Here is a 137,648-nt window from a genome sequence, read left to right as displayed (position 1 = left end):
TTTTTGCGAAACAGTGCATCTACTGCGAGGGGAGAGGAGAGGAGAGGAGAGGAGAGGGAGAGGCGCGAGGATCGTCACCTGGGCGGAGGCATTTGATCGGAGCAGGCGTCGCGCAATCATCATCTTCTTTCCCCGAGACGGAGGCGGAGACGGACGGCGCCCTCACGAGTTGTTGGAGCCAGGAAAGGAAGAGCGCGAGAAGCGAGGGGGCCTTGTAGTTGTAGGCAGGCCAGGCGAGCGAGGAGGAGGGCGCAGTTCGCGGACGAAGACGTGCCCAATTTTGTCTACGGAACCTCTTCCCCTGCTCCACTCGTGTTGGCCCAAGACAGGCGCAAAGCTTTTTTTTAAGGTAAAAGTATCAAAGAGTACACAATACTCGATCTTGTCCCTATCGTAACTGATGTGATTTTTATAAGGAAAAAAATTCGGGTCTCACTCAGGCCATGTTTGAAATTTTTTTTTTTAATCGGATTTACAGGGACTGGCGCGGAACTCAGTGATGAGAGCATCGGTTGTTTGACTTGTTTCCAACTTTCCATCCCAAGATGAACAAGCAAAGCCCTGACGGCGGAATGGGTGCAGCAGCTCATCCAAGGCCCATGTCAAGATCATGCGGAGTGGAGCCATGATCGATTGGCCTCTTGTCAGATGCAGCCCTGTTTTCCACTCAACCTTGTCTCGAGTGTAACAACCAACTGCGTTTCGTCTTGACCCGCGTCCTCGGAACGTTTGTAGCACGTGGCTGACTGGCTGAGTCACGGAGGAAGGGAAAAGTAGGATTCGATGTACACAAGCGGTACCACCGTACCAGGATCCGTCTCTTTTTATCTTTCGTGAAAACCTTTTAGAAATAATTAAAAGTTTTCAAAATTTTGAAAGGTGCTTTGTGTAAAAATTGAGATGCAAAGTATTTTTTATAAAAAAATCATACAGAAATGATGTTTTCAAGTGGTAGGAATTTTGTCTGAAATTTGTCATTTTGTATGAATTTTTAAAACTGACTTTTGCACCTCAACTTTTAAGAAAAAGTACATTGACAAATGCACTATGGATGTGCATCATTTAGAAAAAAACTTATAAGCTTTTAGAGGGGTTTTATTGTTAAGTGTCATCATCCGACAGCATATTTGTCTGGTGCCAAATATATCTGCATTGGTGGTATGCAAAGGAATTCTACATGTAACTAGATTGGCTCACAAGTTGCAAAGTGCAGGACTCATGCAAATCGGGCATCTGAGCCAAACTAAATCATGTGACGACCACTTGTTTGCTGCTGCAACTACCCTCTCTCCACCTGTCACACCCGATTTTAAGGACAAAATCGAGTGCATTAAATACATGTGCGCCAGGATCAAGTTACACACATGTACGACAATAATGAATAGCAAAGACAGTGCTAAATCGAGTAAAAAGAGTATTAACCATTATTACATGACCGAAAGTCTCACATAAACCACAAAGTCTAATTATTACGCAGCGGAACTCCAAAGACGATGACGACTCCACAGGCAGCTGACTGGAGAAACGTACGCCTAGAACTCCTCGAAGTCGGGGAAGTACTCCTCTTCCCAATTAGCTTGGTCTGAACAGCGGTTTTGCAAGGGTGAGTACACTTATGGTTGGTACTCAACAAGTCATGGGGAAATAGTGTAGTGTAAGGCTAATTCAAGGTATGGCTAAGGCATGAATAGCAGTCGCTTTTAATTAAGTTGGTCAAGTTTTATTAGCAATTAACTAAGCATAAGTTTATACCACCCGAAATTAAACATGATCATAAAGTAAGCAACAAATGCATGAAATGATAACAAGTTAAGTCCATCTTCCGATAATATTATCATGTGAGGGTCCAGGCCGCTCTTAACCGTGAGCACGGCTGATCGATCAGTTTAACACTCTGCAGAGGTGGCACATCTTTACCCACAAGTCGCGTAAAAGTTTAAAAGAACTTTGGACCCAACCATGCGATGCTAGCTAGGCACCATACCACACTTCCGAGGTGTGATTGCATAGGGACGCTACGAGGCCTTTACAAAGATTCGCTAGCAATGTGGTAACCCGCTAAGGTTTCAGGTCGAAGCGAAACATAGCAGTCCCCTAGAGGGCATAGGGTCTAGCCAAACCCACTTCCCAAGAGAGCGAGTGCTATATCCCATCAACGCCTCCCCTCTTGCCCTTCCGGTAAGGTAACCCCAAGCTAGAGTTTCTAATTAATCAGCCAAGACCAGAGCCATTTAGTCTTGTGGTAGCACTGTTTTCCTGGGTGGTTCTCCATGTTCCGATTAACAAAAATGATCTTGTCTTAATGCAAGGTATAACAGAAGTAAAGCAAGATTAAGCATTATTTTTAGTTAAACCACCATATACCAAGTAAGCACTAAGCATGAGCTACCCATCATAAAGTAAACCGGTTGGTCAAGGCAAAGGTAAATCAATCTAGGTGAACCTTAATTGGGACCCATCAATTTAATCTTAATATGTGCATAGCGTAAATGTTAAGTACGAGAAAGTAAAGGTGTATAGGACAACAAGGTAGTGATCAAGGACACGACTTGCCTTCTTGGCCTTGCTCCTGCTGTTCGTACTCTTCGAAAGCTTGATCGGCAACTCCCTCGAACTGCGCGGCATCTACACGCGTCACACGAGCACATACAAGCAAACATGGGCAAAAGTAAGAAAACAGTACACCAAACATAGTTAAACAGAGAAAATAAGCTTGAAAAGATGATCTATGCTTTAAAACGAACATGTGGATATAAAGAACACGAAAAACGGAGTTAAGATGCAAAAGATATGATTAAAACAAGATCCAGGGACTTTTCTGTGAGAAAAACAAAACTTTCAGGGCCTATCCGCGAAAACCGAGGGCTTATACGTAATTATGCGTATAAACCGAGGGTCTGACGCGTAAAAACACCAAATTGGACGGCGGGTTGATTTTCTGGAAAGCTCAAGGGCTAAACCGAAAGATGCGAGGGCAGATCTGGAATTATTTTCAACGCGATCTGGACCGCGCGTTGATTTGCGGAAAAGGCGGGGGCTTAAGTGCAAAAGCGGCGCGGCGCGGCGTAGTTGACCGTTACGCGATCTTGATTGACTCGCGTCCGGCCGTCGGATTAAGATCGGACGGCCACGGTCGTCCACGACATCGGCGGCGGCGGAAAACAAGAGCGGCGGCGGCGGCGAGCGGCGGCGCGCGACGGCGAGCGGCGGCGGGTCGCCGGAGTTAGGCGAAAACGGCGCTCCGGGCACCATTTGATGCGCGGGTTGCACCAGAAGAAAGAGGAGGGCGCGGCGATCCCGTTTTGGGTGTCCTTGCCGACGGAAGCTCACCGGCGACGGCGAACGGCGGTGAGGAAGAGGCGGCGGCGCTTGAAGCTTGGGCGGCTAGGGTTTCGGGTGCTGCGGCGCTGGCGTTTTGGCGGAGGAGACCGGGAGGAGGTGGCGGCTTTTATAGGGGCTTAGAGATAGAGCCCCGGGTTTGAATCCCCCGGAGGACTCGGAGCGGATGAGGGAGTCCCGGGCGGAGACGGCGGCGCGGCGGTTGCGGGAATCCGGCCGGAGGAAGGAGAAGGCGGGTGGCGGGCCGGCGCGTCTTCGTGGGCCGGCGCGGCGTTGGTGGGCCGCGAGGCGCGGGCGAGCGGCGGCCGGGGCGGCTACGCGGGCCGGCGCGTGCGCGTGGGCCGCGGCAGAGGAAGCGGCGAGCGGTGCTGGCGAGGCAGGCCGAGCGGAGGTGGAGCTGGGCCGCGGAGAAAAGGAGGAGGAGGCCGGCGGAGCTGTTGCGGGCCGGTGGTGATGGTGCGGCTGGGCCGAAGGAAGGAAAAGAAAGAGGAGGGAAGGAAGTTTCGGCCCAGGAGAAGAAGAAGGAGAAAGAAAAAGAAAGAGAAAAAGAAAAGGGTTTTGGAATTTGAATTCAAATTTGAAAATTCAAAATTCAAACTTTGATTCAAACTCAAGCAACCAAAAATTATGCTCCAGCATGAATGCACAAATAATTCCTATGATGAATTAATTGAATTAAGGAAAATGAAATTAAATGTCTAAAATTTAAATAACACCTTAATTTGAGCAAATTTTAATGAGTTTGAATTATTCAAAATTTTGGGTGTTACACCACCTGGATGCTCAATTCTTCAGACGCAGGTGTAAATTCGAAGCATGGAAGGATCAGTTGAGGTCATGATTTATAAACATTTATATTTTTTTTATCATGAAATAGGTTTTAGTGTAGTGTTTGCTAGTTTGTTCAAGTATTTTATAGAAGTTAAATCTTTCTTATCCAGTTTGGACATCTGCCGCTAACAGTTTGAGGATACTATGGCCTTAGATCGATATAAATGAGTCGTATAAGGGCCTGTTTGGTTTCAATTGTTTATTATAAGCAACTTATAGTTGCTTATTGTAGTTGCTTATTTTTAGCTCTAGGTGTTTGGTTTGGGTTGCTTATCTGATTGCTATTGACATATTTGCCCCTGCCATCCCATTTCCCTCTACCCCTAATAATTACCCAGCTCCTGGCCCTTGGCGCCAGAAGAAGCGGGCAGCGGCGGGGCGCGAGCGGGCCGGGAGGGGCGGGCCGCGGCGGGGCGCGAGCGGGCTGGTAGCAGCGGGCGGGCGGTCGGAGGCGGGCGCACGGCGCGGAGGCGGGCGGGCGGCGGGCGGGCAGGAGCGGCGGCGGCGGGCGGGAGTGGCAGCGGGCGGGCGGGAGCAGCGGCGGCGGGCCGGAGCGGCGGCGGCCGGCGCGGAGGCGGGCGGCGGCCGGCGCAGCGGCGGCGGGCGGAAGCGGCGCCATGCCTGAGTGGTGACGGGAGAGAGGAGAGAGAAAGGGGAGAGAGGAGAGAGAATGAGGGTAGGAGGTGTAAAGTGCCCCATAAGCAACCATAAGCAACCCAAAAGTTGCTTATTTGCTTATGCATAAGCAACTTATAAGCAACTCTATAAGCAAGAGTGATTGGTTCATAAGCAACTTATTTGCTTATTTTTAAGTTGCTTATGCATAAGCAACTCAAACCAAACAGTCCCTAAATGTTGTCGGTGTAGTTGCTTAAAGATTTTCAAACGTTTATTTTGTTCAGTCTCTGATTTCAATGTAGTACTTTTGCTTTGAGCATACGAGCACATCGCAAACTAAATGAGCCTTATCAATGGCATGTACACTTCACTCTCTAGAACAACAATTTTGATGTGTCGAGCTATCATATTTTTCGGATTTTTGGACATTTAATCAAACAAAACCGTATTCTCATTTCTATAAATAGAAGTGTGTGATGCAAGAAAGGTGTACGCCAGTTGCAACTAAGTAGCCTTGCAACATCTAGTATAGGATGGCTATGAAAGCAACACTTCAATTCATTGTGTTTGCTTTAGTTTTTATCAATTTTATAGCACATCAATCTTTGAGTGAGCAGGATTGTGACAAAGAGAAAGAATTGGTAGAGGAACATTGCAAGGTAACCTATCAAAATTCGTGGCAAGTACGTTCCCAATTGTAGGTCGTTTTGACTTTTCTAGGTTCATATATATTATTATGCATCTATGCATCTAGACATACACTATATCTAGATGCATAATAATATCTATGCACCTAGAAAAATTAAAATGATCTACAAATTAGAACGGAGGGAGTATCCCCAAGCAAACCCCAAGCAACCATTGTCGTCAAGTTGTGGGACATTCTGACATGGTCTGTATTTGTCGTAAACTCACCTCTAATTAATGATGAGATTGACATAAGTGCAGTTAAACTTGTACGTCTTGCATGTGATTGTGGCCAACCATTGCCAGTTGGAAGCAAATGCGGAAGTAAGTTTTGAATACTAATCATTCTTTTAAACAAGAAGTTCATCATGTACTATTATTTCTTTTGTGAAATTAGTAACATATGTTCACATGTTCTTCCAAAGACTCTTTATCCAATATGAACAATAAAATATGATATGATTTTTGTTTGTTAGGCTGGACAGTTCCACCCCCACCACCGGTGTAGCTACCAAGGGCAGGGCACTACCATGATATTTGATGAATCCATCTTGCACAAAGGAAGAATGATGAATGGATAAATGTGTTCTTATATGGGATAGGACTTGTATCATGTGTTTAGTTACAGAAAGTTATTAATGATTAAATTTAATTAAGTTTATCCAAATTTTGATAAAAAATAGTACTATTGCCCCTTAATAAAGAAAAAAAAATCAGGTTTGTGGCTCCGCTTCTGTGTAGAAAGCTCTATGAGATTGTGACATACCAAAGGCTTAGCTTCCATTGGCCTGATGACTGTGGTGCCGAGTGTGAGGTCGAATATGCATCTTAGTTTGGATGTGGTCGAATATGCATCTTGCACAAGGAAGAATGATGAATGGATAACTGTGTTCTTATATGGGATATGACTTGTATCATGTCTTTCATCATGAAAAGTTATTAATGACTAAGTTTAATTAAGTTTATCCAAATTTTGAAAAAAATAGTACTATTACCCCCTTAGCAAAGAAAGAAAAATCAGGTCGGTAGGTTCGCCTTCGTGTAGAAAGCTCTATGAGATTGTGACAAACCAAAGGTTGCCTGATGACAGTGGTCTCCAGTGTGAGGTCGAATATGCATCTTAGTTCGGATGTGGTCGAATATGCATCTTGCACAAGGAATAGTGATGAATGGATAACGGTGTTCTTATATGGGATGTGACTTGTATCATGTGTTTAGTCATGGCAAGTTATTAATGACTAAATTTAATTAAGTTTATTCGAATTTTGAAAAATAATGTACTATTTTCCCCTTAGCAAAGAATGAAAAATCAGGTTTGTGAGTCTACCTTCATGTAGAAAGCTCTATGAAATTGTGACACACCAAAGGTTCATGCTCCACAGTGGTGCCCAGTATGAAGTCGAATATGCATCTTTAAGTTTGGATGCGATTGTTGACAGTTGACACCATAAGATGCTGTCGTTGCTCGGAGAACTTGTGGAAAACCTACTCCTCAACTGAGTGTCCATTTGCATTAATTCTTTTTTTTACTTACTATTGCATTGCATACTTGTTCTAAAGGTAGTTACTAAAAAATTGTATGTTCCGTGTGGTTTTCTAGACTATAATGGCGGAGAAAATGTTGTAATTTGTAAACGCCGCAGGCTGGTAGCATGATTAGGGTCGGATGATCGACCATTTGCCCAGGCCGTCTAGGCATCTAGAGTACATCCAACACCACACTCGAAACGGTCTAAAAGACCTTCGGTTTGGCATCATCCGGAGGTTTTGTCCTTGGGCGGCTTCCGTCATCTGGAACCATTTTTCTACTCGATCGATGCATGCTGTGTTGACTGATGGGTTCAAGCTGTCCATGTTTGCGTGAAGCAACCTAACCGTTCCATTTTCGAGAGAAGAAAAATGATACCAATTAAACTGATCCCTCGTGTATTCAGTCCGAATGAAGCAAACGTGAACTCCCAGCCAAGCAAACGTTGGAGCAGACTCTTCTTTCATCGCACACAAAGCAAAACATTCAACTTTCTTGGAGAGTTAAAACATTTCAAATTTGATCAAATTTATACAATAAAGTACCAACATTTATGATACAAATAAGTACTATTAGTTTTTTTATTAAATATATTTTCATAGTATATCTATTCGGTACCATAAACCTCCTCTCTATAATTTGGTAAACGATGACACGGGGACAAGTGAACCAGGGTAGGGTAAATAAACTGAAGCTGTGGGAGACTGTAAGCACTCCTAGAACAGGTCACACGACGCAGTACGTTCAGGTCAGGTCCAGCTGCCCCAGCAATCTGCAGAGAGCAACACGGTCGATCAGGCAATTCAGCTCCATGCAGAGAGAGAGAGAGAGAGAGAGAGAGAGAGAGAGAGAGAGAGAGGGAGGGGCAGGCACTTGATTACCAGAGCCAGCCATGGAGGTTGGCGTCCTGCAGGTTGGGCTGCAGCGGCTGGAGCCTGTACCCGTGCACCTGCGGCGCCGCCGCCGACGTCTCGGCGTCCCGCCCGTGCACCCGCTGGCTGCTCTGGCCGCCGCTGCCACCGGCCCCCGCGTCCCACCACGGGAACGGCCTCGGGTTCGCCGCCGCCACCATCTCGGCCGCCTGGCTCTGCCCCCTCGCCGCCGGGTTCTTCTCGTGTCCACAGTCAGCCACACGAGCGAGTTCAGGTTCATCAGGTGCAGGTCAATTTGGAACAGGGAAGGATCAGTTGAGGTCAGGATCGACAAGGTCCAACCAAGCGTCTTACCATCAGGCACAGGAAGCCGCCGCTCTGTTCTTCTGCCATGCGCATCTCCTGTTCAGCGAGATTCATCCAGGACGAAACAAAAACTCTGTCAGAACTCGAAACTTCTGAAAGGACGTAGCTACGAATAGTAGATGGATTACTGCTGAAACCGTGCTTACCCTGTGGCGCATCTCGAGCAGCTGCTGGTCGAGTAGCTCTTGCTGCCAGAAACAAGGGTGCCGGCATTAGCACTGACGAGTCTCTCAAGAATTTTGTATACGACAATAAAGAACCTACTACAAGGACTCCAACAAACTGTTGGCGTGCTAGTGCTTGTTAGTTACCTTTCTCAGGCGAACTTTGTACAGCGAGAACTCCATCTGCTGCTCAAGGTTGCTCAGGTCTTGCACAGAGAATGAGGCCAGGTCCTCCCCCATGTACTGTCCCATGATGATCCTGAGCCTGTTCCTCTCATCCTTCATCCTGGTCATCTCCTGGATGATTTTCTTCATGGTCCAAGGAGAGATAATAGCAGGTTTCATCAGTGGAAACAGGCATAGTCGCGTCTTGGTTCAATAGAGTCGGCGTACCTGCTGGATGTCCATCTCCTCAAAACGGGTGCTAGGAGCTTTCAGGTATCTGTCAAAGATGTTTGCTATCCTGCAAACGAGAAAGAAAAAAAACAAATGCATGATGTAAGAATGTTTAAAGGTTGTATGCTAGGTTGAAAGGATATAGTTTGCAGGAATCACTACAGATCAGTTCTGAATTCTCACAAAAATGTAGTGTCATTAACAAAATGTTACTGCAGAGTAAGTCTGGAACTTTGCAAACTACTGATGGGCTCTTAACTACAAAGGATTTCTTCATTGAAGCTAAATATAGTTTGCAGGAATCACTACAGCTAGGGGATTTCAGATATCTGTCAAATGATTGCTGCATCTTGTTTTTCTATATGAAGGAAGCTATATTCCAAGACGAAATTGTGTCCTGGCATCTGCACCCAAAATGATGCATACGACCAAATACAAAGGTAACAGGAAAAAAGACAGGCACAAGCTGGATCTTGTATATTACATGAAAACATATCCAATTTTTGTTTGAAAAAATGTATATACTATTTGTAAAATGCAAGTATACTAAACAACCTTAAGAAATTTGTATCTTGAAAAATGTGACAAGGCAAAACAACATAAGATAGCTACAACATATCTGAAACTTATATATGTCCTAAACATGAAAACATGTGATGGGGGCTTTCAGGTATTTGGCAGAGATTGCTATTCTGCAACCAAAAAAGAAACAGCAAATATATGTAATATGGTACAAGAAAGATTAACTAGAGGTAGAACTCCAGATGGGCACTCAACTGTCAAGGATGTCTTTGTTGAAACTACATGATCATAACATGACGCCAGTATCATACCAATGTATATGTTAAGTTAAAAGTTTTTGCATACTGTATGCTAAGTTAAAAGATTGTAATTGGCGATAATAAATGCAAATCAGTTCTGAACTGCTCATGAAACTATGGTGTTTTTACTAAACCTTACTGCATAATAGCTTACTCTTATATATTATGAGACAATATGTCCTACAAAAAATTTGAAACCAATCTCTACATAGTTTGTAAAATTGCAGGACTACTAAACAAGCTCAAGAAACTTCAACCGCAAGATTTGTGTATCTTCAGAATATGACAATAAAAATATCGTAGTGACAACTACACCCTATCGAAAACATCTACTTCTCCCCGAAGATGAAAATGAGCAGGAATGTTTCACGCACCTCCATGGGGGGCTGGAGTACTCATACATCCTGCCACTGCCAGAGAATATGATGACTCCGATTTGTGCGTCACAAAGAATAGCTAGCTCGTTTGCCTTCTTGAACAGCCCCATCCGCCTCTTGGAGAAGGTAACTTGGCGGTTCGTTGGATTCTCAATCTTCTTCAGCTCTACTTTTCCACGCCCCATTGGTCCAGTTTGGTGCTTCTTTTCTTCTATTCAACCTACTAGAACATGTATTGCAAAACATAACAGTCATGCTTCAGATACCAAAGTTCATCCATGATAAGAACCAAATAAAGGTTTCATAGTGTGATTGGAGATAAAAGCAAATGACTTCAAACCACCAAGATCATGAGACAATAACAAATAATTTCATTCTTTCAGATGCAGGATAGGATAGAAACTTGGTCCATACAGGCACAAATGCTAGTAGAACTGTGAGTGCCTATATTTCCTGGTTTATGAACTTCAACAAAAGGAACAGTTGGCCCAGAAAAATCAAACTTTCATGAAGATCAAATGGATACAAAAGCACGAGAAGATGAAAATATTGCATATGCATGAGAAGAGATGATAGCAAATGGTCTGAAACAATCAAACCATGAGAGATGAAAGAAAATGATTTCAGATAAAGGATACGATGAAATTATCTATATAGGCACAAATGCTAGTCGAACTGTGCAGTGCTTACATTTCACAAATCAAACTTTCACGAAGCTCGAATGGACTGTTTGTCCAATAAAAATAAACAAAGTCCAATAAACAGTGTTTCCACAAACATGTTCTTGTGCTAAGTTGCAGGATGAGAGAGAGGGAGAGAGAGGGAGAGAGAGAGAAGTTCATGGAGGAGTGGTATCACCTGTGTCGCTTCTTCAGAAGATAGAGGGAAGCGAAGGGGGTTAGGCCACCTTTATATGTGGTCTGTAGAGCTCCTCATCTCAAGTTTATTTTTCTGAAAACCATTATTCGAATCATCACCTGTCTCACCGTCTCACTAGATAACACAGACAAGGAACATGTCAAACTGTAAATGAAGAAATCAAGTAAATGGAATAGCTTAGATAACTTAACTTTCTATACTGTCTGTTCATTTATTAATTACCATGTATAAAACAGACTTTTAGCCTAGTATGTAACTCTATGTACACTACAGGTCTCTATCGCAACCATCACATCCAACAGTATGTGCTTGTGACCCAAATACATGCAAGTAATGCGTGTTGATTCAGCAGGTGTGTGTATCAGAGATGGCACCAGATGACTTAAAATGGCAATGCTGAAAGGCAGAAACAACCTTGCTGTGGACTGGTAACTGCCATAGCAGGTGATGAGCTTTGCATCCAGGCTTCATCTACTAGATGGCAAGGCTAGAATTGACCAAGACATGGAATAAGTAGGGGACCAATGATGCTTTCCAGTTTCCATAGGTAGCTTCTGGTCCACTCTACACACCTACTGGATGTCAGGCATAGTCAAATACATGACATCTTCTACTATCATTTTGTTGTTTGCACCAACCTAAAAATCTTGGGATACCAGTTTTTGGTGTCAATTTTTCTTCAAAAAAAGTTTTTGGTGTCAAAATATCACAAATGATCAACATAATTCTCACTGGGTGACTGGAAAGGCATTTCACTGGCTATATGATGGCAAATTGCGCTATCCTAATTCAAGACACACATGCTAACTTACAAGCTTCTGAGATAGGATAGGTTTTGCTGATTTTCGCCACATATCATAGCAGTTATTCATAGATTGATACTGCACATCCACCATCCAAAACACCTTGCTTGCTTGGTCATTTTAAATTCTAAGATGAAAGAAGCATCAACTCATGCATTCATAATTCATTCAGATACCTCCATCCGCTCATCCTTCCAAGACATTTCCTCGGGGAGATTTTTATTTTTTTCAGAAAGAAATTTGTGAACTGACACTATCAGAGAGTTCATGTCCTCATCCATGAGTCATGATCAAAGACCACAGAAAAAGATGTTTGAAGATATCTTTGTTCTTAAATGGGATACCTCCAAAGGAGTTCAAGGCACCATCATAGTGACTTATAAGGCAAAGAAATGATTCTCTCCTTCTCATGTGGCAGTTGGGGGCACAGGAGGACGATCACACTTCTTCCCTTGCCTGTCAGCATCTGGTTTTGTTCCTCTTGGCGATCTCCATCGCGTTCACACTTGGTATGGTATATAGTTGTTACATGTTTTGTTACACATATAAATCCTCAGCTTCCTGAATTTTACGGTACACAGTTACAACTTTGTAGAGCCCATTCGGAGAGATTGATCAACAAGTTTGGATTAAGGAAGAGGAAATGCATCGGACGACAATTAGTTACAGAAACAAGCGTTCTTCCTCATCCACTGGAAAAAAGGTTATCCTTTGCAAAATGCTTGGCTCAAGATTCTCCTGTCGAGAAATCGGTTCCCATGTTGTTAAGATTCAGAAAGTTTCCTGCCTGATTCCTTCAAGTTCGTCAGCTTGCTCAGGCTCCTTGCCTCCATGGACCATGGGTTCGTGCGCCCTTGCTTTTGCTAGGATCAAAAACTCTCTCTGCTGCTCGTGGTGGGCTGATCTCCCATTGGCCTCAAAGCACAGCAAAAGCCTTGCTCACCCAATGACCAATGGCCTAGAAACGAGGGAAACGTTACTGCAGCAAGGCAAACCTGCTCCTCTCAGTGCCAATCAAAGGAACCGGAGAACAGGGAGGTTCCCTTGGACAATGGGGAAAGAAGACATGCAGTGACTTGCTTCTGTTGGCCAGGGATCCATGCAAAAGGTTCTCCGTCTGCATTGGGGACTCAAAAAGGAAATTACACATAGGGATCATTAATTTGCCCGCCAAACAACTGGTTTAGATGTCTTTGCAAGGGACACATTGTCAGAGAGTGTGAGGGACTGAGGGTGAAGTTAGAACCAAATGTTGCTTCAACTTTGTTCACCTGGCCAGACATATTTTATAAAAGAAAGCAGCACCGAAGACTGACTGGCTGAGATGGAAGAGCTCAGGTTCCCACTACTGCCAAGTTCAATCCTCACGCCACCTCTCCATCAAGAGCTCAACTCTCTACCGGGCAGCGGGCAGAGTGACATCTTTGGGATATATTGCAGTTGAGCAAGGAGATCAAAACCAGGGAGGTTCGGCCAAAATCTTCAAACTCCAATCTCTGCACTTCTTGTTCAGTCTGCACTCGAACATCAAACCTCATAAAGAACAACGGTTAGCGACCTCAAATGAAACTTTCTTCCGCATCAGCAAATCAGATGTTACAAGGACTTGCATCTCAACAAGAAATGCAGTCTCAACTGTGATAAAACCAAACTCCACACCCAATTAGTACATGTGATAAAATGATTAAATTTCTGAACAACATGCTGCCTGTTATGAATGAAGCTTTTAGGGGAATCATGACTGTTGCTTTCTCTGGCTCCCAGCAGCATGCCAGAATTCATCAATCATACCTGCAGCTCTGCTTTTTTCGCGACCGTGACTTAGCACGTTTTTCATCAAGGGATGCAACTATGAGACGATCCTCGTAGTGCATAGTTACAGAGCTAATACCTGCAGCGCTGCTCATCATGCTTGTACCTATGCAATTTCAGCTTCACCTGGCTCTATCTCTTATGCGGCAACAACTTGTTCTTCACTATGCCCAGTTGGCAGTTTTCACAAGTCACAAAATCATAATAGTACATCTAATGTGAGCGTGATGCTGATATCGTATCAGACTTCTTCTGAATTAGTAGTTGGATTGACGTATAGAATATCTGCTATCTGTGCATCTTTTAGTCTCACCCTGCACTCTGCAGCAATGGCGGTCAAAAAAAGAAACAGGTGCAGCATCGATTTCCCATCTTCACGAAAGAAATCGCAGTTACGTGCGGCCTCTCTGTCTCATCTCTCGCACCTTCTCATGGCAGTTCCGGCAGAATGGCTGCCATCCCGCTGCTCGTCAGGGGGGGGGGGGGGGGGGGGGGGGGGGGGGGGGGCGGCCGCGGTCGTCAGCGAACGGGCACGGCGGCGAGATCAGCGCCCGGCCAAAACGAGGAGCGTATCCAAATTAGGGCCCTCTTTGTAAAATATAGGGGTCTATATGTAAATATATACGTAAACCTTTGGGGCCTGTCTGTAATAATTCCCCGCCGGCGACACGACAGCCGCGGCGAGCTCTTGCTGCCGCCGGCGACTTTTGCTAGCCCCACCAGCCAACACCGCTCGCCGTCGAGCCTTGCCGTCACCTCCTGATTCCTCGCTATCCTCGGCCTGCAACTTCCTCGCCGAGGGCTCTGCTCGCTCGGCTCCGGCCACCATCCCCTGGAGAGCCTCGCGCCTTCGACTTGAAAGGTGGCCGTCCCTCCCCTTACTCTACCCATGAATGCCATCGTCTCTCTCGCCGCTTTGAATCTGAGCCCGACTGGTGCCGGCAACAGATCACTGAGCTCCAGGTGCTCGACGCTTTGCCCACAAGGAGCACCGACTATCTAGCTGCGCTGCTGGCTTTTAGAGGCGGGACCCCATGTCATTCCAGTAGGGAAATTCTCCGTTCTTGCAAATGCATCAGGCACAGCGAAGACATGGTGTCATGGTGCTTGTTTTTTTCGTACATATTCATCATCTTGTTCCTCGTCGCTGTGTACTCTGTTATTGCTTCTTCTCCACATCATGTCATGCGTCACTGATCTCTCTCCATTGACCACTGTTGATCTTCAATGGCCAGCTCTACGATCCTCTCGGCATCCACCGGCACGTCATTGTGCCTTGCGAAGGTGTCTCGGGCAAATCACTGACATGAACCTTCCTCCTCATCTCAGTAATCTCCGTTTCGCCTCCGTGCTCACCTGCACCAACCTCGGTAACCTCTGTTTCAAGCGCACGCGTCACCATGATGCCGCCGGAAATTGGATGCTAGCTAGCTAGGGCTCTCGCCGTCGTCGATGGCAGGGCCCGGCCGCAACGTCCTCTGGCTCCTTGACTGTCCACAGCCATCGATTTCTCAGCCCATTCTGGCACGTCCGAGGCCGACGTGGTCCTGGCCCGTTTCAGCGGCAAGCCGGCAACGCCGTCGTTGCTGGACGCCGGGAGCACTGTAAACATTCGCCCTTCCAGTAGACACATCTAAGCACTTGAGCCCTTTATGTAAGGCACTGTAACCAAGGAAAAGGCAATGTTTGGAACGGAATTGCAGTTTGTGAGAGTTGTATGGTCGAAGATTGGGCCAACATGCACAACCAAAGATTCGTAGCACCGAGTAGTCAGGTTTCTGTTGAAACAAGCGCTCAAAGGGTGTATCTAGATGAAGAACTTTGCTAGGGGTGCGATTGATCAAATATGCAGCAGCTAGAAATACCTCATCCCAAAATTTGAGAGGCATAGATGGATAAGCAAGCAACGAAAGCCCAACTTCCACTATGTGATGATGTTTCCGCTCAACGGAGCCATTTTGTTGGTGAGCATGCGGGCAAGATACAAGATGTGAGATGCCTATGTTGTTGAAGAATGTATTCAATCTCTGATATTCCCCTCCCCAGTTAATTTGGACAGCAAGAATTTTCTTGTCAAAGAGTCATTCTACAATACTTTGAAATTCATGAAACTTCTGAAAACTTCAGATTTATACTTGATAAGATAAACCCATGTAAATTTGCTATAATCATCAATAAAACTCACATAATATTTCTCTCTGCCAACAGATTCAGGTGCAAGACCCCATGCATCAGAAAAAACAAACTCAAGAGGGGAACTAGATACATTAGTAAATCTAGGATATGGGAGCTGATGAGCCATGGCTTTCTGACAGGCATCACACATGAATTCATCTGCTGATTGACCTAAACAAGGAAGTTTATTTTTGCTAACAACCTGACGAACGATAGAAGATGAAGGATGGCCTAAGCGATTATGCTACTGTGACATGGAGGGCTTGGTGGCGTCGAGGGTAGTCTTTTATTGTGGATGTGGCAGGGAGGGGGTACAATCCTATGTGGCAGCGCCCCTTAAGCAGAGTGCTCCTGGTGGTCTTGTCCTTGATAACAAAAAAAATTAGGGTGAAATTCTATGAAGGTAGAGTTATCAGCAGTTAATCTATGAAATGAGACAAAGTCTTTTTAGCTTGTGGAACGTAAAGAACATCATTTAGATGCAAATCTCAACTAGGGGTATTAACAGTAGATTGATCAATGTGGCTAATTGTCATACTTGAGCGGCTGGTGGTGTGGATTTGATCACCACCAGCGTACTTGTCCCTTATTGAGAGCTTCTCAAGCTCTCCTGTTATGTGATTGGTGGCACCTCTGTTCGTGTACTAATTGGTGTCGATGTTGTAGGAGTTGGTGGAGGCTGCAACAAGCTTTTTATGTGAACAAAGTCTTCTTCGAACATGTGCCAGCACTTGGACGCGGTGTGGCCCTTCTTGAAGCAGACCTGGTAGAGCGGTCTCTCTCGCTGGAGTTGGTGAAGCACCTGCTGTAACCTCCCTGGTTGCCTTGACGTCCACCAGATCGAGTGGTACGACCACCACGGGATGGCCTGCGACCTCCACGCTGGCCACGTCCACCACTGCCTCCTTGTTGGCTTCCACGACCTCCTCGACTAGCCATGTTTGATGATCCTTGATGCTGCTTGCCTCCACCTCTAATGAGATCCAATCTAGTCTCAAAGTTCAGCATCTGAGAGTAGAGATCCTCAAACGAGATTGGTTCCACTCTTGCGACAAGAGCAGAAACCAGCGGTAGGAACTCCTCTTCCAGCCTGGTAAGGATATGCTCGACCATCTCTTCATCTTGGAGTGGTCTTCTTGCTGCTGCCATCTTGTCCCCGTAGCCTTTCATCTTGGTGTAGTACTCGGCGACAGTCATACTATCTTTTTTGGTAGTTGACAAAGCAAGGTGAAGGTTAACAGCTCGGGCTCGGGTCTGCAATGCAAACATGGCCTCGATGGAGTGCCATACCTCCGCCGCTATCTTGGACGTGGTGACTTGAATCTGCACCTCCCTACTGATGGACGAGAGGAGATAGCTAAGGATCTATTGGTCCTTCGCCTTCCACTCTTCAAAAAGTCGGATTGGGGTCTTCTTACCTTCCTTGTCGATGATCTCCTCAACAGGCTGCTTGGTTGCTCCAGTGAGGTGGCAGGCGTGCGCCGTGCATTACAGCACGCATCTGAGATCGGATGCGCAACAAGGGTGTTGGAGGAGGCGGCAGCGCTGGTCGACATGATGAACAAGGCTTTTGGTGGATGGTTTAGACTCTAATACTGTGTGAAAGTCAGAAGGTAATAGGTTAAAGTGTGCTACCTTGTTGGAGGGCCACCCTACGTGTTTATATAGGCACAAACAATTGCGCAAGATTTACAGGATTGTAACAAACTTGAGGAGTCGGTCAGGAGTTCTAGGTACAATATAATATCTCTATCTCTATCTAAACAACTTGTACAACAAAATACTAAAACTCCCAACCGATGCTTACTCTTGTTACATATATTTATTTACAAAACCAACACGTAGGATATCTAGAATATCTTTACTTCTAACAACTCGATTCGCGAGCCTTTCAAAAATTGACACCGACCTCATGAATTCCTTCGATTCCCCTCTTTTCTTTTTCATTTGGCCTGCTTTCATATCTGAGTTGACGAATATGCCCCTGGTCTGTTCATCCTGCCGTCACCGCTCGTTCTTCCTGCCGCCGTCGTCGCCGCTCGTGCTTGCCGTCGCTGGCACGCCGGCCGCCTTCTCTCGCTCACCTTGCAGCTCTCCTGCATCGCCATGTCGCAGGCGTCGTCCTCGGCTTGCGCTAGCGGCGATGTCCCCAAGGATGATGGCGCCTGGTCCCGCGGCGCCTGCTGCTGCCCGTCGGCGCCCGGCGGCGCGCGGGCGTGGTTCTTGGGGATGGCCACGAACGCCGGCGGCGAGTCGGTGGCGTTGGGCAGGTTCGATAGCGAGGACGGAATCGAGCACGCCTGCTTCAGCGGCGGCCCGCTCAGGTCCGGGTTGCCCGCGTACGCCGCCGCCGCCTGGGCGGCGAACGGCCCGGCCTGCGGGATACATTAGCTGAATCAAACACAGCAGCGTCGGGCACAAAGCCACTTGCTGTCATCTGTTTAAGCACCGTCTCAGCTTCTTCTAGATCTCCTAATTTTGCAAACATGTTGATTAGCATAGAGTATGTCACAGCATCAGGAGTAAGACCCTCATCAAGCAAAGGAATATAGTGAACTCGCTCAGGGCTCAGGCTCTATCCCATGCTGTCTCATTGTACGCAAGAACTTTTCTGCACGGTCAACGAGCTCCAACGCGCCGAGCCCGCCGATGGTGAGTCCTCCGGCGAGGTTGTTGCCGGCGAGCCCCAGCACGGCGAGGCTCGGCAGCCTGCAGAGCACGGCGGGGAGGCACCCAGAGCGCATTGCCCGAGAGGTTGAGGCCGATCGGGGAGCTGAATCTCTCTCGGTAGCTCGGGGCCCTCCCCTCGCGGTCAGGGCTCTTGAGCAGCAGCTGCAGCGGGCGGCGGCCGCGGCGGCAGGAAGAACTTGCGGCTCTCCCCTCTGCCTGCCTGTCATCGATTCAGGATAAGGCCAGGGGCATATTCGTGAACTGAGGTATGACAACAGGCTGAGATGAAAAAGAAAAGAGTGGACTTGAAGAAAATATGAGAGAGTGCCTTGTATTGAAGGAATTCGTGTGCTCGCGAATTGAGTGTCAAGAGCAGTGAGGCGCTCGAATTGGGTGTGAAATTTCTCCAATACTTCACATCACGGTGCAGCCGCCTGCTTTCTCCCAGCAACCACCGTCCTCCGGGTCATTTGTGCAGTCCGACACGGACGCAGGCCGTTGGAGCCCCGACGCCTGCGCTTTGCATCGTCCCGGCCGGGGTGCCTCGCGCGCTGAGTCAGAAGACACGCCGCCGTGCTGCTGCTGCTGCGCCAAGCTGGCGTTCCGGGAGCGCCGCCGCCGCGCGGTGCCGCCGGGAAGCTGAGATGCCTGGTGCAGCGGAGCCGGTGCGTCGGCCGAAGGGCGCCCGGTCCTCTTCCTCGCTTCCCTCGCCGCGTCCGGGAGGTCCGGCGGGTGGCGCTGTCCACGACCAGGGGAGGACGGTATTTCATTTACCGTCCACCCCCTGTGTAGCTCAGAGCCGTTCGATCTATTTCCGGTGGTCGGGATCGATCAGAGGGGACGCCGTAGAGCGCTTGGATGCCTCCTTTGCGAGAACGCGGCGTTGCTCCGCCTCCGACGCCCCGACGGCCTCGCCGCCGCCCGCCGCGCTCTAGTGCATGGTGATCTCGCCGTCGTCGAGGGAAGGATCCGGCCGCAACGCCCTCTTGCTCCTTGAGCGTCCATAACCAACTTCTCAGCTCATTCTGGCACGTCCGAGGCCGACGTGGTCCTGGCAACGCCGGCACGCTGCGAACAGCGCACACGCCGCCGATGACGTGGTTGCTGGCCGGGAGCAGCGCTTCCGCCGCGCCTCGCGGGAAAGAAGCTGCGACGCATGGTGCCGGTGCTGCCGCGTCGGTCGTCGATTGAAGGCTACGCTCCTCTCTCCGTCGCTTCCATCGCGGCGGCGCGGCGCCCCGACGGTGGCGCTGGCCGCCGGACAGGTTGGATCTCAGGGAAAGGCATCACGCAAGACCAACGTGTTGAGCGATGGAATCATGCAGCTTGAAGTCTTAACTGCAAAACGATCCGCAGATCCTATTCCTATGTTCGTCGCAGATCTTGTATCAACAAGGAAAACTGGCCTGATCCTGTTTGCTTCCACTGAAGAGCACAGCGGGAGCCATCTTTTATCTACTTTTCCTCAGTTCTATATCTCCCGAGGACCATAGGAACATCTAGCTTTTGATGTTTCTACAAGGAATCGTCATCGATTACGCCCTCAAACCTGTACTGATACTGAATCGTTCAGAAGCAGGTTCAGTTGCTCAGCTGGTGAGGTCATGTAGCACGATATGACTGAGTAGTGAGTACTGTATTTTTAACTTGTACGCCTGTATGACCGAGATTGATACCTGAAGCAGGTGTTGCTCTCTGCTGTGTGCAATTCGTCAGGTTGAAAATAATATGGTGATGATTGCCCATCTGTGGCGAGATCACTGATATAGCGATAGAAGGTGGGACTAACAGAAGTGTCAAGTATGCTTGGTCAGGTTGCACTAAAATTCGTGACAAGTATCAGATCAAGGCAAAAGGAAGATAAAAAAAACATAGACGAGAAGGCCAAGAAAAGCAAGCCAGAGTCAGGATCTGAACAATAGAACCATCTCTATCACTTATACCAGGTGAAGGATAACTGAAAACAAAAACCACCAGCACAACAGTACAGTACCAATGTCAATCTCCAAGGACCTTGCTCCAGCTCAAGAGATATAATTACAAATTTGGTTGAAAGTACATTGAGGAGCCAAAGACAAGCAAAAAAAAAAACATGCACTATGGAGAGAATCTCGATGATGCTGCCACAGCTGTGGGCAATAACCATACCTCTCCTCTCCTTAATTTTCTCGGTCCTGTCAATTTTTCCAATTTGGCTGAGCTTGAGAATTCCACTGACTGATATTCAGGCTGTGGGAATCAATAAGTGTAGACTCTACTTGGAGGAGGTGTCTACAGAGCTGCTGCTAGTTGCTAGGGAGGATAGCCCAGAAGCATAAGCAGCTCACGAGATTAAGGAAAATTCATTCATGGATGACAACAATAGAAACTGGGACATTCTGGATTCGAACATCAGGAACTTAAATGTTGAATTTATGTGCAGTACAGTTAGGGCAAAAGTTGAGGAAAGCTATTACAACATCTTCTGTCTTCAAGAAAAAAAAATGGAGGTTATCAATTGTTTGCACTTTGCAGTCTCGGTTTCCTCACTACAACTCACACTGCAGCCACATGGACTCTCAACACTGTTTATGGATCTTGCAAGGGGGGAGGAAAGAGATAATTTTCTTAACTGGCTAAATGATCTGCATATTTAGAATGAGGAAAGTCATCTCTTTTTTAGAGACTTCAATTTCTACAGGTCACAGGAGGACAGAAATAAAGAAACATGCGTGACATATGCATCTACATTCTTCAATGAGGTCATTAGCAATCTAGAATTACAAGAAATTTCTCCCAAGGGTCGACAATTCACCTGGAGTAATATGCAAGAATACCCTCTACACTCTACTGCAACTACTTGGGACAACATCTGGCAACACTTTCAATATTTGCCAAAGATGAAAACATCTCAGTTGCTGAATTTTTGCAAGGCAGTACAATCCAAAGACACTTTCATACTCCATTGAAAGAAGCATCATAAACTAAGCTACAGGTTTTACAAATGATGCTCCAGCAGCTACAGGAGCAACCAACCAAGCTGATGACTGGCGTTATAGCTGGGGATCTAACACATAATCATCTAGGAAATTCTATGCTCTGCTTTTCAAATCCATTTCACCGTCACAACCTGTCAGTTGGATCTGGAAATCTAAGTGCTGTAACAAGTTCAAAGTTTTCTCTTGGCTAAATACAAGAAAAATTATAAGAAGGAAGAAGTGTAGAATCAACAGTAATGGTTATATATAACTGTGTTCTATGCAGCTTTTCATCTGTTCAATGAGTATTACTTCACCAAGGGCACTGAGCCAAGAAGAAAAGGAGAGCTCTGAAACAGCTCTCATCCTATGTAATTGCAGAGAGGATTCCTGGGCCGTGCACAGCCTTTTGTCATTGGAATAAATAAGTACATACCATTGTAGGGGTTGGACTGTTTTCACTAAAAAAAATCAAGTATTTCTTATGCAACTTGGAAGAGAATAAAGACGGTAAATATTTGAACATCCTCAATTAAACACAGTATACAGAGCCACATAGACAATAGAGTTTGGTGACTACAATATCCATACAAGCTGCAGATCACATAGAAGGATGGTACAACCAAAGATGCAATCACAATTTGCTGGATGGCACGCCAACACCGGAGGTCCGAACCTTCTTTTCGACAAGCTTGGAGAGGTCCTTCACTTCCTCCTTGGGAATATGGCGAGGGTGACTTAACCAAAGGCCTCCATCAACCACCAGGGTAGTCCCATTTACATATTTGCCTGCAAACCAGATTATTAAATACGTCAAATGGCTGAGTTTTTCAGGTGAATTTAAACCATTTCACTGATCTATTGTTTCCTTCAGCTGCACGATTACACCTAAACCAGCAAAAAAAACACAGTAGCTAACTAATTTATTAGCTCTGTGGACAAGCTCTTGGGTATGACCTTATCCCTTAGGTAAGTGGTGCACAGCACTTATTGAAATTCTGAGAATATTTGACTTCTGATAATCCGGTTAGAAAACATGCAGACAGAACCAACCTGCATCAGAAGCAAGGTAGAGCGCAGCCATTGCTATGTCCTGCTTCTCCCCAAACTTGAACAGTGGCATCATTTCTCGAAGTCCCTTGCTCATTTCCTCAGGTGCAAGCTTTCTCAGTCCCGGGGTGCCTTGAATTGGTCCAGGTGCAATCCCGTTGACTCTAATGTCATAATCTGTTCCCCATTCCAGAGCCAATGATCTTGTGATGCTATCAACACCTGCCTTTACAACCCAATCCGTCAGGACAAATCTGCTTATTCCAATTATTTTATCTTAAGGAGTGTTTCAGAGAAGATCCAGGTACCTTAGCAGCAGAGACATGAATTTGGTACCAAGTCGCAGTGTAATGCAGTGTTGCACTTATGTTAATGATTAGGCCACCATTGGATGGGCCTTTTCCTGGCCCACCCCTTTTCAGATACTTGAGGGCTTCATAGCACATTGTATATGTACCCACAGTGTCAATGTCAAGAACTGCAGAGACAAATTTTGGTCAATACGAACTTCTCTGAAACAGTTAATAATAAGCGAAGTACAATAAACAAGTTCCTGATCTAGCATAGAATTTATTGATCTAGAAGCCTAGCACAAATGCACAATCGACCAAACCAAGATTCTGTGTATTGCTGACAATGTGCGAACAACTGGAACAGAGAGCTTCACTGAATGAACACAAGAGCACGCTTTGATGAAGTACCGGTTCGGAATCCCTTGGGTGTCAAATCCTCCGGGGAAGCAAGGAAGTTGCCGGCTGCACCATTGACAAGAATGTCAAGCTTGCCAAAATGCTCAACTGTCGCCGCAAGCACTTTGGCCGCATCCTCCTCCTTGCGGACATCTCCATCAAAACCAACAGCCTGCACATCACACCATTTGAATGACTAAAGAGTGACAGTAGTTTATGTCTTGATCGCAAAAGAACCATGGTACAAGTTTAGCACATTAAAATCATGACAGGGAGCATATGAATTTTGTTTCACAAGCAAGAGACTCTGAAAACATATATGCTGCTTGCACGGAAGCGTTCCTACGCCGAGACCCTTCCTAGACAACGCTGTGCATTGGATTCGAAGAACTTCCACCAATTTCATTTCCAGCACAAGACGATGCGACTAGCAAATTAACATCCATAGCTGCTAGTACCATTACAAGCAAAAGACCGTGTTTTTCCCAGCAAACAACGACAGAAATCACCCAGACATTAGCACCCGGTAACCAAGAACAGTATAAGTGGAAGCTAGGGTGGTAGAAAGTCGATTGGGGACGCACCCGGAGGCCCTGGGACCGGAGAGCGGCGACGGCCTTGTCGAGGACCTCGCGGCGGCGGCCCATGATGGCGACCTGCGCGCCATGGCGCGCGAGCTGGGCGGCAATCTCGAAGCAGATGCCGGATCCACCGCCGGTGACTAGCGCCGCCTTCCCCTTGAGCACGTCTGCCCGGAATGGTGACTCCATCCCCTCGGCTCAGATCTTGCGCGCGCCGGCCTCGCGGTTCCGGAGGCGTCTGGGGCGCGATTGGGGAAGGGGACCGAAGGAGTTCGGCTGCGGCCGGCCTCTGTCCGTTTTGTTTATAGTTCGTAGTACTCCACCACAGTCCACACAGCCGCACCACGGCACCGCGACAACGATGGCGTTGACCTTCTCCCTCGTGTTTGCCAAGAGGGCACTGCACTGGTCATCGCATAGGTGCGCAAGCAGGTAGTAGTAGAAAAATTCGAGGGAGAAGATCACAGCTAGGTCTGTCAGTCAGAAGAAGCAGCCCAGACAAAGGTTCAAACATTCACAGGGTCAAGCCGCAACGAAAGGCCCCGGAAGAAGCCTGAAAGGCTTTCTTTCAACTCCTGGTAGTAAACTATTTGCAAGGAGTTGCAACACGAGGGATATGCAAGTTGTTCAATCTTCAATATAACACTCCACAGACAATCTGAACAAAGATTTGGAAGATAGCATGCAAACATTTGGAGATAAACACTTCGTGGTTGGGAGGCCATAACAATCTCATCAATTTCTAATGCGATTTGGAATACATCAACAGTAAATGTTTGAACTTTGCTCAGCTGAACAGACTGTGGTCAGCTGACATAATCAAACTGAGAACAATACTGGTGAGTGGTGACAACAATATGGACATATTCTACACAGAACACACCAAAGAGCTACATAAACAAAGATGCCATCATAATTTGCTGGATGGCACGCCAACACCAGAGGTCCTGACCTTCCTCTCGACAACCTTAGAGAGCGCCTTCACTTCCTCCTTGGGAATATGGCGAGGTCGACTCAACCAAAGGCCTCCATCAACAACAATTGTAGCCCCATTGACATATTTTCCTGCATATCAGATTGTACCATACATCAAACGGCTGATTTTTTCTCCTCGCGAAAAGAAAAATGGCTAAGTCTTCAGGTGAGGCTAAACCTTTTTTTAACAAGGTGAGGCTGAAACCTGCTACTGAGTAACTTACTGAGAAACACATAATAACCATGGGGGTTTAAACTGACTACTTAAGAGACATGCATGAACATAACCAGCAAAAACCACAATAACAAAGCATATTAAGCGTGCACATAACAACCACTTCCAGATACCCTTCAGATAAGCGGATGCTAAGTACTAAATGAAACTCTGTGTACAGTTGAACCTGTTGATAATCTGGATAGAAAACAGTGAAGAACACAACCCACCTGCATCAGAACCCAGATAGAGTGCGGCCATCGCTATGTCCCATTTCTCCCCAAGCTTAAATAATGGTGTCATTTCTCGACGCCCCTTGCTCATTTCCTCAGGTGCAAGCTTCCTCATTCCTGGAGTGTCTTGAATTGGCCCTGGTGCAATTCCATTGACTCTAATGTCATAATCTGTTCCCCATTCCAGAGCCAACGATCTGGTGATACTATCCACACCTGCCTATAGAAGCCGACCATCAGGAGAAATCTACATATTTCATCCCTTTTCTCTTACGGAGCAGTTCAGAGAAAGTCCAAGTACCTTAGCAGCAGAGACATGAATTTGGTACCAAGCTGCAGTGTAGTGCAGTGTGGCACTTATGTTAATGATGAGACCACCAGAGGATGGCCCTCTCCCTGGTCCGCCCTTTTTGAGATACTTCATGGCTTCATAACACATTGTGTATGTACCCACAGTGTCAATGTCAAGAACTGCAGCAAGAAAATGTTGTCAATACTAACTTCTCTGAGACAGTAGAATAATGAGCATGAAGTACAGTAATAAACATCTTAATAACACATAAGTTTTTGGGGTAACAGGCTAGCACAATTAGGCAAACTAGTAAGATCCAGCTTATTGATGGCAATGTACGCAAATTTGGAACAAAGAGCATCATCAAATCAGGGCGCGTTATGATGAAGTACCGGTTCGGAATCCCTTGGGCTTCAAATCCTCCGGGGAAGCAAGGAAGTTGCCCGCTGCACCGTTGACAAGAATGTCCAGCTTGCCGAAGTGCTCAACTGTTGCCGCAAGCACTCTGGCAGCATCTTCCTGCTTGCGGACATCTCCATCGAAACCAACAGCCTGCACGCCATGGCAATCTTGAATTACCAAATAGTTTACTACATCGAATTTTATATGATGAGTTAGTGCCACACGCATACTGAATTCCAAATGTACACCCCTGGCTGCCTGCCTGCACAGACGCGTTCCTACATCGCAGGCACTTACAATATTAAACTGATGCGCACTTACAATGTTCAGCGAATGTTTCCTCCACGCAATACTACTCAACCATTCACAAACTCCCTTCCTACTTGCTAGGCAGCAAAGGAGCAAATTTTCCACCAACTAACGAGTAGCGAGTTAGCGACCAGAAGGATCTTGCACAGCGCCGTGCGTTGGGCTCCCAGACTAAACCAATGCATTTGGGTTCGATGAAGGAGATTGGGCTAACGGTACCGAGCACAAAGCAGCAATCTTTAAGCGAAACGCCGTACGGGAGAGCAAGAACACAAGCGCGGTAGTGGTAGGCCGAGCGGGAAGGGAGAGTCGCGTACCCTGAGGCCCTCGGACCGGAGCGCGGCGACGGCCTTGTCGAGGACCTCGCGGCGGCGGCCCATGAGGGCGACCTGTGCGCCGTGGCGCGCGAGCTGGGCGGCGACCTCGAAGCCGATGCCGGAGCCCCCGCCCGTGACCAACGCCGCCTTGCCCCTCAGCACGTCCGGCCGGAACGGCGACTCCATCTCGCGCCCGGGTCTTTGCCCGCGACGCGGATGGGGAGGACGGTGTGGTGGCCTGGTAGGAAGGACCCAAGGAGCACTTGGCACTGGTTGGTACCAGATCGCGTGGCGTGGCCTTGTCTTGGACACGCAAGAAGGTGTTGATTCGTGGTGGATGGACGCGCGATGCCGTACATACATGGTTGAAATTTATTCGATTTTTTTGGCTAGGACAGATTTGATACGGGAAAAAAACAGTGATTCGTCAAACTACATGATTAAAACATGGTTGAAGCTGATTTGATTTGTTGATCAAGACAGTTTGATACCGAGAAAAAGCAGTGATTCGTCAACTACATGATTTAAAACCAGACAGATTTGATACGAGAAAAAAAAAACAGTGATTCGCCAACTTGGTCAGAAAGAACGAAAATACAAAAAGATTCCGTTGCCGGGAATCGAACCCGGGTCTCCTGGGTGAAAGCCAGATATCCTAACCGCTGGACGACAACGGATTTGTTGGTGTTCTGTGCTTATATAGCTAGTAGACTGAAAAAATCTGCGTCACACTTGACCTTAGAATTAACACGGTTGCTTAAGCAGCTGTTTTGTCAGTAACCTAGCCCACACAAGCCATACACTCAATTTCTTTGATAATTACACCATACTTAACTTTATGCCCTTACCAGCAGCAGAGGTGGCCCTAGTATTTACGCGATCATTTTTATTGGACATGCATCCCGTCCGTCCGTCCATCCATCATCGCGTATTCGCGTGCAGCAAGGCCGACGATGACGAACGAGGCCGTGCGGCCCGCTGGGCGACGCAGGCAGGAGGCGCATAGCAGCATCCCAACGCAGCGAATGGGCCCTTACCGGGCGCGCCACCACGCGTGCGCGGATGCATGCATGGCCTGATAAGCCCAAGTGCCCCGGGCGCATCGCGCGAGTTCCTTTTCCGTTGCGGCGTCTCTTTCGTTCGCTAGGCCGAGACAGGCCAACACCTGCTGAGCGCGGCCGGGGCCGGCCTAGGCGAGCGCGACGGGAGTCGTCGTCGTCTCGTCTCGCATCAACGGAGATCCGACTCGACGGGCGCGGACGATCCAGCACAGCAGCCGCCGCCACGTCGCCGGCCGATCACTCTCTCCTGCATGCCTCCACCAGCCGCGTCCTTCTCGCCCAGCGGGGCTGGCCACCGACGTGCCATGATTAGCCTGCAGCCGCCGCGACGCCGCCCGCCGGGGATATGCCGGAATATGCCCGCTCGATCGGTCGCTGCTACACCACCACCACCACGAGCTACACTACAAGAGTTTTGGTTCAAAACCGAAAAATATTTGGGGATTTTAATCTCTCTCTCTCTCGTCTGCATACGTAGGCGTGACACGGGTGCTGATGATTTCATGCCGCCATGCGAGCGAGGCGCCAGGGTCCCGAATGTCTCATTGATGATCCTCTTGAGCCACATATGCATGTGTACGCACCCTACTACCGTCTAGTTCTGTGCTGCGAAACTGAAACGGAGGCAAATTGCCAACCACCGAGAAAGAGCATATGTGCCACGTGGATTTCCTTCCAGAAATTGCCGACCACCGAGAAGAACATATACGCCACGTGCTGATAGATGATTGGATTTCTTGAAAACGTTTGTTTCATCGCTTAGTTCAATTATACGCGGTAAGTTTGATACACTTTTCAAGTGTTTGCCACCCTCTCACAACTACGTACTCTCCTTTAAAATAAAAGATAACAATTATGCTTTACAATGGAATCATAATGGTAAATGGAATCATAATGGTATACCAGGGCCCATGTCGCTTCTCTTGGGGCGACTCGGGCGGACGCTTGAATCCCAGCGCTGCCACCCCTCCCTCCCTCCAAATCCCTCGACGTCGCCTGAGCAGCTTGATGGAAGCCTGTCGGTTACAAGGAAGGTGGCGGCGAGGCCTTCTTCCCTCGAGCTGATGGTGCCGCTTGCCTCACCGGCCAGCCAATGGCCTCGCCGGCCACCAAACCGGAACAAGCCTATTGGGGCTAGATCCGTGGTCCTCCCGACCTGATCTATCCCCTGTGGGGACGGATCTAGTGGCTAGAGGCTGGGGGACGTGCAGTGGCGCGTAGGCTCTTGTGGCTACCATGGCTTGGCTGCACGACACGACGGCCGCGCGGTGGTGGCCTGCCGCAGGGCGAGCGGCGGCCGGGCGCGGAGCGAGCAGCGGCTGGTCACGGGTGAGGAGGTGGCGCAATGGCAGCCGGTGCGGCGGATGTGAGGAGGACGCAACTGTGGGAGAGGAGGCCATGTGGGGAGCCGACAGCTACTGTGATGGTGGCCGCTTGTTGAGGCGTGGCGGCAGTGGACGCATCCGCGCGTGGTGGGCACGGAAGCGTCGGAGGAGGCCATGCTTTGGTGCGGCAAAGGAGGCCATTTATGTTGGTAGTGGCGCGAGGAGGTCGTCCGGCTGCGGTCGGCGTGACACGACGCGAGGAGGTTCGGCGGCGCTAGCAAGGACATGTGGCTGGAGGCCATGCAAGCGAGGAGGTGAGGCGGTCAGAAGGCCACGAGGCCATAGTGGTGCTGCGGCAGTGCAGTGGCCACTCGCGTGGTGCCGCGGTGAGGAGGATCTACGCCGATGGTGGAGTGGCATTGTTGTCGACGTTCGACTGTGTGTGAGGCGAGATGTGCACAAACGCTGACGAAAGCCTTAATCGGTTTAACCGATTACAACGACGGCGATGCCTTTGGGCGTCGTTCCCCTCCTTGGAGGTGTTGCCTTTGTGTTTTTGCACACCCCCTCCTCTGATCGACGTTTGATATGTTTCGCCAAGGTGATGAGCCATTGTCTCTAGAAGCTTTGTGTCTACGCACGTGGTGCAGCTGTGATTCCAGCGGCGGCAAAGTGGAGGTGAAGTGATTGGAGTAGCTTGGTGGCACCATGTCACCCCTAGCGGCAAAGCGAGTCCGGATCCTTGAAGTGGAGTCCAGCGGCGGAAGTGGCGAGGCCCCCGTTCACTTTAAGGTGATGTGTCCGAGGAGTGGTGTGCGGCGGTGGATGTGGCGAGACCCCCCGTTCAAGTTGCCTTGGAGGGCCAGGATCCGGTGCGGTGTTTTGTCATTTGGTGTGTACGGTGCAGCAACGGTGCTTCGGCATTGGGTCCTTCATAGCGGTGGCCTTTTCGGCGTGGTGCAGTGTGCTCCTCTATTGTCTTCTGCCGACGCAAGGCCGTGGATTGGGAGATCGACGACCGTGTGTGTGTGATCTAAGGATGACGGCGTTATGGTGGAGGAGTCACTGGTAGCTACACGACTTGCAGCGGACTGCGGCGGCCAGTCCTTGCGTGGTAGCGGCTGGTTCAGCATGGGACATCGTCGAGGATGACGGCGCTGGCGGTGAGGGCTACTTGTCGGCTTTTCTCCTAGGTTGTGGTGGTGCGGCGTGGTGGTCGGTGCTCAGGCGTTAGCATTCTGCGGCTTGTGTCGATATCTCAATCCGATCGGCCCCAGGTTGTGGTGGTGCGGCGTGGTGGTCGGTGCTCAGGCGTTAGCATTCTGCGGCTTGTGTTGATATCTCAATCCGATCGGCCCCAGGTTGTGGTGGTGCGGCGTGGTGGTCGGTGCTCAGGCGTTAGCATTCTGCGGCTTGTGTCGATATCTCAATCCGATCGGCCCCATAGTTTGTTTTATTTTGAGTTGAGTTTGGCGCTATCCACTGGGAGTCACTTGGTGGCTCTGTTGTTGTACCCAGTTTGGACTCATTCTTAATAATCGAACAGCTCTCCCGGTTCATTTAAAAAAAATAATGGTATACCAGCCTGAAATTATGATAGTAGGTGCAGTGGAGTATAATACTATTCAAGGCGCAATGTGTGTACGGTGTACCATACGCTCGACGGCTCGAGCGAGAAAGCGCAACTAACTAATTTGGTTGAATCCGCAACGCACATATTTGGCAACCGCGCCGTACGGTGTGTAGCTGTATTTGCATCATTGTATGCATCCCGTTTCGCCGACAAATAAGATTGTCTCCAACTCTCCATGTGATGTGACGTGAATTGATTCGAAAACCCACCGATACTTGCACCATGCATGCATGATATATACCATAAGTAAAAGATCCATGTTTCTCCCTCCATAAGTCTTGTCAAGCAAAATTTACCAATTTTATAGGAGAATACACCAACATTTATAATACCAAATTACTTTCATTAAATCAAGCATGGAGTATGTTGTGATAGATAGTGTATTTATTTCGCATTGAATATGTAAACACATACACTCAGTCAAAGTTAAATAAATTTCACTTAACACAAAACTAAACTCTTTTATGATTTATAAACTAGAGCGAGCTAGCAGCTGATTATGACAGCACAAAGTTTGTCAATTCGCAAAAAAAAAAGGTTAGAAACTCCAAGGGAGCACGTAACACCTTGGCCGTACATGTACATCCAAACAATGCGACTTTTTTGCTTACTTTGACGATTAATTCCATGATCAAGCGAAGTCAACATATGTTTAGTGCTGCACTATTTTATATTTGGCTCTCATGCTTGAGAACCTAGCTAAACAATGTGTCGCACCCTCTCCCCTTTTTGTGGGATCCACAGCTCCATCTTTTACATCGTGCATAGTTGACCTACACCCAGTGCCCTAGATTAAGAAGATCTGTAGTGGTAATCTTAGTACGATAGAATTTAAAAAACGTTCCTAAGACTACTTACGATAGATCAATTGCATAGTTGATCTACTTACGATAGAATTTAAAAAACGTTCCTAAGACTCGAACTTTGGTTAACATGGGCCATAATCAAATAACAGCATCCATCAGCCACGTACGCATCCGTACATCCGTTCTATGAAATTCAACCAGGTAGTACACGTACTCAACGTATAGGAGGAAAGAAAAACAAAATTATTAAAAACCTCTCAAGTAATTAAGGAATTTTGTTCCGACTTCCGTGCCCAATGAAGAGCTAATCATGGAGGACAGATTGGAACCAATGGATATAATAAATTAACTCCAATAATGGTCACTAGCTGAAGAACCTAATTGGTGATGCAGACATGCAGTGCATGTAAGCGACCAGAAATTGTAGTTTTCTATGAGCGCATAATTCAAAATTCTTCCTGCAGATGCTCCTGTTAACATTCAGAAATGAACGTCCCTAACGCAATTCATCCTGCAGAATATGCCTCACTAATTGATTGCCTCACCAAACTGTTTTTTCTTTTATTTTCTATTTTTTTTTCATTATGCTTGACGTCCTGGCGCTCAAGATGGATCACTTGGACGATTTTTCAAACATCGAGCTCGTACTAAATTTTGTCTACGTCACGCCTGCATCCCTGTTATTATTAAGGTGGCTTTGGTGCCCTTTGCTTATTTTTAGCACGTGTCACATCGAACGTTTAGATATTAATCCATTACACATATAGAGGCTAAACGGTGAGACAAATCTATTAAGCCTAATTAATCCATCATTAGCAAATGTTTACTGTAGCAACACATTGTCAAATCATGGACTAATTAGGCTTAATAGATTCGTCTCACCGTTTAACCTCTACTTATGTAATGGGTTTTGTAAATAGTCTATGTTTAATACTCCTAATTAGTATCTAAACAGTCGATGTGACGGGTTCTAAAAATAACTAGGAGTAACCAAGCCAGGCCTAAAAGAGAAGGGGAGTCGGATATATCATTCAGCCTTGGATATGACAAGCAAACTAATCATCACACTTTTTGAAAAAAGAAAAAACGGCGGACGTACAGAAGCTCCGACCGCATGTATTACTAGAGGAGTTCTATCAAGGTTGACTAATCATCATATTTTGGAGCATTGCAAGGGGTTAACAGTAACACTAGCTACCTAGTTGTCAAATTAGGTCAGGATCAGTGCACTTCATTCTCACAGTCTCACTCAAAGTGCTCCCTACTTTCTTGTTCTCGGCATTATTATTGCTTGTGGGACACGTGCAGGGTGTTTTCTAGCTAGGAATTATCAACAAAAAGAGGTAAAAAATGCAGTTTAACAGCATAAAATAACTTACCATTATCTAGCTAACTGAATAGTCTCCTCTTCTTCCCTCTTTCTTTCTTTGCTGTAAATAACTCCATTTTTATTCATATATTATAACCCACTGTTTCCTAAATAAAATTTTACAAGTTCAAACTCCAAAAGCACCCACGCGTTTCGCTTTGCTTCTAGATAAAAAAGAGATATTTTAAGTGTGTTGAGCTACCTGCACCGATAAGTCAAGTCTAAAAGGCTAATACATAGTATTTCGACCGAGAAGAAAAAGACGGTGTCGCCACCAAGAACAAGTTTCCTTTTCTTATCTTTTGCTCGATGTAACTTGACCAATATGGAGCTGGACAGCTTGCAACCCCACACACTCACAGAAAAGAATAAAGTGAGTTGGATGATAGAGAGAGGGGGGAAACTGCCAGTATGAGAGGAAGAATGATAATCCTATCAAGTATCAGCCCGCCAAGGAAGCATATATGGTGGTGGAGCATGCATCACACCACCTGCAGAGAATAACATCCACTAACGCTCCCATGCATCATCGATCTCACTGGTTCACAGAAAACCATCAGCTTATCCATGACCTGCTGCGCCCTCCGGGACTCTTGGCCATGCCTTTCAGGTGCTCTTACTGTAGTGCCATGAGCCCATGACTCCTTTTTCAAATCATAGGAGGGCTTTCTGTCAAGAGAAAAAAAAATCATAGGAGGGCAGAAGGGTCATTTTCTGCAAGTTCATGTGGATAAAATGTACATGCACCAACATACCTGCAACCTACCTGGTGATGTGTACGCTGATGAGCCAGTTCCGTTTGGGCCGTGACGCAGGCGCAGTGGCTGCACCTGCACTAGCCGTCGCGCTCACCGTCAGTAAGAACTAACCTTGCTGCTTGTCTGACGCACATCTTGGCATATTCAGAACTAACCTGAAAAACAAGAAATGTCAGGGCTTGCAAACGTGAAGCATGTAAAGCATATAAAACTATTTCTGGTTTGTGCATTGATTTGTGACTTTTCATGTGGCCGTGAATCAATTGCGTTATTGCAATCGTAAAGAAAACAATATTTTTATTTTTCAGTGGCGAGAAAAGGTCACAGGGAATTAGTTCCCCGGGCATAATTCCCCTGCATTATTACTTGAACAAAATCATCGCATTCCATTCCAATTCCCTTGCATAATTGCAGGGCTTTTGTTCTTAAGAATATATGGCAAAAACACAACAAGATTCCTACAAGCCTATCTACCAGCATATTTCGCGGCTGGACACCAGCCAAGGCTTTCAGATGTAGGCCTCTCGGAGGGACCAGCTGTGGCAGATGTAACAGTATCCGAAATTGTCCATTTTTTGTAATGTTATTTGGCACATTAACTACTGATAGAGCTCTCTAGAAAAGGACGCATATGGATGGGGGAAGTTTGAATTAGGTATGTGAAAAATGCTCTCTTGTATAGATGCATTGCGTAGCAAATGGGCAGCCACAAAATGCATCTGGTGGCGGTTACAAGATTTGATTAATCTTTCTCTCATTATTTTTATGAAAAAAGAAAAGTGTAAATACAGTAAAGATATACTAAAATAAACTGGCTCAGGTTGTAGATCATTGAACTTAAAAAATGGCGTCCCACTAACTGACCATTGGTTAGTGCTGGTAGTCTAGATGACTAGAACTCCAGATACTATAGAAAAATCCCGGCACATATAAAAATCAACAATGTCAAACCACAAATTTTAGATATTCCAAGTTGCAAGTGAGCAAACAGGTACCAAGTACCATACCATACTACTAGCAGACAAGATGAACTGAAATGAAATACTAGTTTAACAGAGAAGGTGACAAATCTCGATCCCAAGATCACCAAATGAACATGAACTGATTAATTAAGTAGTTCATGGAGCAGAATCAATGCCAGTAAGACGGTAATATTTTTCTTTAGATGACTAGGACAGTAACTTTCCATGTCATTATGCCAACATTAGCATCCTCAGCAGTTTTTACGGTCCGGTCTACACTCTACAGGCTACAGCCATAAAGCACTAGCAGCCACCCAGTCAGGCAAGAAGATGCAAGAGCCAAGAAGCACAAAACTTCTTTGCTCTCTCCTCCCTCCCTCCCTAGTCCCTAGTCCCTCCTTTCCTATCATCTTCTTCCTCAGTTCTACTCCTTGTCTGTAATTAGCGGCAAAGTTGCAATCATTCTTATCCAAAGGCAGGAGGTTTTTGTCATTTATTTCTAGACCGAATTGTATTTCGAAAAAAAAAATTCTAGACCGAATTCGTGGGGGCGTCCCACCTGCCACATCTCCTTGCAGTGCCCAGGCACCTGCTGCTCCTGGAAGTATTTCTTGCCTTCTTTCGCTCCGAACGGGTGGGTACTGCTGCTTCTTCTTCTTCCTCCTGTCTCCACCTGACCACCTCAACCTTCCTCCGACCTCCTCGCGCGGCTCTTTTGCTTCGCCTGTTCGGGGCGGTCTTGGCGCCCGCGGCGTCAAAATTCGATTTTTGTTGAGGTCTTCGGGACAAAGGTTGGTTTTTTGGTCGGGATTATTCGTGGCTACAGGAACCTGTGGCCTATTTCTGCATAGTGATTTCGGTCTGTGCTGTGAGTTTGCTGTGATTTCTCGCCGCTTCGCTGTGGGACGGAACATTTTCGTTTCTTGCAAACACCAAAGTGGTGGAAACAGTTCTTCAGGAAGCAGAGAGCTGCTTGGTGGGGAGATTTGGTTGGAAGGCTTGGTGCTTGCTCCAATCTTTCTTTGATGAAAGAATTGAATGCACTGATGCTGGTGACGAGATCCGAGTCTGAATATCGAGTGTGAGATAGGAGTCTCAATACGGTGTTCGTAGGACAAAAATTTTCGTTCGAGGAACTGTCGCTGAGGGGAAAAGAGGTCGATGGCGTCGCTGTCAGAAAGTGAGGTGACAAATAGGGGGAGCATGTGGGAACTAGATCAAAACCTTGATCAACCCATGGATGAGGAGGCAGGCAGGCTGAAGAATATGTACAGAGAGAAGGTCTGGCATTTCTCCTTTTCAGTGTGTTTCATGTTGGTTTTGTTTTTTTGATGCCAAGAGTTGAATTTTACCTGAATACTTGCAGTAGATGTAAGATCAGTGTCTGCATGTGACAATCCATTTCACTGTGCAGACCGTTCTCTGAACACATCTAGATTCTAGAATAAATGCGCCACTTCAGCATAGGTTCTACATTTTTACTGCATGAACAATTAAATTGCCATTTGTTGAGCATGACTGAAGAAACTTGGTATGACTCCTGGGATCATGTTACCATTTTCCTAACTAAGGACCTTTTGTTTTACTCAAGTCTTTGGTTCATTCTACCCTAATGAAATCACTACCAGAAGAATCTTTGGTCCGAAAGAAGAATGCTAGTTTGTGATTTAAGTAAACAGATTTCTAAATCAAGAATTTCTGTTGACTGTTGTTTCCTTTCGTGCAGAAGTTCTCATCAGTTTTGTTAATACGGCTGGCATTTCAGAGCCTTGGGGTGGTCTTTGGTGACCTGGGCACATCGCCTTTATATGTGTTCTATAATATCTTTCCTCGTGGAGTAGATGACGATGAGGATGTTATTGGAGCTCTTTCCTTGATTATTTACACCCTCACTCTCATTCCTCTTCTGAAGTATGTTTTTGTTGTCTTGAGGGCAAATGACAACGGTCAAGGTACTTATCCTCACAACGTGTAACCAAGTTTTTGTTTAAAAGCAAATGCCTAACCAACCCTTTGTATGGTCTGATCAGCGCCTTAGAAAAATGAAAGACTAACAGCAATACTTCTCTAAACACATAATTGTACATATTAGAAAATTGTACGCACCATCTGACACTGCTTGAATTTATTAGAAGATTACCTTTCTATTCTGGAGAGATTCCAGAAGTTTCTGCTAAATTGCATTCTTCTGATGACCTCAGATCATTTTAATTTGCTCAATGCTGGAGATATCACTAGATTTCATAATTTGTAAGGTAACAACTTCTCGCACTTTCTTGCAGGTGGTACATTTGCTCTTTATTCCCTATTATGCCGTCATGCAAAGATCAACACCATTCCTAATCAACACAGGACTGATGAGGAATTGACGACATATAGTCGGCAGACCTACGAGGAGAATTCAGTTGCGGCAAAAATAAAGAGATGGCTAGAGGCACATGCATATAAGAGAAACATTCTTCTTATTCTTGTTCTCATTGGTACTTGTACAGCAATTGGAGATGGAATCCTTACTCCTGCTATATCTGGTAGACATCATCACTTTTTGTGAGCAATGCTAAGCACACATTGTTTTGAGTAAATCTGATGGTTTGCGTTTCCTGTAGTTCTTTCTGCATCAGGTGGCATAAAAGTTCAGAATCAGAACATGAGTACTGGTATGTTTTTGCCATTTTATATTATTTGAATCTCTGTATTGCAACTTTGATTGTCAATGACAAATACTGTAAGCAAACAAAAGTTTTTTCTTGCTGCAAAGGTCGAAGGAAATTAGTGTAACACTTATCTGTTTTTGTTGATTTATGTATCCCAATCTCATTACTACATCCATCCTTTTTGGTTTTACTACAATGATTCCAATATCTGAATCTATCCTTTACATAATTTGATATAGTAAAACTGTTTCATATTTGCTTTCCTCTGCATCTTGCAGATGTTGTTGTGCTTGTTGCAGTGGTCATCTTGATTGGGTTATTTAGCATGCAGCACTATGGCACAGATAAAGTGGGATGGCTCTTTGCACCGATAGTTCTTCTCTGGTTCATCCTAATCGGAAGTGTCGGAGCTGTGAACATACACAAGTATAATAACTCCGTGTTAAAAGCATACAACCCAGTATATGTATACCGGTTTTTCAGACGGAGATGGAACTCTGACATATGGACCTCTCTGGGAGGAGTCATGCTTAGCATCACAGGTCAGAGTCAGATCACTGTAGTTTTTTCTTTTAAGCAATAGAGTTCACCTTTCATCAACCTCTATCAAATCCATTGCAACATGAAGCATTATTATTTTTTGATTCAGGAACTGAAGCATTATTTGCTGATCTCTGCCACTTTCCTGTATTGGCAATTCAGGTAAAATGCTTTCAGTATCGAGTAGCCATATGCATATGTAATTACATGTTTACTAAAGTGAAGATATCTGTTTGCAGATTGCTTTCACCTTGATTGTGTTCCCATGCCTTCTACTGGCATACACAGGGCAGGCTGCCTACATTATTTCCCACAAACAACATGTGGCCGACGCCTTTTATCTGTCCATTCCAGGTCCCCCTCATCTATAACATCTTACCATTCTGTTCACTACTAATTTCAAGACACAGCTGTCAGTGTGCCACCATATGATGTCTGCTAGGTGCACAGTATGTAGCATAGTGCACAATACATTATTGATAGTGTGTACTGTCACTGTGCACTATTACTTTTTGTAATTTGGTGCTCATACTGATACCTTTGATCATTGCAGATGCCATATACTGGCCAGCCTTTGTCATAGCAACTGCCGCAGCAATCGTTGCAAGCCAAGCCACCATATCTGCAACCTACTCAATAATAAAGCAAGCTCTTGCACTAGGCTGTTTTCCCCGCGTGAAGATAGTCCACACCTCGAAGAAATTCCTTGGCCAGATTTACATCCCTGACATCAATTGGGTCCTTCTGGTTCTTTGCATTGCTGTCACTGCCGGATTCAAGAACCAAAGCCAGATAGGAAACGCATATGGTAAGGTTTCCTCTGAAAACCAAAGACATTCAGTATGAGAACAGTTGGAACTGAATTTTCATGATATGACCTGCACTTTAATACTGCATACTACATCAGACAACACTTAACTGTCACATTCATACTGAATGTACAGGCACCGCCGTGGTTATAGTTATGCTAGTTACAACATTCCTCATGGTGCCGATAATGCTGCTGGTGTGGAAGAGCCACTGGGTCCTGGTCATCACCTTCATCGTGCTATCGCTCATGGTGGAGGTCCCCTACTTCGTGGCCTGCATACTCAAGATCGACCAGGGCGGCTGGGTCCCGCTCGTCATCGCGACGGCCTTCTTCCTCATCATGTACGTGTGGCACTTCTGCACCGTGAAGCGTTACGAGTTCGAGATGCACAGCAAGGTGTCCATGGCCTGGATCCTTGGCCTCGGCCCGAGCCTCGGCCTGGTCAGGGTCCCGGGGATAGGCTTCGTGTACACGGAGCTGGCCAGCGGCGTCCCCCACATCTTCTCCCACTTCATCACCAACCTGCCTGCGATCCACTCGGTGGTTGTCTTCGTCTGCGTCAAGTACCTGCCGGTGTACACGGTGCCGACGGAGGAGAGGTTCCTGGTGAGGAGGATCGGGCCCAAGAGCTACCACATGTTCCGGTGCGTGGCGAGGTACGGGTACAAGGACCTGCACAAGAGGGACGAGGACTTCGAGAAGATGCTCTTCGACTGCGTCCTCTTATTCGTCCGGCTGGAGAGCATGATGGAGGGCTACTCCGACTCGGACGAGTTCAGCGTGCCGGAGCGGGGGGGTGCCGGCGCGCTGATGAGCGGCGGCGCGAGCGCGTTCCTGGGCGAGAAGACCTGCAGCACCATGTGCTCCAACGGCGAGCTGAGCTTCTCGTCGCAGGACTCGATCGTGCCCGCGCAGTCGCCGCGGCCGCCGCTCAGCAGGGGGATGACGGACAGCGGCCTGCTGACGACGAGGTTGTCGGCGGGGCAGGCGAGCACGGTGGGCGACGAGCTTGAGTTCCTGAACCGGTGTAAGGACGCCGGCGTGGTGCACATTCTGGGGAACACCATCGTGCGCGCGCGGCGGGACTCCGGGATCGTGAAGAAGCTCGCCGTCGACTACATGTACGCCTTCATGAGGAGGATGTGCAGGGAGAACAGCGTGCTCTTCAACGTGCCCCATGAGAGCCTGCTCAATGTCGGTCAGATTTACTACATCTGAGAGATTAACTTCTTCTTCCCTTCCGTGTTCGAATCTTGTTCTTGGTTCCTGGATATGTACATTCTCTTGTACAGAATAAGACAATGGATTAGAAAACAATTTCCCCATTTCTCTTCCTGTTCATGTACAGCTCCAGCTGAGAGTGCACAAATCGTTTGTTTGGGGCACGCGCGGCGTACGTTCCTCCTCCGTCGAATTAAACACCCGGGTTTTCACGCGTGCTATGCTAATTGTTGGCCGCGCCGGTCGTCGTCCGCGCGGCGGCGGCGCCGCCGGCTTGTCCGACGCCTGGCGGACGGCCAGATGTCAAACGGCAGTGGGGCCGGCGGAGAAGGGTTCTGCAGCGGTACATAGAAGACCACGATGATGGTGGGGGAGCGGGCGACTCACTTGCACCACCGCTAGATGATCTCCGGCGAATCCATGTCGCCGGCGGCCTCGACGGCGGGCGGCGGACGGGCCACGAGACACAGAACCGAGTATGGCAGGTAGAAATCCGATTTAAGTTAGGGGTTTTTATGAAAATATTTGGATCGCTATAAATAGTCGCGATCCCTTTTTAGGGGTTATTTATAAATAGTCGCGATCCCCTAAAAAGGTTATTTATAAATAATCGGTTCGTGATATTAATCGTGATCCAAATTAGGGGTTTTATGAAAATAGTAGGAATTGGTATGAAAATAGAAGGAAGTTTGGCCAAGAAGTTTAAAAATGTAGGCTTGGCTGAACTAATACTTACATGTTGTTGGTTTATTTGGTGGCAACGAAGACAAGTTGTACATGGGGAAGAAACTCAGAGTCCAGCCACAGCAGCCATGTCAATTGCAGCGATCGCAACAAATTATGCTTTAGTGCTCAAGATATCGACTGTGGTCAACAATTCTTGGAAGAAGCCGGTGGAGGGATTCCTTATGATTAATGTAGATGGATCCTTTGAAGAACTTACGGGGGTGGGAAGTACTGGCGCGGTCATACGAGATGCCTCGGACGGCTTCATCGCAGCTTCTTATAGCTATATCTCTCACGTGCTAGACGCAGCTATGGCGGAAGCTTCAGCTTTGAGAGATGGGCTATTATTGGCCCAGCAGATTGGTTCCAATCGGGTGCAAATCCAAGCTGATGGTACGGAGGTGGTTGATACAATGCTAGGTAGAGGTTTCTCAGGTACGGCTTCGGCGGCAATATACGATGAATGTTGTCGGCTTTGGACAGACTTCGCCGCAATTTCTATTAGCCAATGTAATAGGGAGAGTAATTCAGTAACACATGAGCTGGCTAGGCAAGCCATGTTAAGAAAAAAGTTCATATGTTTGGATAGATGATCCCCTGCATCTATTCGCCAATTTCTTGTAAATGATGTAACTGTTCTGTTCTCTCGAATCAATAAAGCTTGCCGAATGGCTTAACCTCGAAAAAAAATACCGGGACCCAATTCAATTCAGGAGGCTTAGTGAAAATGCACAGGGGCTTTATGTAAATAATTGGATCGCGATTATTAGTCGCGATCCAATTCAGGGGGTTTTATGAAAACTATTCTCCGCCTCGCCGCTTCCCCTCCTGCCGCCGCCGGTCGGCGTCGATGGCGAGCTCGCCGGGGCCTCTGGCGCCCGTTGAAATCTTTCACCAACTTCGGCGGAGGACGCCGGCACCGTGGCGCGCGAGCACACCGCCGACAGGAGGCTACGTTAGTCAGGCGCCACCGCCGCGGCCGGCGCCAGAGCTTGTGGCTCCCGCCTCCGTCCGCCGCCGCCTCCCATTGGGTATATGTCTCCGTCGATCCGGTTTGTCAGTATCTCTTCCGTCGATCCCTCTTCGCGAAATTTTGTTCGCTCAGCGGCAGGACGGAGGGAGAAGATAACGTGTTGCCGCGCCGCAGTCGGGCCACACGATTCTTTTCTATCACGCGCGGCAGCGGGAGACGGCGTGCACCGGCCCCGTCGCACAAGCAGGCCGTCGGTTCAAGAAGATTGCCGCCGCGCGCATGTCGAATTTGGCCGCCGGCAATAGTTTCTGGAACGGCGAAGCCGTCCGGCCCCGCGCCGCGACGGTGAGTCAGGGCGGTTGCGACCGGCACGCCTGCGCCTGCCCCGCGACGCGCGCACCCCTTCGGCTTCGCTGCGACTGCTCCGGCCATGCGGCATCGCGCTATCGCCGCTATGCCGAGCCGAAGGCAAACCGCCCTGGCAGCCAACGCCGCTCGTTCTTGTGCCGGCCGTGCCCGTCGTGCTCAGCACGTCACACCGTCACCGTCACCGACCGCCGCCGAGCTCGCTGCGGGCTTTCGCGCGGCACCTCTCCGCCGCTGCCACAGCTTCGCCCCGGCGCTACACCACCCGGTACCACGCCCGGATTCGCCGATTCGCTGACTAGTAAGCGTGGTGGTTGAGGGGAGCAGAAGCACGATCACCACCGCTACGTCTACATCATCTCCAATTCAGAAGGATTCATGGATGGTTCAAGCTGTGGTCAGACTTTTTTTTTTCTTTCACTAATTTCTTCATTGGCTCGATGTAGGGATCATGTTTATTAGGCTAAGTATCCGTGTGGATAAGTACTCATGCATGTTTAGATTAACATTTGGCACCAGATCTTCCTTAGCCACTAGATCCTCATCCCATAGCTTAATCGGGTTTTATGCCTCTGATTAGTCTCGGATCACTTGGTTTATGCAAGTTTTTATGTGCCACTGGTTCTTATTCAGATAGGTTTTTATGCAAGTTTATGTGGCATTATCTCTAGTTAGTTAGGACTAATCATGTTTTAATTGATTTTTCGAATCTGGTTAAACCCTAAGTGGCGAGTTAGACCTAGATTAGATGGATTCGTGCCTAAATTAGAACAACAGAACTAATTGAGCCTAATTTCATTTTCATGTTGAGCAATTAGGGCCTAGGGTTTATTGTTTCATCAAATTAGAGTCAAAATTGAGCAATTCATAAGTTTTCATGTTAATGCGAGTAAATTTGACCATATGAGCGTGTCTCCCGTATCTTTTAAGTTTTTTATAATGAGATCGTAGCTCCATAATTTTCTTGAGTATTTTCGTTCCAAGTCTAAAAGAAATCTAACTAATGGTCGGAGTACATCTTCTTTTTTATGATACGTTCCATTCTCCCATTCAAAATATGGCTTAAACAAGAATGCCACAATTTTGATGAGGTCTCATTGTTTTGCTTACACTTGTTCGAATTATCACAAATAGTCATCACAAAGATTATCATATATAGAGAACATATAAATCAGTCCTTGCAAAGTAGCAAGACATTATTAGAAATATAATTAAAAGTGATGGTACGTTTATGTTATTAATAAACTCATAAATATGTTCAGAATCATCTAATATGGAACACAGAAATGAGGTTTCTCTTTAGGCTAGCTAGAAACATAAGGTACATCATCAAGCTGGAGATTGAAACCACTAGCTAATTCTATTGAGAAGTTCCTGACGCCTTAGACTTTAACTTTATTCATCAATGACTCTAAGATTTCGCTCCCCTTTCTTATGATTCTCATGGAATAGCCTTAAGTAATGTGTATAGTTGCACCTGAGAGTCAATCCACCAGGTATTAGGGAAAAAATTGCTAATAAGGAAGACTCATTAATAATGAAAAAACAACATTACCTTTTTTTATGCAGCCAGTCATTAAAGCTCCTCTTCTACACCATCACAGTAGCTAATGAGATCAGCAATGCTCTAGGGCTCCTTCTGAGTGTTGTAGTTCATCCTAAAAAAGAAGTGGTTGCAAAATAAAGGTAATGACGTTGTTTCATATTTATGAGTTCTTTTTAGCAAAATTTCTTCTAATAGCTGGTGGATCGACTTGGGTGCAACTGTGCACATAGCTTGTGGGTATTCCGTGAAAACTATAAGAATGGGGAGCAAAGTCTTAGTGTCGTTAACGAATAAAGTTGAAGTCGAAGACATCACGAGCTTCTCATTAGAATTAGCTAGTGGCTTCAATCTTTAGCTTAGTGATGTACGTTATGTTTTCTGATTTAAAGAGAAACCTTATTTATGTTTCTACATTAGATGATTCTAGGCACATTTGTGAGTTTGTCAATAAATGCATCATTAAGTTTCATTATAAAGTGTAAGCGAAATGATAGAGGTCTCATCGAAATTGTGTCATGGTCATTTAGGACATATTTCAAAGGAGACAATGAAACGTCTCATCAAAGAAGAGATACTCAAATCGTCTTCCCTTCCGAGTTCTCAAATCCTTGTTCTTGGTTCCCGGATATATGTAAATTGTCGTGTACAGAAAACAGATTGAAAACAATGAGTTCTTGTTCATGCACTGCTCCAGCTGTGAGTGTCACGGCAGGCGCGATGCCACCGTGCCGCCCGTTGCAAAGCCGGCGGCGCGCAGCTGGGGTTGCGTTTCTACCGAAAAATAGATGCTGTGGACTGACGCCTGAGAGATGCTGTGGACTGACGGAGGAGTTGCAGCACTCGGTGCCGCAGCCGTCGGTGTCGCCGTGCCGTCCAAACGTCGCGCGCGCCCTGGTTACTCTGGGCGTCGGTAGAATTTTTTTTTATGAGAGCGCATGTACAATTTGGCCGCCGGCAATAGTTTCTGGAACGGCAACGCCGTGGTCGGCGCCGTCTGCGCCTGCACCTGAACTTGAACCGCGCCACGCGGGCCCCGTCGGCTCCACTGCCACTCCTCCGGCCAAGCGGATGCGGCGTCGCACTATCCCGAGACGAAGGCAAACCGCCCTGGCAGTGGGCAGTGGCAGCCAACGCCGCCCGTCCTTGTGCAGCACGTCACCGTCACCACACGAAGCGCCGAGTGCTGCAACTCCTCCGTCACTGGCAGTGTCCGACGCGGTGGGGCTCGTAGGTTGCGGGCCAGGAAGCGCCGGAATTGGGCGCTCCTGCAACGCGAACCGGACGCCACACGGCGGCACGAGGAGTCCGGCTAGCACACGAAATGGACTTGCCGAAATTTTTATACTTCTTTGCGGTATATAAAGAAGGTGCTGATATCTTTGGCCAGATTCAAACACCGTTTGGATTTAGATATCAAAACTTGTTCAAACGCTTTGGATGGCAGCCCTTCTTTCCTCCTGTACCCTCCTGCCTTTTGCCCCGTTTCATGCCGCTCCACATGCTATCGTCTCCCGCTGCCACCGCCAAGCTCGCCGCGGGCTTCCGCCCAGCCTCCCTCCGCCGCTACCACAGCATCCCTCCCGCTCCCCGCCGTGTGTCACCGGCGACTTCCTTGTCAGCGGCCACGGTGGCGCGGTCTGCCGGACCGGCCGTGGCAGCGGCGCAGGCCAAGCCGAGCGGGTCCTTTTCTTATTGATCTGTGTGTTGTTTCCTTTTGGTTTTGGGGGTAAAAGATTGCTTTTTGTACACTATGGATGAAGAAAGTTTCATCCTATTTGGATGGTTATGCTTCTCGCGGTTATTCACTTTCTCCGAGTAATTTGTTCCACTAGTTTTTATGAATATCTATGCTCTAGCTATTGATAAAATTGTGCACATGTTCTTTCATGCCATCTTTTGTCCAAACTCGCAGCTTCACGTTACTTCAGGTTTACTAACAGTTGGTGAAATCATACCAGTGTCAGGAAAGAAACGAGTGTTGATATCATTGTCGGATAAAACAGACTTGGCTTACCTTGGCAATGGTCTTCAGGGCTTGGGGTAAGCAGCCTTCAGTGTGCCACTTGTTTCCTGAATTTGTCACTAAGGGTCTTGGTACTGTATGGACCTAAATCCACCATGGTCCATGGATAAATTTGTACCTGCAGATGATGTATAGTAAAAACAAATGGATGCAAACACAAGGAGAAACATGTAACTCGGCAATGAAGAATCTTATTGATATTTTATATAGGTACTCCATCGTCTCCAGTGGTGGAACCGCATCCAACCTGGAAGCTGCAGGAGTCAATGAAACAAAATTTGAAGACATCACAAATTTTCCTGAAATGGTACAAAGGCCTGCAAAATGCTGTTAGTGATAACAAGCATAATTCTTTTCGAACGTTCACATATTGTCTGGTTACTTCAGCTGATGGAAGAGTGAAAACATTGCATCCAAGTATGCACGGTGGTATTCTAGCTCGGAGAAACCAGGAGCATCACTTGAAGGCACTAAAGGATCATGGAATTGGTAAGTTATATTAGTCTGGTGTTTAAAATGCATGCGACTTATTTTTTATTGTTACGGACTCAATCTTTCTACCAACTTTGTTGGTCACTGCACTAAAAAAAACTTATTTTCTGGAGCACAGGGACATTTGGTGTAGTAGTGGTGAATTTGTATCCTTTCTATGATAGAGTCACCTCTGGTACCATTTCTTTTGATGATGGCATTGAAAATATTGATATTGGTGGGCCTACAATGATCCGAGCTGCAGCCTGCAGCCAAGGTAAATTACTATTTTTTTTTGTCTCTTGACACTATGTACAGAGTAACTCTTACCATTACCACGGAACTGCAATTTATGCATACATTTGCAACATAAATGGTTTCATACTTTAACTATGGAAATTTCTGTTAATTTGTTGCTCTTGGTGTGACTGAACCATAAGGATGTTCTTGTTGTGGTGGATTATAACGATTATCCTGCTTTACTTGAGTACCTTAAAAGAAATAAAGAGGACAAGCAGTTCCGCAGGATGTTGGCATGGAAAGCTTTCCAGCATGTTGCCTCTTACGATGCTGCGGTGTCTGAATGGTTGTGGAAGCAATCCCAGAAAGGTAACGCTTCAGTATCAGACTGAATGATGTACTGTTTATATGGCTATTAACCGCACGCGTGTTATGTTTTTGTAGGAGAGATGTTTCCTCCAAGCTTTACTGTGCCACTGGAACTGAAGTCTACACTTCGGTATGGCGAAAATCCTCACCAGAATTCTGCCTTCTATGTTGACAAGGGCCTTTATCTAGCAGGTGCTGGTGGCATTGCAACTGCTATTCAACACCATGGAAAGGTGAGATTGTTGGTCAGTAACTTCAGTTATTCAAGTAGTGAAGCAATTGGTGAATTTGTGGAATTGAATAAGAGGAAGGCTAATACAGAGCCTGACTAGCATAATTCGCAAGTCATACATCTAAGTTTAACCCTGCGAAGTTACATATGATTAATTGTAACTTGCTTCTCCTACGCTTTAGAGTACCCTGTTGTGTAGCATAACCTGTATTCTACATATCTTGAAGAGCTTTGAATACTGAATATTCCTTTACAGGAAATGTCTTGCAACAACTACTTGGACGCGGACGCGGCATGGAATTGTGTCTCGGAGTTTGATAGCCCAACTTGTGTAGTGGTGAAGCACACAAATCCGTGTGGAGTTGCTTCCCGGCAGGATATCCTTGAAGCTTACAGGTTAGCTGTGAGGGCAGATCCCGTTAGTGCATATGGTGGGATAATTGCGTTCAACACGACAGTTGATGAGGTATTCAGAACTCTGCTGCTTCCTCCCTTACCAGTCTCTTCCATCATAGGCCACTTCTAGTCATATCCTGCAATACGTTCAGGAACTTGCCAAGGAAATCCGTGAATTCAGAAGCCCTACAGATGGCGAGATGCGGATGTTCTACGAGATAGTGATCGCGCCCGGGTACACAGAGAAGGGCCTTGAGGTTCTCCAAGGCAAGTCCAAGATGCTGAGAATACTCGAGGCGAAGAGGAGCTGTAAAGGGATGCTTTGGCTCAGGCAGGTCAGTGGTGGGGGGTTGGCTCAGGAGTCCGATGATCTAACCCCTGAAGACATCATCTTTGAGATAAAGTCTGAGAGGGTCCCCAAGAGAATGAGCTCTCTGATGCCAGGTTCGCCTGGCTTTGCGCGAAGCATGTTAAGAGCAACGCCATTGTTATAGCCAAGGTTCGTATGTTCTTCTGATCTTCTCAGCTACTGCCGTTAAATGACTGAACTTATTAACGATGGGCTTGATGCTATCGCTGCAGAACAACTGCATGTTGGGAATGGGTAGTGGCCAGCCGAACAGGCGAGAGAGCCTTAGGATCGCCTTCAGGAAGGCGGGAGAAGAGGCTAAGGGAGCTGCGTTGGCAAGTGACGCCTTCTTCTCTTTTCTCCACTCACTCTGGCTAGCTCGTCTTGCTTTGGCAAGTGACATGGCCATCGATTTCTGCAGCTTGGAACGACGCCGTCGAGGAGGCGTGCGAGATCGGCATCGGGATCATCGCTCAGCCGGGCGGCAGCAAGAAGGACAAGGACGCCGTCGCGTGCTGCAACAAGTACGGCGTGTCGCTCGTCTTCGCGACGAGGGAAGGAACTGATGCCAGTGTCAGGCACTTCAAGCACTGAGCTCGATCGGAATTCCGGAATAAGGGTGTGCAAGCTTTGATTTTGGAGGCTGCCGGTTGTAGAGCGGCTTGCTTCAGATGAGTAGCTTTTGTACGAGATAAGTTTTGCAATCACTCGAGCTGCATTAGCTGCTTGTCCCAAGGTTAAAGTTTTGCAATCTCACAGTCCGACCGCCGAAGAGTCGGATCAGTGGAAATTTGAAGATTTTGTGAGGTCCGGATGAGACGGATATGTTGTTACGGAACCGACAGCTCCGGCGCCAAACGTTCAGACTGCTAGTGATGGCGTTGGCGTTCTTATCATTGTCACGATCGTTCCCGTTCTCTTCCCGCTTGACGGCTTGCCAAAAGCTCGAGCAGACAAGGACGTGGTTCTTCGCCGCCGCCGTCACTGCTCAGCAGTGGGGCCGGCGGGGAACATCCGGGTGGCCCAGGTAGCCATCCCCATCCATGGCCCCGTCTTCTTGAGGCCCATAGCTACCAGCTCCTGGGCCGTTGCGAACCATCCGTCCGACAATTTCGAAAGGCCCAACCGACGACGGCGTCGAGTGGGCATGCGTCGGCTCCCGGCGACCTCGACGGCGACCCGCGTCGCCGTCTGCACCTGCGCCTCCACAGCTGCGGCCTCCGTCGGATTAAAAGTCCGGTCTTTCACGAGTGCTTTTGCGACTTGGCCGCGCCAATCATCTACGCACGGACGCACGGCGGACGGACAGCCAGAGGTCAGTCAAATGAGGGGGGCCCGGTGGAGAAGGTTCCGGCGTTATCTCCGGCAAATCCACGTCGCCTGCGGCCTCGACGGCGGACGGGGCCAGGAGATATCCACAACAGAGGATGGCAGGTACAAATTCGATTTAAGTTAGGGGGTTTTCTGAAAGTATTTGGATCTCGATTAATAGTCGCGATCCATTTTAGAGGTTATTTGTAAATAATCGGATCGTGATTAATAGCCGCGATCCAGGTTATTTGTAAATAATCGGATCATGATTATTAACGGCGATCCAAAGTAGGGGGTTTTATGAAAATAGTAGGAATCTATATGTAAATATTTGGATCGCGATATCTATTTTAAGGGTCTTAGTGAAATTAATCAGGGGTCCTTTTGTTAATAGTTTCAGGGGGTTTTATGGAAACTACTCTCGCCGCTTCCCCTCCTGCCGCCGGCGGCCGGCGTCGATGGCGAGCCCGCCGGGGGTTCTGCCGACCCTTGAAATCTTTCACCTGCGCGCCGCTGAGCCTCGTTCGCCGCCTCCTCCCCACTGGATCAATGCCGCCGTCGAGTGGGCCCGCGTCGGCTCCCGGCTACCTCGGCGGCGCTCCGCGTGGCCGTCTTCACCTGCGACGCTGTCGCCGCCTCCACAGCCGCGGCCACCGGTGCGCAAGCCGCCTCCTCCGTCCCAACTCTACACACCAATCCAAGCCGCGGCTACATCTCTGCCTCCCGGGTCCCTCGCGCGCCGCCGCCTCCCCGCCGCGAAACCATGGCGGGGCAAGGAAGGGCGCCCTGCTCGGCTCGGAGCGCCGTAACAAAAGGGAAAGGCTGCAGCCTAGCGTTGCAGGTTTTGGCGCCGTCTGAATCCTCGGTGCAGGGATGCAGGGAGGCTATCGAGATGCGTCTGACCCTGACGAGTAGGCCTCGTTTGGTGAGCTAGTGAGCTTGCAGGGAACGTTTCTGCTTCAGGCTTCAGCTGCACAAGCGTATCACTCATTATTGTCAATTCTCCCAAGCCACGACGATGTGGGATTTTCTGAATGTGTAAAATTCAGATAGAAAGAGGTTGGCAACTTAGATGAGCACCTGTAGCACTTTGCTTACTGCCAAGAAACGTGTGATCCATCCTTTTCCACGTTTCAGCCTCGCTGCTTCAGATGAGAGCAGACATTTTTGTGTTTGGTGAGCTGCTGCCCAGTGCCCACAAGGAACCTTTATCCTTCACCCGCATGTGCTGATGCCCGTACCGTTGCTTTCAATTGTTCCAAGCTAAATTCCTGCGTGATTTACGCCTTACAACTGACGATTATGGTTGTGGAAATCCATCTCCGAATGCTGAGTTTCAGGTAGCAAGGGAGTGGGATCCATCGTTTTCCACGCTTGAGCATGTGGGGAAAGTGGGGTCTAATGACCCCGCTCAAGTCGACATCTGTTCATCTCCCTCGATTAGCCATGCCACTAATAAAGCTGGGAGCTACAGAGAAACGGTTTCCTCCATAGTACATTCATGTTGCTATCTGCCATTGTGATGCTCCCTCTCTTTCTGATTGACTTCTCTGCCCTTCAGAGTCTCAGGGACCCTTGCTACCTCACTCAGTCTGAATTAGTGGATGTGACACGATTCACGGACCCCAGGTTAGCTTAATCTGCTTGGTTGTTGCTCATCCCATCTGCCTCTGCCAAACTTGTAACTGCGACTTTTATATCAGTCTGGAATGGTCGTCAAGGATGCAGGCGCTGATTTTGTGAAGGATGAGGCCAATAATTGGGGCAACCAAGAGGAGTGGCACACTGGCACTTGGCACCAGAATACCTTTCGCTGGGGTATCTTCATCCGTACGGCGATTGATGTGACCTAGACCTCAACTGCAGAATCGGGCAAGGTTGTACTCAGTACAGAGTGAGTGCTAGCCCAGTAGAGTACTTGACTGCTAGTAACGCTGCAAAGCTGCAAACACCATGCAGTTCGATGCAGAAACATCGTTGACTGAACTCTTAACCTTCAGACTAGATCATCACCACCCAGAAAAGCAGGAAAACAAGAAACAAAAAGTGATTGGGAAAGAATTCTGATTGGGAAAGAATTCTTTCTGGAGCAAGCTAATGAGTGCTTTTGCAGTTGTCCTGCCTGGTTTACACGTGATTAGCAAGAAAACGAGAGAGCACAAGGAAGGAGAAAAAAAATGGTCAGCCGTGCCTGTGCAAGAGATTAATGTTGCAAGGAGCCAAGGACGGTGTCACAGTCAGCACATGACACCACCACCGCGCAGCACCTCATCGTATCTTGAGGAGCAGACAAAAGTCGCGGGCTCGCGGCGGCATCAGGGCACTGGGCGCGGGTAAAAGAAAGCTGCTGCCTTTCCTCCTGCTCCTTCCTAGTGCGTGGAGGTGGAGCAGTGGGAGCAACAGCTACCTTGCCGTGTCCTCCTCTCCCTCCTCTCTCCTCCTGTCGGCGGCAATCTCCGCGGAAGCCGAGCTCCATGGCCGCCGCAGCCAGGCCGTAGCGCCGGCCGGTGAGTTCTTTCTTGCTCCGGCTCCTCGTTTCTTGCTGGCGCGTGCTGCTACTTCGAGCCGGTGTGCGTGTAATAAAGCTTGTATTTTAGCTGATTTTTTATGCGCTATACTGGGGCTTTTTGGGTTTCAGAAAAAAAAAATAGAGTTTGGATTGTAAAGGAACATGGGCGGGTTCTTGGTTATATTATGTGATTGTTATCGGTGGCTTCTGTACTGCTTGATTTGTTGATATATATGCGTCAGAGTTTGGATCTGGAAGCAGAAATTGTGGGAAAACCAAAAAGATATGTACTTGAGAGTGCGTGCGTGGCTTGGTCCAGTAGTTCAGTTAAATAGCTCCAGACTAGGATTCCTACTTGAAAACGGCTTTGTGCATCCTAGGTTGATGCAGCAGCCGGGATAATCTTATTCCGTTATCTAAAATAAAAAGTATTCCTAATTATTTTAAGTTGCTGCACGTACAACGCCATGCTAATGTGCTTTTCCGACAGTCAGAATGCTAGACAAACTCATGAAAAAGGTGCCTTTCAGTTAGGCTCTTTTTTGTTAACTAGGGTATTTAGCGCTTATTTAGAAATTTGCTCAGTTAATCTTCAAAGAACTTGCTAGATAGGTTATAAAAGATTTAACCCTCATAGTTTTGAGTGTTTTGGTTTTTGTAGAATCTAAGATTATACGGGGAGGTGGGTCCATTCTTCTATGAAGTTCTGTTGCTCGCTGCTAACATGAGCATAATAGGTTGTCTCTTTCTGAAGCTGAATTGGTGAATTGAAGTAAGGATGGATTAATATAATTTCAGTTGCTCTCGTTCATTTTGAGCCATGCAGTAACTTCTAAGTAGTGCTTAAGTGCTCCATGGGAGTGTGCCCTTGTTCCATTTGTTTTTTTTAGCGCAACACATGAGGCGGCGCATTTCATTAAAGTACATAAATATTGATCACACTAAGCCATTTTGCAATGTGCACTAGGCATATATGCCCTTAATAACATACATAAAGTTTCCTTGCGTGACTTAGTAAACCATTCATTGTCTCTCTGAGCTAAACAGGATCTTCTGCTGTTCTAAACCAGGCATAGTTATTGATCTTGTGAGGGCTCTCATTCTATAACTCAAAGTGAGATTGTCCTTGCAAAACCCAAATGCCATGGTATATAAATTTGAAACTCTTTTCTTTTGTTTCTCTTTTACATGGCTGTCCTATTTGACAGTATTGTTTAAAGTTCCACTTGCTGCTACCTGCTTAGGCTGATGGCAAGTACGAGCCTGCTGGAGAGGGGTTACCTGACGGTTGGTTGAAAGAATGCAGACCTAGAAAGAATCGAAATGGATCTAGAATCAAGGGTGACATGGTAAATTGTAGTTATCCTGATTCAATTGTGAAAATGTCTAACTGACAAGTTTCTTTTGACCTTGTTTTTCTAACATGTTTATCTCCTACTTTTTTATGGTTTCATTCTGATGCCCGAATTTCTATATAGCTATTTGTTCTGTGACTGTAACTGATCGATTCATTTTATCTACAGTTCTATATTGACCCAGTCAATGGATATGAATTTCGCTCTCTTAAGGATGTGTACCGCTATCTTGAATCTGGAGACATCAGTCAATGTGTTACATTGCCAAACAAGAGAAAAATTGAGGACCTGCATACTGCAGGGGACCAATCTGATCATGTAAGTTGTTTCTTTGAGCTTTGACCCGCATCTGTGTTTCTCCTTGTTAGCTACAATGTTGGATTTTTTTGGAACGAAACTACAATATTGGATTGACATGGTGATGCAAATCACCACGAAGTTTTATTTGAGGTAGTATGAATTTCAGATTTCCTATATGCACTTAAACACAAACATTGTTCCATGATAGTTGAAGTACGATGCATCTTATGTTGACGTAGGCATCATGCTAAATTATTACACTGCTGCTGTGCTTTGATTTTTGTATTCTAACTGAGTGAATTAGAAGGATTTTTTCTTGTTGGCTGTTACTTACCCAACTGATGATCTTTGTTTTGTAAAATTCAGACAGGGAAACCATCAGATCACACACAACCGGATACTGATGTTGAGTCCAATGAATATCATATACCAAGAGGTACGAACACACTGAGAAATGTCCAAAGGGAAGCTGTTCGAGTTGAAGCTTCAGAGTCCGAGAGCATCCAATCAGGCTTGATAGAACACACTCCAGGAAAAGCTGAATCTGTTACTAGGACAGGAGCGAATGCGGAGCAGAGACCCAAGGAAAAGAAACGCAAAACTAAACCTGTCAAAGGGATTGCTACACCTCTTCGATCATCACCTCGTTTAGCTGCACTGAAGATTAGCCAGGAAGCAAACAATAGTGCGCCAAGAGATGAACTTATCAGCACAAATTCAGACATCACCAATCAGTCACAACCAAAGCAAGCCCAGAAACCTAGGCGAAAGTCTAATTCCTCTGTACTTCCTGAGAGGAAAGATGAAAGCTCCTCAGAAAAGTTTGAAGACAAGTACCCTTCAGTTCCCAATCAAGTTCAAGGAGCATCAGTCCCTAACTCTTCAGGAGATGCTGCATGCCAGAATGCACCAGCTGGGGCACCTGTTCTGCCACAACAAATTGGACAAGGTGGAACATCTGATAATAATATGCCTGGATCAGCCCTGTCATCGCTATTTCGACATGTCTGGTCAGACCCATGCCTTGTGTTTGCGTTCAGGACTCTGATGGGTGATATCCCTGTTCTAAATGACACTCTAGCATATCGATCTTCAGCTTATGATGGAAACAGAAGCTACTTTCTTCCACCACAGAATCTGAATAAAGGGGCGGCACCCAACTGGTCCTCTTCGGCTTATGATGGTAACAGAAACCACACACAAGTCGATCATGTTAGTCTCTCAGTGCCAAGGCCATCAGATAAGTTCTACGGCAGTGGTTGGTTCCCTCCGCAGTGAATTCCATCTGGGGAATATGAAACAGAGTTCTTACCTTGCCATCTCATGTCCTAATTGTAGTCTTCTTAGCGCTATTTGTTAGGGATCTCGACAAGCATGCACGTTGGAAACAAGGCTGCAGCTTGTAACTGTGTAGGGGATCCATCACTAATAACGTAATATAGCTGCCGCATGCTTCCTTGTGCTCATGGGATCAGTCTAATTCACAGGAAGCAAAAGGCAAAAGCATTCGCTACTTTCTTTTGTTTGTATTATTGTAGTAATAATGTGATCATGTATTCACTTCTAGTATCGTTAGAGCAGACTTGATATGCTCGTAGTGCTAATGCCCCTCCCTGAATTTGTGGTTGGGGTTGTAGTATGTCTGAGACCAGACACTCCAGTGTATTACTTTTGATGTGCATTGCAGCATTGGACTCAGTTCATGTAGAGATTTGGCTCCTGACTTACTGTTTTTTTTTTAGGAAACCCTGACTGCTTTTTTGGGGAGATCCTGACTGACTTTTTTTTTTGAGAAAATCCTGGCTCGCTGCTTTTTCTGGGAGATCCTAACTTACCGCTTTGAGTTTCTCTATTGACTTGAGTAGGATTGCAGGAAATGCTATGTTGATGTGTACTCTCTTCATTGATTCTTGAAGTACTTGAGTGTGGTTGCCAGCTCTGCTTGTTCTTTGTTTGGGTTACCACACTGTGGTTGGGTTATAACTGGTGATGCCTCCATCAGTTGTTGGGAGATGCATTGGATGCCATGAAAAGTACTCAAGTACAGATCACCGGTCTTATATCTGCTTGCTTGTGGTCCTTGAACTATTTTCAGAACAGTGATAAGACACACCTAAAGAATTTGCTGTTCCGAGAGGCCCACGCACTGACCTGTTATGCTAGGGCTCAACATTTCCTTGTGAATTTGACGTGCTGCCCTTTTTAAAATTCTTTTTTTGCCCTTTAACCTGCAACCTTTTAAAATTTGGCAGGCTGTCTGATGGCCTTGGGCTCTATCATCTATAAAAGCGCCCGGCTAGTGCAAACAAAGCTCTGATTGGGCCTCCAAATGGAGGTATGCAGATAGAAAGTTGGTCAATGATTGCTTGTCACTCTGAAGCTGCAGATGCCATAACAAGCTGAAGATTCGGCCTGGTAATCTGAACCCATGCTGTTTCATGATGAGATGCAACTTTTAACATAATAATGTTGGCCTAACCCACAGCATTAGGATATAATAATGTCCTAAGGCTCATCAACAAGAAGAATACTCTTGGTCTCTTGGATGGTATAGTAATACGTCTCTCAAAAAGAAAGAAAGAAAGAAAGAAAGAAAAGGAGTAATACGTGTGGTACATGCAAAGCCAAAAGACTTTTGCTAGCAACTGGACATTTGTTGTTAGTTGCTCTAGGTCAGCTGTCAAATTTTCACCTAACATTTATTCTTTTCTTCTAAATTCTGTTTTGTTATACGTGCTAATATAGATAAATTTGTAAGATGCTTCCCATTCCTTGGTTTTCTGGCACACCGACAAAATTGGTTTATTTTCTACGGATTCTTTTTTCGTGGCATGCGAAACTGCTGTTATGCAGTGCAGAATTGGCCCCAATTTCACAAGAAAGGGACCGGACGATGCACTGAAAACTGATCAGCACTAATAAAGATCCAACAAAGAAATTTTTTGATTCTGTTCAAGTAACTAGATATAGGTTGGACTTATCATGACAATTTGGATAAAGAAAGTTTCCACGTTTCACTAGCTTCTATACAAAATTTTAGACTTGAAAAGACTAACATGGATGGATAGTGGTGGTTGGGAGTTAGAGACCAAGTTCATGCCTATCTGCGCGCGCGCGCGCGCACACACAAGCATTCCTTTCAGCTCTTCCTAAAAGGTGCTAACCGAATCCTAACCATAACATAACGTCAAATTAACCGCCAACAGCAAGGTCCTCTTCTCTTGTTCAGAGGTCAAGTTCGTTGCAACCGAAGGTCCTTGCACGAGAGCGACTCCAGACCTATGAGTGAATGAATGAACGAACCGAAACAAACAGTGATGAGTTAACGAGTCAGAGTCAGTACAGCAGTGGCCACTACTGCACAATGCAATCGCTGAAGCCGATTAGGAGCACCAGAAGCCAAAAGCTTTATTCTAAACTTTGCGATGATAAGGCCGACAAATCCGGTGTTTTTTGTGGTCCATGGTCACTAAAATAATGATGAACTCAATGATAGTATGGCACTGAAAAAAACTAACATCTTCAGTATCGTTCTTCAGAAGTCGTGTGATAAAGATGCAGGAGAATACGTCTCGTGAGGTTCTGCTGGTACATATGCTTGCGTGCCTGCAGAGCAACAACAGCCAAAGCCTGAACATTTCAGTGCCTTTTCTTCCCGAGACCGATCCGATCCCATGCACGCTGCGTCGCCTGATCTGTGATGTGAAAATCTTGCCGTGTCTGCTACACTACCGGCTGGTTGGTGCTCGCCAGTGCGGCTGCATCTCATCCAATCTCATCTCCCGTTCAGTGACTGACAGGTAGCTCCTTTTCGATGAGCAGAAACATTCAGCAATGCTCTCCCCACTTGATGAAGACCTGCGAGCTCGAGAACTAGGGACATGTCACCAAACCACGACGATCATCGGTTGATACGGTTGGTGCCTCCATCAGCAATGCTCACAAATCAAAAGAGATGTTAAAGGTGTTTGTTTGAACTCTCCAACTAATAAATCACACATTATGCAGACATGCAGTAATGCAGATGTAGGTAGTACGTCAGCCTGCAGCTTTCTTTTGATCCATCCTTGTGTTTGTTCATGTTTACACATCATGGATTTTGGGGTGGTGTTGAGTGAGAAGCAAGTTTTTCTTTTCATTCAAGAGAGGAGGAAGAAATATGTCTGGAAATGGCAACCGACAAAAGATCGGTGAAAAGAGAAGCTGTAAAAAAGCTAGCACTGCCTAGTGGGTCAATCAACCAGAGGGAAATAAAAGACAAGAAAAAAATGATGCTTCCTCCCTGGGTTAGAATTCAGAACTATGAAACGGCTTGGAAGGCAAGCTTTTGATCATTCGGCAGATTGGTGTCGGTGATCTGCTGCAGCTTGATCTGCCGGCACCTTTTCTTCAGTTCCATGTACTGAAGTAACTGAAGTGTTACATCATAAACACGCCATGCTGTGGAGAAAGCTACAGGGTTTGATCATTGAAATGTCCAATGGATGCTCCTGTGGTTAATTCCTTCACCATGCTGAATTCGAGACAGTGAGAAGTTTTGTAAAAAGGGGCAATTTGTGTCGAGTGAAATTAAAAAAAAATACTGTCGTCCACGCATCGAGAAATGAACTGAGCCGTAGTGGTAATTGCCAGGTACAGCGGTACCTATATTTCTCCATGAATGGAAGTTTTGTTGTTGCTGGCGCTAGGCAGACAGCCATGTAAATGCAGACGTGGACGATGCGAGCATGAATGCAAGTTTACTGATCCGAACTCCCAACTGGGAGAGGTAGGTCTGGCCATGAAGAGGAGCCTGCAGACGACGCGTCAGGGAGTCATGCTCGTGTCGCGCAGATCATCAGGTGGCAAGCATTCAGATAGGGGCCATAAAAAAAGAAGAATCGCCAGAGAAACCCAGAGCAGTGTTGTACTGCACATGCTCCATGCCTGATGCTTCCACCATTGGAGCAACTGTCCAAGGACTGCTTCATGGTGAATTGGTGATACACTGTCCCATGTTGCTGCATCTATTGCTACTCCTATCTCTTGCAAGGACATGGGGTGGAGATTAGGTGCCCTCTAATGACCCCTCCGTGTCAGTCAGACAGTGGGTTGGGTGGGTGGGTGGGTGGGTAGGTGATGCTTTATCCTCTGCATCATGTGATTAGATGATTAAGAAAGCCAGGAACAGAAGGGGCCTGAAATGGGCAGGCACTGTTAACGAGATGGATGTTCTTCGTTTAGCCATCCTTGGTCCTTGCTCCGGGAGTCACAAAGCCTTTGTTTCTGTTTTGATACCTGAATTTGCAAAAGTTACTATAGTTTTAAACCATATTTTAGCCTGAATTCTTCTTCTGAAGATCCACCGCAATGCCAAATTGAACCTGCAGAAAATGAATGAGGAACTGGTTGGTACTTAAGAAGGGATTACAATCTTGACCAATATATAAACATATCCATACAGGAGATGACAGGATTAGATTTTTTGCTGGAGGAACAGTCCAACTGCGGTTGCTGTAATCTGCTCGCGTCCAAATTAATCCAGAGGGATGAGAAAGAGAGTGAGGCTGACACATGCACAGGGATCACGCGCGGTATATAAACGCGCCGCGCAGGCGGCCCACCCACCGGCGATCCGAGAACAATCCGTCGTCCGAGTTGGCATCTTTGGCCAAATCAGTATCATTGCCCAATCACAGATCTCTTCTCTCCCTCTCTAATCTCTCTCTCCTCCTCCCTCTCATCTCCCACTACCTGCTCCTGCTGCTTTGCTTGTGCGCTTCGAGGGAAGAGAGGAGACGAGATGAAGGAGGAGATGGTGGTGGGCTTGTCGGCGCCGGGGCCGGTGGGGAGGTGGGGCGCCGCGCCGCCGCAGGCGCTGCTGGAGAGGATGAAGGACTACGGCCAGGAGGGCGCCTTCGCGCTCTGGGACGATCTCTCGCCCGAGGACCGGGAGCTCCTCGTCCGGGACATCGAGGTGAGCAACAATGCGCGGTGGTACGGCCTGTGCCGGGGCCAGGATTTCGCGTTCCGCGGGAATGATTTGGTTTTTAGTTGGAATTTCGCGTCCAGGTCTGTTCTTGCGTTGGAATTATCGGTGCGGATGTTGCTTTGAGTTCGGTTGGTGATGAAATCTTCTTCCCCCCATCGTCGAGTTCGCGCATGAAACTTAATTTTGTTGTTTCTTATACTAGTTAAAATGACCATTTCTGCATAAATCTTTTATTCTGAGGTAGGAATTCTGCGCAACGGCTTGCCCTGAGTTGGAATTCTGCATATGGATTTCGTTCTAAGCTGGAGTTCTTGACGATTATTTTACATGATCTGAATTTCAGTAGTTAAGCTAAGATTTGTGGATGAGATAAATGTTTTACTGCAGTTTCAGTCTGTGTTTTTGGACATGTCCCAGTTCCCCCACCAATGGTTCCCATCGAATTTTCCATAAACTTTATTTCTTGGTCTATCAGTAGAAGGAAATCTGCAGCATTTTTTTTTTGGGGGGGGGGGGGGGGGGGGGGGGGGGGGGGGGGGGGGGGTGTTTAAGCTTACCACTCTGACAATTACCAATTCATAATGTCTACTGTATTTCTGCAGAGTATAGACCTTTCAAGGATCGATCGGATCATTCGACGCTCACTTGGATCACAAGGTGAGCGGTGGACGAATATTCATTGCTCCAATGTAGAAGGCTAGGTCACGTGTCAGTTATGTACTTATGTGGTGTTCATCCTAATCACAGGCATGCCGCTGCCTGCCGTGGAGCCCGTGCCGGAATCCAGTGTCTCCAAGGTGGAGGACAGGTCTCCGGAGGACAAAGAAAGATGGTGGAAGAAGGGGCTGAAAGCCATCTCGGAGGGGAAGCTGGCTGTTGTCCTTTTGGCCGGTGGTCAGGTACTCTGAATTCTGAAAAGTTTTGGTGTATCTATTTCTGCACTGAATCGAAAAATAATATCTTCATGGCATTTCCTCTAATGTTGTGCGCAGGGCACACGACTTGGAAGCTCAGATCCTAAGGGATGTTTCAGTAAGTTGGTTTAATCTGAATCCTTCTATGTTACATAACTACATATGACATATCTCACATGGGCAGTGTTATGGGCTTACCACCCCCCCCCCCACCCCCCCCCCCCTATTTTGGAACCATAGAGATGCATGATATTGCTGCTGCGAATTATTTTTTGCTCCATTGATATATTTTTTGGTCAATAGGACCACTGTATTTTCCCATGTTATCTACTTTATGCCATGGAATTTTATCAAAAGAGCAAAAATTGTATTTACTTCATCATCTTTGTTCATCCATTTTATGGTGCAATTAGCCTTTTCCTAAATTTTGAACTCCCATTGTGTTTAATGGATACCATAACTTGTGTTTTGTCCTCAGATATTGGACTTCCATCTGGAAAGTCACTTTTCCAACTCCAAGCTGAACGGATTTTGTGTGTTCAAAAGCTGGCTGCTCAATCTAGTGAAAGTAATAACTTTTAATGAGTACACTTTCAAGTTATTTGTATGTTGTTTGCTTTGATTGTCACCCTCAAATGGATAATAACTTGCAGGTCCGAGTAACACTGTGCCAATCCACTGGTATATAATGACAAGCCCCTTTACGGATGCTGCCACTCGCAAATTCTTTGAAACCCGTAGATATTTTGGCTTAGACGCTGACCAAGTAAGAGCTACAAAAATTTCTTTGTTGTGCTAAATATTCCATTGCTTTCAACAAAATGCACAAGACCTCCAATTCGTTAGTGCGAGCCTTGTTTCATGATTAGGCTTAAACCTTTTCTTGGCAGGTGACATTTTTCCAACAAGGCACACTTCCATGCATTTCTGCTGATGGTAGATTTATTATGGAGACACCATATAAGGTACAATCTTCTTCTACTTCTAAACTTTATTTTGAACTTGTACAGTCAGGAGTCACAAATTTGGTGTTTGCAATTAGATTTATGAGTTTGATTGCTGAATTCAAAATTTTGTTTTACAAAGTTGTTTTGATACTGAGTATTTTCCAACGCTAAGTTGTGACATCCTTATTGGCCATGCTTGTGCTGAAAACCAGGTAGCAAAGGCTCCTGATGGCAATGGTGGAGTTTATGCTGGTAATCCCTGTAAAAATGCAACATCAATCGTATCATTTTCTGAATAATCCTTTAATTTCTTAGTTTGACTAACATAACATCCCACAGCACTGAAGTCCAAAAAGTTGATGGAAGATATGGCTGCACGTGGTGTGAAATATGTAGATTGCTACGGAGTAGACAATGCACTGGTGAGCATGTGCATTTTGAGAGAAATCATTCTGTTTTACCTTCCTTTTCTTTTTCTGACTAGTGCCATGTTTATAGGTTCGTGTTGCAGATCCAACATTCTTAGGGTACTTCATTGACAAAGGTGTATCCTCTGCTGCTAAAGTGGTTAGGAAGGTACAGTCCAATACTTCTCATGCTTCATCGACAGGTGGGCTACCATTATCATAGCAAGGCACCTCATTGATAGTCAATTGAAAACTCAACAGGCTTATCCACAAGAGAACGTAGGGGTATTTGTTCAACGAGGTCGTGGTGGACCTCTCTCTGTGGTCGAGTACAGTGAAATGGATGCAGCTATGACTACTGAAATTAATCAATCAACAGGGCGCCTTCGCTATTGTTGGAGCAATGTATGATTATATCCTCTGCTTCTTGCTCCCCTTCCCTCCTTCCTCCCTCTAAAGTGTAACAGCTACTTATTTTCTCATTCTTCCTTTTGTAGATCTGCCTGCATATGTTCACTTTGGACTTTTTGAACCAAGTGGCAAACAGCCTTGAAAAGGACAGTGTGTGAGTATTCTCTAGCTTGCCTCCTTGACAAAATTTGCAAGGCTTCCATCAACAACAGAGTAGAAAACCACACTATTTATCTAGTTGCGAATGATGGCTTTTTAACTCTTTCATGAGAGAGTGGCAGACATGAAGCTCACGGCATTTTTATAGATTTTTACTTTGTGATTTTTAGTAATCTGTAAGACATGTCATGGGAAGTAATTTTACCTGGCAATGGCCAAGTCCGACGTACATTATATTTTCCTGTAGAACCTGACATTTGCAACATTTTATCGCCAGATATCATCTAGCTGAGAAGAAGATTCCTTCCATCCATGGGTATACAACAGGCCTGAAGCTTGAACAGTTTATATTCGATGCTTTCACTTACTCCCCATCCACAGCACTTTTTGAGGTTTTGATTTTCGACTAATCATGTATTACATGTTGTCTAATGATATTCTCATAAGAGCTGCAAACACTTATATATTTCTGAATTTTTCAGGTCATGCGGGAAGAGGAATTTGCACCAGTAAAGAATGCCAACGGCGCAACATATGACACCCCTGATAGTGCGAAACTCATGCTGCTCCGTCTCCATAGTAGATGGGTCGTCGCTGCTGGCGGCTTCTTGACACATTCTGTGCCCTTGTATATGACAGGTAATTTTTCTCCTGGTGCCTATATTCAGAAACTTAGCCGGGGCTTGCAAACAGCCAAACATAACTTAGTTCACTGATTATCTCTCACATTGATCGCTTTTGCTCATAGGCGTCGAAGTTTCTCCGCTTTCCTCCTACGCTGGAGAGAACCTGGAAGCAATCTGCCGTGGGCGAACATTCCATGCGCCAAGTGAGATATCGTTTTAGGTAGGGCTGTTCATGACAGCAAGAGCTGTGTAACTGCAAAGCGAATTTAAAGGATTGCAGGATGTGCATGTTCCCTTTCTAGGCAAGAGATGGGTGTGGATGGACAGGTTGTTGTATACTTGTATGTCATGTAATGTAGCCCTCGAATTCCGAATTCATCGTGAGTTTTCTCCCCATCCTCCTTGCAGTGCCAGTTCATGGCCAGGGATCTGCTGATCATTTTCAGGTCCCTGTTCGAAACAGGATGACCGTATATGTTTCACAGGCTGATCAACGCGTATGATAGGGTGGTATGTACAAATGGTCTCGAACTCTCTCGCGAACTGAGCATGAAAAACCACTCCTTTCTCCTCCTATCCCAAATCTCTCTCCCAAATCTCTCTCGTGAACTGAGCATGACAATCACTTCTTTCTCCTATCCTAAATCTTGCCCCAAAATTAAAGGTGGTTCATAGGTCTATGTGTGGGTAGAAAAAACTACGAGGAAAGTTGATTTTGTAATTCATTTTTATTTTTAATATTATCTATATAATTTCTGGTCTATTTTAATAGTTTAATTATAAAATTTTAGGGTAGTCATTGCATTTGTAGTCCAAACCCAACAACCTATATCAACCAACAATGTACACCTCACCCGTGCGGTTGGTACACTTGATGTCAGCCCACCTAAGACACTGCGCGGTATGTCCACTCAGTCCACTGACTTTGTCTATATATAACACTATCCCAGCCTCTAGTTCCCCATCTCTAAAGTCCGTTCATTGTTGAAGTAGCCTAGCGATGGCATCTGCCCTGAATTTTCCCGTCAAATCATCATGGGTCTCTGATGTCGCCATCGCCGCCTAGGTAATCTTTGCTAAGCTACAAATCACTTATTCCTCTTCTTGGCTTCTTCAAAATCACCATATTTGGCAATCTTATCTTGCCACATCCGCCGCCATTGCGGAATCTCTACATCACCGCAATCGATTGCCATGACCATATACGTTTCACGAGCTGATGAGCAATTTGCACAACATATATGATATGATGGCAGGTACAAATGGTCTCGAACTCTCTCGCGAACTGAGCATAAAAAACCACTCCTTTCTCCTCCTATCCCAATTCTCTCTCGCGAACTGAGCATGACAATCACTTCTTTCTCCTTCTATCCTAAATCTTGCCCCAAAATTAATGGCGGTTCATAGGTCTATGTGTGGGTCTTGATGTCTTCACCACCTAAAAAAACTACAAGGAAGAGTTGATGTCTATGTGTGGGTCTATTTTGTAATTCATTTTTATTTTTAATATTATCTATATAATTTATGGTATATTAATAGTTTAATTATAAAAGTCCAGGGTAGTCATTGCATTTGTAGTCCAAACCCAACAACCTATATCAACCAATAATGTACACCTCACCTGTGCGGTTGGTACACTTGATGTCAGCCCACCTAAGACACTGCGCGGTATGTCCACTCAGTCCACTGACTTTGTCTATATATAACACTATCCCAGCCTCTAGTTCCCCATCTCTAAAGTCCGTTCATTGTTGAAGTAGCCTAGCGATGGCATCTGCCCTGGATTTCCCCGTCAAATCATCATGGGTCTCTGATGTCGCCATCGCCGTCTAGGTAATCTTCGCTAAGCTACAAATCACCGATTCCTCTTCTTGGCTTCTTCAAAATCACCATATTTGTCAATCTTATCTTGCCACATCCGCCGCCATTGCGGAATCTCTACGTCACCGCAATCGATTGCCATGACCATATACGTTTCACGAGCTGATGAGCAATTTGCACAACATATATGATATGATGGCAGGTACAAATGGTCTCAAACTCTCTCGGGAACTGAGCATAAAAAACCACTCCTTTCTCCTCCTATCCCAATTCTCTCTCGCGAAGTGAGCATAACAATCACTTCTTTCTCCTTCTATCCTAAATCTTGCCCCAAAATTAATGGCGGTTCATAGGTCTATGTGTGGGTCTTGATGTCTTCACCACCTAGAAAAAACTACAAGGAAGAGTTGATGTCTATGTGTGGGTCTATTTTGTAATTCATTTTTATTTTTAATATTATCTATATAATTTATGGTATATTAATAGTTTAATTATAAAAGTCCAGGGTAGTCATTGCATTTGTAGTCCAAACCCAACAACCTATATCAACCAACAATGTACACCTGTGCGGTCAATACATTTGTTTAGTGATGTCAGCCCACCTAAAACACTACGCGGTATGTCCACTTAGCCCACTAACTTTGTCCATATATATATAACAGTATCACAGTCTCTAGTTCCCCATCTCAAAAGTCCACTCGTTGCTGAAGTAGCCTAGCGATGGCATCTGCACTGGATTTCCATATCAAATCATCATGTGTCTCCGATGTCGCCATCGCCGCCTAGGTAATCTTCGCTAAGCTACAAATCACCGATCCCTCTTCTCGGCTTCTTCAAAATCACCATATTTGTCAATCTTGTCTTGCCACATCCGCTGCAAATTGCGGAATCTCTACATCCCTGCAATCGATTGCCATGACCATATACGTTTCACAAGCTGATGAGCAATTTGCACAACACGTATGATATGATGGCATGTACAAATGGTCTCGAACTCTCTAGCGAACTGAGCATGAAAAAAATACTCCTTTCTCCTCCTATCCCAAATCTCTCTCGCGAACTGAGCATGACAATCACTTCTTTCTCCTTCTATCCTAAATCTTGCCCCAAAATTAATGGCGGTTCATTAGTCTATGTGTGGGTCTTGTGTCATCACCACCTAGAAAAAACTACGAGGAAGAGTTGATTTTGTAATTCATTTTTATTTTTAATATTATCTATATAATTTATGGTATATTCTAATAGTTTAATTATAAAAGTACATGGTAGTCATTGCATTTGTAGTCCAAATCCAACAACCTACATCAACCAACAATGTACACATGTGCGGTCGATACACTTGTTTAGTGATGTCAGCCCACCTAAGATACTGCGCGGTATGTCCACTCAGTCCACTAGCTTTGTCCATATATAATGCTATCCCAGCCTCTAGTTCCCCATCTCTAAACCCCGCTCGTTGCTGAAGTAGCCTAACGATGGCATCTGCCTTAGATTTCCGTGTCAAATCATCATGCGTATCCGATGTCGCTATCACCGCTTAGCTAATCTTCGCTAAGCTACAAATCACCAATTCCTCTGCTCATCTTCAAAATCACCATATTTGTCAATCTTGTCTTGCCACATCCACCGCCATTGCCGAATCTCTACAGCAATTCTTCCCATAAGAGATCCGCAAAATTGCAACCGTCTTCGCCAAGCGAATTTGTCGACTCGTCGGAGAATGGTAGCTTTTCCTCTTTTTACGGCTCACTTTTTAGTTTCTATCCTTTAGAAAGTATTTCTACCTGCAAGATAGAGTAAAAGGGATGAGTTTTTTGAAAGGAGTTAGCAAAGCAAAAGGTAGAGGCTACGGTTATATCTCAAGTTGGGCCCAACTTTAAGCCCATGAGTTTTGGCCCAGGAAACGAAACCCAGCCGCATGACTGGCCCTGGCCTTTTTTTTGGCATGGCCACAAGCCTAGATAGAGAAAAACATAGTTTTTTTTCCCTTTAGCCACACAAAACGAGGAAGTTAGCAAAGCAAAAAAGATAGGAGGAAGGCTACAATATATCTCTACTTAGGGTACTAAAATTTAGTAGTTTCACATCAAATGTTCGGATACTAATTAGGAGAACTAAATATGAGCTAATTATAAAATTAATTGCAGAACCCCTATGCTAATTCGCGAGACGAATCTATTAAGCCTAATTAATCCATCATTAGTAAATGGTTACTGTAGCATCACATTATCAAATCATGGACTAATTAGGTTTAATAGATTCGTCTCGCGAATTAGACTCAATCTGTGCAATTAATTTTTTAATTAGCCTATATTTAATACTCCTAATTAACATCCAAACATCCGATGTGACACGTGCTAAACTTTAGCAGGAGGTATCCAAACGGAGCCTTAGACCTCCACTATGGTGAATACGCCTGGGCAGGAAGATACAAATGGAAAAAAAATGGAGGGTAATTACAGATCTCGAAACTCACAACTAGTTTATACTGAAGTAGAATAAAGAAAATTATAATTATAATGACTATTTAAAATTTATAACTACTAGATAAATTACCAGTTTTAAAACATTGCGTATATTGTATGATGGAATTTTCAGAAGTCGCAACTGGTGATAAGTTATAGCCGATGCTTGGTTTGAGATTAGAAAAAACAACAGGACATGTGCGCTGTGATGCAAAACAAAGATTACTTAGAAATGGACCAAGCCGTTCATCATTTAAGAAGGCACGTCAAAAATTTTAATTTTAACAGAACAAAAAGCATTTCTCTGGTGATATGGGCAGCCCCAAACTAATCAGTAGAAAGTCCAAGTGCACTGCTTGAAACAAGAGTAGGGATGTAATTTATGATGCAAATATAGCGAGGACTTTTTTGGATTTGAGTGAACTGAAGTTTAGATCCAACTTACCGGAGCAAGATACCATGCAAGGCCCTGGTACGTGAGCTGTGGGTGAATGCAGATAGCTCCACGAGGAAAGCTGAATTAACGGCTATGACGGAACTGAACCCTGCACGGTAGATCTGAACAAACAATGTTCAGATATATTATGCAGCAACGAGGTATATCAAAAATCAAGAACATGATGCAACATTTGTAGGATTAGGGAAAAGTAAGGTAACAGAATTGGGGATGGCATGAAAAAGCATGCAGGAATTTTTACCTTAGTCGCCGTAATACATGATTTGGGGATGGCTCTGGACAAATTCTCTGCACTGCTGTTTTAGCTCCTCGTTACAGAAATTTGATTCTCATGTGCTCCAGCGAACTCGGGAGGCCATCATCCTCGGGCAGGGAGCTGATGGCTGGACACAAGATAATGTTTAACGTCCTGAGGTTGGGTAGTCTATACATGCAGTCCTGCAGGGAGGCACTGCAGCTTGTCACAACCCCAACATTCGAGTTCTTGGAGGGAGGTGAGAAGCTGAAGGGCCTCTTCTTGCTCCTCTGTGAACCGCTCCACCTCTTTGTTATACGCTATATGTAGCTTGACGAGGGAGTAAGAGAGGATGCTGCAGATGGGTGCAGCAAGGATTGCGTCGTCATCATCTGTTTTCAGATAGATACTCGAGTCTGGAGGAACCGGTGAAGCTGCTGTCTTGGCATTCATATACTTCAGCTCCCGCATGGGATCCGAGCCAACAAAGAGTTTGGGGGTGGCCTTCACTTCTAAATAGCTAAGCTGACCCTGGGTAACAAGGGTCCATAATCCATTCGATCTTAAATCATATCCACAGTTTATGATGACTAACTGGGTGAGAGAGGCGAGGTTTGAGAGGGGCTCCAGGGTTCCCGTGCCCTCCACACCAAGAAGGTTGAGGTATTTCAGGGAGGATGGGAAAGGAAGAGGAAAATGAGGCCTCGTATGCAGAGAGAAACTTGGGGCAACCATCTATACGTAAAGACTCGAGGTGGTGCAGAGCTTGGAGCCCTCCTCGGCCGCCTACTACTCCGCAGACGCCTCCTGCCTTGTAGTTGAGGATGGGAAAGGGCACCAGGCTCATCTCTGGACAGCAGTTAATTAACATATCCCGGAGGGAATCGCAGACATGGGCTGGGAAAATAAGCAACCCATCATCCAACTTTTCTTCATCCTCCTCCACTGCTATTTGCCACTCGTGACATACTGCTTGCACACCATCCATTGTAACAGCTGAACATGATGGTGACCATCTGTTCGATGCCTCTTCTTGCTCCTCCAGCATCACGCCCACCCGTGTTATCTTCTTACAATCAAGTATGTAAAAGGACTGGAGCTTCGGAAAATGAGAAATGAGCTCTGATAGTTCCTTCCCATTGGCATCACAGCTCTCGATGCACAGGTACTCAACTGGAAGCTGCCATTTCGCTTCTCCCTCGCCTCCTGATGGCACAATTGAACAGGAACCATAAGACAACCATAAGGAAACCAGCGAGGTTAGCATTTGAAAGTGCTTCGACTCTAGAGGTGGGCATTTGATCATCGATAACTGCTTCAGATCCATCAAATTATTGAAGTCTAAGATCTGCTCATCTAGGCTATGTAAATCATTCTTTCCAGTAATCCGCAGATGTACATCCGAACATGACTTTGAGTATTCCAAATTGTATGGTAGCATTGATCCCACATCTCTTATCTCCACAGAGCACAGAGTTTGAGCCCAAGGTATAGGAGGCAACCACATGACTTTTGGACAATTATCTATTTTAAGCACTTTCAGATTAGGAAACCATTGTACTTGGCTAAGATTATATTTCGTCTATTGTGGGCACGTTCTTCAATGTGAGTTCCTGAAGCAACCTCATGCGTTCCAAGGGTGGAAAAACTTCCCAAACAATACCATCCAGATGAAGAGATTGCAGAGCTTCAGAGATATGACCACCTAGCCATGTTGGACAAGGACCTCCATGCCCACTGATGCACAGTTCATGGAGTTTCCTATGTGACTGAAGGCCTTCGAGAACCAATGCTTCCTTAACAGGTTCGATATTAGGTCGCTGCTTGTCCCAGACTAAGGTTAGCTTGCGCAAGTACTTTTTGTCTACCAGTTTTGCTTCCATTGCTTCTTCTTTTGTGTGTATTTTCTCGAGGTTACAAATGCCAAGCACTCTTAGCTCATTCAAATTCCCAAGTTGCTTTAGTTCAAACCATTTTTTTCTTTCTTGACTACAAATGTCTTTAACTCTTGCAAAAATTGTAATTTCCCCACGTTTGAAATATTAGAGGAAAGTTCATCCTGCCGGGTATGGTAGAGAACATGGCATAAATTTAAGAGGTTACTCATGACCCCAGGCAGATCGTCACGAACATACCATTGTTCTAGGTCAAGAATCTTCAAGTGATAACAGCGACATATTATACTCGATAAATTTCATACGCTGTGTTCTCCGAGGCCAAAGGCCCCTAACCTTACTTAGGTACCGCAGATGGACAGGTATTAAAAAGCTATGTAACACAGATTCCAAAGGAGATATCATTTCGGTCAAACAAAGTAAACGCAATGCCTTAGCTTCGCCAAACAGATCAGCAAAAGTGCTGGCAAAGCTTTCACCTATGAATCCAAATATCATCAAAGATTGCAAGTCCCCAACTTTCAGCCTTTTGCTTAATTTCCTCAATTCACTATTAAGAATTTCATGTGTCATTATGTCAAATATCAAGGGTGATAGATAAGTGACGAATGGATGGTCGTATTTTTCCTAAGGTCTTGCTAGAGAGATGTACATTAAGACATTCATGTGATGTAACCTTCGATGCTAAGTCATGCAATAGGTCATGGATAGTATAACCAGCACGCCCCTCCGTTTCATCTTTTTTGAAAAATCCATGTGAAACCAAATCCCTGATGTTTCTGAGCCCTATATCTTCTACAGTTAAATTGTTTTGATCACCGGAATGCAAAACATCTTGTCCTATCCAAAATAGAATGAGCTCTTTGCTATCAAACTTGTAGTCTTGAGGAAACAAAGCACAATAAGAAAAACATTGTTGCAGATCAAAAGGTAGACAATCATAGCTAAGTTTCAGCGCAGGCATAATGTCGTTGCTGCCTCTTTGTGACTCCCATTCTTTACTTTCTAGAACTCTAGTCCAATGATCCAAATCAAGGTCATGCCTCAATAATCTACCGACAGTTTTTGCTGCAAGAGGTGAGCCCTTTAGCTTGTCCATTATCTTATACCCTGTTTCAAGCAGCACGGTGTGATCCAGTGTAGGTTGCTCGTCACCAAAGACAAACGCTAGGAATAACCTCTTGAACTCTTCACGGTCTATGCCTTCCAATTCTATTGGATGATGGGTTGTTTTAACCATTTCTCCTAGTTTTGGAGACCGAGTTGTGACTATAATTATGTTACCTTTTACTTGTGATTTTTTGAAAGGCAGCAATAGCCTTTTCCATTCATCCTCGTCACTAAATTCCCACATATCATCCAATACAAGCAAAAATCTTTTAGATTTAATTCTTTGTCCAATCAACTCTTCTGCAGTACCGTTCTTTTCATCTTGAACTTTAGGGACATGGTTTTCAACATCTTCCATTAGCTTATTTACATTAAAATTAAGCGAAACACATTTCCAAATCATGACTTCAAAATGTTTTTGCACTTCTTGGTTGTGATATATGTGCTGTGCGAGAGTCGTTTTGCCTATGCCCCCTAGACCAACAATCGGAAGAACTGTCAAATTCTCGCCATAGTATTTACCCTGGGTGATATCATGTATGATGTTTTTCATGATACCATCTCTGCCATATAGTCTGGGCTCTATACTTTCAGAAGTAGTGATGGGACGACTCTGGCCAATGTCTGGGGCAGTTTTCCAGGTAGAACCTAATGTGGTAAGAATCTCAGAAGTCTCTTTGCGCATGGGCCGCAGTTGCTCTACAATACGCCTCATTCTGTTAGAGACATCCACCCTACTAAACCCCAACTTTGGTGTTTCTGTTTCATGCCTTGCCCTGTGGTGCCTCGTGGAAGAAGGCACTACCTGGGCTCAGCATACCAGAATGATCTCCATCATCACGGATAGGTGGGAGAGATGAGCAAGGGAGGCGTTTTACCGACATGACGGACGGTGCTGGAAGCCCCAGAGACGAGCTTGGGAATGCATCCATGGACCTCTTGATCAGATTGGCTGGCGTCGCGCGCAGCCCTCCGCCTCCGGGCTTGAGGAGCAGGAGCAGAACAGCATGTGGACGAACAGAGCAGCAGCTTGCCCACAGCCTGAACGTACCTGCGCGGTGCGGTGGCCGGAACATTCGCGGAGAGATCGCCAACGGATCCAAACCGAATTTTCATTGCATGAGCTCGTTGTCGTCCAAATCAAGTTCGCTTGTTGTTAATCCAAGCCACTGGACAACAAAAAATCATCCCACGATGGCCGCAGCCCTTTTGGCCAATGAGAAGCTTTCAAGCTAACTTAATTGTGAATTTTGTGACAGTGGTGCACGAGCTGCTCGCCTTGGCAGACCACGGCGGCAAGGGGGCAAGGCGCTCTTGCCATCATATGTTGAACCTGTTCTCCGTGGAGATGGCAGGCGCAATGCAAGGCCGCCATGCTGAACCAGTTCCAGCAACGGCGCGTCCATCTCTAGGCCTCTCCTGTCCTGGGCCCACATGTCATCCTCAGCTCCAAACCTCCAGCCGTGACTTAACGGATGGAATTTCCTTCAATGGCGTGCAGGGGATCAAACGAATTAAAGCAATGGTAAATCACTATAATTCTTTTATGGCATAGAATGGATGAGTATAACTTTTGATGGTACGGAAGGAATTTTCTCCGTCAGATAAGGAACAAGAGGGTAACTGCACGTTTGAACGCTAAGAACCTACTTGTTTGGACCATAGCTTTTGAAAAGGTGGTTTGCGTGGGATGATTCCGGTTGTAAGATGCTCACACATCCACACTCGGAAACGGCTGTCGGGAGCCGGTGAAGCTGATTTTTCTACTCCTAGGTCTCGTTTGGAAGGGGTTATACTGGCTTCGACTTCACCCGTTTTATGTAATTCGAGGTACTGTAATGTGAAGTTATTTTGCAAATCGAGGTAAAAATGAACTAGAAAGCTGAGGTGAAGTCAGCTTTTTTTGTTTCACCTGCTTTGATTTCATTGGTGAAACAGTTTTGATAGAAGTCCTCTAATTCATGTCGAAAAGGACTTCTGGGAGTCGTTGTGCTACAGCGCGTCTGAAGCTGGAGCCGTTTCACGTCCAGGAGCCCTCCCAAAGCGGTTCCGAAAGGTTGCTTTTCAAAAGCTAAGAAAGGTTTTCAGAATGGCTTTTGAATAAATGAAATACTCAACGGATATAAATGTAATACCTCTTAGAGTACCATAAAAACTGGCAGATGTCTCTCCAGGCCTGCTTCTTATACCTTGTAATAGAAATACAACTATTGGTTTATAGATGCTACATCTAAAAAGCAGATTGTTCGTTTCAAGCTCCGAATTTCATGTACCAAAGCCAATAGAAATTGATACGAAAGGGGTCTCGTGCTGGACGGCAAGGAATTGAGGCAATCTGGGCGGTTCAAAAAAAAGGGAATTGAGACAATCCTTCGTGCGCGGGCTCGATCGGCAAGGAATATGCTATGCTAAAAGCTATGGGTCCGTTTGGAAAAAATCAGTTTCGTTTCTCATGAGAATCAGTAGAAATGGTGACAAACGGGGTAGGAGAGAAACGTTCTGGCCTCGAAACGTTTCTCGTTTTCTGCCTGGGTGCTCGAATCGGCTAGAACGTGGTTTCGCGGTGATTCTAATTCCCTGATCGTGTACCTTCCCATCTACTTTGCTAAAAATTACGCAATTGGCACTGCCGCATCTATTACCTATCGCACATTATCCTCTTCGATCTGACAATATGGATCTGTTTGATCATGTGCCCTTTTGGAATATCGTTGCACAAGCATATATCAATATTTTTTAGTGGTCCAACAGTGGGTTAATAGATTTATAATTACCATTAGTTTTTTTCATACTCTTATTTAACCTTGTTATTACCCAAGAACAAAGTATTAGTTTTTTTCGTACTCTTATTTAACCTTGTTATTACCCAAGAACAAAGTATTACATGTCCAAGGGTATATGGGTCTATTCCACCACATTGTCCTCTTTTCAGAATCTGAATCTAGCCAGCTAGCCAAACAATTCAGGAAGTGATTCTGTTTCTCCTAGAATCTGGATCCGAAATATTTCTTTGTACATCTAGATCTCTACCAAACACACCTAGGGATCACTGCCGCGCAGTGCACGTTTATACCCTACCCTGCGCGAACGCAGCATCAATTCCTGCGTGGCCTAACCAAAGTTGAGCCAAAGAATAAGCTTTATTCACCCCCAAAAATTACTGAAACCGACCAGTCAGCAAGAACAATGAGCCAAAGTGGCAGCGTAGGACCTGCTGCACTGTAGTCTATCATTCTGGATCCTGACCCGTCCAGGACGTGGAGAGAAGTGGCACCTTGCTCAACTCTGCGACTCATGCTTCTATCACAGTTATGATATGCCTGTTTTCTACGTGGCAAACAAGCTTTACTTGCTGCAGCAGGGATGCATCACCAGATAGATTGGTAGTCTGCATAAACAGGGATGCATCACCAGATAGATTGGTAGTCTGCATAAACAATGACGGCCCGGTGCGAAAGAGTGTTGTTCTTGCACAATGACAAGGATATCTCCAGACGCAGAGAAAAGCATTGCAGCAATGCCACAGCATCAGAGGGGAAACGGAACAGATCATAACAAAACTTTGCACGACAGGATTCCATAAAGAGTAACATGTTCAGATGATAGGACTCCATTCGGACGGGGAACAATCTCCAAACCATAGTCGAAAACACCAGCCTAGCAGGAATTTCAAGCAAAAAGACATCATTCTATAGACTACTCATGGAACATAGTCTAAAGCTCAGGCCGCGGTGAAGGCCTTCTTCCCGCCGGCACCGCCAGTGGTTCCAGCTGGGATGACCTTGACGACGTTGAACCTCACAGTTTTGGACAGAGGCCTGTTCACAGTGCAGAACTAACACTTCAGCAATGAACAATATTACATCGGTGAATGTTGGAATCCTAATGTAGAACTCACATTATTGAGCTCAGCAAACCAAGCAAGGTGGGCATCACAAGTGATCTACCAAGTGGTGAGAGCTCAAGTATTTACCTGCACTGGCCAATGATGACATGGTCACCCTCCTTGACACGGAAGCACGGGGAGATGTGAGCTGGGATGTTGGAGTGCCTCTTCTCGTACCTGCAAGGCCATACAGTCACCTAATGTATTAGAGAAATAGAATTCCACTTGGAAGAGAAGACAAGAATCTAGGTTCCACAAACAGTTGGCTTACCTCTGGTATTTCTTAACAAAGTGGAGGTAATTCCTGCGAACAATGATGGTTCTGTTCATCTTAGCGCTGTGGCATGTTCCAGCAATAATTCTTCCTCTGATAGAAACAGTTCCGGTGAATGGGCACTTCTTGTCAATGTAGGTCCCTATATGAGAACAGAAATTAAACATCTGTTAACACTTGCAAGTGTATCGGACATCCATCAATGCATTACTTTCATGTGCCTCATAGAACTCAATATTACTGCTCCATTGTTTTCTGAATTAGCAAATGAAATTTGGAGCTAGTTATCCTATCAGTAGCAATAGAAAAATCATTTAAAACAGAAGATTGTTGTGAAGGCCACCACTTATGCAGAACTATCTCGAATATCAATGATTCAGGTGCATAGTACTTGGGATCATGACCCAGTGTTGTTTTCCAGATTAGCAAATGAAATATGGAGCTACATTAAGAATTTATTAGATCTGCAATTCTTCCTGTAGCAATAGACAATATATTTAACAGAACAGAGACCACCTCCTGTCCTTCACTATCTAAAACAACAATGACCACCTTCAAAATACTAAGACTCTGAAGATAGAGGAACAAAAGAACAACAATGACCACCTTCAAAATAGTAAGACTCTGAAGATAGAGGTACAAAAGAAAGAATCAAGTATACCTTCAATTGCTTCCCTGGGGGTCTTGAAACCAAGGCCAATGCTCTTCCAGAAGCGGTTACCTCCCTTGCCAGGCTTCTTACCCTTGCCAGATTTCTTTGTGCTGCAAATAAGCAGAAAATTTCTGTTAAGAAATGCATATAGCTCATGGAAAATAGAAAGCATGGAAGGGACAATAGGCGCTCACCTGAGGAAAACCTTAGGCTGCTTGAGGAATGCCTTCTCAGTCTGGAAAATGGGTAGATGCAAACATTAGAACTATGACACAACTAGCGGCAAACTATTGAAACTGCATATACAAAGGAATAAATGAAAAATCGCAAAATCCCTAACTAATAGAGTAATTGTTATGATCTAAAATAAGCGTGCATGATAACACTGTTATAAATGCATCACATCGTAGCGCACAAAGAAACTATAAGTAGTGCACAAAGAAATAAGAGTAAAACTGACACTAGACCATCCATATGGCACAGGTAGGACTGGGAGTTCAAAAAACTGCATACAAAGATACTGCAGTAATCAAAATTTGTTACAACATCTTATCAAGTTCAATTTGGTTACAGTTTACTAGTAACAGAATGACCATGTCTCTCTAACTACTAGTAACCAGCAGCGCCCCAACATTACAAAATGATAAGTGAGATTTGCAAGTGCCAGTACAAAACCTACCGCATCTAGTAAAACCCAAATCCCGAAGCCTCATCAAGTTCGTGGGGCTTTAAACTACAAATCCGCAGCGAACAGCAAGACCTGATTAAGGATTGCATCACTAGAATACTAGTGAAAGACTTCACCGATGCGCAATCACACACACAAAAATGCAGGCTTGCGGTCGATCAATAAGATCGAATCGATAGATCGCGACAAACCAAACACACGAGCAGCCGCAGGCACCAGCGCACGGGACAAGACCAGATCAGAGCAACTCAACCTATCAACGCGAATGCGCATCGCATATCGAACTGGCCCGAGCGAGTGACGGCGAGCGACGAAGAGCAGAGGTACACGCGAAGAAGCGCGGGAAGGAGCGCGTTACCTGTTCCGCCATGGCTGCGCGGTGGGCGTCGAGCTGCGATGCGGCGGCGGCGGCGGCGGCGGCGCGCAAGGGGGTGCGGAGCTGAGACTCGGAAGGAAGTGGCGGCGCGGCGGAAACCCTAGGGAGCTGTCTTATAGCGCAGCGGGGTTCGCTCGGAATTTGCAGAAACACCCCTGCATTCTTGCGCTACGTGCCCTTAGCTCAAAATTTTGCACGGCCCAGACGGCCTGATATTTCCACGGCCCATGTCTTCCGGCCTGGCCCGCTAATTTTCAGTTACTATACCGTCCGTTCGCAGTGACGCCACCACTGGTACCTGTTCAGACCCTGCGCGCTCGCTGCACTGTCCGATCCCACCAACCGTCTAATCTCAGCCGTCCGTTGCGCAGCCAAAGGCCACAGGAGATCTGCTCGGCCTGCTCGTCGTCTCCCTCCGTTCCCCTCCCGTCCGTCTCCTACATATCGCCGGCTCGCCGTCGTTCGTCGCCTCATCCTCCTGACCTCCTCCTCCTTCGCCTGCTCGATGCGCCCGTAGAGACCTGACCGGAGGGTTTCTGGAGTGGCGCCGCACGTCGCTCGTGGTGGGACTGGTTAGGGGGTCCATTTCGGGTTGAAGCAGCCTCAGCCTCCGCGCCGGTGAGCCGCCGAGGCTGGGAGGTGAGCCTGGCGGAGTGAAGATCCATCTGAAATTCGATTGGTTCCTCGGATTGGTGAGTCATGCGTTCGATTCGATTGATTCGCTTCCCCTGATTCGTTTTGTGCTGGAGATTTGTGAGTAATTCGTGGTGATCGATGTTTGCTTCGCAGTTGAAGTGAGATGGCGAACCTGCAGGCTACCCTCACCATTCCCCCCTCGTTCGCCGGGGCCTCACCGCCGTCTCCCTCCCCGGTGGCCGGGAGCAGCGGCGGCCCCGCCCTGGGCCAGGCGGCTAAGGATAAGAAGATGGCGTCAGCGGAGCAGCTGGTGCTGGAACTCTGCGACCCTGAACTGCGCGAGAACGCGCTGCTTGAGCTCTCCAAGGTTCCCTCCGCAGCTCTTGTAGTGCTCCCCTAGTGGGGAGTGATTTGTGCATAGTGATCTCTAAGTTATCAGTTGGATTTGTGTGGGAGTTATCTTTGGTTGATTTTTTATGGAATTTTGTGGAATTCGGTTTGTGCTTGTGAATTATGCTTGTGCAGGGTAGAGTCATGCTCAGGCATAGTAGGTATCCAACTTGGCAAAATCTTTTTGGACATTGCCAAATATCACTTGGAATCTGACACGCATGTGGCTGTCTGAATCAGCAGAGTTTCGAGGGCATGGGTATTCGAGTAACTGTCGCCGTTAGTGTTACTCCATCGCGGGTGCAGGATGGAGTTGTACGCAGGTGTCCGACTTGGCAAAACATTTTTGGACATTGCCAAATATCACTCAGTATCTGACACGTATTCGGCTGTCCGAATCAGCCAAGGTTTCAGGATATGAGTGTCCAAATAACTGCCGCACTTAGTATTACTCCATTATGAGTGAGGTCTAGAGTCATATTCAGGTATTGGTGTCCAACTTGGCAAAAAATTTTTGGGCATTGCCAAATACCAGTCAGTATCCGGCACGCGTATGGCTGTCCAGATCAGCCAAGGTTGTCTAAGTAACTGCTGGCCTTAGTGTTACTCTGTTACAGGTGTGAGGTGTAGTCATACTCAGCTGCAGGTGTCCGACTTGGCAAAACATTTTTTGACATTGCCAAATACCATTAAGTATCTGACACTCGTACGGCTGTCCTAATCAGCCAAGTTTTTGAGGACACGGGTGTCTGAGTAACTGCTGTACTTAGTGTTAATCCGTTACTGGTGAGGGCTGGAGTCATGCTCAGGTTCAGGTGTCCCACTTGGCAAAACATTTTTGGACATGCCAGATTCCACTTGTTATCCAACACATGTACAGCTGTCTGACTCCGGGATATTTTTTAGGACATTATTTGGCCCTTGTGACGTTATGCAGTTTTGTCACCCTAGTTACATTATGCAGTTTTGTCGTATTGAATAGCCTACTTTATTTTGGTTTTGATTATTTTCTGATTGCTTTTCTTGATATAAAGGCTTCAGCTTTAGCTAGATGTCTTGAATTTTGATCTAGGCCTCAGCTTATAAGCAGTATCATGGCCAGCAATGGTTCAAGATTTCTGTTATGAGGCACATTTATTTAGTTGTAGAATCGGTTCGCTATTATTAGCTTGTACATACTTTCTTACTTGTGTTGCTATTGCAAAATTAATAGCTTGGTTGCTAGCTATGAATGGATGCCCCAATAAGTGGCTTCAGATATGTAGTACCTTTATGTTATCGGTGTTAACTAGTTGAGCTAGGGTCCATTTCTTGTCTAGTGAATGGGTTCTTAAATGATCTGAAATTGAATGATCGTAGATTTGTACATTCAGTGGCTAACATGAAATGACATTTGCAAGGCAAAACTAAATATCTAAATGTACCCTTTTTCCAGAAAAGAGAGATATTTCAAGATCTTGCCCCGCTGCTGTGGCACTCGTTTGGCACAATTGCTGCGCTACTCCAGGTATGTTCCTGGCCGGCTGGCCCTGATAGGATTTGGATGCTTGTAATCACAAAGGACTGGAAGCTATGTTTGAGGATACTTTACACCTTTTGTTGTGTCCCTGTGATGAATCTGTTATTGTGCAACTTATTCTGTTTAAGCCAATCTTTCTAACATGTTATGCTTTGTAACCTGGAAAAATATATAGGAGATCGTGTCTATCTACCCTTCACTTTCACCTCCAACACTTTCACCCGGTGCATCAAACCGAGTTTGCAACGCTCTTGCACTTCTGCAGGTAAGCTTCTTCAGCTAAGGGGATTATAGTTCAATTTTTTGGCTGCTGGTTGCTGCTACTGTAGAGGGAGCACATAGAATTATGGCATACCTTTGTTGTTTTACTTCTTTCGACTTTGTCTGACCATTGCAGTGTGTCGCATCGCACCCTGAGACAAGGATCCTTTTCTTAAATGGTAACAAGTCATGCCCTTGCATAACATAGTTTGAATGAACTGATGATGGTGCATTATTAGTCCTAGCCACTGTCTCCTTTCCTCATTGTCTCACTCACACATACGTATATTTTGATATGTATGTTGTAACTATTATTGACAACAAATTTGTTCATTTCAGCTCATATTCCACTGTACCTGTACCCGTTTCTGAATACTACCAGCAAAACAAGGCCTTTTGAGTACTTAAGGCTCACTAGCTTGGGTGTCATTGGTGCTCTTGTCAAGGTAATTTGTGCTTGGAAGTTTACCTGAACTAGTGAATCCATTATAATGCCTCTGCCTCCAGCACTAGATAGGTGCATGCTATATGATAAACAGATCTGTTTTACTAATTCTGCAATATGATCATCAGTGAAGATTCATGTAGTTCTCTTAAGCTGCTATGTAATTAGCACAATACAATGCACTCAGTTTAACTTCAGTACTAACCTGAGACAAATCACAAGTACAAGACAAATGGCAGCTTTGTTATTTGTTGCATTGAGGTGTTTTGTATTGTCAATTTATCATATAGCAACAACATATTACTACCTTTTGGGGTGTTCTCTTCATTTTGTCCAAATACATAGTCCTTACTTGCTCTAAAAAATACTAATTCTGTTAATGAGAATTTTCTTCTTCTTTTTTTGTGGTAATGCAGGTTGATGATACTGAAGTCATCAGCTTTTTGCTGCAAACTGAAATAATTCCTCTCTGCTTGCGAACCATGGAGATGGGCAGTGAGTTATCAAAAACTGTATGTAGCAAGCCAACTCAATTCTCGTTCAAATATCAGCGTTTGTTTCTTCTGCTTAGCACTGGCAAAGGTGTAATAGGTTTTTAAGTATGTGTCTGAAGTTTTTCTGGAGCACTACTACTTCACTACCATCAGTTATCTCTAGAATCTTCTTGTCCTGTGCCAGTGTTCTCTCTGATAAGCCTAACCGAATTAAAATTCATAAGCCTAAAAGGTGAATTGTACAAGGAACTTGAAAATCTGTTTGGCCATTCAGTCTGTCCTATGACCTATGCTGCTAAATTTTCAGTGGCCAACTTTTATCACTTGAACCTACTGTTCTGTTACAGTCCCCTGCAAAGGATATTTGAATTTGAGCATAGCCTAAGCATCTTTTGGTGGTGGAATTTAATGCTAAATTTTAAGGCTGAAGTATGTCCCGTGGACCATGCAAACTCATATTCAACTACGTTTATTGCCATCACTCTGTCACTAACTTAGACGAGTGTCTAGCAACAGGTCCTTGGCGTGGGCTATGTATTTCTCTTTTTCTATTGTGTTCGAATGGTTTAGATCAATATTTAAGTTTTTGTAGTTTATTCTTATTTGATGATATGTGAGTTATAAAATTTTACATGTATTAAAACATAGATCACTAAGTTTTACTTTTATATCCTTGTTGGTGGTGGCCCTTGATGTGTTCGATCTCTAGCCTACCCCGACTTGCTTGAGATTGAAAGGCTTTACTGTATGCATTTGCAGGTGGCAACCTTCATCGTTCAAAAGATTCTCCTAGATGATGTTGGACTGCGCTACATCTGCGCCACTGCTGAGCGTTTCTTTGCTGTAGGCAGTGTCTTAGCTAACATGGTTGTTTCACTTGCTGATCAACCCTCCACAAGGTTGCTGAAGCACATCATTCGTTGCTACCTTAGGCTGTCAGATAATCCCAGGTTCGTGCTATCATTGTATTATGCGAAGTTATTTTACACATTTCTCCAAACGCTGTGGGTTTTTGAACTTCCCCTCTTAATGCAGGGCCTGTGCTGCATTGCAAAGCTGCCTTCCTGACATGCTCAAAGATGGGACATTCAATAACTGTCTTAGGGTGAGTCGCACTCTTACGTCAGCTATCACCAATTCATTAAAGCGCTCTACCCTAGTGGATGGTTTGCAAAGTAAATGTCTCAAGAAATACTAACTATTGGCGTACTGTGAACACAGGATGACCCAGCTACAAGGCGTTGGCTACAACAGCTTCTTCATAATGTGACAGGCGGAGGAGGCATGGGAGGAGCTCCTCAGCCAGGCCTGGATCACATGATGGGCATATAAAGATGAAGCAGTCTAGTCGTTGCAATTCACAACAATAATACACCACCTCACAGTGAATTGCAACTAGAGAAGATCTGTCCGCTGTCCAGAAGAAACTTAGTATGGTGTAGTCTAACTTTCTGCCGGGGTTAAACAAAAAAGAAGGATTGTTGCGTGGTACTACCATAAGCGGTTAAGCTGGTGTGCTCTTATCATGTAACGCTGTGGGAAATAAGCACAGCTGGCTGCTCCTCTTCTGTGCTTGCACCGGAACGCTTTTGCTTTGACAGTTCAGAACCTGAGAACAAAGAGGAAGAACCCCATTACGTGAAGCTTTCTCTCTCTGCTGATGGGTTGAGAACTTGAATTGCTTTCAGATGATGCCTTAAGAAAAAGCATACCAGCGAGAAGTATGATTGTATGAATGTGCTTTATTTTTCCTGTTTAGTAGACCAACATATGGTATGGTTGATTTCTGTTTTTCTTTAAGTAGTCGTGTGTTAAGGTAGACGGATCCTAATTTGTGCAGAGAACATAGCACCATTTTTTGTTTCCATAGGGGTACCGAGCAATTTAATCGCTCCAGTATTATATTCAAAATTCCAATATGCCATTTTGACGAGTATGTTTGGGACCTATGCCAAATATCATGTTCAGTGAAATTCTACAAATATCATGGCACTTCGATTCATCTTGCATCCAAAGAGATCCTAGTAATCTTCTCATCTGGATTTAAACCTTTTAGTTTGAAACTTATATACTTGATGAGATTAATTTTATTTAACCGGAGAGGTGAAGTTTAATTAGCATGTTAAAATGGGCATGTTTTTTTATGAAAAGAGTTAAGTGGCAAACATGTTTTCTTGTGTTCTTCTCTAATGGTGGTGTCCCATTAAATGCCATTGGGCATTGAATGGGAGATTAGGATGGTTATGTGCACATTGATAATAGACACATACTACTCGCTCCATTTAGTTTTATATGCATAAGTTACACTACTAAAATTTAATATTTTACTATATTCTTTTAAAGATTTTTTGATAGCGTTCACATATTATTGGACTAACTGTGAATGGCCTAAACAGTGCCCACAAACAAGAAGAATAATCCCTGGACTATTAAACGGTTGTGACGTGTCTAAGTGCTTGGACGGTACTTCACCCACACTCGCATATTAGCATTTTGCATTGGTACTATTAATTTAGGAAAAAAAGTATCATACGATATTTATATTTGCTAAAAAAAGGTAATGCTACGTACCGACATATGTTGCAATAGTTAAGTATTGATGTTGCAACTATTATTTTATTTCATAATGAATGTTGCATGAAATCTAATGTTCATGTTGCAATGGAAATTTTCTATCCTAGGGTCGAACGACGTAGTTATTTTTACACATTATTTTTCATATTATAAACAGTGACCGTTGATATTGCATTAGGTGATTTTTAATGTGTCGTGAGAGTGTCTGATGGAAATGCGGGCTTAAAAAAAAGATGAATTGAAACAGGAAAGAAAAAGAAAAGACGAAAAACCGGACTACTACACCACGTGGGACCAGTGACTCACAACAATTGCAATCTTTCCTCCCACAGGCTTGCTGCAGCTTTCAGAGCCACTCAAATCCCCCTCCCCTTCTCAGCACAAACGAACGCAAGCTCCCAAGAACGCAGCCCCCGTTGGATTTGGAAGCTTCTCCATGGGACACCGAGGCTCGTAGACGAAGCAGAGGCGACCAGAAAAATCGAAAGAGCGAGGAGCAGGAAGCCATGGCGTTCCTCCTTCCCAAGCTCACCACGCCGTCCTGCAAGCTGCCCCCGAGTCCCCTCCTCAAGCCCCAGCTGGCCTTGCCAGGCCACGGCGGCGGCGGCAAGATCCACGGCTCAGGCTCCGGCGCGGCGCAGGCCGCGACCCCGGGCCACCTCAGTCTCCTGCTCCTGCTCAGCGCCTCACAGCAAGCAGCCGTCCCGTCGGCCAAGTCCACGGCAACCAAGAACCGGGGCAAGGGCGGCGGGGACCCGCAAAGGTCAGATTTTTACCTCAATCTTGGGACGGCGGTGCGAACGCTGCGAGAGGACCTGCCCGACGTCTTCTTCCGGGAACCCAACTACGATATCTATCGGTGAGTAAATAGAGGCATGCTTTCTTTCGTGTTGCTATTTCAGTTAATTTTGGATTAGGCCTTTGACAATCGATCAATATGCATGTAGTATGAAGTGGATTTGCTAGTTTGGTGATTATTGATCATGGAGAAATTCATTTGCTGCTAGCTATAGCTCGGTATTTCAAGCTAATTAAGGTCAAACGTAGAAATTGTGCGGGTATTGGTCACTCTGTGCTTACATAATGGCCAATCATGAAAAAATGATAGCGATTTTTAAGTGATGCCATCACGATTGTAGAAGTGAAGGATTACAGTCATGTATTAGCCTTTCAGAACTTATAATTTATCATGTGCAATTATGATGATTGAATCAATAGATGAACAACCGGTTTATATTACTTATGTCTGAGAAGAACGCTAGGCTTGCATAAATTGCTTCTCTTGCAAACTTAATTCTTTGTAGGCATGCTTATTCATGTACAAATGGAGATTGAAATTTCTTTTACATGTATCGCAGTGAAGACATCACATTTACCGACCCACTGAACACTTTCCAAGGGATTGACAATTACAAGACTATCTTCTGGGCACTTAGATTCCATGGGCGCCTACTATTCAGAGAAATTGGGCTTGACGTATCGCGCATTTGGCAACTGACAGAGAACTCCATAGTCGTCCGGTGGGAGCTGTGGGGCACCCCGCGTGTCCCCTGGGAATCATATGGCTGCTTCAGTGGCACGTCGAGGTACAAGGTTGACAGGAACGGGAAAATCTATGAACACAAAGTTGATAACTTGGCATTGGACTTCCCACGATCAGTCGCAAACGTTGGCAGCATTGCTGACATGGTAGTTGCCACATGCCCGCCGAGCCCAAATTTGACATTTTGGGATGTTGTTGGGACAGGTGATGGTTGCTCATGGACAAAGCTTTACGAATCTGTGGTGGAAGCTGTGGAATGGGAAGGCCAGAGTTCCAGTGGCATTGGCATTGGAGGTCTAATCACTTGTTCATAGGATGGAATGAGCTCCAGGACTAGTTGCTTGGTAGTTCCTAGGGGAAATGTATAGAATGTTGGTACATGAATGACAATACTACTAATATCTCTCTGTATACTGTAGCTCTAGAACAGCAAATTTAGATAAAACACATACTAGATGGCTATATTCGAACACCCTTCTCACATTCTGGGATAGTGCTTTCACAGATTATGTCTTGTGAGATCCATGGATTTTGGGCGATACACGCTTCTTAAAACTTGCTATGTTTGCAGTATTCTTTACTGGTTGCTCAATTATCAGGGAATCAGTCTGATCAGACAGACTGGACTATTAACAGGTGTGAGGATTCATATTAGGTGTAGCTGATAGTTCAGAAATGATTTTATCACATCCTGTGACTCGGAGTGAAATAGTGAAGTTTGGTTTATGTGATCATATTTGTAGGGTAGGTAGGATTTCTGGGAACTCATATTTTTAGGCTTACTGGTCGCTGCACCGGCATGTTGCTACTTGCTGTAGATTTCTGCTAAGAAATAGTTTCGCTGGACTATCACAGGCCATAACAGAAATTCTACTGTAACTTATGTCGACTGATTCTGAATGTCTCCATCAGAAAGATTGCATGCACTAAGTTTGCTTCCAAACGGCGAAGAATCTATCAAAGGATTCTCAATTGGTGCGCCTGCAAAAATGCATCCACTGAAATCGCTTCTGAAAGTGAAAACCTATCAGGTTCCCACCTTTCATTGGAACATCATTCTTTAATCCTGTCTCTTTCGAGTTAGATTGAAGCTATGATTAGCGTAAATGATCGGCCGACATGTCGGATTGAAGTACTGTACGACACATTACTTGCCTTTATTTGCTTAGGTACTTTTCCCATAAATTCTCCGTCTCAAATCATTTCCTTTTCGATAATGCTTGGCTGCAAATCATTGGTGGGCGCCTTATATTGTCACAAATTGGTTGACCAACAACAATCAGTACGATCGATGAAAATCTCCCAACAAGGTTTGTCCACTACAACTCCCTTCCCAAACTGTTCAAGCAGACTAGTCCTGAACTCCTGATGACACGCTATCGCAGCGTGCAGATCTCGGTAGATAGCTGTTTGATCTGCTCCAGGATTCATATCAGTTGCCACAAGACCCCAGTTTCTACATCTCATATATGGGAGGAGTATAGTCAATCGTCAGACTGGTGACTCACCAGCCAGATAATATGAACTGAACTATACCATCAGGCCTTGACTTGTACAAAATAACAATTCCATGATCTGAAGTTCTGAACAGGACGGGTTCCACATTGCTCATTAGTCAGTGCACTAAAAAGGACGGAAAAATGGCTCATGGAATTGCTTAGACTTTTGTAGACTTGAGAATAGCTGCAATTACTGACTGACCAGCAAATGGAAAAATTCAGAATCAAAGCAAACCGTCCATTTGATTATCTCTGGACGAGGAGATCAAGAGATAGGGCACATATGCTGAAAGCTGCCAAAGCTAACAAACTACCGTGTCAAAACCTACATCCAGGCTTCCAGAGTACCTGAAAAGGATTTATAAGGAGATGAAGAGATAGCACACAATAGCATTGAAAATTTAGAATCAAGAAATGACCGGTACGATTGCAAACGGGTTGGAAAACAGCCAGAAAAAGCGGGCGAGCTACTTTTCTGAATGTTAATTTCAGATTTTCAGTCCCGGGCCATCACTTTTCTGTCAGAATGGATGAAACGCCGAAACGGGCCCTAAGCATGGATCAATCGAGGGCAATGGGCATGTTCCTTCATCAGGCAGTGGCTGTGACCTCCGCCTGTCCTCTCAGGTTTGTATCCATGTGACTCCATGCGCGGTAGCTTTGGCATTTCCGATTGTGCAGTATGAATATGAACTCGTAACGACCATCGAGCTCAGGGAATTTTACCAGAGTCGGATATGAGAGTCTGCGAGATTAACAGGATCAAACTAGCAGACTAAAGCAGTACATTGGGAGACAGGGGTTGGAGATTGGCAATCACCGGAGAGCTGGACGTCGGCCGGAGGGAGTGTTGAGTTATGATCCAAATTCAGTTATATACCGATAAAGGCTGACTTCGGATGGAGCGAAGCGAGACTCGTTGCCGGTAGGCTTGGGCCGAAGCGAACATCGTCACCTAGGTTTTCACCTCTTTATATACCTCCTGTAAGCTGCCGGTTTGGGATGAGTCGAAAAGTTGTAAATTCCCGACGTTTGTAACCTCATCCGATATAGTGAAAATTTGTTGGCTGGCGCCCGTGGTTTTTCTCTTCCTCCTTGGAAGGGTTTTCCACATTAAAATCTCGTGTCTCCTGTGTTGGATCTGCTGTTCTTCGTCATTTATATTGCCTATCGTTTGTAACAAATGGTAACAGAGCCTGGTTTCAGATTAGGGTTCCGCAATAGCATCGATGAAGTTTGATCTACCGCTACTGGACTACAAGATGAGATTTTCACTATGGAAAGTCAACATGCGTGCAGTTCTGGCGCAATCTTCGGATCTTGATGAGGAGTTGGATGGTTTCGGAAGCAAACCGCAGAAGTCATGGACTGCTAATGAGAAGTGGAAGGACCGTAAGGCTCTGTCTATGATTCAATTTCATCTATCTAATGATATTTTGCAAGAAGTGCTGCAGGAGAAAACTGTCGTAGAACTTTGGCTCAAGCTAGAATCGATCTGCATGTCTAAGGATCTAACCATTAAGATGCACATGAAGATGAAGTTGTTCTCGCACAAGCTGCAAGAAGGTGGTTCGGTGATGAACCACTTATCAATCTTTAAGGAGATCGTTGCCGACCTAGTGTCGATGGAGGTAAAATATGATGATGAAGATTTAGGTCTTCTACTGTTATGCTCACTGCCTAGTTTGTTTACAAATTTTCGAGACACCGTACTATTAAGCCATGATGAACTAACTCTTGCGGAAGTATATGACGCCCTCCAGACGAGGGAGAAGATGAAAGGTATTGTTCAGTCTGACGTGTCGTCATCCAAGGGCGAAGCGTTGCAGGTTAGAGGTAGGCCCGAGCAGAAAACCTACAACAATAACAACAATAATCGAGACAAGAGCAAGAACGGTAGAGGCCGTTTGAAATCCAGAGGGATATTCTGCAGGTATTGTAAGAAAAAAAAACTCATGTCATCGACGACTGTTGGAAGCTGCAGTATAAGGAGAAAAGTAACGGAATGTATCAACCGAAAAATAAATCCGATGGTGATGGTAAGTCCTCTGTTATCTCCGGCGCTGATAATTTTGATTCAACAGACTGTCTCATTGTTTTTGCTGGTTGTGTTGCTGGTCATGATGAATGGATACTTGATTTTGCATGCTCATTTCATATATGCTCTAACAGAGATTGGTTCAGTTCTTACGAGTCTGTGCGTAATGGAGATGTCGTGCGTATGGGAGATGACAACCCACATGAGATCGTGGGCATTGGCTCTGTTCAGATCAAGATGCATGATGGCATGATACACATGCTCAAAGATGTGAGACACGTACCGAGGATGGCTAGAAATCTCATCTCCCTTAGCACATTTGATGCCGAGGGGTACAAATACTCCGGTTCAGGTGGAGTGGGTAAGGTACCAAAAGGTTCTCTCATGCATATGATAGGTGATATGAATTCTGCAAGGTTATATGTTTTTAGAGAAAGTACTTTACATGGTTCTGTTACCGCTGCTACTGTTTCTAACGATGAACCAAGTAAGACTAATATGTGGCATATGCGTCTTGGGCACATGAGTGAACATGGTATGGCAGAATTGATCAAGAGAGACCTGTTGGATGGCTGCACTCTGGGGAAGATGAAGTTCTGTGAGCATTGTGTTTTTGGTAAGCACAAGAGGGTAAAATTCAATGCCTCCGTTCACACCACCAAAGGTACACTTACATGCTGATTTGTGGGGGCCATCTCGTAAGCCCTCTTATGGTGGTGCTCGTTATATGCTTACCATTATTGATGATTACTCTAGAAAAGTGTAGCCTTACTATCTGAAAAATAAAGATGATACTTTTGCTACTTTTAAAGAGTGGAAAGTTATGATAGAAAGGCAAACTGAAAAGAAAGTAAAATTGCTTCGTACTGACAATGGCAGTGAATTCTATTCGGATGCTTTTAATGATTACTGCAGGAAGGAAGGCATTGTCAGGCACCACACCATCCCATACACTCCCCAACAGAATGGTGTGGCTGAGCGCATAAATAGAACCATCATCTCGAAGGCTCGTTGCATGCTGTCCAACACTCGTATGAACATCGTCACCTATTAGGGTTTCACCTTTTTATATACCTCCTGTAAGCCGCTGGTTTGGGATGAGTCGAAAAGTTGGTTTGGGATGAGTCGAAAAGTTGTAAATCCTGGACGTTTGTAACCTCACCCGATATAGTGAAGATTTGTTGGCTGGCGTTCGTGGTTTTTCCTCTTCCTCCCTGGAAGGGTTTTTCACGTTAAAATCTCATATCTACTGTGTTGGATCTACTGTTCTTCGTCGTTTATATTACCAATCGTTTGTAACAGGGAGGAGAGATTGGCGACGGCCGGCGGCTGAGGGAGGGAACTGTGGAAGTGGAAGGAGGTGCAGGTAGGCCATTTTGGACCCTCGGGACAGCCCATTCAGAGATTGAAGCGTCCAAGCCCATGGGCCCTTTCGTGTGAACCGGACGTGAGCATATCTCGATTGGGTCATGTCTTCTTTTTAGGGAATCTGGGCGTGTTTGCTTCCGTTGCCTGCTCACCTTGCTTTCCCTCGCCTTGGCGGCGCGAGCAACGAGGAGCTTGCCGGGGCGGGCGAGCCGATTTAGCTCTCCCATAGGAGCAAGCTAAATCTTGCTCGCACAAATCCCAAGACACTCAGGCAAGGGAACCAAGCGGGAGCGCCTGCTCGGTAGCCTCGCTCAGCAAGGCAATACAGGACCGAGTAAGGAAAGCAAACCTCCTATGTGATCCATAACCAACCACTAAATCGTACACATAGCATGTGGATCGGAGAAGGTAAATGTAACAGAAGAAAAATCTGGATAATAAACTCATCAGCAACTGATAAATTTCCTGAAGCAACTGATAAATTTCCTGAAGGTCAATAATTAAACTGACTCATTTCGTCGTTTGGTTTGAGGTTCAAGCTTGGTATTGTTCTTTGAATTGATTAGTGCCCTTGAAAAATGTGCACCACTGAAATAGCTTCTGAAAGTGAAGCCTATCATGCTAAAATGATGGGAGCATAAATGTTCCACCGCAAAAATAAGAAAAGAGGGTTTGCAAAAGCACAGAGTTTTGTAGTTTGCGATTTTTTTCAGTTTGAGTGTTGGCCTCCTTAGCAAATATTGATACGATACTTTTCACTTCAATTCTTCTACTAAAATCATTTTTTTCCAAAACGTTTGACCTCCGGTCATTGGGTGGGTGATTCACTTATCACCCTTGTTGACTTACGACACTCAGTGGGATCCTGAGAGATCAAGTTAAGATATGCCTTGGTCTATTTGTGATGAGTAATTTATCAGTTGATTTGAGACTTTTACCGGTTGAGTCCATATTTCATATGTGCATGATTATGCTAACAGCTAACCAGAGGTGTTGTGTTGTGTGCGTTGTGTTGTGGTGTTTGTGTAAAATAGATCTTGTGTATTGTACCTCTTGGCTTTGTGATGTACAGGTGTAGGATGCGACATGGTGGTCGACAGCATGAGGTGAAAGTTAAGCGAAAGGTTCATGCTTATGTACTAGAGCTGTGAACGGTGGACAGGAGCAGGCTTGGACTGAGGGACCCGAGGAGTCTGGGTGGAGTCATAGGCGATTGCCATGATGTACGGAAGAGCAAGAGTACACGGGATGGAGACGGCGTCGGTTGAGTCAAGCGAAACGGAGGTGAGTCGAGTAGGTGGCCTGGGAGCGGGAGCGAAAGAGTTAGAGGCATCGAAGGCTTGGCAGAGGCCGTACACGCGTCGACATCGGTGAGTCACGCCTTGCAAGGCGTGCAAGAAGGTTTGACCGGTTTGACCTCAAAACCGGATTGAGTCACACTGCGAATGGGCTTGACCGGTTTGGCCTCAAAATGGGGGAGGGGGGCAAGTCCGGTGTGGCCAGACGACGTCAAGTCGGAGGATGTGTGGCACCATCGCGAAGCTTGTGTCGAGGCAAAGTGCAGTCGCGAAGGCGTTGGGTCCGTCCGATGGTTCAAGAAATATGAGGTATTTGAGTTGTATGTTTCATGTAAGGCATTCTGATCATTTTCCGAATGTCTATATTATTTGATTTTTCTTTTTGACCAATATAATATAATTTCTTAAGACTCGAGCATTGATATATAAGATTTCTTCTTTGTGCCCACTAGTATATTCATGGGTACCATACTTCAATGTCTGAAGTTTCTGGTACTTGTTTAGTCTCGCCAAAAGTTAATATTTACCATTTTGTTATGTTATACACACAATATTTAGCTAGTTCTATATGATGTCGAAAACCAATACTAAGAGACCAACTCACTATGAAGAAACTCAAACATTTATTATTTATAACAACTTGATACAAGACTCACGCTTGACTACCCCTACCACTCTATACTCATACGGTCATGCCATAAAATGGCATGTCACTCTTCATATGCCACCTTAAAATGGCTCGTACTTGTTATGGCTACTTAGAGGTGGAGAGCACCCCTATTTATAGGAGTACATGACCAAGGAAATGTTGCCATATGGCACATTCCACACTTTTCTTGTACAAATTTCCAACTCTAAAGTTTTCTCATGTTAATCCATTTTCCTATCATGCATGGAGAATTCTATGCTTCATCATGAAGCATCGCAATGCTAGTCTCTCACCATTTCTATATTCTTCTAGAACTTTCTAACAAGTAACGCTATTTTTTCAACACTCCCCGCCCAATCGCTACTGAAAAATGCGAACAGCTGAAATTGCTTCTGAAAGTGAACACCTATCAGGCTAGATGATCGGAATGTTCAGCATAAATGTTCTGCCGCAAAAATAACACGGTTTGCAAACTACAAGGTTTAGTAATTTGGGAACTTTTTCTGTTGGAGTGCTAGCCACCTTAACAAATATTCATCAAATACTTTTCACTTCAATTCTTCTACTAAAATCATTTTTTTCTCCAAAACGTTTGACCTCCAGTCATTTTGTGGGTGCTTCCCCTTATGAGCTTAGTTGACTTGTGACGTTTGGTGTGATCTCAAACTCCAATCAGGTTTCGTCTTTAATTTTTCAATGCTCAGAGGCTCAACTACCAGGGCAAACTAGTCCTTATGTCCGTAATGGAATGGCAGACGAATGTTAGTAGAAAGGTGTGGGATATCTTACTATTACTAATTGGAGGCTCCTTTTGAAGCCTCCAGATGAAGCCACCTGTGGCGGAACCGCCCAACTTAAGCTGGTTTAAGTGCGCCTAATCGCTGTCGGGGCAGCAATTATTTGAAACGCACCAAAAACAGCATAAGTCCGGTAGTCCGTCGAGTGTCCCTAGGACTCCTCGAAAGATCCACGGCGTGTTTCATCACCATACATCAGGATAATATCCGCGATGGGATAATATCAACAAACATTACATTTTTACATACATAATTAAGGGGTACGAGTTATTACAAGACTTCAAGTTGAAACAAACTTAGTGATGCATAGTTAGACAAGCTCTAAGATTAAACATAAATAGTTTAGGAGAAGATGCGTCGATAACGGTTTTCTAGAGTATTGAGAGACTCAGGTCAATACTCTAGGTCTTCGGGGTCTCCTCCTCGACAGCTTCTTGGGTAGCTTCTGAAAGATAACCACAAGGGGAAAACCCTGAGTACGGGGTACTCAGCAAGTCTTACCCGACTAACCAATATAATAGTTTTTCTTTGGAACGCATGTCAGCCTTTAGGTGTGCTTGGTTGACACAATTTTTGCCGAAAAAGCTTACTACGAGTGAGGCCTTAGTTTTGTCTTTTAGTTTAGTTAAGTTGTTACCTAACCATTCTAGATGATAACAGAAGTAAAAGCAATCACAACTGTTGATTCATACAGTACTTGGCAACAGAAAATTTTATATCACATGAGTTCATGCTACGAAGCTTAACAGCGATCAAGTGCATTCATAACCGAGAATTGCGGCGATCCGGATCAATTTACATCCTGCAGGAGAGTACCCCGATCACCAGCATCATACGACTGTCCAGGTCGTACTAGCAACCTCTCGATTAGTAAAGTCAATGATTAGGAACACAACTACCCGGACCCAGGGATGCACCCCCACATGGGACCCCACGTCTGGCCTGATCCCCATGTGAGTTTCAGGCTACACCCCTGCCAATCTCCAGCACGTCAAATGCGGGTACGAAGCATTCCTGATCATAGAATTTACTAACCTACTGGGCTTTACTGGTCCCATACCCAGTAAGTGATCAGAAGTTATCACTTGATCAATGGTTAAGACACGGATCGGTCCTTAACCAGATTAATCCAGCAGACAGAACTACATCTCTAGCTTCTGTCTGGTTTCATGTTCCAAACTATCTTTCATAAGCAACATGTATGACTTAAGTGTTTGCCTTAAGGTTGGTAAACCAAGCATGTAAGCAGGTAAGCAATTCTAGACTTGGGTAGTTTCTAAGATTTGAACAAGTGGCAAAGATGTCCTTAATTCAAGGCATGATCATACACAAGAATAGGTTTCATCCAACTCCTAGCTTAATGCATACAATAACCAAATAACCTGTAACTAGTCACATGAAATAACGACTCCAAAATAGATAGGTATAAATGCACCGGGGCTTGCCTTGATCGTTAAAAAGATTAGTGGACGCCGACGGATTTGCTTCACAGGGAACGAATTCAAACACCTCGTCGGACTCCAAGGGTCCTTCTGAAAATTCCCAGAAATCCTCTTCTGGTGCTTCTGGATCTACGGCGCAATATATGCAGGGGTTAGAATGCAAACTTTTTAAATAACAGACTATACAACTTTCCTTCATGATAAAGTTGCAAGCCAACAAAGACTATACGACTTATCACGAATAGGTTGTAAGTCAACACACAAAAGAAATCTAAAAAGATTAACCTAGATTTTTATTTTCTTACTTAACCCTTCCTATAGCTTTTTCCTTTATTTTTAGAAAAAGTGGTAATTACTTTCTAACTTGAAAGTCTGATTTCCTATAAGTTACGAATTATTTGTGATTAATAAAGTGTTATTCATATTTTATACATTTTATAAATATTAAGTATTTATTTAATTACCTTAAAAGGAAGGCATTAAATAAATACCTAAATTTTTTTATTATTTTCCTAGGGTGTAAAAATTTTAATGCATAAAGGAAAATAAAACAAGCCTAATAAAATTGGTTTCACTAATTTTGGACACTCCTACAAATTTCTGTGATTAAAATGGTGTAAAACGAATTTAAACGAATTATTTTGCTAAAGAAATCTAACTTTTCCCGAAAATTCCCCCGGAAAACTTTTCTTACACACCCCCTCTCTACCCCCTCTCACGAATACTGGGCCCCCACGGCGCGGACCCCACCTCTCCTATACATTCTACCCGCCAGCCCCTTACTCCCTCTGACGGGCCCCGTGGGCCGTTTCCTTCAGCAGCCCAGCACCGGCCCACGGCTCCTCTTTCTTTTTCTTCCTTTTTCACGTGACGCCGGCCTGTGTTACAAGCCCATCGGCCTGCTGGACTTTACGGGCCTCCGGCCTCCGAACCAGGCCGCTGACTTCGCACCGGTTCCTGGGCCTACGCGACGCGCCGGCCCTCTTTCCTTTTCCATTTAACCACGCGCGCGTCACTACTGGGCCTTTGAACCGTGGCCCAGCAATCGCCCGTGCTCGGCCTGCTTCGGCTTCCCCCCCTTTTCTCTCTGACGCGCGGGCCCGGGTGCACCGCTCTTTCTTCCTCCTCCCGCCAAACGCGCGACCGGAACAGGGGGCGGCGCGGCTCGCCGGCCGGCGCCCTCCCGGCGGCGGGTCTCGACGACGACACCAACTCTAACCCTACACGACCTCGTGTGCGGCGACAGCTCCCCTGGAGACGACCGGAGCTACCTCCTCCACGGCAACGGGCGGCGACTCCCTCGGCCGGTGATGACTTCTCACGCCAAAGGCACAACCCACTCAAACAACTAACTCGACACCATCCTAGGACCCTAAGGACTCGATTACGACTGCTCAAGAAAGAAGAGAGACAGCGCGAGGGGGTTCTCACCGAGAGCGGGCGGTGCGACGGCGGCGGACAGAAGCGGCGGCGATACAAGGTGTCACGGCGAAGAAGCTGGGCAACAAGTTGGTAGGGCTACTGGTGGGGTGTAGGCGGAGGCGTGGGTGGAAGGAATCGACGGGAGCGGCGGTGTGGAGGTGGAATTTTGCTTGGCGGCGATGTCTGGCAGAAGAGGCGCTGGCGGCAGTAAAAAGAACGGCGGTGAAAACGGCGGCGCGGGAGCGGTAGTTATTCAAGCATTTACCCCTCGCATGGCTGCCACCGTGGTCTACCCGTAGGCGTATGTGGCGAGGAGGTGGCCTAGCTTAGCTGCGCTGGCGGACGACCGACGACGGCGGCGGCGACACGTCTGGAGTTTCTGTCATCGCTTCTCCCGCCCGTGATCTTCAGAAGCCAACCGTGGTTGATCTTTGATCCAGCGGCACACCGATGCTTAAAGAAAGTTACAGATAAACTTGAATTCTCCATCTTTTGTTTTGGCTCCAACCCGAGATAATCATCAAACCGGTGGAATTTGGAGATGTTGCTCGAATTGATTCTGAATCGACTGAATCAAAAGTTCAGTTCGTCAGTCACTGACAGTAGTGCCGACTTCAACTTGCCAATCCAATTCAGTGGCCTAAATCTGGTGTTTCCAATCCAACTTCTACCCAAACATGCTCTATATTGTCCCAATGTTCCATTTTGATCATAAACCAGTACCCTCCTTGATCTAATTTGCTCTGAATTTGAATTCAAAGTTGATGCCTAGCTGCTGTTCAGACTTAGGCATTTTTCAGAGTTTCAGTTAACTCGTGATAATGTGCTGACTTTGGGCTCGAGTTTGACCTCCTTCCTTTTACTGTTCTTGGCCAACATCACATGATTGTTGAAGTCCAAGATGCATACTTCAATATAATGTAGCTGTTCTAGTGCACTTGTTGGAAGAATTTTTCAGAAATGAATTTTGAAAATGAACTCTGGAGCTGTTTTTACTGAACCCTGTTGTCGGACGAGGAACAGTAAACAGCTTTTTCTTTTTCTTTTCTCTGATTCTTCTGAGAGATTTAGCACTATTTAAATTCCAAATTTTTGATCCTTCAGTTCCAATCACTCTTACACTTGTATTCCATATTTTTGACAATTTTTTTCTGAATTTCAAATTTGAAATTCAAATTTCGGTCAAAATTTGGCCGAATTTGGTCTTTTTGCCATTTTTCTTCTTTTTCTTTTGAATTTCCCTCTGAATTTTTCAGGGTCACTATTTGACTTCAAATGGCACTTATTACAGCCTCTCCCCCTTAACAGAATCTCGTCCTGAGATTCCTGGGGTTAAATCCTTAGTTTTTGGAATGGAAAGGAAACTGCGTCAGGTCATTTACTTTTTCTTTTTCTGTACAAGGATAGTGGGGTAGTGGTTCTTGTTCATCTGTCCCTGACGGTTTCAAATAACTCCGGATAGTTAGACTCTAGGTCTTCCGCTTTTTCCCAGGTAGCTTCGTCCGGAGTATGATTTTTCCATTGCACTTTATAAAACGTGATACTCCGAGTTCGGGTATCGCGTGTCTTTTGATCCAGAATTTTAATAGGTTTCTCCTCATATGTTAGATCCGATTCGAGCTCAATTTCTGGATCCTCTACAATTTCGTCTTGGACTCTTAGGCACTTCTTGAGCTGAGATACATGAAATACATCATGTATAGAGGTAAGTTGATCAGGCAATGACAGCTTATATGCTACTGGCCCTTTTCGTTCCAGAATTTCATAGGGACCAATATATCTTGGGGCTAACTTACCTTTTACCCCAAAGCGCTGTACGCCTTTCATTGGGGATACCTTTAAGTATACAAAATCTCCGGCAGAAAATTCCAAGAACCGTCTTCTTTTGTCTGAATAACTCTTCTGCCGGGATTGAGCTATTTCCAAGTGCTTGCGAATTTTCCGGACCTTCTCTTCGGTTTCCATAACCAAGTCCGATCCCAGGTGTGTCCTTTCTCCTACTCCTGACCAATTTAGAAGAGTTCGGCATCTTTGACCATACAAGGCTTCAAAAGGTGCCATTTTAATGCTAGCTTGATAGCTGTTATTATAGGAGAACTCGGCTAGGGGTAAACATTCATCCCATAGCTTAGAAAAGGTAAGGACACAGGCTCTTAACATATCTTCTAATATTTGATTGACCCTTTCTGTCTGTCCTCCAGTTTGAGGATGATAAGCAGAACTTCTAATGAGGGTAGTACCCATATCCTTTTGTAGTTGTTCCTAGAATCTGGAAACAAACTGGGAACCTCGGTCGGAGATTATGGTTTTCGGTACTCCGTGCAAGGATACAATTCGGGCTATATAGAGTTTGGCATATGTCGACACCTGATAAATCGTTTTGACTGGAATAAAGTGAGCTGATTTAGTAAGGCGGTCGACAATAACCCAAATAGAGTCATACCCCTTTGAAGTGGTCGGTAATCCTACTATGAAATCCATAGAAATATCTTCCCACTTCCAGACAGGAATTTCTGAGGGTTGTAACAGACCTGCTGACTTTTGTAGTATGGGTTTAACTCTTCGGCAAGTGTCACATTCTGACACATATCGGGCAATCCCAGGTTTCATTCTAGCCCACCAAAATCTTTGCTTTAAATCTTGGTACATTTTATTGGTTCCGGGATGAATGGAGAACTTGGATGAATGTGCTTCTTCTAAGATTAATCTTCTCAGATTCTCATCTTCTGGAACTACTATTCTGTTTTTGAAATATAGTCCTCCGTCTTTTTCTTGATTAAGTTCAGAAATCTTACCCTCGGCTTTTTGCTGATAAAGTACTTTAATCCACGGGTCTTCTTTTTGGGCCGTTATGATTCTTTCTTTTAGGGTATCTTGAATCATAACATTCTGGTGGGCACCTTGTTTTACTATTTCCAAACTTAATTTTCCCATTTCTTCGCACAGGGTTTTCAAGTTAGACTGGATAGTTGTGCAGTGGCATTGGGCCTTTCTGCTCAAGGCATCGGCCACCACGTTAGCTTTACCAGGATGGTAATGAATCTCTAGTTTATAGTCTTTAATCAGTTCTAGCCACCGTCTTTGCCTCATATTCAAGTCCATCTGAGTGAATATATACTTCAAGCTCTTGTGGTCAGTAAAGATACGACATTCACTACCTAAAAGATAGTGTCGCCATATCTTTAGTGCATGCACTACGGCAGCAAGCTCTAAGTCATGAGTAGGGTAATGCTCTTCATGACGTTTCAACTGACGAGAAGCATAAGCAATAACCCTGCCTTCTTGCATTAGAACACACCCGATGCCTGTTCCTGAGGCATCGCAGTATACATCAAAGGGTTTCTCTATATCAGGTTGAGCTAACACTGGGGCTGTAGTCAATAATTTCTTCAAGATTTGAAATGATTCTTCACACTCAGATTTCCATTCAAACTTTGTATCCTTCTTTAATAACTCGGTAATTGGCTTAGAAACTTTAGAGAAATTGGGAATGAATCTACGGTAATAACCAGCCATTCCCCAGAAACTTCTTACTTCATGAACAGAAGTTGGTGATTTCCAATCCAATATATCCTTGACTTTTCCGGGATCTACTTCAATTCCTTTTTCGGACAGTATATGCCCAAGGAATGGAACTTTCTTTAACCAAAATTCACACTTATTAAATTTGGCATATAGCTGGTGTTCCCGGAGTCTATTTAGAACAATGCGCAAATGTTGCGCATGTTCCTCTTCATTTTTAGAAAAGACAAGGATATCGTCTATAAAGACAACCACAAATTTGTCTAGTTCCGGCATGAATACTGAATTCATGAGATACGTAAAATGCGCTGGGGCATTTGTCAATCCGAAGGACATAACCAAATACTCATATAGTCCATATCGGGTGGAAAAAGCTGTTTTTGGTATGTCCTCGGGTTTTATCTTAATCTGGTGGTACCCTGACCGAAGGTCGATTTTTGAAAAGACCTTAGCTCCGGACAACTGGTCAAACAACAAGTCAATCCGTGGCAGTGGATACTTGTTTTTGATGGTTACCGCATTCAAGGGACGGTAATCCACACATAGCCTTAAGGTACCATCCTTCTTCTTAACAAAGAGAGCTAGGCAGCCCCATGGTGAAGTACTGGGTCGAACAAAACCCTTATCCAACAATTCTTGGAGTTGTGTTTTTAATTCTGCTAGCTCTTTAGGTGGCATTCGATATGGTCTTCTAGAGATAGGAGCGGTGCCGGGTTCTAGTTCAATAGTGAATTCTACCGCTCTGTCAGGCGGTAGCCCAGGCAAATCTTCTGGAAATACATCTAAGAATTCATTGACAACAGGAATAGATTCTAGAGTCACTGCTCTAGTCTTTTTGACCATTTGGTCTAAACAGGGTTGAACGGGTAATTGGAGTTCGAAAGGATGGCCTTGGTCATCTTTCAGGCTAACGATTCGTGTAACCATATTAATTCGAACTTCATGTGCTTTCATCCAATTTACCCCCAAAATAATATCTATTCCTTGACCTTCCAGAATTAAAGGATAAGCTCCCACTTTATTTCCTTCTAGATTTAAAATCACATTGCGAGCTACTTGATTGGTATACTGCGTAGCACCAGTAGCTTGAATAGCATATTTGACATCTAAAGTATGAACTTCTAGTTGGTGTTGTGTGACAAACTCTTTACTTATAAAAGTATGTGATGCACCAGAATCAAACAAAACCATAGCAGGGTAGTTGTTAACAAGGTACATACCTGCTAGGATTGGCTCCCCTTCTGGAATTTCTTCTACAGTCATATAGTGAGCCTGTCCAGTCTTGGTGTTGACAAACTTGCGACGGACAAACTTTTGTCCAGAGCCTTGGCCTGAGGTTTGAGCCTTTAAGTTCGCGTTTCCCCCAATTTTGGGAAAACGACAGTCTCGGGCGAAATGTCCTGGCTTCCCACAGTTGAAACAAACCTGTGGGGTCCCCGAAGGAGTAGGGTTACGAAACCCGAAAGGTGGTACAGTTCCAGGACGAGGGGCAATATTGGGAGCTCTGGCATTCCAGGACTGGAAAGGTCGTTGCTGGAATGAAGGACGATACATGGGTCGGGGAGGACCTCTATATACCATCCTCATCCTCTGTGGAGCATTTCCAAAATTTCCAGAAGGAACAGCCTTCCTCTTTAATGCTTCTTCTCTCTTTAATGTTTCATCCAATGCTTTCATCTTTTCTTCTGCGGTAATGGCTGTGCTTACCGCGGAACTGTAATCAGCGAACGTGCAGGTGGATAACTTTTCCTGCATTCTTGTATTAAGCCCCCGGAGGTAACAATCCCTCTTTCTGGTCTCCGTATTAACATGCTCTGGAGCATATTGGGCTAAGTGGTCGAACTCGTTGGTATATGCTAGAATACTGCGGGTTCCTTGTTGCAGTCCCAAGAACTGTTCTAACTTCATCCTCATGACGCCCTCGGGTATAAACTGCGCCCGGAAGGCTTCCTTAAAATCTTCCCATGTGACTTCCCTTCCCACTGGCTGCCTAGCCAGATGACTGGTCCACCAGGTTGCTGCGGGACCCTGAAGCTGAAGCCCCGCAAACTCGGCCTTCTGAACGGCAGTGCATTGGGGAATTACTCGAAATTTCTGCTCCATGGCCTGAAGCCACTCATTAGCTTCCAAAGGATGCTCAGCTTTTAAAAAGACTGGGGGACGTGTTTCCAGAAATTGGGTGTAAGACACCCCCTGCTCCGGCTCTCTTCTACGTCCACCGTTGCCGGTATTCTGTACTATCATCTGGAGTAAGCGGGCTTGCTCTGCCCCGGAATTCATTAAACTGGCTATTGCGTCAGCCAATGTAGGTGCTCGGGGTAAATCCTCTTCCTGTCCTCCGGAGCCTGAAAGCTCGGGTTTCTCTGGGATCCGTCATGCTGCCAGAATAACAAGATATCAATATCTACGGTGCATTCTTATCAACAACTCTCTGCATACTAATATATCACACATCACAGTATGCGTGTACACAAACCATGCTTATATACATACTTATTTATATTACATGCCTAGGAGTTAATATTTACAAAACCCCTTGGAGCCACTTGTCCATCATTCATATCTCACAAGAATATGTTACAGCATGTTCCAACCAAGTTCACGTCAACCGTCATAAGGAAAGATGCCCAGTTCTTCGGCATTTAAGCCCAGTCGTGCCATGGCTTCTTGCAGGACGTCTTGGTCCACGGTCATCAGAGTTTGCCCTGGGGGAGCAACAGGTGGAGCTTGATTGACCGAATTCTCGCTTCCGGACTCCGGTCCGTAGTCACTCCAAGTGCGAGAAGTGTCGGAGGTACTAATTCCAGAATTTCCTTCCATCTCTTCTGGCTCCTCTTCTTCTTCGCCTTCCTGTTCTTCTTCTCCCCACTGCTGCATGGGACCATAGCCTTGAGGATCTAGTCCATCGGCATTGGCATCGGCCCACGCAAACTGCTGATTACCCGCAAGGACCTCGTCCTGATTATCTTCCATATCCACATCAAAGCCTTCTAGATTCTCGTGAGCATATAAATCTATTTCAGGATCGGCCGGTGGCACTGGATCTTCTTCCATTTCTAGCACAGGCACCAGTTGATCTGCTTCTTCCGGGTTTTGCGGTTGAGGCTCTTCTGGTGGGGGAGGTGGTGGAACATTAATCATATTTTGCGCCGGTGCTTGAGCTTGCATTTCTTCTAGGGCTAAACGAAGTGATAGAATCTCGTCTAGCTGCTGAAATCTCTCCGCCTCCAACCTATGGACATTGGATTCAGCTTCTTCTCTTGCTCTATCCGCCATGCTTCGACTTGCTTCGATGAATCCTTGCAGCGCCCGAAGTTTCTCTTCATAATCTTCAATCCGCCTAGACTGCTCTCGCATTGCTTTCTCCATCTCGTGCTCCCTTGCCATTGCTGCCTTCTTGTACATTTATTTGTCATACCGGGCACCCATTGCTTCCATCCTAGTATCTTCGTTCTTCTGTCTCTGATTATAATATTCCCGGATACAAGCTTGATGTAGATTGTACATAGCGGTCATGTAGTCAGAAGCAGCAGCTACCAACACATCGTGCTCCACACGAGATGTGTTCTTCAAGGCTTTGATCCTCCGCTTCCATACCCCGTCATCTTGATGCTTGATTGGATAGAATCAAGCAGAGCTCGACCCTATTTCTACCTTATGATTCTCACACAGCTCAGTAAGAGCTGTCATGGCTGCCCTTTCTATAGTATCATGAAATTCAAAACCCGATTCCATTACTTCCTCCAGGCGCCAATTAGGCCGGGTATCATCATCTGGGATATGCACATACACTGTGCAATACTGCTTATGGCCGGTATCTTCTTTCCTCCAATAGTACTCTGGGGGACTATGAAAACCCAACTCTTGCAGTGTCTTCCAGAGTAACTGCACGAACCCTGGTTTGTCCAGATAACGACCACGAGTCCACCCATCCCTATCCATGTAACCTTCTTCGAACATCCTATAAAAAGAAACGAGATCAGGTCTAGCGGCACTCACCAAACCCAAAAGTTTTTAAACATGCAATGCAATTATGATGCAACGATTCCTACGTACTTTCAGACTCATATACACACTCGTAGAAAAATTGGTGGCATCGTAATCTCTCCCTAATAAACTATCGAATACTAGCGACACGCAGCAAACAGTTAGCATCTGCAAAACAATCAACCGGTTAACACTACTGCCACCTATGACTCTTGTTTTTATTATTTTAAAATAGAGTCTCAGTATTTGAAAAGTAATATTTGTTGATTATCCCAACCTACGGCTCTGATACCAGCTGTGGCGGAACCGCCCAACTTAAGCTGGTTTAAGTGCGCCTAATCGCTGTCGGGGCAGCAATTATTTGAAACGCACCAAAAACAGCATAAGTCCGGTAGTCCGTCGAGTGTCCCTAGGACTCCTCGAAAGATCCACGGCGTGTTTCATCACCATACATCAGGATAATATCCGCGATGGGATAATATCAACAAACATTACATTTTTACATACATAATTAAGGGGTACGAGTTATTACAAGACTTCAAGTTGAAACAAACTTAGTGATGCATAGTTAGACAAGCTCTAAGATTAAACATAAATAGTTTAGGAGAAGATGCGTCGATAACGGTTTTCTAGAGTATTGAGAGACTCAGGTCAATACTCTAGGTCTTCGGGGTCTCCTCCTCGACAGCTTCTTGGGTAGCTTCTGAAAGATAACCACAAGGGGAAAACCCTGAGTACGGGGTACTCAGCAAGTCTTACCCGACTAACCAATATAATAGTTTTTCTTTGGAACGCATGTCAGCCTTTAGGTGTGCTTGGTTGACACAATTTTTGCCGAAAAAGCTTACTACGAGTGAGGCCTTAGTTTTGTCTTTTAGTTTAGTTAAGTTGTTACCTAACCATTCTAGATGATAACAGAAGTAAAAGCAATCACAACTGTTGATTCATACAGTACTTGGCAACAGAAAATTTTATATCACATGAGTTCATGCTACGAAGCTTAACAGCGATCAAGTGCATTCATAACCGAGAATTGCGGCGATCCGGATCAATTTACATCCTGCAGGAGAGTACCCCGATCACCAGCATCATACGACTGTCCAGGTCGTACTAGCAACCTCTCGATTAGTAAAGTCAATGATTAGGAACACAACTACCCGGACCCAGGGATGCACCCCCACATGGGACCCCACGTCTGGCCTGATCCCCATGTGAGTTTCAGGCTACACCCCTGCCAATCTCCAGCACGTCAAATGCGGGTACGAAGCATTCCTGATCATAGAATTTACTAACCTACTGGGCTTTACTGGTCCCATACCCAGTAAGTGATCAGAAGTTATCACTTGATCAATGGTTAAGACACGGATCGGTCCTTAACCAGATTAATCCAGCAGACAGAACTACATCTCTAGCTTCTGTCTGGTTTCATGTTCCAAACTATCTTTCATAAGCAACATGTATGACTTAAGTGTTTGCCTTAAGGTTGGTAAACCAAGCATGTAAGCAGGTAAGCAATTCTAGACTTGGGTAGTTTCTAAGATTTGAACAAGTGGCAAAGATGTCCTTAATTCAAGGCATGATCATACACAAGAATAGGTTTCATCCAACTCCTAGCTTAATGCATACAATAACCAAATAACCTGTAACTAGTCACATGAAATAACGACTCCAAAATAGATAGGTATAAATGCACCGGGGCTTGCCTTGATCGTTAAAAAGATTAGTGGACGCCGACGGATTTGCTTCACAGGGAACGAATTCAAACACCTCGTCGGACTCCAAGGGTCCTTCTGAAAATTCCCAGAAATCCTCTTCTGGTGCTTCTGGATCTACGGCGCAATATATGCAGGGGTTAGAATGCAAACTTTTTAAATAACAGACTATACAACTTTCCTTCATGATAAAGTTGCAAGCCAACAAAGACTATACGACTTATCACGAATAGGTTGTAAGTCAACACACAAAAGAAATCTAAAAAGATTAACCTAGATTTTTATTTTCTTACTTAACCCTTCCTATAGCTTTTTCCTTTATTTTTAGAAAAAGTGGTAATTACTTTCTAACTTGAAAGTCTGATTTCCTATAAGTTACGAATTATTTGTGATTAATAAAGTGTTATTCATATTTTATACATTTTATAAATATTAAGTATTTATTTAATTACCTTAAAAGGAAGGCATTAAATAAATACCTAAATTTTTTTATTATTTTCCTAGGGTGTAAAAATTTTAATGCATAAAGGAAAATAAAACAAGCCTAATAAAATTGGTTTCACTAATTTTGGACACTCCTACAAATTTCTGTGATTAAAATGGTGTAAAACGAATTTAAACGAATTATTTTGCTAAAGAAATCTAACTTTTCCCGAAAATTCCCCCGGAAAACTTTTCTTACACACCCCCTCTCTACCCCCTCTCACGAATACTGGGCCCCCACGGCGCGGACCCCACCTCTCCTATACATTCTACCCGCCAGCCCCTTACTCCCTCTGACGGGCCCCGTGGGCCGTTTCCTTCAGCAGCCCAGCACCGGCCCACGGCTCCTCTTTCTTTTTCTTCCTTTTTCACGTGACGCCGGCCTGTGTTACAAGCCCATCGGCCTGCTGGACTTTACGGGCCTCCGGCCTCCGAACCAGGCCGCTGACTTCGCACCGGTTCCTGGGCCTACGCGACGCGCCGGCCCTCTTTCCTTTTCCATTTAACCACGCGCGCGTCACTACTGGGCCTTTGAACCGTGGCCCAGCAATCGCCCGTGCTCGGCCTGCTTCGGCTTCCCCCCCCTTTTCTCTCTGACGCGCGGGCCCGGGTGCACCGCTCTTTCTTCCTCCTCCCGCCAAACGCGCGACCGGAACAGGGGGCGGCGCGGCTCGCCGGCCGGCGCCCTCCCGGCGGCGGGTCTCGACGACGACACCAACTCTAACCCTACACGACCTCGTGTGCGGCGACAGCTCCCCTGGAGACGACCGGAGCTACCTCCTCCACGGCGACGGGCGGCGACTCCCTCGGCCGGTGATGACTTCTCACGCCAAAGGCACAACCCACTCAAACAACTAACTCGACACCATCCTAGGACCCTAAGGACTCGATTACGACTGCTCAAGAAAGAAGAGAGACAGCGCGAGGGGGTTCTCACCGAGAGCGGGCGGTGCGACGGCGGCGGACAGAAGCGGCGGCGATACAAGGTGTCACGGCGAAGAAGCTGGGCAACAAGTTGGTAGGGCTACTGGTGGGGTGTAGGCGGAGGCGTGGGTGGAAGGAATCGACGGGAGCGGCGGTGTGGAGGTGGAATTTTGCTTGGCGGCGATGTCTGGCAGAAGAGGCGCTGGCGGCAGTAAAAAGAACGGCGGTGAAAACGGCGGCGCGGGAGCGGTAGTTATTCAAGCATTTACCCCTCGCATGGCTGCCACCGTGGTCTACCCGTAGGCGTATGTGGCGAGGAGGTGGCCTAGCTTAGCTGCGCTGGCGGACGACCGACGACGGCGGCGGCGACACGTCTGGAGTTTCTGTCATCGCTTCTCCCGCCCGTGATCTTCAGAAGCCAACCGTGGTTGATCTTTGATCCAACGGCACACCGATGCTTAAAGAAAGTTACAGATAAACTTGAATTCTCCATCTTTTGTTTTGGCTCCAACCCGAGATAATCATCAAACTGGTGGAATTTGGAGATGTTGCTCGAATTGATTCTGAATCGACTGAATCAAAAGTTCAGTTCGTCAGTCACTGACAGTAGTGCCGACTTCAACTTGCCAATCCAATTCAGTGGCCTAAATCTGGTGTTTCCAATCCAACTTCTACCCAAACATGCTCTATATTGTCCCAATGTTCCATTTTGATCATAAACCAGTACCCTCCTTGATCTAATTTGCTCTGAATTTGAATTCAAAGTTGATGCCTAGCTGCTGTTCAGACTTAGGCATTTTTCAGAGTTTCAGTTAACTCGTGATAATGTGCTGACTTTGGGCTCGAGTTTGACCTCCTTCCTTTTACTGTTCTTGGCCAACATCACATGATTGTTGAAGTCCAAGATGCATACTTCAATATAATGTAGCTGTTCTAGTGCACTTGTTGGAAGAATTTTTCAGAAATGAATTTTGAAAATGAACTCTGGAGCTGTTTTTACTGAACCCTGTTGTCGGACGAGGAACAGTAAACAGCTTTTTCTTTTTCTTTTCTCTGATTCTTCTGAGAGATTTAGCACTATTTAAATTCCAAATTTTTGATCCTTCAGTTCCAATCACTCTTACACTTGTATTCCATATTTTTGACAATTTTTTTCTGAATTTCAAATTTGAAATTCAAATTTCGGTCAAAATTTGGCCGAATTTGGTCTTTTTGCCATTTTTCTTCTTTTTCTTTTGAATTTCCCTCTGAATTTTTCAGGGTCACTATTTGACTTCAAATGGCACTTATTACACCACCTAGGATTCCTAGGTGGACACTTAAAGAGAGAAATCCTAGAAATTCTCATAAAAAAAGAAAAACATCCGACCATCAATCGACAGATTCAAATCATCATAGCCATTTAATCTATTATGTTTTCTAAAAAATTACCCACCTATGCCATTATGAAAATAGCCTAAAGTAACCCCCTAAATCTATATACAAATTACCCACCTCTGCCATTATATAAAATCTTACTATTACTAATTAGAGGCTCCTTTTGAAGCCTCTAGATGAAGCCACCTAGGATTCCTAGGTGGACACTCTAGAAAAAGAGAGAAATCCTGAGATTTCTCACAAAAAAGAAAAAATATCCGACCATCAATCGATAGATTCAAATCATCATAGCCATTGGATCTATTATATTTTCTAAAAAATTACCCATCTATGTCATTATGAAAATAGCCTAAAGTAACCCCCTAAATCTATATATAAATTACCCACCTCTGCCATTATATAAAATAAACTAAAGTAACCCCCTAATCTTAAAAATTACCCACTTATGCCATTATAAACAATATTTAAAATAACCTCCTAATTTGCAACCGAATTGCCCACCACTTTTACTTAAAGCAACCCGTTAAATTTGCATCTATATTACTCACACGTGCCATTATTAAATAACATGATAACCCTACGTTTGAATCAAATAACCTTAATTAAAAATATACAGCAATATATTATTCTAAATCGTCTATATCTTGCACTATTGGTATATGATATGATAATTAAGCGTATAATGTGTGTCACTATTTATAAAGATATAGAGGAAGTGACGAGAATATAGATTTCTATGTTAAAATTGTATCACAAACTTATGGTTCATTAAACAAATTTAAGCGCATACCTGCGATGCAAAGTGAAAAGTTAAAGATTATAAATGTGTATGAAAATATTATAGAGTAATTACTAAGTAAAATATATTACAATTGGATGAAGATAATAAGTATGTATCTATATAAGTATTGTGTTCAAATATCTAACAAACGAGAGTTAGCTTGTGGTAATATTTTTTAGCAATGTAGTTCCTTTTTTATATTGGAGACTCCGCATTAGTTCCCATGAGACAACCTAGAAAAAAGAGATAAATTCTCATAAAAATCAAAACATCAAACACCAATCCTGTAAACTCAAATAATCATAGCCATTGATCTATTATACTTTCTAAAAAGTTACCCACCATTATCATTGTGAAAATATTCAAAAATGAACTTTAAACCTATATCTAAATTACTGAGCTCAGCTATTATAAAAAATAATCTAAAGTAACCCCGTAATCTTCATCCAATTTACTAATACATATTATTATAAAGAATAACTTAAAATGTCATTCTAAAATTTTATCTATATTACCCAAGTATGTTGTTATTAAAAATAACCTAAATTAAACACCTAAATCTTAATCTAATTATCTTCATGTGCATCATACATAAATGTCAAAAAGTAAACTAATATATGATTCTAAATTACCTATTTATGTCATTGTTAATATAAAAATACTAAGTTAAAGTATATACACATGATCAGCGTCACCATTTAGACCATTTATACATGTATGTGAGGAATCGATGAAAAATATTGATTTGTATGCTAAACATAATGTATGGAGGATTAGAGGTGCGATACAAAATGGAAAAAGTATGAATATGAATGAAAAAATGCATAGAGTAATTATTAATTAAAAATCAATTACAACTGGATAAAGATAGGTACATATCTATATAAGTATTATGTTGACGTATTGAAAAAATAAGAGAGTAGTAGGTAATCAATTTTGATTATTAGCTACAAGTTTAATTTCTAAATAATTTTCAAATACAATAGCTTCTTAAAAACATTAACCCGGGCGGGAGCACGGGTTACCCGCACGGGTTAATGGACTAGTAGGATATAATTAGTTGCTCCTTGTCCTATTTTCTAGATCTCTTATGGAAGAAATCTTCTTGTTAGACTTAGGTGACTCGGCGGTCAAATATTCTGAACTTGATCTTGTAGTCAAGCCTTAACTTCTTGTTAGACCTTTAATCAGATGTTAAATTATAGTTTATCTATTCTTCACTGAGCAATCTGACAAGTATTTTGCATAGTTACAGTGATTTATCTGTGGTCTCAACAAAATAATGGTGTTGGATTAGGGACCAGGAATCATGCTGATGTGGTTCAGATTTTCCAGAAGCCACATCACATGGTGACAGAAGATTGGACCATGGGTTTGCTCAGACTTTTGTGGAGTTGAGAAAAGGATAGAAACTGTAAAAGAAAAACTGCAATTACTGACTGACTAGCAGTTGGCAAAACTCAGCTCAAGGTCCTTTAGATTCTTATGGCGTGTCGGTGACTTGGGGATTGGAATTGAGAACTTGTCTTTCATTAGCAATGATTGCATGATTTGCGACTATCCATCAACATAATTTTCTGATTCTCTGAATGAGAAGATCAAGGGACATGGAGAAAGCTGGTAAACAACTCGAAGCCATATCTTGTGGAATTGGAAATGTAGGCGAAATAAACGGGCCGAAATATTGGCAGTTGAACTGCAGAAAAGTAAGCCACCGTAGCCTTGAAAAATTTAGCATCAAGAACCGACCGGTGTGAACGGATTGAAAATTAGACGGGAAAGCAGGTGAGCTACTCGTTGCGCTTTGGAAACTTTGAATGGCATCTTACTTTCAGCGCTTTGTTCCCGGGCCACTTCTCTGAATCAGAATGGAGAAAATGATTACTCGATCCGTAGCATGCATGATTCGAGAGCCATTTTCTGGTACATTTGAGAACGACAGGTGACCAGAAAACACACCAGGAGTCCAGGACCATGTATGGATCATGTCACCTATGATCTACTGCATCAGCGAAAGTACCTTTATTTCCCCCCCAGATCATTTCAGAATTGTCGTGCAAGTTTAAGTGGCTGGTCAAGCCATGCATTACGCTCAAAGCTTTTGAGACATTTCATTTCAAACAGCAAAAAATGATCAATTCTGGAGCATTTTTCTCGATCGAACGACTTGCCATCTCCCTGACGAGTGACGACATAACATGAATGGCTGAATCTTGTAAGGATAAGAAGGAGGAGGAGGAAACGAATGAATCACGCCTTGCTCGCAGCAGTCTCGCGAGCAGGCAGCAGCAGGCACGCACGCACGCACACTATCTCTCAGTTGGTGTTCTGGTCGACGAGCACGTGGACGGTGGCCGAGACGGCCTTGTCCGTGGCGACGACGACCTGGTTGCCGGAGACGTTCCGGAGCGTGTGCCCCGGGAACTCGTTGCCGGCGACGAGCGAGTACTGCACGTGGCCGATGCGGTCCGGGAACAGCAGCACGTCCGCGAAGTCCACCGTCCACGAGCTCCCGTTCCCCTCCGCCGACCCGCGCGCCGCCGTGGATTTCACCGTCATCCCCGTCGCCGAGTTCTGCTGCACGTACACTTGATCCACCGTGGCGAACTTGCCGTCCAGCTGGACGATGTCGACGCCCTTGTCCCGGCCGCTGAAGATGTTGCCGACAACCTGGACGCCCCTGGCGACGCCGTTGACGGCCTTGAGCACGACGTTGGCGTCGCCGAGGAAGAAGGAGCCCGACACGTGGAGCAGCACGGGGTCCTCGGCCACGATGCTGGTGTAGTCCATGTAGCAGTTGCTGATCCACGCCTGCGTCAGCCCGGGGCTCTTGAAGTAGATCCCCGTGCCGCCGAACCCGGTGGCCTTGTTGTAGCAGTGCACGCCGGAGATGGAGTTGGCTGGCCGGGTCACCATGATCCCCGTCGCCGCGGAGAAGATGACGACGTCGGTGACGGAGTTGTCGTTGCCGTCGAGCCGGATGCCCGTGCCCGTGAACCGCCGCTCCCCGGGGTCGGTCCCGGCCGTCATGTGCTGGCCCAGGAAGCTGTTCCGGATCATCGTCTCGTGGCCGCCGCTCACCGCGACGCCGTCGGAGTTGAAGTGGACGACGTAGAGGTTGTCGATGCCGACGCGGAGCGAGTTCACCAACGACACGCCACCACCGCGGTAGTTGCAGTCCAGCATCAGGTCGCGCAGCGTGGCGTACTCGTAGTCGTAGCTCCGGGAGCTGCCCTTGGCGGAGAGCTCGATCAGGTAGCGGTCCGTCGGGAAGTCGTCGGAGGCCCGCAGCGACCCGCCGTGGATCCGGAAGTTGCCGCCACCGGAGGCCGGCAGCGTGAGGGGCGCCTTGACGAGGTACGTGCCGCCGTCGAGGTGCACCTCCGCGCCGCCGAGGTCCGGGATGCCGCCGGTCATGGTGGCGTTGGACGGCGCCCGGAACGCGTCGGCGATGGCCTTGTTGATCGCGTCCGTCGCGTCGGCGGCGCCCGTGGGGTCCGCCCCGTAGTCCGTCACGTGGTACACCCGCGCGCCCGCCGAGGCCTGCACCCAACACGCAGCGTGGTGACACGTCAGAACGTTACACTGACCAGTGCGCCGCGCCGGAGCGCCAATCGTGCGTCGCGATCACGGCGAGCACGAGTAGCTGCAGAGCATCTGGCGTTCTGGTGGGCGCCCGTGTCGCGTCGTAGGTGTGGGGCAGTTAGTGGTTGGCGCGGCGCGAGCAGTGCTGTGCCGGAGATGGAAAGGGAGCTGGAAAAAAGTTGGTGTTGCTGCTGGTGCCGGGTAAATGCAAGCATACCAAACGTTTCTGACGAAAATCGCATGAGAAATTCAGGGTTGGTGCCAAATGTCGGTAGATTCAGAATTCCAGATGGCGTCATGGGCTTTTTGCAGTCAAGAACCTGACGCACAATTGCAGTTGAAGTATTGCAGAATGCAGAGAGGTGAATCCCAAGTCCAACGGCTCCGGGGACTCATCGTGCTCTTACAGTCCTACAGCGTGTGCAGCAGAGAGTTTTCTATGCGTACTTCGCTCGAGTAGTTGGCTGATGAGCTTGACGTTTGAGTATATTCTAGCAGTTGGCGAGAGGCACTCTCTCCAGGAAGGCTTGGGAGGATCGTCGACAGCGACCTCCGGCAGAAAAGGAGACGGTGGGAAAGCTGGGTGACAAAGCTCCATTTGGTGGTAAAAATCGTTGCTTTTTAAGCGTAGTACTGCAGAAGATGAGAAGAGCAATGTGAAAAGCTTAACTGCAAAGCAAGCCGACATCTCTCTCTGACTCTCTCTAATTACTAGTGGCCGTACAACTGGAGCCTAACAACTGCGCCTTCAAGACGACGATCAGAGCAAATGGACGGAAGTGTACGAGAACTACCAACTGCCCATTAAAAAACTCATTGCCGCAAGGGGAAAGGACTTTGGACCGTAGCAGCAACTTCTTCTTTCTTTTTCTGTTTTTTTTTTTAAAAAAAAATCGGACGGTAGGAGCGATGAACACATGAACTGCGCTACTCTTGAAGTGATGAGAATGAAAGATAATCATGCTGGTACGGCTTTGAGCGCGTGCTTACCGTTGCCAAATCTCTCCTCGTCGCCCCGAAGGAAGATCTGACGCTCTCCATCCTCCGCTGCGCGAGATCCCTGTACCGCCGCTCCCCGCCGGCCCCGGAGGCAAAGCCAGCGGCGCCATGGCCGACGGCGCCGTCGTGAGGCCACGCGCTCACACCGGCGGCCAATGCAAGAAGCAGAGCGCCGAGGAGCGGCAGCATGGCTCCTCTTCCTCCCCGCCTCGCAGGCTCCATGGTTGCTTCCTCGGCCTCTCCTGGTTTCTTGTGGCTATACAGGAGACTGACTTGACCTGACCTCTCTGCTACGACATCAATGGCGTCCAGGCCTCCTCACCTATCTCTCTTTTCCCCCTCCCTCTTTATCTGTGGCACTGGCACCACGCCTCTGCCCCCTTGCTGCTGGAATGCCAATGCTTTGCCTTTGAGAGGTGTGCGTGTGGGGTCATTACAGGCACCTGGGCTGCACAGAGGAAGAGATTAAGAGAGGATAGAGAGTTATATATACAGGTTAAGCTTGCGTTGCGATGGTTACAAGGCTGGTTGAAGGGGTCACACTCGTCATTGTGCTTCAACGGCGGAGCCCGACCGAAAGCGAAGCGGGGGGGAAAAGGCACGGAGGCTTCGATAATTGCTTGACGAGTCGATTCAATCCCGCCCTCGTTCCTGCCAACTCCCTCTCCAGCGCGGACGGGACGACATCGAATTGTAATCACGGACGGATGGACGGTGGTTGGAGCAGGCCGGAATTAACTTTTTGCCAACGGTAACTCTTGGCGTCAAGGTGATTAGCAGACTAGATTAACCCCGGCGGGCCCTGCACCGGACGCGTGTACGAAGAATCACCGGAGCCGCGCGGATCTGGGTTCTAGAAGCACAGTGGAGGATGGTTGTGCAGTGCACCTGCTTCTTGGTGTGTTGTGTTGGGTGCCCTGTTTGTTTAATCGGATCGGAGGAAAGAGCCCGAGGAAAGTTGCTTTGGTGCGTCAGTGCGGCTGCTTGGCTTTGGTTGCCTGCCGTGCCGGCGGCCCTTGCTTTCACAATCTTTCCCCCCGTCTCCTTTGATCCTTCCCCCTTCCTTTCGACCTTTCCTTTCCTTTCCTTGGGTGCTCTGCATCAGCGTGCTCTCCCTTCCTTTCTTCCCTTATTCCCTCAACTCATTGCTTGATGAGATGCTCAGAATTTCTTGCAGGGGCACCATCATCTCATCTGATGTAATCTTTTCTTTTTTAACACGGTGGAATATGCTGCATGCATGTGGAGATTGTTACTGAATAGCAAGTTCAGAGATGAATAAAAGCTGCCTGCATTTGCTGCACCGGCATTGAGCCAATGAGCGCTGCAACAGAGAAAGAAAGCTCCCTAACGTTGGAGGCTAGCTTGATCTGAGTGGGACTTCTTATGGAAAAGGTAGTGATGGAGTGAGTGGAGGTCACAGAGGAGCGTGGAGTGAGTGTGTGGCTGCTTTCTTACGATCTTCTTTTCCAACAAACCTGAAATGCTTGCGCTTTACACTTAGGACGGCACGATCCTGTCCCCAAACAAAGCATCATATTTCTGCTGGACCTAAAATCGCAGAACAAAAAGAAGCGTCCGTACGCAGCACCACTAACTAACTTTAGTTTTACAAATTCTTAAAAATTGTATTGAAGATCTGTATAGAGCTCTTGGTTTGCGCGAACACGCACGATCGCTGCAAGATGGGTCGACGAGCAGCCTCAATATAATAACGCCTGATTGAGTTTGCAGTTGCACACCTCTGAGCTCGCAACGCATCGCAATCGCAAAATACACTTTTATGAAGGGTTGCTGCTGCGGTTCGATCGATTCGCTTTACGGCCACCGGATCGGATCGGATCAGACCACGCAAAACTTTGTTACGAGGGTAAATACGCTTGTGAAAGGAATGTCAACGAGAAAGGGCAGGCAGGCGGTGCCTCTGCAGGAAGTTTCCACTGCAGGGACTCTGGCAAGCGTATCCCCAAGCTGGCATGCATCCGCTAGCAAGCTGTTTGATTTGTCCGGGCGGGGGATGGAAATAACGTAACGGATGCGCCCCTGGCCGGCGTCCCTATCATCACCACCGGGCTCCTTGATCGGTCGATCGCCGCGCTCCGGAAGCAAAGCAACCCTCGGCGCCCCCGTCCAAACGCGCCCGCAGATGCGATGCCGACGAGCGTCGTCGACGGGTGGGGGGGCCATGCTTGCTCCCGGCCGGGGGCTGGTTGGTTCTGCGGTGCACGCACGCGTACGCGCACGGTGGCCGATGATTGGTTTGCCGCGGTGGTCATGGGCTAGGTAGGCGGTTTCGTGTTCGGCCGGGCGTCGTCTGATCTCATCTCGTCTGCATCCTCCGATCCCAATCCCACCCAGGGTCAGAAGGTTTGGTGAGTCGCCGGAGCTAGACAATGCCGTTTCCAACGGTGGAACTAACTAACTAACACACACAATGGCAAGCTGCAGAACCGTACGTCTCTCCAGCTGCGGCCAACGTCACAGGCCAGAGGCCACGAGGCCACACACATGTGAACATCACAAACCTCCTCTCCGCACGCTGCAGAAATGCTGGCCATCGATCGAGCAGGTTCACAGCCCTGAACAGGCAAACAGTGTAACTAGTGAACGACAGGAGGAGGTACCTTCTGTGTCAGTCTAATAGCCGCAGCAGGTCAGGGACGCACCATGCGGCTCTGGTACGTACGCGCACGCAAGAGGGTGCCGATCGTGCGCCCAATGCCTAATTCAGGGGAGCCATGATCGCATCGCATCGGATTGGATCAGGGTATGTTTGAGAAAGGCGAGCGCGCGTGTGCGTACGTAGCGGGAGGAAAAATGAGAGCCTCGCGAATGGATTGCACTTGCTGCTGCTGCCGCTGCCGCCGCCGTTTAACTTGCCCCATGCCGAGATCATCGGTCACGTACCTAACGAAGAAAAGGACGCGCACGCGCAAGGGAAACCGGACGGACCTAACCGTATGGTAATCCGACTTGGACACGGCGACGAGAGTGCACGACGCTCATCGCTACGCACAGCGCAACGATAATCACGCGCGACTGACTCCATCGATCGCCCGATCCCATGAACAAATTATTCCGATCAGACCTGATGGATTGCGTACGTTCTTGGAAAACCATGTCGTTCCATTGGAAACTCTTGCTCGCTTGGTAGTGCGAGCCGCTCTTTCTTCTGGACCAGCCGGGTTTCGTTGGACCAAGGAAGGAGGACCTTTGCAAAGACCGTGGAGAGTTAGGCAGGTTGAGATTATGTTGAGTAAATTATTGGTCAAAATCTGCTTCCTCGCTTTGCCTACAATTTGCTTACTTGTAGACAGACGCTTTGGTTGACAGAGATTGACCTGATCGCGTCAAAAATCAATTTTAACTTTGGGACATCCAACATTTCTAGACGAACTAGTATAGTTACTATATCATAAATTAGTCATTGGATCACAAAAATAGGCCACAAATCTGACAGGATCCCGGGCTTCAAACAAACTTGGGCCTTCACTCTAATGCACGATATAACCGGGCGTAGTTCCCCCATTAATTGGGCCGCATCGCTCCGGGCAGTTGGTATTTGTAACACCGACGGCCCCTTGTGCCCGCGCGCGCCGCCCGGCGTCGTCCCCCTCCGGCCACGGCGGCGATCTCCGCGGACGACGCCGCGCGCGCGGCTTCGGAGAAACGAGACCCCGGCGCATGTGGTTTGTCGGACCAGACGGCCGGGACGCCGCCACGCGATGGGAACGCCGACCAACCACGTCCGGGCGCCCCTCGCTGCGCCCGGCGCGCCCATCTCTCTGTGTCGCCGCCGCCTACGCACGGCACGGCATGCAGCAGCGCTCGGCCGAGACATCCGGCGGCGGCGCAGGACGTACACGCGCGTCTTACCGTTCCAACTACATGTCTGCAGCCAGAAAACTGCCGAAGCATGCATCGTCCGTCGCAGAAGGTAAGAGGCGCCGGGTTGCCGTAGTCCAGCATGTGGCTGGTGCGCACATACGCATTGCAAGAGGCCGGGTGGTCTCCCAAATTCATTCAGGGGGACAAGGAACGCACGTACCTAGCCGGAGGTCGCGAGCTGCTCTCAGTTGCTAACAAGCCCCCCCCCCCCCCCCCCCCCCCCCCCCCCACACACACACACACACACACAAAGATCATGCATCCATATCGATCATGTGCCTAACGCAACGATCGACCAAAGGCGCGCAACTTAGCGGCAGCTAACTGCATAATTCGGGCTCCTTTGACAGGACTCCTCGCAAGGAGCTTCTTGTGCGGAGCCGGAGCTGCGGAGCCATTTTTTGAGCTCCGCCATACAGATCTAAAACGGCTCCGGCTCCTCCCAAATGTGCCAAAAAAGGCTCCGAGATCGATGCCGTTGGGTGCGACTCCGACTCCTTCGTGCTTGCTTCGGTAAGTGCGCGGAGCCGGAGCCCCACCAAAGAAGCCCTTCGTCTGTCATCCACCGTACCATATACTATGATCAGGTCATCTACCAGAGCTTGGGCGATCATGGTGCTGGTGGTGGGCTAATATTACGATGGTGATGCGGGTGAGGGTGGGGCTACGGCACAAGTTTGCTGTCAAGAACCTACTTGAAGTTGTACTACCAAAGCTTGGGTGAAGTGTCGCAGATGTTTACGTTTTGTTTTTATTCCAGGAGGTTCTTTCACCTCTATGTATTGATGTGTATTTGTGCCTTCAAATCTTTCTAGTCACGTTTCATACATTAAAATAGCTTTAAATCAAAAGGTTGTCGATTACAAAGCTGTAAATCCACATTGAGTTCTATAATGCTCAGATAGAGACTACATCCAGTACCATATAAAAGAGTTATGATGTATATTTTTTAAAAGAAAATCATCCATGGATGGACTAAATCCAGGGGGGATGATGAGCTATTTAACCCTGACCACTTTCTCCATCACAGCTAGCTACTCCATCGGTCGGATCGGAGTCTGTTTGAGAAATACAGATGCGTGCGTACGCAGAGGGAGAGGAAAAATGGGAGCCTCGCGAATCGCTCGCATTTGCTGCAGCTGCCGTTTAACTAATTAACTGCCCCCATACACCTTGTATCTCACGTACCTGACGAAGAAAAGGACGCACGCAAAGGTGACTGGACCTAATTAACCGTATGCGATGCGACGTGGACGGCGACGAGACGACGCTCGCTCACTAATACACACACAGTACAGCACAATGATAGTCACGCGCGAGTCCGTCGATCGCCGATCCCATGAACGCAACTCTCAGTAAGACGAGCTGGGATCTGGGCTGTGATATTTGTGGACCGTCCGAAGTACAATATTCTGGCACGGTCCAAAGTGTACGGCACCATAAATTCTGGATCGTGTGGGCACGGCACGGATGCAAGGGCGGTACCGTGTCTAGGATCTTAGCACGACTGGTAACGTAGCACGGCACGTATATTGGGTCGTGCTTGGGCCGGCACGGCACGAAAATAGCTCATTAACATATCCGTAAATTATACCATACTAACATCATTCGTTCTATATGTCATGTAGCTTAACATCGGAAACCATAAAATCTGCCTTACTGGAATCGTGATAATGACCATTCATAACATAATAATGATGCGTTCTCGTATGGACACAAGTAGTCATAAGATTCACCTACAATATTTATATGATATGGTTTGATTCCTCTATTAATTTTATAAATTATTTTCTATGTATGAGAGCAAAAATATGTGCAAACAAATAAGCACCGATAAAAAATAAACACATGCGTTGCAAGGGTTGTATTTGGACTGGCACGGCATGAAGACGTCGGCGTGCCACGAGCCGTACTTGGGTCTAGTAAGAGACTTGTTATGCCATGCCAGCATGGCACAACGTGCCTAGCATGCCTAGAAGTCTAGGCCCTTGTTTAGTTGTCAAAATTGGGAGTGCCAAAATTATTGTTCCGGCACTGTAGCACACTGTAGCGTTTCGTTTGTATTTGTGAATTATTGTCCAAATATTGACTAATTAGGCTCAAAAGATTCGTCTCGCAAAGTACAACAAAACTGTGCAATTAGTTTTTAATTTCCTCTACATTTAGTACTCCATGCATGTACCGCAAGTTTGATATGATGGGGAATCTTCTTTTTGCATAGTGCCAAAGTTGGGAGTTGGGGGTGAAGTAAACAAGGCCCTAGGCATGATGAGGCACGAAACACGAGAGGTTCAGACCGTGCCAGCATGGCATGGTTCAAGTCCCAGCTCTAAGTAAGGGGGTGTTTAGATCCTGGAACTAAAATTTAGTCCGTGTTACATCGAATATTCGGAGGCTAATTAGGAGGATTAAATATGAGTTAATTATAAAACTAATTACACGATGGAGACTAAACGGCGAGACGAATCTATCCGGTCTAATTAATCCATCATTAGTTAAATTATGGACTAATTAGACTTGATAGATTCATCTCGCCGTTTAGCCTCCATCTGTGCAATGGGTTTTGTAAATAGTCTATGTTTAATACTTCTAATTAGTATCTAAATATTTGATGTGATAAACTCTACCGTTTACCAACAGGCCGCCAGCTCCCTTTCCTTTCCCTCGGCCTAGCTAACCAGCCCACTCCTCCCTCCGGCCTGGCCCGCCACCACCTCCTCCTCCCAGCTAGGCAGGCCGTCCGGCCCAGCTATTTGGCCTAGCCCGCACGCCGGTCATCTTCCTCCCCATCCCCTCCTCCCTCTCGCCGCTAGCAGTTCACCCCCCGGTGCGCACACCACTTACGCCGCCGCAATCCGCCTCCCCCGACCATCCCCTACCACCCTAAGCCGTGCATTGGAGACACCACGCGAAGCCACGTCGCCCTGGCATCTCACCCCATGCCAAAACCATTCCCCCTGCCTCTCCCTGCCTCTGTATGCGCCCGTGGCCCGGCATGGCCTCGCCGGCAGTTAACACTGTGACCCACGGCCACAACTTGTTTGCTGCTCGATTATTCCCTAAAGGTAAAGATAATACCGTTATAACTCTTTCTATTTTCCTTTCTTCTTACTCTAATAACCATTCTGTTTAACGTTGGTAACAAATTGGGATGGTATCGTATTGTTTAAGTGTGGATGCCTGGAGGGGCGGTCCTCACACATCTTTACGAACACATGCATGCAATCCTACCTCTATGAGTATCTTCGAAATACTGAGCCGGTAAATCCTCGAGATTGACGAAGTCACCACGACACCTCCTGTCGACAGGCACGTCGACTACCACTAAGCCGGTTAAATCCTGAAATAAATTCGGAAAAATACGAGTACTAATGCTGAGTAAGGACTCGAATCTGGAGTAAGGACTCGAATTTGAAGGGCAGGTTCCACCTTATGGAACCTTACTAGCTGAGCTAAAAAATCAGTTTTTCTTCAAAATAATATTATATACTCCCTCCGTCCTAGAATATAACTACGTTTAGACTTTTTCAAAGTCAAATATTTTCAACTTTGACCATGAAGAGAGAAATAATCATAAAGACTAGTAGCATAAAGATTATGTTAGTAGATTTATCATGAAACCAACTATTATAATATGTAACTTTTTATTTGAAATAAATTCTTTTTAGAGGTACTGTTGGTCAAAATTAAAAAGATTTGACTTAAAAAAAAAGTAAACGTAGCAAAATTTGTGACGGAGGGAGTGCCTAGCTTACTTTAGCACAGTCAACGTTTTTTTTCCCGAGATGATAGTCAACAATTTCAGAGAGGAGGAGGAACGAGTAATATATAGTTAAACTAGTTTTTTTTAGACTATATAGTTAAACTAGTAATAGGGCAAATAGGATACCGGACTTTGAAAGAAAGAAAGAAAAACTTGGGCCCGTGTTCCCTTAGTCGCTCTCGTGCATGGGCTCATTCATTGTACGTACAAAGCAGCGCTAAGAACAATATACAAGCAGGCCGTAATGATCCTATTGGGCCGCCAGCGTAGTTAGTTCAGTCAGGCAGGCAGGCTCGGGCTGCTCCGCACTTCAGGCACATAATTGTGCTGACCGCAGCAGGATTCGTCCGGTATGGAAAGTAAAAAAACTTGGGCCTTACATCTCGTGGGCTCATTATACACACGGCGGCAGTAACTAAACCAATTACCCTAATATGGGCTGGGCCACAAAATTCCTTCCATCAGGCGGCATGCTCCCAAAACGAGGGGGCCCTTCCCAAGCATGTGTAGGTACTCCTAACAAGTGCTCTTTTAGAAAATTTCAGACCAAATACTAATCAATCTGTTACTTGGCTTTGATAGATGAGCTGGGCACATAGATTTCTAAGTCTAATTAATTATGCATGCTGGTGATTAACTCCTCACCCAAATCAGCTGGACGGTTTTATCTCGTGAACTAGGTCGAAGGTAATGAATTGGCCTTTTTGTATGGTCTGAAATATAAAAAAGTATTTTTTGTGGGACAAAATTTGAACTTTAAAAAATCACTTATTCTGGGACAGAGGGAGTTGGTGGAATAGGCAGCAGGCTGTACCGTATTTGGGGAAGGTCAAAGGACGAGCGCTGCTGAGCTAGTAGGACACAAGCCTAGAAGCCATGCGATTGACATCGTGTGCCCTATGCGTTAACGCTAGTGTAGGTTATCAATTGGTGTTTGGTGATTAATATTTTGAGCCTTTGATTTATAGTGATCAAAGTTGCTCATTCTCTGCTGCATGATAGAAAATTGATAGATTGAACATCGCTGAAGGTTTCATCAAAAATTTTATCACCGTTAAATGACATGCTACGTCAACAATTTTGCTAACATGGTAAAATTATTATGAGAAGAGAGGAGACGGAGTTTCATCATATATGAGAAGAGTTTCATCACCATGAAATCCAGTATGCACAATTACCAAGTGACGTGACGCGACGCAGCACGTGCAGCTTCTAGGAAACTAGCCACTGCACATGCAGATGGTGGCATGCGAGGGATGGATGGGAGCGCGCTGGCCACATCCCCTTTTGCGCGCCGCGTGCACCATCTTTATCTGAAACGTTCGAACCGTCCACGGCAGCCAGCATTTGGCCGAGAAAGGTCTTCGAATCGCTGCTCCTTCCTCTCACTTTATCATCTTTTAGTTTTAACTAGCAGAAATGCCCGTGAGTTGCTACGGTTCCTTACTTGCTATCACGTTATCATTCGCTTGTTCCTAATATGTTGGATTCGCTTCACAATATGTTGGTGCATTGTCCCTAGTAGTCCTCTCTTTGCAAGTATAATAGTAGAAGATATTTGTGGGTGGTTTGATGCCATCTGTTCATTACGAGGGACTCACACATGAAACTCATGTGTTCCGATGGAAGCGGGGGCGGGCACAACTTTGAGTGGCGTATCGCCGTTCGGAGTTCCATTGCCACGATAGAAGGTGATCTACGATGGGAGCGGCGTCAAGATGTATGACGATGATGACGATGCACCCGTTGTTGGGCTCCGTAAATAGAAACAAAGTTAAGGATGATGAGTATGATTAAGTTTGAAGGCTATATTTTTTTAATACAAACTTTTGCATATGATCTCGGATGAATCCGAACTTTATATCAAAATTGTAGAGCTCGATGAGCTTTTTCATTCGAGATCATTTAGTAGTCCAAAAATGTGTTATAAGTTTAGAGAAGAAACACATTTGCCACGTCATCGATCCACAACTCCGAAACCAAGCGTTCCTATTGGCCGAACTCTCTTCCCACCCTAACCTCTCAACCATTCAACCTTATCTCCTCTCTCTCTCTCTCTCTCTCTCTCTCTCTCTCTCTTCTCTCCCACCTCTCCTCTCTCTCCCGGCCCTATCTCCTCTCTCTCTTCTTTCCCACCTCTCTGGTGCGCCCCTGCGAAGGAGCCCTAGCGGCCGGCGCAGCCACCTCGGCCCGACCCCGACGGCGGAGGCGGCAGGCGCGGCAGCCACCCCGGCTCCGGCCCCAACAGCGAAGGTGACCGGCGTGGCCCCCAGCGACGTAAGTGGATGGCCGGCTCCAGCTCCACGGCGGCGACAGATGGCGCAGCCCAGGCGAGGCCGGCCGGCACGGGCGGCTCCACCTCCACAATTGCAGTAAAGTTTGAGAACTTTTTTGCAAAATTATCAAGATATATTCCAAGAACTGTGGGTTGATTAAGAAAAAATTGAGGGATTTTTTTGTAAAATAACTACGACGGTTGGAAGAAACAACCGCTCTGGGTACATATAGTTGGTTTGATCGCGACGCGAGCTCTGGTCTGAAAGAGACCCGCCGGCCGGCATTCGGCCTGGCCGCCATCTAAGCGCTCGCGCAATCACTCCCCTATCTTTTCGTGGATTCCCACTTGCGGCTATTGGTTTGTGGCTTTGTGCTGATACTGGTCTGCTTTCCACTTTTGGAGTTTCGTACTCGTTGACCGGCATATGGTTAGGTTCGATCTGGAGGGCCAAGCAGTTTGGTGGTTTGGAGTGTACTATTGTGTTGGTTCGGATTCAGATGGTTTTCCAAATCGTTCCAATGAAATGAAAACAATCTGTAGACAAGGCAACGCAAGCGCTGCAGAAACCCGAGGAAAGCTTTTTTTAGGGCAATAAACCCGAGGAAAGTTTGTTTGGTGTGCGTGGTTGTTTGCCGGCCCTTGCTTTTAACGCCTCCTTCCTCTTCAACTTTTCCATCCGGGCCTCTCCTTTCCTTGGGTGCTCAGTGCTCTGCACGCTCTCCGTTTCCCATCCATCCCTCCATGCTTGAGGTGCTCTGAATTTCTCGCAGGCCGCTGTCATCTGATGTAATATAATCTAATCTACGAGTGGGATAAGAATAATGTACCGCATGAATGCTGAGCTTGTTTCTGAACAATGTACCGCACGAATGCTGAGCTTGTTAGTAAGTTGAGAGATGTATTGGCTGCACTGGGGCGTCGAGCCAGCCAACGTGTTGCAACTTGCAACAAACAAGCAAATCTTCTTAACGTTAGAGGCTCGGCCTTTTCTGTTCTGAAAAACAAAAGGTGATGTGGAGCGGGGGACAGTGGGAGACTCTGGAGTGAGTGCGCGACTGCTCCGTTCATCCTTTCCAACTAACCTGGAACGCTTTGTCTTTATGCTTTGAGATGGAACTGTCCTTCCTCCAAAAAAGAACCATATTCTTTTTGTTCTAACTATATATAATCGCAGAAGAAAAAGGAAGCGAGGTATACACACAGCGCTACCGCTCTCGCTTTGTCAAGGACGGAGCTTCTCAATGGTCAACATTGGCCGCTGGCCCCCCATCAATTTTCCAAAGTCCCTAATCTCAACAGTAAACTAAGCTTATATAAGACAGCCGCCCCGTCCCCCCGGCGCAACCCCAGCTTACCAAGGAGCAGACAGCTTTGGAGCGGAACCGATGTCGCCGGTGCCCGAGGAATCGAAGATGAAGATGCCTGTTGCCGCCATGGGGGCTGCCGACGACGACGAGGACAGTCGATGGGGCCTTTTCGTCGACAGGTATTATGCATGTTTCCCCGATCGATCCGATCCGATCACCATCGAGCATCATCTTCGACGCCGACAGGTGCATTTCCTGCTACGATTTTCAGTGCCCGGCTCTGATATACATATCGGTCGGTGTTTTGCAGCGATATGCTCGACTCCATGCGAAGCATATTACAAGATAAGGAGGGAAAGGTAATAAACACCTCCCCCTGCTGCTGCTTCTTTTTCAGGTTTTGTTTGGAATATATGACATGCCCTTTAATTAATCGCCCGATATATATTTTTGTTTCTTTGTGTTTGGCCATTGAAGGACCCATATAGGCATTTGAAGGACGACGAATTTCCTCGGCTGGACAAGCTTGCCGGGAAAGAACGTGAGACCCTTATTAGTTTCATGTGCTTACGGCGTGGCACTTACTGTATTTACTGCCTGTAGAAATGAATCACTGTCACTAATGCTCAGGGAATATTTCCCCGTAGGTTTTGGATCCACTGAGCTTGGGAATGAAAAGATCTTTGATCCTCTCGCTCTTCAGAGTCGGCTAACCACCAATTTCCGTGGGTTAGAGGTATGCTCTCAATTTGTAGCGATGATCTGTTCACATTCCAGTCAGTCACATCAATACATTTTGTGTCGTTTTCCCCTGCTTTATCGGAAGCAACATAGAGAGTTAGGGGCTTGACACTACATATCTTAATGTTTGATCCGACCCACTACTGTCTTCCTTGCCAAAGAGGTAGCATCTCACCTCCTCTTCCCATTCTCCCCTGATGCTCATTATTCGACCTGTCTCTTCTAACATGATCGCTCCCATTCGTCTAAAAACACGACCGTCCCTCTTACCATCTTAAGCACTTGTAGTGGAGGCGATCTGACCACTCGATGATCCCTCTCATGATTTTGTGTTGTCTTTGCTCGCAGCATGCTTAATTTTTAGTTTTTTTTCTGCGAGGTAATTTTCAGAAGATTGGTGAGGGCCATTTTGGTTATGTGTACAGAGGTTGTGGAAAAGAAGGTGGTAAAGCATTTGCAGTAAAAGTGACCAAGGATAAACTGTCCGATGACATGAAACGGTAGCTGTATTAGTAAACCAAACCATATGCTTTATCGATGTGTCCATGACCCGCTAATTTTTCCTGTTGTTTCTCTATTGCAGGGATGAAGCATTGCGTGAAGTTAAAATTTGGGGATCATCTCATGTTCAATTATATTTTCTATTTTTCTTAGCAACTCATAGCATCTGTAATATGTCTTACCAGGATCCCATGAGAACAGCATAGTTGAACTAATCACTCATTGGTTCGAGTTCGATAGACTTTATATCCAGATGGAATGGTGCGACTCCTGCTTATCAGAGAAAATAGGAGCGTCTTTAGACCCGCTGGAAGCTTTGGAAATGCTATATCAGGTTTTTCAGTCTGTTCTTGGTACTTTTGTTAGTATCCATAGCAAAATTCAAATTTCTGTTAGAATAGAACAAGATTACGATTGTAGCTTGCGCCTGCAAGTTTCTCGAAATTAGGTTAAATGCTGCTGTAGTTACTCATGGAAAATGCGTTTCATCTAGACACCATCCATATTTAATTTTGACTTGATATGTTGGGTTGGTCTAGCTCATCAAACAAAACCAAAGCCAAATCACCATAGTGATGATATGAAATTTAGTTGGTTATAACCATAATGAAGAGGTTCTAATTTTTTTAGATAAAGGAATAATAAATATCTCGGCCTCTACATCACAATATATAGAAGCCATTCTAATTGTGCAGTGTAAGGTTTACAAACTAGATTTTCCAGCACACGTTTTTTCCCCCTTTTTTGCCTTCTTACAAACTACCAAACTTGGTATTAAAACCCAGATCGGCATTTCTTGCAAGAATTTATTGTAAACTCTGGAAGTTCATAAAGTACTAATACCTGCAAGCATTTCTAGTTCAGATCAGCAGTGAATGGATCTCATATGTTTCATGTGCAAATCACATACTAATACTAACATAAATCTTGTGAAATTAAAGGTCTCCAAGGGCTTGGATTTCATTCATGGAGGTGGCATAGCACACCTTGATGTGAAGCCAGATAACATGTATCGCAGCAATAATGGTGTTTATAAACTTGGAGACTTTGGCTGTGCTGAATTTACAAGTATTATTAAAGAGGGAGTTGAAGGAGGAGATCGCCGTTATATGCCTGCTGAGATACTGAATGGTGGTAGGTGTGAGCATCTTGACAAGGTAGATATCTTTTCTCTTGGGGCATCTACCTATGAGCTTGTAAGAGGCCAGGAACTTCCTAGAGAAGGAGATGAGTTCAACAAACTTCGTATGGGTAACTTAGATTTACCTCCAAAATCCCAGACGAGCTTGGGCGTTTAATTCAGGTATAACACCACTTGTGACTTACCCTTCGATCTGTTTAGTTTGATATGGCTCCTTTTCTACTACAGAACCCTTCCAGTCAGGTTCTTTCTTGGGAAATGCTTCTCTCGTGATACAATTTGGTAGCTATTTTATTTGTTACCTTAATTACATTTCTAGTCCTGTCGTTCAGCATGCGTATTAGCTAGCGTGACCGCTGCTAGTCTCAGCCTGTCAGAAGCATTTTGCTCTCTTATAACACGCGATCCTACTTAACACTCTCGTTCTGCTTGTTTACAGTCAATGATGCACGCTGATCCAAAAAGGCGCCCTTCTGTGAAAGAGATACTGAGGGATCCCATCTTCGACAAGCTTCGCGACAAGCAGATATCTACACCACCAACTGCGGCTGCTATCCATCAAGAGAACTCTGAAGGGTGAACTACTGCTCAGTTCTCACCCATATGCTATGCATATTCCGTATGCCTGTGTAATTCCCTCGATCACGTTGGAAATTATTGCTCTTTCCTGGCAATGGCATGCCATCCAAAAAATCAGTTTCTTTTACATGCCATTTCTTCAAAATTTTTATCCGCTGCATGCCTCTTCCGTTACATGAGCGTTGGAGGGCTGTTAAGTGATGGTAGAAGTACGATTTCTGCCCTTCAATGAAACGACGAAGCATATTTTTATTGGCCTCATGCCATTGCACAGAGATATGTTTCATACCTGACGAACAAACCTGATGGCTGCGTCCGTTCTTGAAAAATCGCGAGCGCATCTTTTAGACGAAACGAAATAGGCCACCGCCAAATCTGACAGGATCCCCGGACTCGATAGGAACTTGGGCCTTCCTCTCATGGGCTCATTTGTACAATACTACTGTGAGAACAATCCCATTGGGCCGCCCCTTTCCAGGAGCTAGGCCTGCACGCTTTTCTTACCATGCATATGCATCGATTCTGTGCGCGCCAAATCGATCGCTTCCTCCGGCTTCTTTTCCTTCTCTCTCCCTCTCTTGTGCCGCGCGCTTTACACTAGACCATGCATGTGACCAAGTCAATTTGCACGCGGCGGCGCTGATGGCAAGTGAGCGTGCTGCCGGCTGCGAGGATAGATATTTTTTTCGGCTCCTCGTCTATCTTTACGCCAAACTTGAAGACGGCAACGTTCAGAAGTAGCAGCGACAGCACTAGCTAGCTGATGCTTGACCTGCTCTGGCGACCCGCGCGTGCATGACGCTACGACAGGATGGATTCTCTCTCTTTCGGAGGTTAATTTGCAGCCAATGATCGCATGCACATACCGGGATTAGTTAGGTGAATTATTGGATCATCAAAACATGGTTTGTTCCAGAGGCTTTTGTACATGTACGTAGTACATACACGTGTGTCTGCTAGACACTAGCTAGCTAGGGGATCATTTGACCAAGAACCTTGCAAAGGGAGAGTAGCTAGGCAGGCTGGTTCATTCAGTTTAATAATTAATTAATGGCACACCTTGCTCGTCACTTTGCCTAAAAGTGCATAAACTTTTTCTTTCGGTTAAAGAAAACGGAGTTGCAAAATGAACATTTGTCAAAAGGGATGTCCACTACCAGCACCTCATATGATTATTACCTCTGATAATGAATTTACGGTGAATGGTTAATTTTTTTCTTACGGGAATTTAGACGTAGGCCTATGAGATTGCAAACCTTGGCAGCCGAAAGCTTTCTAAGGCCAACTTGATGGATGTGATGCCCACAACCACAAAGGAGGAGGAGGTGCGGACCCTTGATTCCATCTCTGAAACCGTAGCCGTTGAAGATCTCACCAACAAGTTGGATGCAATGCCCTCACAGCCCTCTAAAGCAAAGGAGTACGAGGAGCTCTCCATGGAGCACACACTGCTCCAAGTTGTCGCCTCTTCCGAAGATGGTGCTGTTGTAGATACTGCTCGACAGTCGATCACCAAGGATCATGTGCTTCTCATCTTCAAGGAGGCAGTTGTGGTGGCAACGCCTTTGGCCATGACCACTATAGGTTGTGAGGACATGATCACCGAGCGAATGACCCAGCAAGTGGACACCTCTTTTGAGGATATTGTCGTGGTGGAAGACGCTTACGACGATGAGGAAATTGTCTCGGGTATGGGTATGACAATCGAGGATCCCATATTTCTCATCACCATCAAAGATGACCCTACCTATTCTAGAGGTCAAGGTAGAAGAAGCTCGACTGACTGAGGATCCATCATTAGAGGTAGTGTCATCTCCTGACACCACATCTATAAATGGAGAGTATCTTTGATGTCCTCCTATACACCCCCCCTCACCACTGTCCATGACAACAAGATGCCAGCTCAAGTCTTACAACAGATCCTCACTTCGTCGAAGTGACCACCTTGCCCAACGTAGTGTGTTAAAAGATTTGGGCATTCTTGGGAATGATGGGAATCTCAACGAGGATGCAATTCAAGACTATGCAGACCGTCTCAAGGATTTGTTGCTACCGGACCACCTCAAGCCACTAAAAGGTTTGAAAAGTCATCCCTTCTTGGACCTGCTGGTCTGAGGATGATGTTGTGCTAATGCAGCTCATGTTGTGAGTGAAGTCATCTATTAGCGGAGTTGTCATTCTTAGTCGTAGTTAGTAGTTGTAGGTTTGCAGTTGTTTTTTCCCCATTGTCGATCCCTTTTCGAGGATTGTTGTTCGCTCAATCTGAGTTTTCTTCTTTATCAATATGATCAGCAGCTCTTCTACTTGGTTCGTTAAAAAAAAAGACATCATGGGCTCAACGTACCAGGTACGAGTGGGCCGGGTGTTGCCATTGGGCCACATGTTTCCCCATCTGCGCAGAACACGCAGCGTCAGAAGTTGACTTAACCGGTGGCCGCCCAAAATGCATCGCATGTTTACGATCTTTCCACTTCTCAGCGGGCACAAACGTACAAATGCAGAGCACGAACCCAAACCACTGACGCTGCACGCAAGCATGGCACTATGGCACTATTATCGACTGCCATGGCAGTATGGCACCATTACCTACTGTTCGGCACTTCAACAACTGTACAGTACAGGCAGCTGCACAATAGCAGGTCCCCGAGATTGGCAGACCTACATCTAGCGCCTCCGTCTGAAGAATCAGGTGCCTTCAGCTTCTGAACCTGCAGCCTTCAGAATGGCCACGGAGCACCGGCTCCGGCACGGCGTCAAGTCAGGCGCGCCATCATCGCGTACCACGCATCTCGCCGGCATTATTGGCTCCCCCACGAACACCGGCTTCCCCGCTCGGTGGCGCCCCTGCTGTTTGTACAGGAGTCACGTCGTCCCTTCCAACATGTTGTCTTCCTCCCGCCGCGCGGTCGCATCGCCTTCTCCAGCCTCCTTTTCCGGCTAGTGCACCAGCCATGACTGCTCAGTGGACAATGCGATGTGAACTGAGCTTACAGGACCATAGAGTGACGGGCATTACCATGGACATCACTGATGTCCATGTTCATCGGTGCCATCGTATCGTTGACGGCCAAAATCAGGTCCTTGGCCAACCTTTGGATTATAGCGGGAGCGAAATCCCTGTTCCGTCTTTCTTTGTTTCTTTCCGGTTAGCCGGATGTATCTATCTCTTTATCAATGAAATAGGCACACTCTCATGCCGTTTTCGTTCAAAAACATGTTTATACAAAATGTGCTCGTTTATCAGCTGTCAAGCTTGTACATGAAGGTAACACATCTTTAGGCCAGCTTCCTTTGCAATGCTCACAAGTAAGGAGATATTGGCTGATCAGTTGGCATCCACTTCAACGAATTGTCATTCTCTGGTCATTAGAACGTGTTGATCCTAGTATGATAAGTTGGACGCTCCTCGGTAGACCATTTGGGCACTGCGCAGTAGACCATGTGTCATGTGAACTTTCATGACCTGATGACTGATGACCGCTGAGATATTTATGAAACAGCGTCGAATGCCCGTCTTTAGGCCAACTGCCACTGCAATGTTCACAAGCAGGAGTGACATGCGCTGATATTTTTGAGCGACCCACTTCCCAAATGTCATTTTCTCTGAGGACTGGAATGGTTCAATCCTAGGATGATATGGAGCAGGACGAATCTGGCATAGATCCTTCTCAACAGTCGAAGCCATGAGCCTGGATGAGCGCTTGGAATGTCCACACACCACAGCCCCACATGGCCGAGCAACTTTCCGAGCATTCTTCATTGAATGCATACATCAATTGATATGCCTCCAATGACGCGGCAAGTTAGTGCCAAGGAAAGGTGAATGAAGCGAGCAATTGGGGTACCCATTCTGATAAAAAGTGCAGATGGCTGTCGCTTCCTACATTCAACCCACCGAACGTGAACAGAGAGGACTCATCAACAATGGCGGCACCTTTCCATCCAAGTTCTCTGTGCAAACCCGTAAATCCATTGCAGCAACACTGGCGAAGCATGCCAAACCTATTGCAAGCCTATGAAGAGATCTTATCCATATTGGGGCCAGAATCCTGCAATATCATTCCAGCTCTCTTTTCCATCAATTTGGAGCGTTCTTTTCCCAATCAAAAAGTGTGAGCTTTCACCATCAGCTGTCCTACCAGAGGGTCCCTCCTAATTTGATGGCTACTGTTTGATGTATGCACAAATATTCTTCGACACTGGACAGGAGACCTCTGCAGCGCCAAGGTTAGTGGAACTACGAACTATCCAAAGGTGCAATCATGCGACCCAAGCCAATGGGCAGTTAAAGAGCCAAAATTGCCTTACGTCACGTAAGTAAAGTTGGACCGGTCGTACAGATACCTGTCTCACAGGGAAGTCGCTCACAGTGGAGTCTATAGGCAGGCCCCAAATGGACATTCTCCAAGATCATGAGAATCTACTGTATGACACTTGTGAGGCTGGACCCAAATGCCAGTTAAACAAGAGTACAAGTAATAGACAGATGAACTTATTCAGTAGCAAGCAGTTGATGCCCATACATTCATCACCTCAGTATCGTGTGATCTTCTTTTTTCAGTCCAATTGATCAGGTAAGCCACTTTTGCAGGATTGCTATTTGTAACCTCTTTATCTTCCCCACATGTCAGGATTGAATAGATAGTCCCAATCAACATATACCACGAATTTCTCGGTGGAGAAAGGCTTTCGTCCCTTTGTAAAAGTAGAGCTGCAGCTTCCAGGAAACAGTGCGATGCCTGCCAAAGCCATGGACTTCGACCAATCAGCTTGGTCCAGGAGCGCTCTCATAAAGCAGCACGTTGAGGTAATGTCTTCCAGATGAAATAAAAGATAAGTGAACTAGCAACAGCAAACAAACAGGAAGAATATCCCTTCAAAAGGGTCAATTTTTAATCAGTGATGACTCCACTGGTAACTCCATGAACAGATAGCAGTCTCATCACTGATGATTAGGCATGTGCAAAACAGCCTTTTCAGCCCAACACCAAAAAGAACTCACCTTCAAAGTGCAAGCCTCAAAAGAGTTTAATCTAATTAACTAACTGGTGACAACATGGTGTCAACATTACACGATGCTCTGACCACAAGAAAGCATCATTCATCCATTCATGTCCTCAGCCACCAGTACATTCCACACCCTGGGTTCCAATATTTTTCTTGCTTGCATAGGGTGAATCGCATCTGTTGCCCTATGCTTTTGTCCATCCATCATGCAGCAGTTATGAACAGTTCCAGGAGACACGGCAGCTGACTCTTGATCAGATTCAGATAACTGAGATTCAGACTGAGATCTGGGCTGGATCTCTGTTTTTTCCATCTTCGACAATTCAACAGTAATTAAGCACTATGTTGTGGAGTTCAGTCCTTTACACTGATGACTGGTATAAGCTCCAGCATGATCAACAACATGGCAGCTTTTTACACTTGGCCACAGGATTTGGAAACTGAGAGTAGCAGACCCCACCTGTCCACAGGATGGCAATTTGGCAACCCTCCCAATCAGCACATTCGTCCTATATAAAGCACTATCGTTGCCTCTATCTCCTCACAACTCACACTGGAAAATACAGCATATCACAAGGCATAAAATAGCCAGTGCCATGGCTGCTGTGAAGCATACCTTCAAAGTGCTTTCATGGCTCCTGCTCTTTGCACAACTGGCTTTTGCCAGCACCTCCAACTGCACAAATGCCACAGATGGGACGGAGACTGACAAACTGGGCGCAATGAAGCTGAAGCTGATCGCAATTGCATCCATCCTCACAGCTGGAGCAGCAGGCGTGCTGGTGCCGGTGCTTGGGCGCTCCATGGCTGCGCTAAACCCTGATGGTGACATCTTTTTTGCGGTCAAGGCATTTGCGGCTGGGGTCATACTTGCCACTGGCATGGTCCACATTCTGCCAGCAGCATTTGATGGGCTGACATCCCCATGCCTCTACAAAGTTGGCAGAGATCGGAATGTTTTCCCCTTCGCGGGCCTCATTGCAATGTCAGCTGCAATGGCCACAATGGTGATAGACTCACTGGCTGCTGGGTACTACCGCCGGTCTCACTTCAAGAAGGCACGACCAATTGACAACCTAGAGATACATGAGCAACCTGGAGACGAGGAGAGGACTGGGCATGCACAACATGTGCATGTTCACACCCATCAAACACAAGGGCATTCGCATGGAGAGGTGGATATCATTGGTTCACCTGAGGAGGCTGCAATAGCTGACACAATCCGGCACAGGGTGGTATCCCAGGTAAGAGCAATTACTTGATGCCCATTAGCCTCCCTCGCAAATAGTACTGAAAAGAGTCATATTGTTTGTTAATGCACGATAAAATCATAAAGAAGCATGAAAGGCATAACTTTAAATTGAATCAACGATACATTCTTTTTTCCATGAGTAGTGCACAGAATCAATGAAGAATGCAGCAATTTAGTGAATTAGATCCAAATATCTCATTATGATCAATCAGATATTTACACTGCACGGTAGATATATGTAATTTGCACACAAAGGCATAATGATATATTAATACTTCTCCCAAAATCAGTATAGTGCATCTAGTTTTGCTCTTTCAAATAACACAAGATGAAGAAATGGAGATTGGGACGAGGAGATTCATACCTATTAAGTGCGTGTTAATTTGTGCTTCAGATTATAATGTTCCTCTCCAGCCCAAGAATTGACTCTAGTGCACTTTTTCCTTTTTGAGATAACAAAATAAATATCTCATCATACAGGTCCTTGAGCTCGGAATTTTGGTGCATTCTGTGATCATTGGAGTGTCCTTAGGTACATCTGTGAGGTCATCCACCATCAGGCCTCTTGTTGGTGCCCTTAGCTTTCATCAACTCTTTGAAGGCATAGGCTTGGGTGGTTGCATTGTGCAGGTATATGTTTCCCCATAACCTACAATACCTGCATATATCTCACTGAAAATCTAACCATTCTCCACCTTTTGACTAAAATAATGATAAGCTACAGGGCAATTCCAAAACTCAGCTATCAGGAAATTTATACCAGTAAAACTCCAGGAGTGTGTTAAAACGAGAGGAAGTACACAGGGAGATATATCAAGTTGAAACAGAACAAATCTTGGACAGCAACATACCACATTATAAGCACGAACCATTACTAACCCTTTTTTCAGTAATTACAAAAATAAACATATCCCAGCATGGATTAATGATCAACCCGTGAACAGACATGTTGCAGAAGCTAAATCAAATAAATCTCAAACTTCATGTAAATGAACCCTGGTAATAATTGTTACTTCATAAGTTAAAGCAAGAAATAAAATTAAGAAGGAAAAATAAATGAACACAAAGGAGAAATAATTAATTTCATATTGTGTTTCACATCAATAAGAAAACTAACACCCTCTGGTTTCCACCTTGTTGCAGGCAAATTTCAAGTTAAGGGCAACCGTCATGATGGCAATTTTTTTCTCCCTAACTGCACCCATAGGTATTGCATTAGGGATTGGCATATCATCTAGCTACAATGGCCATAGCGCTACTGCCTTCGTTGTTGAAGGAGTTTTCAACTCAGCCTCAGCAGGAATTTTGATTTACATGTCATTAGTTGATCTTCTGGCCACAGATTTCAACAACCCGAAACTACAGACAAATACAAAGCTTCAGCTGATGACATATCTTGCACTTTTCTTAGGTGCAGGAATGATGTCTATGCTTGCCATATGGGCATAGATCTACAGACCATCAGAAAATGGTGTTTCCACCAGTATTCTCTGTTTGAGTTCAAGGCTAGATTGTATTTGTTCAAGAGTTCTCCATTTTCTCATAATAAGATGGCTCATGGTGAAGGAATTATCGTATTAATCCACAAGTTTTCCATTTTCCAATACAATATAGTCTCAGATGGTATTTTTGTACTTCATGAGATTACGTGATTAGTTAGCTACATCTGCATCCTTAGCTTACCGCAATAACCAGAAGAAACAGAGAAACTTTATAGTCAAACATTATGACCAACAGACAGGTACAAAGGTCCACGGCTCTACGGCTCTACGCAGGCTGACCATCATCCTTTAGGAAGAACACCAATTTAACAAAAGTTTAGGGTATAAGAGTTTGGATGCCCCACATAAAATCCCATCTATCCTTGCATCAAAGTTGCTGTCATGCCAAAAGAAAATGGAAAAACAGCAATTAAGAACCATACCAGCTTGGCAGCTCCAGCTTTCTAAGTAACCAATTTTTCTTCTTCTGGCATAATAATATTATAGCGCTAAATCGTCATTTAACAGACATAACAAGTTTGACCAGAGTTACTACAGATTACAATCGTGCACAGAAAAAATATCCATTGTACACTGAAGCAAACTATTCAAATATCACCTATTAACTATGTTGTTGGATTGTATCTCAACACAAGCCAGAATGGAACCACATTGCAGCATATGTATGTTCAAGGCATACACTAAATAGGATCTAACCAAATCACCAAAAAGGAACTAATACATAACCACCGGTAGTTTTGATGAGAATCCTAACCAAAATAACACATTGGACACAGTTTCCATTGTAAACAGATACAAGAGGTTCATCTTCAAATGGTTCCATAACCATAACCGTCAAGATTTACAGCGAAATCGTGAAATTTTAAAGGCCATGGTATTGTGTGGTGGCATAGCACAACTATTCCTCCTGAATAACATGCTCTTAACATACAGAAGACCCAAGCCAACATGCTACAGCTTACTCAACCTTCCCCTTCCCCTTGGAATCATCACTCACTTGAGAAGATGTTGGCTGGTTGATACTCGCTTTAGCATTCGCCAAGAAGGTGGGATCTGGCTGCGGCTCCTGGTGCGGAGTCTCCTTCATTGCCATGCATATGTAAAAGCCGATCACCAGATTGACTGATATGACGGCAAGGAACCCGCTGGCGAGTGTCTGCGCCGAGGATGACATCTGACTCACACCTGAACAAGGAAACATACCTATCGTTACCAAAACGAACTCATGTACTTCATTTGAACATAATAGATGGAACACACCATGCAGTAATGAGAACAGGAACAGCAGCCTAACCTGGAAACACCTGGTAGTAGAACCCATACACGATCGCAACCGGGGCCATCCACATCACCATGGATGCAACCGCGAACTTTGTGATCACTCCTGACATTGCTTCTCCTGATGGGAATGCTGGAATCAACATACAAATATCGCAGTTCAGCTGGAGCCCCCAAAGTAAGAAAAATACACTGCTTTTAGCGCCCGCGCGCACACACATAGCAAGCAAAACAGCAATTAAGTGTATGGATGGATTGCAGAACTGGAGTATACATATACATCTCAGCAAGGAAGATTTGGACTAGATCACTCGCAGCAAAGAAAGGATCCCGCGGAACAAGCTAGAGGATTTCTTACCGGCAAAAGACGAGGTCAGTTTAGTTTCCGACTGGATCTCCGCTCGACGCCGGCCCAGCAGGGGTGAGGACAGCGGCGGCTCCTCCAATCCTGGAAGAATCCCTTCCAGGCGGCGCTTCTCACTTGCAAAGGAGTAGACTCTGCACGGTGGCCGGAGGGGGTTCGAGTGTTCGACGCCGGAGACGGACGCGAGAAGACGAGCCGACAGAGGAGGGGAGCCGTCGATTGGATCGGAAGCTTCCAGGTGCGTGGTGCCTGCCACGCACAACGACGGGGAAGGTAACTGGGCCAGAGCTCAGAAGGCCGACTTCGGATGGGCCCAAAATTCCTTTGGGGCTAGCCCATTCTTTTTTTTTGATAAATTGGGGCTAGCCCATTCTTGTGGGGAAGCAGCCAGTCCGTTGGGCCGTCGGATCAGTTGCCGCGCCGACTTGCTGGTCTGGCTCCGGCCGCAGGCCGCTTTGTTCACCGGCGGCGCCGCGGCGGCCAACCGCCCCAACCCCAACCAAACCACCGAGCCGAAGAGAAGAAGAGATGCTGCTCCGCGTCGGCCTCGCGCGCAGCACCCGCCTCCGCGGCGGCGCCGTCTCCCTCTCCCTACCCCTCGCTCGGCGCCTCTCGTTCGAGACGCCGCCGCCGCCGCCCGATCCCGAGTGGACGGACACGGTGGAGTACCTAGACGAGTCGGGCGCGCTGCTCTCCTCGGCGCCCGGGGCGCGGCCGGCCGTGCCGGGCGCCGACCCCACCATCCTCTCCGGCGCCTCCGCGCACCCGCTCCCGCGCCCCGCCGCGGCGGCCCGCCTCGCCTCGCTCGCGCTCCGCCACCGCTCCGGCGCGCCCCTCTCCGCCGCGCTCTCCGCGCTGCCCTCCGCGCCCGACACCGCGCTGCTCCACCTCGCGGCCGCCTCGCTCCCGGCCTCCGACCCCGTCCCGCTCATCTCCCTTGTCGCATGGGCGCGCCTCCAGCCCTGGTTCGTCCCCTCCGACGACCTCTCCTCCCTCCTCGCCGCGCGTCTCCCGCCGGCCACCCACTCATCCGAGCTCCTCGCGCTCTTCGACGACACCCTCGCGCTCCCCGACCCCGCCGCCTTCCCCAAGACGTTCAACGCCGTCGTCTCCGCGCTCGCCACCCACGGCCTCCTTGAGCCGGCATTCTACTGCTTCAAGCGCCTCCGCGACGTCGGTTTCAAGGGCCTCGAGACGCCTGCCTACAACGCCCTCCTCTCGCTGCTGCTCACCAGGGGCCTCGCCTTCAAGGCCTTCGAGGTGCTCGACGAAATGGCGACCTCGGGCTGCGCCCTGGACGAGGGCACGTACGAGCTCGCTGTACCTGCGCTGGCACGCGCCGGGAGGATTGACGCTGCCCGCAAGATGTTCGATGAAATGAAGCTGAGGGAGGGAATTGGGCGGGCGCCGGCTGGCGTGTATTCTGTGATGGTGGACGTGCTCGCCAAGGCAGGGAGGCTTGATGCGGCCATGGGGATGTACAGAGAGATGGTGGCGGTGGGGCACTGGGTAAGCACAGCAGTGAGCACCGCCATGGTGGAAGGGCTGGTGAGGTCCGGGAAGCTGGATGCTGGGATGGAGCTTTGGGAGGAGATGAGACGGGGAGGGCTCCGACCAAGCTTTGGTTTGTACACCATGGTGGTCGAGGCCAATGCTCGGTCTGGAAGGCTGGACATCGCCGCCAAGTTGTTTGGGGACATGGAGAAGGCTGGTTTCTTCCCCACGCCGGCTACATATGCATGTCTGGTGGAAATGCATGCTTCAGCAGGGCAGGTGGATGCAGCAATGCGGTTGTATCACTCCATGGCAAATGCAGGGACAAGGCCAGGGCTTAGCACGTTTACAGCGTTGCTGACAATGCTGGCGAATAAGGGGCTGCTAGATTTGGCTGCAAAGGTGCTGCTGGAGATGAAGGCATCAGGTTTCCCGATAGAGGTGACCGCAAGTGACCTGCTGATGATCTATATCAAGGATGGATCGACTGACATGGCACTCCGGTGGCTACGGTTCATGGGCTCAGCTGGTATAAGGACCAACAACTTCATCATAAGGCAGCTGTTCGAGTCTTGCATGAAGACTGGGCTGTATGACTCAGCACGGCCATTGCTTGAGACATATGTTGCTGGTGCTGCCAAGGTGGACTTGATTCTCTACACATCCATCCTCGCCCACCTGGTGCGGTGCCAGGACGAGAGCAGTGAGCGGGCAATCATGGACATCCTGAGCGCCAGCAAGCACAAGGCTCATGACTTCATGTGTGGCCTGTTCACCGGTCCAGAGCAGCGTAAGCAGCCAGTGCTCTCGTTTGTGCGCGAGTTCTTCCAGGGCATCGACTACGACAACGA

General features: G+C 46.0%; 16 protein-coding genes, 3 non-coding genes and 1 pseudogene across 27 annotated transcripts in view; 9 read left to right on the top strand and 11 right to left on the bottom strand.

The window, feature by feature from the left end:
* The window catches only part of LOC117865643 (gamma-aminobutyrate transaminase 1, mitochondrial), a 5,144-nt gene extending 4,855 nt beyond the window's left edge, over positions 1-289 (bottom strand). The window contains exon 1 of the mRNA XM_034749871.2: positions 79-289. Coding sequence (XP_034605762.1) covers positions 79-123 — 45 coding nt within the window. The 5' untranslated portion in view covers positions 124-289. The remainder of the gene's footprint in view (positions 1-78) is intronic.
* A 7,189-nt stretch (positions 290-7,478) lies between these two features.
* On the bottom strand, positions 7,479-10,860 carry LOC117863250 (MADS-box transcription factor 31). 2 transcript variants are annotated; one of them, XM_072294984.1, is made up of 7 exons: positions 9,997-10,860; positions 8,799-8,868; positions 8,553-8,714; positions 8,388-8,429; positions 8,230-8,277; positions 7,885-8,111; positions 7,479-7,775 (listed from the first exon to the last, which is right to left on the bottom strand). In XM_072294984.1, coding segments are annotated over exons 1-7 (738 nt in total). In that variant the 5' UTR covers positions 10,185-10,860; the 3' UTR covers positions 7,479-7,774. The 2 variants fall into 2 exon arrangements, with proteins under 2 accessions (XP_072151085.1, XP_072151084.1); XM_072294983.1 differs by lacking the exon at positions 7,479-7,775 and having other exon boundaries at positions 7,791-8,111.
* A 5,800-nt stretch (positions 10,861-16,660) lies between these two features.
* On the bottom strand, positions 16,661-16,799 carry LOC117866011 (small nucleolar RNA Z247). Its single transcript, XR_004642712.1, has one exon. It is a non-coding gene; the product is annotated as a small nucleolar RNA Z247 (small nucleolar RNA).
* A 4,998-nt stretch (positions 16,800-21,797) lies between these two features.
* On the bottom strand, positions 21,798-23,988 carry LOC117864080 (peroxisomal 2,4-dienoyl-CoA reductase [(3E)-enoyl-CoA-producing]). The gene is made up of 5 exons (XM_034748070.2): positions 23,619-23,988; positions 23,047-23,206; positions 22,654-22,823; positions 22,349-22,571; positions 21,798-22,084 (listed from the first exon to the last, which is right to left on the bottom strand). Exons 1-5 carry the CDS (start codon positions 23,802-23,804, stop codon positions 21,930-21,932), a joined length of 894 nt encoding a protein of 297 aa, XP_034603961.1. The 5' UTR covers positions 23,805-23,988; the 3' UTR covers positions 21,798-21,929.
* Positions 23,989-24,328: 340 nt separating this feature from the next.
* Positions 24,329-26,627, bottom strand: LOC117864079 (peroxisomal 2,4-dienoyl-CoA reductase [(3E)-enoyl-CoA-producing]). Its single transcript, XM_034748069.2, has 5 exons — positions 26,358-26,627; positions 25,722-25,881; positions 25,339-25,508; positions 25,035-25,257; positions 24,329-24,680 (listed from the first exon to the last, which is right to left on the bottom strand). Exons 1-5 carry the CDS (start codon positions 26,541-26,543, stop codon positions 24,526-24,528), a joined length of 894 nt encoding a protein of 297 aa, XP_034603960.1. The 5' UTR covers positions 26,544-26,627; the 3' UTR covers positions 24,329-24,525.
* A 335-nt stretch (positions 26,628-26,962) lies between these two features.
* On the bottom strand, positions 26,963-27,034 carry TRNAE-UUC (transfer RNA glutamic acid (anticodon UUC)). Its single transcript has one exon. It is a non-coding gene; the product is annotated as a tRNA-Glu (tRNA).
* A 7,561-nt stretch (positions 27,035-34,595) lies between these two features.
* On the top strand, positions 34,596-39,617 carry LOC117865485 (probable potassium transporter 11). Its single transcript, XM_034749699.2, has 9 exons — positions 34,596-35,552; positions 35,998-36,223; positions 36,554-36,799; positions 36,878-36,928; positions 37,204-37,467; positions 37,575-37,627; positions 37,705-37,819; positions 38,019-38,273; positions 38,410-39,617. Exons 1-9 carry the CDS (start codon positions 35,433-35,435, stop codon positions 39,492-39,494), a joined length of 2,415 nt encoding a protein of 804 aa, XP_034605590.1. The 5' UTR covers positions 34,596-35,432; the 3' UTR covers positions 39,495-39,617.
* A 4,862-nt stretch (positions 39,618-44,479) lies between these two features.
* LOC117865486 (uncharacterized) lies at positions 44,480-47,987 on the top strand (annotated as a pseudogene).
* Positions 47,988-50,792: 2,805 nt separating this feature from the next.
* Positions 50,793-54,370, top strand: LOC117865487 (uncharacterized). 5 transcript variants are annotated; one of them, XM_034749702.2, is made up of 6 exons: positions 50,793-51,006; positions 51,670-51,690; positions 52,079-52,155; positions 52,253-52,357; positions 52,532-52,681; positions 53,030-54,370. In XM_034749702.2, exons 3-6 carry the CDS (start codon positions 52,153-52,155, stop codon positions 53,939-53,941), a joined length of 1,170 nt encoding a protein of 389 aa, XP_034605593.1. In that variant the 5' UTR covers positions 50,793-51,006; positions 51,670-51,690; positions 52,079-52,152; the 3' UTR covers positions 53,942-54,370. The 5 variants fall into 5 exon arrangements, with proteins under 5 accessions (XP_034605593.1, XP_034605591.1, XP_034605594.1 ...); XM_034749700.2 differs by having other exon boundaries at positions 51,670-51,780; XM_034749703.2 differs by lacking the exon at positions 51,670-51,690 and having other exon boundaries at positions 52,056-52,155.
* Positions 54,371-58,252: 3,882 nt separating this feature from the next.
* Positions 58,253-62,494, top strand: LOC117865463 (UDP-N-acetylglucosamine diphosphorylase 1). Its single transcript, XM_034749675.2, has 15 exons — positions 58,253-58,619; positions 59,237-59,291; positions 59,382-59,533; positions 59,627-59,666; positions 60,027-60,116; positions 60,202-60,314; positions 60,439-60,513; positions 60,708-60,747; positions 60,835-60,917; positions 60,994-61,071; positions 61,164-61,307; positions 61,400-61,467; positions 61,750-61,864; positions 61,955-62,111; positions 62,221-62,494. Exons 1-15 carry the CDS (start codon positions 58,446-58,448, stop codon positions 62,316-62,318), a joined length of 1,482 nt encoding a protein of 493 aa, XP_034605566.1. The 5' UTR covers positions 58,253-58,445; the 3' UTR covers positions 62,319-62,494.
* A 2,638-nt stretch (positions 62,495-65,132) lies between these two features.
* Positions 65,133-69,193, bottom strand: LOC117863343 (uncharacterized). Its single transcript, XR_011898879.1, has 3 exons — positions 67,083-69,193; positions 66,830-66,942; positions 65,133-65,703 (listed from the first exon to the last, which is right to left on the bottom strand). It is a non-coding gene; the product is annotated as an uncharacterized protein (transcript).
* A 237-nt stretch (positions 69,194-69,430) lies between these two features.
* LOC117864841 (putative disease resistance protein RGA3) lies at positions 69,431-70,943 on the bottom strand. The gene has a single exon (XM_034748926.2). The coding sequence runs from the start codon at positions 70,794-70,796 to the stop codon at positions 69,549-69,551; it is 1,248 nt and encodes a 415-aa protein (XP_034604817.2). The 5' UTR covers positions 70,797-70,943; the 3' UTR covers positions 69,431-69,548.
* A 2,690-nt stretch (positions 70,944-73,633) lies between these two features.
* On the bottom strand, positions 73,634-76,074 carry LOC117863231 (small ribosomal subunit protein uS17). Its single transcript, XM_034746850.2, has 6 exons — positions 75,940-76,074; positions 75,088-75,128; positions 74,903-75,003; positions 74,239-74,383; positions 74,055-74,144; positions 73,634-73,899 (listed from the first exon to the last, which is right to left on the bottom strand). Exons 1-6 carry the CDS (start codon positions 75,949-75,951, stop codon positions 73,803-73,805), a joined length of 486 nt encoding a protein of 161 aa, XP_034602741.1. The 5' UTR covers positions 75,952-76,074; the 3' UTR covers positions 73,634-73,802.
* A 273-nt stretch (positions 76,075-76,347) lies between these two features.
* Positions 76,348-81,638, top strand: LOC117863229 (uncharacterized). The gene is made up of 10 exons (XM_034746848.2): positions 76,348-76,649; positions 76,747-76,960; positions 78,419-78,490; positions 78,678-78,767; positions 78,900-78,942; positions 79,103-79,209; positions 79,625-79,720; positions 80,462-80,652; positions 80,738-80,807; positions 80,924-81,638. Exons 2-10 carry the CDS (start codon positions 76,757-76,759, stop codon positions 81,032-81,034), a joined length of 984 nt encoding a protein of 327 aa, XP_034602739.1. The 5' UTR covers positions 76,348-76,649; positions 76,747-76,756; the 3' UTR covers positions 81,035-81,638.
* A 978-nt stretch (positions 81,639-82,616) lies between these two features.
* Positions 82,617-84,392, top strand: LOC117863230 (uncharacterized). Its single transcript, XM_034746849.2, has 2 exons — positions 82,617-83,135; positions 83,635-84,392. Exons 1-2 carry the CDS (start codon positions 82,783-82,785, stop codon positions 84,131-84,133), a joined length of 852 nt encoding a protein of 283 aa, XP_034602740.1. The 5' UTR covers positions 82,617-82,782; the 3' UTR covers positions 84,134-84,392.
* Positions 84,393-109,204: 24,812 nt separating this feature from the next.
* Positions 109,205-112,598, bottom strand: LOC117865765 (polygalacturonase QRT3). Of its 2 annotated transcripts, none has more exons than XM_034750006.2 (3): positions 112,223-112,598; positions 111,694-112,150; positions 109,205-110,661 (listed from the first exon to the last, which is right to left on the bottom strand). In XM_034750006.2, the coding sequence occupies exons 2-3, from the start codon at positions 111,922-111,924 to the stop codon at positions 109,435-109,437; spliced, it is 1,458 nt and encodes a 485-aa protein (XP_034605897.1). In that variant the 5' UTR covers positions 111,925-112,150; positions 112,223-112,598; the 3' UTR covers positions 109,205-109,434. The 2 variants fall into 2 exon arrangements, with proteins under 2 accessions (XP_034605897.1, XP_034605898.1); XM_034750007.2 differs by having other exon boundaries at positions 112,246-112,598.
* A 9,942-nt stretch (positions 112,599-122,540) lies between these two features.
* LOC117865301 (uncharacterized) lies at positions 122,541-126,164 on the top strand. Of its 2 annotated transcripts, XM_034749459.2 has the most exons (8): positions 122,541-123,117; positions 123,249-123,297; positions 123,416-123,479; positions 123,586-123,674; positions 124,070-124,179; positions 124,263-124,514; positions 125,122-125,483; positions 125,761-126,164. In XM_034749459.2, the coding sequence occupies exons 1-6, from the start codon at positions 123,017-123,019 to the stop codon at positions 124,384-124,386; spliced, it is 537 nt and encodes a 178-aa protein (XP_034605350.1). In that variant the 5' UTR covers positions 122,541-123,016; the 3' UTR covers positions 124,387-124,514; positions 125,122-125,483; positions 125,761-126,164. The 2 variants fall into 2 exon arrangements, with proteins under 2 accessions (XP_034605350.1, XP_072151150.1); XM_072295049.1 differs by lacking the exons at positions 124,070-124,179; positions 124,263-124,514; positions 125,122-125,483; positions 125,761-126,164 and having other exon boundaries at positions 123,586-123,812.
* Positions 126,165-131,115: 4,951 nt separating this feature from the next.
* On the top strand, positions 131,116-133,740 carry LOC117865438 (zinc transporter 3). 2 transcript variants are annotated; one of them, XM_034749639.2, is made up of 3 exons: positions 131,131-132,151; positions 132,640-132,789; positions 133,303-133,740. In XM_034749639.2, exons 1-3 carry the CDS (start codon positions 131,504-131,506, stop codon positions 133,606-133,608), a joined length of 1,104 nt encoding a protein of 367 aa, XP_034605530.1. In that variant the 5' UTR covers positions 131,131-131,503; the 3' UTR covers positions 133,609-133,740. The 2 variants fall into 2 exon arrangements, with proteins under 2 accessions (XP_072151121.1, XP_034605530.1); XM_072295020.1 differs by lacking the exon at positions 132,640-132,789 and having other exon boundaries at positions 131,116-132,151.
* A 671-nt stretch (positions 133,741-134,411) lies between these two features.
* Positions 134,412-135,544, bottom strand: LOC117865439 (uncharacterized). Its single transcript, XM_034749640.2, has 3 exons — positions 135,298-135,544; positions 134,956-135,072; positions 134,412-134,846 (listed from the first exon to the last, which is right to left on the bottom strand). Exons 2-3 carry the CDS (start codon positions 135,050-135,052, stop codon positions 134,620-134,622), a joined length of 324 nt encoding a protein of 107 aa, XP_034605531.1. The 5' UTR covers positions 135,053-135,072; positions 135,298-135,544; the 3' UTR covers positions 134,412-134,619.
* A 212-nt stretch (positions 135,545-135,756) lies between these two features.
* The window catches only part of LOC117862654 (pentatricopeptide repeat-containing protein At1g79490, mitochondrial), a 2,535-nt gene continuing 643 nt past the window's right edge, over positions 135,757-137,648 (top strand). The window contains exon 1 of the mRNA XM_034746155.2: positions 135,757-137,648. This exon is cut by the window's right edge and continues 643 nt beyond it. Within this exon, the coding sequence (XP_034602046.1) occupies positions 135,832-137,648 (1,817 nt within the window). The 5' untranslated portion in view covers positions 135,757-135,831.

This window comes from Setaria viridis, chromosome 7, assembly GCF_005286985.2.
Source record: "Setaria viridis chromosome 7, Setaria_viridis_v4.0, whole genome shotgun sequence".
NCBI lineage: Eukaryota > Viridiplantae > Streptophyta > Magnoliopsida > Poales > Poaceae > Setaria > Setaria viridis.
The sequence above is the reverse complement of the archived record's forward strand: the minus strand, read 5'-3'. Positions and strand labels throughout refer to the sequence as shown.

Coding starts and splice junctions, on each gene's coding strand:
- LOC117865487 (XM_034749703.2), top strand. Junction 52,358..52,531: donor CTAGAATCAAGGGTGACATG/GTAAATTGTAGT, acceptor TTTTATCTACAG/TTCTATATTGACCCAGTCAA. Junction 52,682..53,029: donor CAGGGGACCAATCTGATCAT/GTAAGTTGTTTC, acceptor TGTAAAATTCAG/ACAGGGAAACCATCAGATCA.
- LOC117865438 (XM_034749639.2), top strand. CDS start 131,504: ATGGCTGCTGTGAAGCATACCTTCAAAGTGCTTTCATGGCTCCTGCTC. Junction 132,152..132,639: donor GGCACAGGGTGGTATCCCAG/GTAAGAGCAATT, acceptor CTCATCATACAG/GTCCTTGAGCTCGGAATTTT. Junction 132,790..133,302: donor TGGGTGGTTGCATTGTGCAG/GTATATGTTTCC, acceptor ACCTTGTTGCAG/GCAAATTTCAAGTTAAGGGC.
- LOC117865485 (XM_034749699.2), top strand. CDS start 35,433: ATGGCGTCGCTGTCAGAAAGTGAGGTGACAAATAGGGGGAGCATGTGG. Junction 35,553..35,997: donor AGAATATGTACAGAGAGAAG/GTCTGGCATTTC, acceptor CCTTTCGTGCAG/AAGTTCTCATCAGTTTTGTT. Junction 38,274..38,409: donor CCAGATAGGAAACGCATATG/GTAAGGTTTCCT, acceptor CTGAATGTACAG/GCACCGCCGTGGTTATAGTT.
- LOC117863230 (XM_034746849.2), top strand. CDS start 82,783: ATGGCGTTCCTCCTTCCCAAGCTCACCACGCCGTCCTGCAAGCTGCCC. Junction 83,136..83,634: donor CCCAACTACGATATCTATCG/GTGAGTAAATAG, acceptor CATGTATCGCAG/TGAAGACATCACATTTACCG.
- LOC117865439 (XM_034749640.2), bottom strand. CDS start 135,052: ATGTCAGGAGTGATCACAAAGTTCGCGGTTGCATCCATGGTGATGTGG. Junction 134,847..134,955: donor CTACTACCAGGTGTTTCCAG/GTTAGGCTGCTG, acceptor TTCCTTGTTCAG/GTGTGAGTCAGATGTCATCC.
- LOC117863231 (XM_034746850.2), bottom strand. Junction 74,384..74,902: donor CCCCAGGGAAGCAATTGAAG/GTATACTTGATT, acceptor GTTCTCATATAG/GGACCTACATTGACAAGAAG. Junction 74,145..74,238: donor TTTGTTAAGAAATACCAGAG/GTAAGCCAACTG, acceptor ATGGCCTTGCAG/GTACGAGAAGAGGCACTCCA.
- LOC117863250 (XM_072294983.1), bottom strand. CDS start 10,184: ATGGGGCGTGGAAAAGTAGAGCTGAAGAAGATTGAGAATCCAACGAAC. Junction 8,278..8,387: donor TGCTCGAGATGCGCCACAGG/GTAAGCACGGTT, acceptor CTCGCTGAACAG/GAGATGCGCATGGCAGAAGA. Junction 8,112..8,229: donor GCGGCTTCCTGTGCCTGATG/GTAAGACGCTTG, acceptor GGACACGAGAAG/AACCCGGCGGCGAGGGGGCA.
- LOC117865301 (XM_034749459.2), top strand. CDS start 123,017: ATGTCGCCGGTGCCCGAGGAATCGAAGATGAAGATGCCTGTTGCCGCC. Junction 123,480..123,585: donor CAAGCTTGCCGGGAAAGAAC/GTGAGACCCTTA, acceptor ATTTCCCCGTAG/GTTTTGGATCCACTGAGCTT. Junction 123,675..124,069: donor CCAATTTCCGTGGGTTAGAG/GTATGCTCTCAA, acceptor GGTAATTTTCAG/AAGATTGGTGAGGGCCATTT.
- LOC117865765 (XM_034750006.2), bottom strand. CDS start 111,924: ATGGAGCCTGCGAGGCGGGGAGGAAGAGGAGCCATGCTGCCGCTCCTC. Junction 110,662..111,693: donor CGAGGAGAGATTTGGCAACG/GTAAGCACGCGC, acceptor TGTTGGGTGCAG/GCCTCGGCGGGCGCGCGGGT.
- LOC117864080 (XM_034748070.2), bottom strand. CDS start 23,804: ATGGAGTCACCATTCCGGGCAGACGTGCTCAAGGGGAAGGCGGCGCTA. Junction 22,824..23,046: donor ACCCAAGGGATTCCGAACCG/GTACTTCATCAA, acceptor TTGTCTCTGCAG/TTCTTGACATTGACACTGTG. Junction 22,085..22,348: donor CTACCTTGCTTCTGATGCAG/GTTGGTTCTGTC, acceptor TCTGGTTTGCAG/GCAAATATGTAAATGGGACT.
- LOC117864079 (XM_034748069.2), bottom strand. CDS start 26,543: ATGGAGTCGCCGTTCCGGCCGGACGTGCTGAGGGGCAAGGCGGCGTTG. Junction 25,509..25,721: donor GCCCAAGGGATTCCGAACCG/GTACTTCATCAT, acceptor TTCTTGCTGCAG/TTCTTGACATTGACACTGTG. Junction 24,681..25,034: donor CTATCTGGGTTCTGATGCAG/GTGGGTTGTGTT, acceptor TCTGATATGCAG/GAAAATATGTCAATGGGGCT.
- LOC117865463 (XM_034749675.2), top strand. CDS start 58,446: ATGAAGGAGGAGATGGTGGTGGGCTTGTCGGCGCCGGGGCCGGTGGGG. Junction 60,315..60,438: donor TTGGCTTAGACGCTGACCAA/GTAAGAGCTACA, acceptor TTTTCTTGGCAG/GTGACATTTTTCCAACAAGG. Junction 61,468..61,749: donor AGCCTTGAAAAGGACAGTGT/GTGAGTATTCTC, acceptor TTTTATCGCCAG/ATATCATCTAGCTGAGAAGA.
- LOC117864841 (XM_034748926.2), bottom strand. CDS start 70,796: ATGAGGCGTATTGTAGAGCAACTGCGGCCCATGCGCAAAGAGACTTCT.
- LOC117863229 (XM_034746848.2), top strand. CDS start 76,757: ATGGCGAACCTGCAGGCTACCCTCACCATTCCCCCCTCGTTCGCCGGG. Junction 78,768..78,899: donor ACGCTCTTGCACTTCTGCAG/GTAAGCTTCTTC, acceptor TGACCATTGCAG/TGTGTCGCATCGCACCCTGA. Junction 80,808..80,923: donor CATTCAATAACTGTCTTAGG/GTGAGTCGCACT, acceptor CTGTGAACACAG/GATGACCCAGCTACAAGGCG.